General features: G+C 37.6%; 4 protein-coding genes across 6 annotated transcripts in view; 2 read left to right on the forward strand and 2 right to left on the reverse strand.

Moving 5' to 3' along the window:
- Positions 1-4,625, forward strand: part of LOC140232583 (epimerase family protein SDR39U1-like) — a 7,699-nt gene extending 3,074 nt beyond the window's left edge. The window contains exons 3-6 of the mRNA XM_072312677.1: positions 463-545; positions 1,005-1,126; positions 1,863-2,027; positions 2,685-4,625. Of these exons, the coding sequence (XP_072168778.1) occupies positions 463-545; positions 1,005-1,126; positions 1,863-2,027; positions 2,685-3,094 (780 nt within the window). The 3' untranslated portion in view covers positions 3,095-4,625. The remainder of the gene's footprint in view (positions 1-462; positions 546-1,004; positions 1,127-1,862; positions 2,028-2,684) is intronic.
- A 5,962-nt stretch (positions 4,626-10,587) lies between these two features.
- LOC140233446 (AP-1 complex subunit gamma-1-like) lies at positions 10,588-61,907 on the reverse strand. 3 transcript variants are annotated; one of them, XM_072313559.1, is made up of 20 exons: positions 61,827-61,907; positions 49,207-49,309; positions 41,369-41,578; positions 38,620-38,744; positions 37,399-37,540; positions 36,039-36,135; positions 35,419-35,495; positions 28,188-28,283; positions 27,372-27,607; positions 26,709-26,822; positions 25,931-26,071; positions 24,875-25,052; positions 21,250-21,333; positions 19,026-19,115; positions 15,882-16,009; positions 15,160-15,264; positions 13,608-13,740; positions 12,672-12,999; positions 11,934-12,097; positions 10,588-11,561 (listed from the first exon to the last, which is right to left on the reverse strand). In XM_072313559.1, exons 2-20 carry the CDS (start codon positions 49,234-49,236, stop codon positions 11,358-11,360), a joined length of 2,682 nt encoding a protein of 893 aa, XP_072169660.1. In that variant the 5' UTR covers positions 49,237-49,309; positions 61,827-61,907; the 3' UTR covers positions 10,588-11,357. The 3 variants fall into 3 exon arrangements, with proteins under 3 accessions (XP_072169660.1, XP_072169661.1, XP_072169662.1); XM_072313560.1 differs by having other exon boundaries at positions 61,831-61,896; XM_072313561.1 differs by lacking the exon at positions 21,250-21,333.
- Positions 61,908-69,940: 8,033 nt separating this feature from the next.
- LOC140233090 (ER membrane protein complex subunit 8-like) lies at positions 69,941-75,419 on the reverse strand. The gene is made up of 5 exons (XM_072313203.1): positions 75,209-75,419; positions 73,836-73,912; positions 73,073-73,142; positions 71,863-71,960; positions 69,941-70,719 (listed from the first exon to the last, which is right to left on the reverse strand). The coding sequence occupies exons 1-5, from the start codon at positions 75,410-75,412 to the stop codon at positions 70,557-70,559; spliced, it is 612 nt and encodes a 203-aa protein (XP_072169304.1). The 5' UTR covers positions 75,413-75,419; the 3' UTR covers positions 69,941-70,556.
- Positions 75,420-75,464: 45 nt separating this feature from the next.
- LOC140232696 (phosphatidylinositol glycan anchor biosynthesis class U protein-like) lies at positions 75,465-91,682 on the forward strand. The gene is made up of 11 exons (XM_072312813.1): positions 75,465-75,599; positions 78,042-78,106; positions 78,626-78,760; positions 79,515-79,618; positions 80,244-80,344; positions 81,078-81,187; positions 81,651-81,808; positions 83,610-83,753; positions 84,576-84,700; positions 86,328-86,470; positions 88,321-91,682. Exons 1-11 carry the CDS (start codon positions 75,470-75,472, stop codon positions 88,432-88,434), a joined length of 1,329 nt encoding a protein of 442 aa, XP_072168914.1. The 5' UTR covers positions 75,465-75,469; the 3' UTR covers positions 88,435-91,682.
- Positions 91,683-144,179: the final 52,497 nt, after the last annotated feature.

Consider the following 144,179-nt stretch of genomic DNA (forward strand, 5'->3'; position numbering starts at 1 on the left):
GTTTGTTTGTTTCTTTTTTTATCTTGAAAATAGCTTGCCAACCCCATGTGTAGTTTAAACAAAAAATGTCAGGTCATTATTCATTCATTCAATCAGTTCAGTTTCATTACTCTTACTCATCAAAAAGTCTGAAGACTAACGATGTGAGTTTACATAAAAATGATGCAGTTTCCATAGCAGTGTTGGTCAGTGTAGTATAACTCAAGTCCAAAACCCGCTGGTGATGTACAATGTACCATTCAGACAGCCTCTCAACCTGTAATTTTTGTTGTTGATATTGTTGTTGTTGTTGTTGATATTCTCAAATAATACTCTCCAATGATTCCTGCTCTTTGGTAAGTCTTTTGTTGATAATGATGGTGAAAATTTTATTTATGCTACTGGGATGAAAAAAAAAGAATGGTAAACAGGAAAACAGTGCCTTAACCTTCATTTCACTTTTCCTTGAATTGAATGTTTCAGGATGAAATCAGGCAAAATGGATTACCAGAATGTCATGCAGTCGTCAACTTGGCAGGAGAAAATATTCTCAACCCAGCAAAGAGGTATGATAAACATTGCGTGCCTGGGGATTAGAATGTAGTACATGAGCAAGCTGGTATATTGCAGACTATTTCTAGTAGGTCTAAATAGTTGTCTTCTCTTTGAAGGAAAAGATGTAATTATGGAACTAGCCATACTTTAAGCTTTTGTAGGATATGAATGGGAATTATATGTGGAGGCAAAGGTGAATATGTTTCCAGACTGTCACTGTTGGTATATCAATGCTATTTTCTGTCACTCTATATTTCACTTCGTACATTTCTAGAGAGATGAGAGCACTGATAATTTCCAGTTGATGAAATCAAAATGTTTCAAACTTGTGTTTGCTACTTTGCGATATCGGAGAGACAGTTGTGCGTTCGAAAGTGTAATGGAAGCGTTTGGTGTATCACTAGTTTCATGAAGTCCACAGTGATGGCACATGCGAGTCTTGACTCAGGTTGTTTACTTTGGCTTTACAGGTGGACTGATGAATTCAAAAAGTTGGTGTGGGACAGCAGAGTAGGCACAACCACCCTTCTGGCGGAAGCCATCTCAAATTCTGAGAAACCACCCAATGTCTTCGTAGGAATGTCAGGAATAGGTAAGTCATCTTCAATTGCAAATGAAGCAAGTAAACATGTAAACCAACTTGAACATTTTGATGGGAGATTAAATGGTGACATTTTTTTTTCTATTTATGAGATTTTCCTTTTCCAGAGTATGTATCATCAGTGACAGGAGCATCTACAAGTTTGATGCCATCAGCTTAAGACCCTGTAAAACCAAAAAAAACAAAAACAAAACAAAAACAAAACAAACTTGTGTGTTTTTGTATGTATGTCAGATCATGTCCTCAAAAGAAATGAGAATGTGTGAATCAAATATGTTGGACATCTATCTGGTCAGAAAACTATTAATGTGTTGTTTGAATGATGATTGTAAAATAAATGTCTTTTGTTGTCATGTTCATTCATTTTAAAGATTTGACAACTTTAGATATTTTCTGTGGATATATATGACAAAAATAATTCTATGCCACAATATGATAAGTCAGTTTAATGCCAGGGATGGAACCAGTATCTAGGGGTTCATGAAAGACGATGACATCATAAAAAGAAAGAAAGAAAACCTAGACTTTTAGGTTTGTCAGTTTACAAGACTTTTTCACAGACACAGGTGTACACAGTGGTATGATGATCATCAATACGTGTATTTTCAACAATTATGTAAATATTACAAATGCAAAAAGAAATGCCTTGTCAGTGCAAGGGAGTGGGCGCCAACTCCGTACTGATATATTCCACACTGTTGAAAAGTTATCAACTTCCCCCTCCAAGGTTACTATCCGCCATCAACCACTGCTGAGTACACTGAAGAGAGCAGTGTGACTGACCAGGACTACCTCGGGAAGTTGTGTGTCGAGTGGGAGAAGGCAATGGATGGAGCAGGGTCAAAGGTCGATGGTCAAGGTCAAGAAGTCAGGAAGGTGGTGGTAAGAACAGGTAAGTTTGATGTCAAGGATAAGCAGCAATATAAAGATATTATGTCTTCTGATGAGTTAGTAATGTGGGAGTTGGATCTGCAAGTAATCGACTTACATGTATTTGTATTTGCTTTATGGAGAATCACATGACCAGCTGTGTATCAGGATGGAAATTTTACATTAGGAAAGACAGAAAACTGAAGAATGTAGGAAAGCATTGTTCAAATTGTACCAGTGGTGTGCAACTTCATATCTACATTTATTTCTCAGAAGTTTCCTAGACATCCAGACCTCCCAACCTTTTTGACTTAAAAGTTGGGATGATTTGGTAGGAAAGAAAGAGCAGTTCCCATAGAAGTGTGTAGTAAAATTATGAAGAAAAATAGGAAACTGCAATTGAAACAAGAGCTGAGAATGGTCAAAATTCTTATTCTTTTGCCAAATTCAGAATGGTTGGGAGGTCTGTACATCCCAAACTGTGTACTGGTATGTAGAAAACAAATGAATCTTCATTATAAAGGAATAGCATGAAGCTCAAAGATAAAGTAAACACTTTCATGTTTGCATTGCTCATGAACACAGTTCCTCTTTATCACTGAACATTGTGTAGTAATGGAAGAGGAAAATAGTGCAATTTTTGTATTTGAAGGTTTTTCTTATTGATATTGCATGACAGCTGTCGTCCTTGGTAAGGGTGGGGGCGCGATACAACAGATGCAGTGGCCATTCTACTTTGGCGTCGGAGGCATCATCGGCTCCGGCAAACAGATCTTCCCGTGGATCCACATCAATGACATCGCTGGAATCTTTGTCCATGCCATCGAGAACGAAAGCGTGAATGGAGTCCTCAATGGGATCTCTCCTCACCCAATCAGCAACCATGCCTTCACCAAAGCGATGGGCGCGGCCCTGTGGCGCCCCACCCTTTTCCCTCTCCCGGGGTTCATGGTGAGGACGGTGTTTGGGGAGGACCGGGCGGTCATGCTGCTACAGGGTCAGAGAGCGTTGCCAAAGAAAACCCTGGAGAGTGGTTACACTTTCAAGTATCCAGAAATTGATTCTGCTCTCAAAGAAATTTTCTCATGAACGTACATGTGCTGTAGTAACACTATGCACATTTCCTTTTAACCTGTTGAGGACGAGTCCCGAGTATACTCAGGCAGGTGTCTATGGGAAATGCGTGTTGTAGCAAAATCAAACCATCCTCAACGGGTTAATATTCTTCCACATGTAGAGTTACTCTGTGTCTGTGATTGCGTTCATCAAAGGAAAAATCAATGCTAGGACAGTTTTCAAGTATACTGTGCTACCCTTACACATAACTCTTGTAGTCAGCCAAAGAGTCATCTATTATTTTGTTTTCCTTCCACAAGGCACAAACCATGAGCTGACTTTGACTATAGAAATTGTGTGGATTTGGAATGCAGGGTGCACCAGCTGGAAACTTGATGAGATGAAATGTCCCTCCACATCAAAAATCATGTGTAAGGAGCAAGTAATACAGAGAGTCAAGTGAAAATGAAAGTGATTAAATAGTGCCCTGTGACAAATTCCCAGAATGACATAAAAGTGTAAGAAAGTGAATCATTTTCGTCTCTAGGAACTTTAAGCTGCAACCACTACCATCAATTTTCTAGATGTCTGCTATGGGCTTATAACTCCTATTTCATATGGTGCAACCTAGAAGCAATATGTGATTTTTTTTTTTTTTTAAGTACAACAGCAATGCTAACTGAAGACCTGCATGCACTCAGCACAAATTAAAATGATACAGGGTACAAAGCTATTTTAATGGCAGTTTATAATGAATGGAGCATGTTACAGTGATATCTGCAAAGGTCAAAGTTAAAATACTTTTGCAGGGCTACACACTAACCCATTTTTTCTACTGGTCCAACCTGTCTGCCGGACCAGTGGGTACCTAGTTTTTCCTTTTCTTTACTGGTCCATTCCTGAAAAAAGTTACCGGCCCGATAACAACCCAGTGATTTTTACTGGTCCTGGACCCTAAGACCAGCGCCAGTGTGCAGTGTTGATTTATGTTCAATAGACTTACATGTAGTACTGTGAAATTACTGAAAGCAGCGTGTCAGCAAAGTGCCTATGCAGTGAAAAATTTGTAATGGACTACTCTTATGACCTACATTGATATTATTGTGGTAGAAAGTGTGAGCATATTCTTTTCCCCACTGAACAAACGTCAAAGAATGCAATGAAAATGTGTCCTAGCCAACACTCCCAGTATAAAGTGTCTTAAATATAAGATTTAACAATAACAAGGTGTTCATGTGTATGTTTTACTGTAAGACTATTTAAAAATGCAAGATGAACTTAGCATAACAACACTGAAGTAAAGAAATAAGAACATGATTCCCCATGATGTTCCATTTAAAAACATTTTCATCTGCTTTGAGCAGTGACCATTGCAATGTGTGATCTTTCAGACCTCTTAGGTATTCTCCTGTGTGTGCTTTGTACAGTGTTTATCAACAGCCTTCTTTATGCCTACCTCTCTGAGATAGTTACACAGCTTATGGTGCATGAGTCGGTATCATGAAGAATATAAATCATGGAATAATTCAACTTGAAAAGTTGTCTTACTTTTTGCCCCTGAAAATATTTTGTCAATCTCTCTTTTGTGTTTACTTGAGGTGGATAAGCTTGAAGCTTATTTATTTTATATCAGAACCACTGCACAAGGCCATAAAATCAACATAGCACTTTTGATTTATAGAAATACTTTTCTTAAAACACAGCACACTGCATGAAATGAATCAAGAATAAATCCTTTGTGTGTGTGTGTGTGTGTGTGTGTATTTTCTTACATGAATTAGGACTTAACCCATTCAGTCCCATTTTCTCAAGAAGTCAAAGACATCACATAAAGTAGTCACCAGCAGTATTACACTTAAATGATATGACTTGTATCTTCACATTGCATATTTGGGATAAAGTTGTAAATAAACAGAGATCTCTTTACAAGGGAGAGGAATTTCTGTTTTTAGAAAGAAAGAACCAGTTGGCTCCTAGTACGAGATTAAGGATCAGAAAACTTAAAGAAAATAAAAAAAAGTCTGTTACATGTACTTAACTGATGTCCGTTTCATGAAATTGCAGCCCCCAATTTGTGCATCGCAAGTTCAAAATGTGGTAGCGTGGGATTCATGGGTGGCCTGATTCATTCACTGCCCTGGCTGCTGGGGTACATTTGAAAACCACAAATAGCACCAGTTAGCATGTGCATCGCAGCATACACTCGTCAGTTAACTGTCAACTCTAGTCGAGTCCCTTCGGCCATGTGTACTTACATAGAGATCAGTGATAAAGCTCTACACCATTTGTTACGGGGATTCTTGAATATAATTCGTCGGCTGAGAATGATAAGGACGTTAAGTTCCCACTAAACCCATAGTGTTCACGACCACTCGACGCCCTTCTCATTCTCAACAGACGAATTATCATAGCCAGGGCTGTCTTGCCATTTCAAGGTATCCCCATACTACAAGGGTGGGGGAGTAGGGAAATTTGCTCATTTTGGTTTGTTAGTTTTTCACACAGAACAAAGGTCCTTGCTTCAACTGGTGCATACTCACAAACCTTCTATTTGAGAATCCATACAAGCTAGTGAAAGAGAATGGAAACTCCACTTTAAACTATACTTAGGGAAATTAAGCTATGTTTTCCATGCATATCCAAATCAGAGGAGGAAAGAGATAAAACTTGTTGTAGCATCTTTAAGGTCACAGTGTGTTGGTGCAGTACGACTGTCACTTCATGACTCTCAACTATTCAATGGGTCTCACTGTTCTTTCAGTCTCTGTCAAGAAGAGCACTCCAGACATATTACTTCATTACACACTTGTTTCTTTGATACCACTTTTGATTTTTATTTACAAATCTTTACTCTGTACTCATCTTCCTTTGATAATATTATCCTCACATTCAACAACTTGATTTCATCAATGTGAACAGTTAGTATTACATGTATTTATAAGCAAAAAGTACTTCATTCCTTGAAATCACATGTTCTTTGTTTACAAGTGCCATTTTCATTCTCTAGTCTCAGAGCTAACTTCTGCCAAGATGATCAGTCACACCATCTGCCCAAGACTATTATTAAATACACATTTTCCCTCCTATGCATCTTTCCTGTCCTTGTATGCACTTTGTATTCTAGTTGGCTTGTAACAAATGAGCATGCCTGCTTTTGGGGTCATGCAAGAAAGGAATAAATTAGAAGTATAATTTGTCAATTCAACATACAGAAAGAAAGTCATAGTTGTAGTCATGAACAAAGAATGCTGTAAATGTCACTCTAGTTTACTAATGGAGTATGATGTGAATCAAGTTGTGGACATACCAAGACAAAATCCTTTTGGCAGCTGGATTATAAAAAGTGGGAAATATCTCCCAACAAACACTGCTAAGCAATGTTGAATGAAATTTTGTTGGTCATCTCCTATTAAAGACTCGGAGGCAACATTCCAAGAGTGCTACAATGAATGCTCTAGTTATGTACTGAAGAATTCTTTGTGGTGTGGAGAAATACATCCCAACATGAGATCCATACATTACTCACTGATGAACTAATGGCGATGACAGTTCCATATACTGTCAAAGTAGGAATTTCATGGTGTGGAAATTTTTGCGCATTTCGCATAGCGTGCAACTAGTGTGAAAATTTTTACGTCCTATATGTAATACTAGTACATATTTTGATTTTCTGTGGAATTAAAATCTGCAAAATTCATCTGAACCCGCCGGGGGTAAAAAATTACTCGAGCGAAAATGTCCACTTTTACAGTACATGGAGAGGAGACATGGGAGATTGACATGAACAACCGACCCACTTCCAATACTTCTCTGGTGCATTTCTAGGACTCCTTGTCATGCTAAAAGCCACACTGTGCACCATATCATTATCTACCCGACATATGAAACAAGGACTTGGTTTAATAACACACCTGTTGTTGTAAGAGGAGGGACTGGGGAGAGGTACAGATCTAGTATTTGACTCATACTGTGTGACTGGAGACCAAACTGTTTCTATAGTTTTGATTCTGTGATTAAACATCTACTACATCAGTTTGAAAAATGGCAGTGTGTGTTACTGATATGAACAGTATGCTCAAGAAATACAGAAGTGCTGAGGAGTCAAGGTAAAATACATCTAGCGACAAAATTCAGTCCATATAAGATCATCTATATCTCTGAAGAAGATACAGCAGTAACACACTACAGCTGCATATAATGTAAAAAGATACAAACAAAAATACCTATTTCGATTTTGAGCACGGGACAAACGGAACTGCCTGCTGGTCTCCTCCCAGTTTAGACCAAGGGATGCCATTTACTGATTTCATATCAGATATCTAAAAAAAAAAAAAAAAAAAAAAAATAGAGGAAAATGACAGCTTATGACAAGTGTGCAATATATAGCTTTGAACTTTGCATATAAGGTGTTGTCCTCCTAGTCTTTAAGCAAGGATTTCTCACTTAGTGCAAGGGTGGATGACCGCTGATAAATGAGACTTGTATTCCAAGAACGTGGTGTATCGTCTATAGTACTTGGGAATGCCTACTATCGGTAGTTCATTTTTGATAGCACAATCCATAAATGAAGTACAAAAGAAAGATGCACATTCAACATTTCATCTTAGGCTTAATTGTGACCATTACAGTGCAAGAAATATAATACTGTAAAAGTGAAAATTTCTGCGGTGTGGAAATTTTTGCGCATTTCCCACAACCAAAAACTAGCGCGAAAATGAAAGCATGCAAATATTTTTGCCTGCTATGTGTACCATTATTTAATGCTTTAATTCTGCGGGGATAAAAAAATTCATATCACTCGGTAGAGCATGAAAAAATTACTTGCGCAAAAATATCCACTTTTACAGTACCTGGTAATGATTTCTTTCATATTAGTTTACCCCGATGATAATCATACATAGTCCATTTGTCTATGAAGACCACTCCCCGGAAAATAGCATAAGTGGTCTTTATAGACAGGTAAAATCAATTTACAGGACAAATCACACACACAGTGCTCTCAAGGCAATCAAATTCAGTTCTGCTTTGAAACCAGCTAGTCCCTATGTAACAGAGATTGCTAAGAAAGCTTGTTTGATTACATATGTACTTCAAAAGAGCGTTTGGCAGCAGAATGCATATGTGTATTACCTTCGGGATGAGTCAAATCACAAGATAAAACCATAGCACAGACTCGTCATGCATACGCCAACCAATGTCTTTGTCAAAGGCTGCACTGTTACCAGTATACATGAAATACAGGGCTTCATACAATGCAGAGTAAAGGGGTGAAAAGAAACGGATGCAAATGCTTGCTTAGCAATGTATCGCAGTGAAAAAAAAATTGTTTTCTGGGTCAATATGAAATCATTATGTGTCTCAAGTTACACATCACATAATGAACTATACAAGAATGATATAAGTTTCTCTCTATATATAAACACAAATAAGTTTTCTGCAACATCCGATGAATACGAAAAGGTACAAAATAATACAGTGACCTCACTAAGCACTGCCGAGAGTAATAGAGAGCAAGATTACGGTAAAGAAACTAATACAAAAGAGAACAAGACAACATCCTACAATAATTGAAGTGCAATTTTCATATAGAGTGACAAGAGCATTTCAGAGTTTTCATTCCACTCCAAGCAAAATTCTATTTCCTCTTATTTATTCTCTGTCTTTCCCTTTAAGATTTCTTCTTCATCTCACCATGGAATGTTTAATTATTAACAGGCCAGAGAAATCATGGAAACCATTAAAAGCCTAAAATACAAATACCTACTCCTGCCGCTAAATGACACTATGATTTGCCCTGAACTTGAGATACTACATAAAATGGGATCAGCTATGAGTTAAAACACTTGAGCCCTGCATTTGTCTCTTGTTAATGTTTTTCCTATGTTAGTGGCAAATAGCAGTAAGTACTTAGATGTGTGAAGGAGATGATCATCAAACTCTTCATCCCTTTTTGTTTTAAACCTGGCTTATACAAATGTGGTGCTGGCTTGGAATATTTAGTTTCACTGTCTAGGGCCATACAGAAAACAATTCCAACCTGCTACAAATAAACTAACGTGCATGATGACATTTTGCTTTATTCTCTGGATACTCAACAAAGTTTCCTCCAAAGAGCACATATTTGTGCGCTCTCAAACATTCCATCATCTAGTATAAAGAAATCTCATTGTATTCTGCAGAATAAACATTTTTGTATCTGCCAGCCTTGAACTGTACATGCCTTAAAGGGAAGGTAAACCCAAAGAGCAATGTGGATTGAGTGAAAGCAGCAACATTAGTAGAACACATCAGTGAAAGTTTGAGAAAAATCGGACAATCGATGCAAAAGTTATGAATTTTTTAAGTTTTGGTGTTGGAACCGCTGGATGAGGAGACTACTAGAGGATATGACGTATGAGTGGACAACAATACAAAGAAAATATAAAGGATATTCAACAAAAATTCATTTTTCTAGAATTATGAAAGAGCAGTGGACCAACCACTTTCAGAAAGCAGGGGGAATAATTGCTACCCTTAACATTATGTCAATATCAAGTTGATGGAATATGTAATTTTCATGAAAAATGGATTTTTGTAGTATTTTCTTTATATTTTCTTGATATTGTAGTCCACTCATACGTCATAACCTCTAGTAGTCTCCTCATCCAGCGGTTCCAACACCAAAACTTTAAAAATTCATAACTTTTGCATTGATTGTCCGATCTTCTTCAAACTTTCACTGATGTGTTCTACTAATGTTGCTGCTTTCACTCAATCCACATTGTTCTTGGGGTTTATCTTCCCTTTAAGATTGCCAGAAAGGCAGTCAACCCATGTGACCTGTCTTTGAATGCACGAGAATTTCTCTCCCTCTCTCTCTCTCTCTCTCTCTTTGGGCGGTGAAATCTGACCAGTCTTGACCCTTTTCTGACATCACCGTCTTGACCATTGGTCACGCCACTACCGGACATCAGCAATCAATTGTCCAATCTCACACTGTGGGCAGTTAGTAGCTGCAGACATTTCATTATTTTTCACTCGTCACCTATCCCTTTCAAACTCCAGAAGCATTCTTTGATTCTCCAATAATTGGGTCTGGTTTCAAGACTATCCCCAAGACCTGGGAACTGAAGATCCTCTTCATCTACATTCAACACCATTCCTGCCCCTGAATCCTATCCATCCATTTCTTCTCAGCTCTTCATGAAGGTACCAATGGGACAGAAGATGCTGTCACTTAAGTTAAACTGAATAAATATGCCTACCGGAACTTAGATTTAAGGGACACAACCTATCTGACAGAATTAATGCACTTCTTCCATTAAAGGGGCTAGATGTATGACTGCACTGAATGGGACAGTTCTTGTGAAAATCGCCAATCCTCAGTGCAAATGGAGTAGAGACTATATATCAACACAACTGAATCGAGCACAAGCACGCACGCTTTACTGAGCCTGTCCAATGTCCACATACTCGCACAGCGCGGCAGTATTCGAGTTTGGTTTGTTCTAAATAATCCTGTGATTTTCAACAGGTCATTGATTGCTACTGAAAAAGAAGAAATGATGAATTTGGGACTGCTGTCTGAACCATAGCTCTGGACATTCCTCATGACATCAGAATGCACTTCTTCACTACTGTGGCACAGTGTATACCAAAATATTCTTTATCATGATTGGATTCGATGTTAAGATTGATGCCCTAGGTATGAAAGAAACATAGGCCAAAGTCACTAATGAAAAATCAGTTTGGTAGTGCTCATGTTCAGAAACTTGTTAAGTTCAAGGGAGACTAAAAGAATCCTCTAATGGGAAGAAGTCAAATTGATCTATGGTTGAAGGCAGGAGAGAACAGCCAGCCTTAGGAATGTCTCATTTTTGGACGACATTCTCCATAGGATCACTCTAAAAGTACTCACAATACAAATTCACACAAAATAATACCCCCTGGACTCCACCTTTTACTAACCTTTGACCTTTGCACATTTCTTTCTGAAGACACGAGACACACTATCTAATATGTGATAAACCCAAATACAGATTAGAATAAAAATCTCTTATTTCTTTGCTTATCCTCTCAAACATCTCTCTCACACACAAACACATACACACACACTCTCTCTCCTGCCTTCTCTCTCTCTCTCTCATTCTCCCACTTCAAAGAATCTTTCCCTTTATCACAAATTTGTCTCTGTTGCTATTTTTCAAAACGCAGTCTTTCTCGTTCACTTCCTGCTCCTCTTGACACAGACTTAACATACACAAACAAAAATATCAGGGAATTGATGCGTATCCATGGCGACATGCTACGGCCTGTATCACGTGAAGAGGTTGCCTGGGAGGTTGTTGACCTCGCCCGTGTCGTTGATTAGGCTGCCTTCTGCCACATAGGAGAGCTTGTACTTCATCCTGAGCACGGCGCCGGGGGTCCTGTTGACGACCTTTATCGTCTGGGTCAAGGTGCCCGAGTTGTTGGGTGGGACGACGTCACCAGAGGGCGATAGCATCTGGAGCTCAAATGTCTGGAGAGTTAGGAGAATGAGAGGTCAATATTGACAAATTTCATACATTATTCTTCTTCAAACATTTATACACCAACTGATAAACACAACTCATCAAAGTAACTCTCATTTATGCTTCTTGATTGCACTTGCAAAACGTAAATCAGTCAGGTTTACAAATATTCACCATAAATCTATAACCTTTCAACTATAGTACTACTGTACATATGCTCATGACACATTGTATCCTCACGAAGTGATCTTTCAACAACACCACTTGACATTTAGTGATATCAAACTTGCTGTAGGAATGGAACTTCTTCTCACTTTGGTGTCTGAGTAAGGTTTATCACTGCATTATCTTGTACATCAAACACACATCACAAAGCCTACCTTTGGTACTGCTGCCTGGAATAAGAAGCCGGTGAAAGGAGACGAGGTGCCATTGTAGGCTTGAAGGGTGATGTTGACGGCTCCTGACTTGCTGTCTTTCTCGAAAGAGAAGTCAATCTTGAGACCTCGCCCTTCTACTCCTGTCACTGTTGGGAGCGAGCCACCTGTAGGGTGACAAAAAGCCACGGTCGTTCACCCGAGATCACCATCACGGTCCTTTCATGCTGTTATGTCTATTTCTCACTTCTCTTCACATGAAAAAATGAGTGCTGTGAATATTTGGAACTATCTAGTGTATACAATTGTAAGATTGAGGAAAATGCATGTTTGTCAGAAGTGTATCTCAACAAAAATCCTACTGCTCAACCTTTATCATTTCCTTTTAAAATTTAAAATTTCTATTCATCAGGAAAGTTTCCTGCATAAATATGACCTGGGAATTGTGGTAAGAATTCAGTGTTGCATGTTATGCTTATGTCTTCTGTGAACTCAAATGATAAAATTAATCTAATCAATCTGGTATTTCACTTTCTTTTGATAGGTCCTAAGTCATGGAAAATGGTCCAAAGTAAATACAGCTAGTGAGCTACAATCCAAATTGTCACTTGAGATAGAGCAAGAGCAGGGTAAAACAAGGCAGCCTTTTCAGAAATATTCATCAACAAACTACTTTCACCTAGAGAGAGTAGCAGCCCCATGCTCCCCTACAAATAATAGGAAACAAACACAAATACTCACCAATATTGTTCACTGGAGATCCACCAAGGAGGTCATTCTGACCCATGGCTGGGGTTGGAGCAGCCGGTTGGAGAGACCCAAGTCCATCCATGAGGTTGATGACAGGGTTAGGGGCAGGCTGCATCGTTGGGGCTGGGGCAAGGGGTGGAGCGGGAGCACTCAGGTCCAGGTTACCCAGGAGATCCAGGAGACCATCACCACCGGTGTTGGCCACTCCTCCACCACCACCACCAAGATCCCCCTTAATGGGCTGCTGAGGCACAGAGTTTGTGATGATGGGGGAAGAGAATCCGCCCCCTCCTCCCAGGAGGTCTACCAGACTGGATCCCTGGTGAACAGGAGGGTAACAGGGGGTATGAATGACTCAAATTTGTCAAAACCCTCTGAGGGTTCACCATCGAAACTACAATGCGATTCACAAAAAGCTAAGATATGTATCAAAGGTATGTAACTATGGGAGATTAAGGGGGACAGATTGATGATTGCACTGATGGAGAATGAATTCTATCTGAAGACCTGCAACCAACAGAGGTGCAGAATGGCTAAAATCTGTGTAACATGTAACATCAAACCACTAGAAGTTTTTCCCTCTAACCAAAACAAGCTTTACAATATAGTGATATTAATTTGTCAAATATAATTTCAAAGGATTGCTCTTACAGGGAATAAGGTACAATGCTTTGTATTTGTCAGTGACAATGAATAATGGCTACCAACATTTCACAAAGTTGTCAAGGTAATATTTGCATCAAAGTGCAGTCCAAATAATTGGAACATGATCATAAGTTCCTGTGCTAATTTTGTGCATGTTTAATGAATATAGGACAATTAGAGCTGCCAATTTAACAAAGACTAAGATTATAATATCTCCAGCAAAATTATCCAAGACACAATAGGGTTAAAAAGGAGAGATTGATGCCAGGCACTGCAATTTACCTCATCATTAGTAGGTGCTAGACTGGGCCCCGTCCTGTCTGGCTGCTCATCGTCAAAGATGTCTCCATTATTCTGTGGCTGTTCGTCCCTCTTCTCTCGGTCTATGGGTGGCATTCTTTCTAATAATGGTCCACTGAGTAGAAGAAGGTATCCAAGGAAAAATAGCACACAGCCTTTAAACCACCACTGCTGTTGTTTTAGGAAAGTTTGATTATCAAGGATAATCAAAATTACATACAAGTAGATTAATCATCCCCGTTTGTGGAAGGGTGACTATTTGCGACAGGGGCAGTTTCATTCACCGATAATATAGCTTCAGCGTGTCGAGTTAGCTTACTCTCACTAATAGAACAAAAGTGGGAGTTACTTGCACATGCTATTGGAAGTGAGAGTACTCTCGCACCAGATTGAGCCTTTTCATGGACAAGAAGTTGCCCCTGACACAAATAGGTGCCCTGGCACAAACAGGGGTAATTAGTGTATCAATTTTTTGAACATTCTGAAAATGACAAAGTGCAGTTAAGACAGAATACTTAGTGACAGATACAGATAATAATATGGTCTTATTCATCCACTGTAGCCTCTTGTTACCACTGTTCCAGAGGGCCCTGCTATTATTACTACCCAACCATAATGCACGGTACCCATACACCTGAGTTGAGAGAGACATCATGAGTAAAACATCTTGTCTAAGGATGTCAGCACTTGGCATGCAGGACTCAAAGTCAGAACCTCTCTTTGAAAGTCAAGAGTCTTTTCCACTTTTATACCACAATGCCTCTATTGCAAGCATACAAATTAATCATGCCCAGTTTTTTGTTGCTCTTTTGAAGAGAATGTTTTGCATTTTGAGATCCCCACCAAAAATTTCTTTGCTTAGAATTTTGATAGTATACCACTATCAATATGAAGAGACAGATTATGACACTAAAGAAAGCTTTTTATTGCAACTGATAAATTTGCTTTGTCAAAGAAAATAAGCACTGATCACTTAATTTTAAGAGTGATAACCAAGATAATAATCATGGGCATACATACTCTATTCACTTACAGCGCTTACTTGGCTTGATGAAGGGAATTTGTCTCAGTAAGTTGCAATCATAACAACTCCATGCAAGGATCACTTTAAGCTGAATATAAGAAATCCTTTACTGGTTGAAGTGAGTGCTTGACAATTTGCTCAGGCCATACATCTTAATGTCACAATGAGCTTGAGCTTAAAGAGATGCACATACTTCACTTCTTACGTCTTCCCAGCTATGCCTTCTCAACAATAACTAATCCTTGACTTGGGATAATGGAAATCAAATACCCCAACATCATATATTGTCTGAACAGTTGGAGTTTAGATATTCTAGATCAAGTGCCATGAGTTGCCTTCAAAGGTAGATAACGGCACTGCACAAGAAGCCATCTTCATCATCATCATCACCATCATCATCATCATCATTACCATCATCACCATCACCATCATCTTCATCATCATCATCAACATCATCACTTGACACCTGCCTCCTACTTGAGAATTACGCTAAATGACTGTGAGACTTACGCTATATGACTGTAGGACTTTGTGAGTGACATGAATTCTACTGATCTCTGCTGTAACTCCATGTCCAGGGACTGTGTGTACGGCTTTACAATCTTCTGTATCCTCCTGTATGACACAGATACAAGCACACCATGACACACTTTTCAATTATCTTCACTGCATGAGTATGATTTAAAAAAAAAAACAACCTCACAGTAAGAAAAGACAATGAAACTACAATTGTGGGGAGAGAAGTAAGTCAAGTGGTTTTCCTTTTACAGAAAAAAGATCTCATATTGTCTACTGTATACGCCATATCTTTAGTGAGTCTTGTTCTTCGCAAATCAGAACTTCAATAATTTGTATAGCATTTTATCTGGGGCATTTCTAAGCACACTGATACAGAACAGAAAAATTATTGAAGAAGCTGTATGTCACTAGTCACAGAGCATTGCTGGAAATGAATCACTCACTACCGACAGATTGTGCCAAACAGCATTCAATCAAGGCCCTTGATGTTTACACATTACTATGCAAGGCATTGCAAGCCAAGTTTAGTTTGCTTTATGGAAATAGCAACGGATAGAAGAAAGTCAGTTATATTTATGTTCTCAAATTCTTTCATCACTTGGTAGAGTACTTGATAGTAAATGGATATTTCTTTGCACTTCACTTGAAAGTACGCAATGGACTGTTGGCATTGAACATCTATATGTTAACTTCATAGCCATGTCATCACTCACTCTTTTGTTTCTGAGAACCTGACGCTGAGTTTGAGGATGGCGAGCAGAGTGTACTCCTTGGTGATCTGGGTGGAGGATGTGGCTTGGATGATGGACTCCAGAAGGTCTAGGACATCGTCTTCAGAGGCCTGGGAGGTGAGAAGAAACACAGGTTGGACACTTGGGATGCACACATTTTAAGATGGGGGTCAGACTTGATGCAATACATGCCCCCCTGGGCCTTCATAGGGTGCTTATCATGATGCAAACACCGGGATAGTGATGATGGGGCAAACAATTGTAATATAGACAAGGTAATATAAACTCGAGAGTGGCTTGGGGTAGCAATCAAATAGCACACTGCTAAACATGGTTGCGGTTATGTCAAGATCCTTTATGTACAGCCATAGTTTGTAACATGTACCATTAGTTAACTTTAAAACACTCATGCTCATTAAAGTATAAAGTTGTGGGGGGGGGGGGAGAGTCATTATGCTTCAAGGAATTCATGTATGATATGATTTTTTTTTTTCATAAAAGACGGCATCAAATGGAAAGTCTTCATGGTGCAATTTAACTTTAATGATAGCAGCTTTAAAACCCGCCACGTAAAACATGCTATCATCAGACCCTTAATAAATCCTCATCCACAGAAGGTGCATCTACTGATATTATCTTAGACAATCATCTGGGTAATTATATTTAAAATGAGGGGGGAACTTTCCCGTTCACCATGCTGGTTTATATAATTAGACATAAATGGAAACCGCAGGCCACAATTCAAACACTGCACCCAACCTCTGGGTGATTTGAAAAGATTCAAACCACACTACACATGACATTTTCCAAGTATAGTGTCTATAAATTTATCAAACAGTCATTTAATATACACCAGTGCAAGTGTTAGTTTGATGGATATTTGGGATAATCAAGGTTAGGGGAGGGAACAATTTTCAAGGACATTTGCAAATGGTGACTAAATAATTCCTAGCATAGATAACTGTACTGGATTTTCATAGGTATAGTTAATCAGACATGAACATAAAACAGACATAGATTTCAGTCACATAAATGTGACAGACATGGGACACCAAACAAACAATTATCAGGTACTTTTCTTGGGCCTTCTTCAAGCCTGTAAGTAAATTTCTGTTTAATCTACACGTGTGAAAGACACAAAAATGAACAAAACTCTATCAATACTTCCCCATACGGTGAACGATAGATAGAATGTTAGGATGTCAGAAGAGACAGAAAAACAAAAATTTAGTTCCACATAATAAAAACATATCAAAGCAAATTTTGAACAAAGCAAAACAAGTGACCAAGTAGGTCTAGCGCTTGCTATCTTTTTTTAACACTGGACGTAGCACGTAAGACAAAAGAATGCATGTAATGTAGGGCAATTGATTGCAGCATTGCACAATGGTAGAATGGCAAATTGATGGTAACTTGGAGGAAAATCAGAGTAATCTATGTTTTCTTGCTGCTGAAAAGGAAGGCATTGCAGTTTCAAAGTTAACTTTAACAACAACAAAAACATCATTTTCCTGATGACATAGAACTGTGCTTCTCAACTTTTTTAATTCTGAAGCCCACTTTGGCTGGTACAAATATTTTCAAGGCCCAGTTAGACTGAATACAATTCTTTTTCATTTCATTTTTTGGCCAATATCGTGGCCCATCGGTTGAGAAAGGTTGATATAAACAATCGTTATCCAGGTCAGTGGGTGTTAGGTCTTGAGCAAAGGGTGCTAATCTCAGTTAGGTAGGATAGGGTGTGACACAATGCCCTGCTGTAACAAAATCTCCTGCATAGGACCATGACAAGCCAAGAGCAGACTGATTCCATGAGAGAGGTATATGGCAGGGGAGTGGAAGGTTAGCTCAAAGGATAGTAGTGAGGGGGTTAGCTTCTAGGATGAGAGATAGCAAGGTGCGTTATAGGTTGTAGCCCTCTCTCACAAACCCTTAAAATCATCAAACTTTCATATAAATTAGAATGTGGCAATAGGTATCAGAATAGTTTGTGTTATGTTCTAGATCATTTCATATACAGTTAAACAATATGATTTTCATTGCTTACTTAGTTCATTAATTGAAATATAAAGGCAAAATTATTGTGATTTTATTATGTATTATTGAAGGTTGCATGATTTGAAATTCTTTATTCCTGTAAGCATTATATATATATTACCTTGTATTACTTGATATGCAAATAAAATTATCTGAACTGAATTGGGATTAGCTATCTCTTTGCTTCTTGTTATTCATGTAGCATGCATGATTATTAGTCTGGTCACGTGATCTTTCCAATTTATTTGGACAATCTGTCAAGTGAAACCAATACACTGCAGAACTACAGATATGAATGACTACAGATACGAATGACTAGATTCAAATGACTAGCATTAGACTGCATGTCAACTTGACACCATTTCTTGTGAAGCTCATGAAATCTTCTTTCTTCAGCACCCTTACTCTACCTTCTCTCCCCATTCATGTGTTTGGCTGTTGGGTGCTACTATATTGATACGCTGTAAAAAATATAGTGAAAAATTATATTATGTGGAACGTATCTTTCGATATTAAGTGAAAGAACAAAACATATAATGCATGTTTTAAAGAAGGACTTGGATAAAGAAATTGCCTTCAAAGCTGATATTTATAGCTGTGGCATAAAATCGTCAACCTAAACCTACTGTAAAGCACAAAATTCGCTGCATGAAAGTTTCGCAACTTCGAGCCGAAAGTCATTTTTCGGTATGAAATTCTTGTGAATTACCACTGGCATTCACTGTATCATAGTTTAGACAAAAACTTTTACGTGCATTTAAATTTTGCAAATCTTGGCTCTCGCAAAATTAAAATGCACGCGAAAATGTTTGGTTTTACTGTATTAATGAAATGTTTGATGAATTCTTGATAGAGTTTGCAATTGCCAATAAACCTAATTTTCCTTGCTATGTTTTGTGGATCGAGGGCTACTACCTGAAGGGCTGTGCTACTCTGAACTACAACTGCATCTCTGTTTTTTTGCAGATTTCTTTGGGTAATAAAGGTCTGTGCACCATTACACACCTCCAGTAATGTGTCTGTTTGGCCTGGGTCATAGCGTGGTTTGAGCTGGTCAACGCTGAACTCGGGGAGGTAGTAGGTACGTACCTGGATCGGCTCTTCCTCGTCGACCACCCCAGCGACCAGGAGATCGCCATACTCCCCAATGCACCAGGCGGACACCTGTGCCAGCGGTTGCTGTCGGATGCAAGATGGACGGTACAGACCAACACATGAGAAGAGAGAAATCAAACCAATGTGATTACTAATTGATCAGAATCATCACAGAGAGTAAGAAAGGCTAAAAATCAAGAACAGACACCTCATCTCACCAATGGAATCAGACACAACACAAGAGTGTAATCCTGACCATCTTCTTGGGCTCAGACTTTACTATTCCTGCTCACCATCTCCAATTAACATTTCACAATTCCATCTATATGTGTGAATATTTGAATTTGAATGTTTTCATCAGGCAACTTCAGAATTTTTCTTGGCACAGATTAATGTTTCCGGGGTAAGTATGACCTTTGTAACAAATCACATGAACTTCTCCCCTTATTTGGTCTGATGATCTACTTCCTAGTCAATGTTCAGTGCATAAGCAAGCTGAAGGTGTTATGTTTTCATAGCTGGCATGCAAAGTAATTCCAGAATTTCTGAGTTTCTTGATGATGTTGCTCCTTCACATTTCAACAACTACAACATTAGTCAATCTACTCATCTGCTGGAAAATGGATATTAAAAAATAAATAAATAAAACAGTTTTAATCAACCTGTTTCTCTTTGCAAAGAAAGTCATCTTGACATGCTTTGCATGCATCTTCCATTGGTTGGAAGTAGTCTTTAGCACTGTAAAACAACATTCTCATTGTTTACCTTTCAACTCAATATTCAAAAACCTAAATACTTTACTTGCAACAAAAATAAGGAAGCCCCATTAGTAACCATTCATCTTCAATAGCATTAAGGAATGGGTGTATTATATGAAACATGCCAAACTAAAGAAACAAACAAACAAATCCCCCAAAATCAGATAAGAAAACAACTTAAAACTCGGATTCAAAGTCTGTATTTATATCAAGAGACTAAGAAATGGAAAACTGTTGCCAGGAAATGTTTTTCCACATTAGATAACACTAAATTATTAAATCTATAAAGGAAGTGCATAATTAAGACAATATGTATATACACATATATGAATGATAGTATTTTGTAATATCAAAACAATATGGTTAGTGCAAATCAAATTGGCTTTAATAGCTTTCAGACTAATGCCTTGAACTTAACATGCATTGTAGATGACTTAGTCATTGATGCTCTCAATATTCAGGAATATATTTGTACATTCAATGAATTTGTAGAAAAAGCCTAGAAGTTTACTGCAACCCACAACCAATTTCAACATGCAAATGAATAAGGTACTGAATGTGTGTGTGTAAATGTATGTTTATGTATATACAGTATGATGTTGTATGATAGTAGTTGAACATGATAAATGAAATATCAGTACACCATCTCATTTTACGTAATTGTTAGACAACTATCATCCTACCAGGTATATAATGGTATATGGTGAAACTACACAAGTTAAGGAAGTCTACAATAAGCCACTCTACAGGCTTTTTCTTTTTTGAGACAGACTAGCAATTTTCAGTTCTCACAAGAATGAGTAATGTTGCACAAATTTTATTAATACATCTTCCACTTATCAGGCTTTGTAACACACACACAAAATTATACACATCTCTGTTTGCAATTGACAATGCAAAATCCTTGTTAGTACAAACTAACTCAAATTGATATCATGCAAATAACATTAAAACAAGATGCTTCGATAAAACCAAGCTCAAACTCAATACTATGTACTTGAGAAGAAGGCACAAGCTGAATGCTCACACTATCTTCTTTAAATGATTTCTACTTTCACACTTCGAACCGTTAACTTTGCAGTTCAATATTTCTAGCACAACACACAAGAAGACACAGCACAGCTTACATCTTTGAATGTTTTACTGCATATATTAAATAACTGATCATTTTGCCTTTCTCCAAGCAAAGGGGTTGCTCAGAAGTTTTCTCTTCTTTCTCTTGTATACTGCTGATTTGAAATGGAGTGAAGAGCTTCAGGTGCAATACTTGTCTCGTTAATCTGCTAGAACTCCATGTTATCATTCCCATGCAACTGTGACAAGACTCAAAACCACGAGGCAGCCATGCATGGCCTGGAGGTTTCTCTGGCCCATGAGGGCGCTATTCATCATAGCATGCATTGCATTTAAGCACAGGTGAGGGCAGGGTGCAGGCAGCCATGCACCTACCCTATACTCACTCGGTGAATTTCACGGTATGGCTTAAGGCTAACCCCGGGACAACTCCAGTGCTGTAGCCCATCTACTACCTTGTACTGTTCAGACTAGAAGGTATACGTACATGCATGCACGGGTGTAAGACAGCTTAAATACACGACAATATCTTACACCTAACACAACATGCAGAGTTTTAACGGTGTTGACTCGATACACTTAACACAGAACAGGTGCATGCACTTGATTACAGGGAATACTTTCAACAGTACAACATTTTGGCATTCTGAGAATTGTACATTCCATATAAGAATTTATTTCAGAGAAAAACATACAAGTAAAGAAAGGTCCTTCATTTCAGCAAGGTCACACAATACCATTGACAACAGGCAAGATATTTCTTATATTGCAGGTTTTCAATTGGTCTCTTTTAGAGTTTTTGACTACTTTGAATAGTTTTAGGGATGGTAAAAGGATAATTATTCCCCTGGGTTTATCCAAATAAAAACAGAACTAGTGATTGACACTAAGGAAGCTGACCAGATTTGATTTACCTTTTACCTGGTAACCTGGTCAATAAGTGCCATATCAAATGGTTTCAACTGTTAATGCTATCAGCACTGATGGTTCTCATGACTTACAGTAAAGCAGAAAAAAGTACATATCTACCTAAAGGAGTACATGGTGCTACAATTCTAAGCTTTGATATCATATTAGTACAGAAATCGTATCTCATAAAGGGGGACATGTTTTTTTTTTAGCATCAATGGTAAATTATATCATCCATTAACCCTTCCTATGCCAAGTACTTTGGACAGCCTGTACCATGCTATGGGATTTTCTGTTCCAATCAGCAATCAAAGCATACAAAGGGTTAACAAAGTGAATCTTATATAAAGTCAGTTCCTGGAGTACAGTGCTCATCGGTTAATCAAAAACCCCACTTAAGTGCAACAAAACGTGATGTAACAAATTTTTCACGTGTTATTTCTACCGCTTAATCAGAACCATGAACCGCTTTATCAGGAGAAATCTGGCTGAAACACTTCCATTCCACTTCAAAAAATTATATTAAGCAAATCCTTAGAAATAATTGCACGGATTTAATTTCCTTACCAGACAGATCATATTCTAACCAGTTCTCGATAGATTATGCTGACTGCAATCTAAACATTTGCCATCAGGCAGTGAGACATAGCACAGAGGCAGTCATCTTATTGAGCATTGTCAGCTTCTACTCATGCACTTACACTGTACCATCCGTTCAGTGCGATACAGGTGTCACAAATGTACACACAAGTAGTTATGTACATGTATCAAGGCTGTATGCATGGTTGTTTTAATGTGTATGTACACGGGGTGAACAGATTAATGGAGAACATTCTATATGATATAAATAGCGTACATACAGGCTGACCAGATCAGTGGAGAATTTTCTAGGTGGTATACAATGTAACTACAGTACATGCTTGTGACAGGAAATACATTATAGCTCACTCAATCTAGAATGATTTAACCCACTCCAGAATATTCTAGGAAGTGCTTACATATTTGGCTGAGGCACTGTCCCTGTAGCTCAATGTGATTGGTAGTTAATTTTGGCAATGATGTTATGCATATAGTTAGGCAGTAAGTCATCCAGGATTCCTGGAATTTGGACTTGCTAGTATGTTCAGGTGTGTGGCCCCAGGTTGGAGAAAATTACAGAATGTACTACAAAGGGGTGAATGGATATAAAAGCTGGAGAAATTCTGAGGTAGGCAGAGTACCTAACACCACTGCTCTGAGAGTTACGTCACTTCTGGCTCTGAAGCGACTTATTATAGTCAGTCCTGTGTTACCTGCTGACCTGTTTCGTTTGTGGAGATACTGCCTGGGAGACATTTTGCCTGCAGAGAATTAATTTGCCTTCATTGGAGATAGACTCCATAGTTTAGTGTCAACGGACATTATTACGGCAAAGCTGTGATGGGCTGGATTCCTTGCTGGACATTATAAAGTGAACCATCATTTAACGCATCGACTGGACGTGGTCGTCATAACGTTTGGATTCTGCACGTTTTGCTGTGAACATTATACTGTGGACATATATCGCGGATTTTACCCCGGATTTATACTGTGGATTAATGCAACCTGTGCCTCTGGAATTACGTCGGAGGAATCATTCATTGGTGCGTCAAGAATCATTCATCTGTGCATCGAACATCATATCTGGACATTTTCAAAGGATTACTTAATACGTGTAAGTGATTCCACTACCGATTTACAGTTTCTATTGATCAGTATTGTACTGATGTGAAAACCGATTACAAGTCTGTACCCACAATATCACTGTTAATAAACCGCCTGAACATTAGTTGATTGTTTCTTTTGTGCGATCATTCTCAGAGTGATTTTGGTCGTAACACGGGAGAGTCACCTTTCCCATGTGCGGCTCACACTCTCCCCGTTAGTATGCATGCAGTGTGTGTGCTTGTGTGTGACAGCATAACAAGGGAGCATGAATATGAGAAAAATGCGTTCGTACGACCACTGCAGTCAGTGTTGTCGTAATGTGCATGTTGCTAACATGTTAGAACAGCGTGTGGAAGTTAGCATAGCTGCATCGTGACTTTATGTACTTTGAATTCTAAAAAAGGGTTATTTTGTGGATCAAATGAATGACCAAAGAAGGTTTGTTCCAATGACGCATTTGCCAAAATTAAAGACTGCTGTGTCTTTTCTCATCACCATTTTGTGTCTATGTGTCGTAGCGCATGTGTACTTCTTGCTGTGGTTATCGGCGGGTTTGATAACTGTGCATGATTTAGTGTAATGCCCACATGCTGGGCTTCATGTTCTGTGATTTGCATGGGTCAATATAAGCCATCACTTAAGCGGGAGCACCGCTTAAATGGGAGAAAACAAACTTGTCTCCCGACCCCTCCTGATTAAGCGGTGAGCACTGTACTTATGTACCATTCATTAGCAAACCATACGAATCATACACTTCTCTACATTTTCTAGTTAAAGCCAGGAAGATAGAATACCAAGACAGAGACAAAGGTGGATACACGTTCAGAGAAAGCTTTCCCACTATCTGAAAGTTAGTGTAGGCAAACATATTTTGGCCACCTTGGGGGCATTTCATGAAATGTTTTGTCTGACAATTTTGTCGGACAAATTTGCTCTCAGCCAATCAGATGCAAGGATTTCAGCAGCTTACAACAGTTTGTCAGAAAAAGAAAAAGAAAAATCTGACACAACGCCTCATAAAATGTCCCCGGGTCTACAAAGTTAAGCATTTTCTATCATTTCCATGAAAAGCCATGAGGTAACAGCACAAAACAAAGATCTAGCCCAAAGGTTTACCACTGTGGTTTCCATTATATGATACATAGAGACACACACTCACAATGACATACAAGGCTTCATGGATAGTCTACTAGTGGGATATTCAATGGGGGCTGAAGCTTGCATAGTGTAAGGTACTCAAGTTGGGTATACTATCATAAATAAAATTTGTGGTACAAATAATTTCCTCTATACTTCTGAAGGTTACATCAATCTACTCATGGGTGTCTTTAAAAAAGAGGATTATTATGCAGTTAAAAACTGGCCAAAGCATGATACTCTGACTGTAAGACTTGAGAAGATAAAAGGTGATCTCACCTGGCTGATGTCCTCCTTGCAGGCCTTGTAGAGTTGCTGAACAGTGTAGGCATGCAACGACGACGTCTCTGAGATCATTTGAATGAGGCTAGCCACCGATTCATCTGGGACATTGTTACCGGCCGCAGACAAGACACGCATCATGGTGTCTATGTGCCACCTCTTGTTAGGAGCATACCTAGAGAGAAGACATAGGAAAGTATATTATCTTGAACTTATGGAGCTGTCTTCAACCACAACAACTGTTGATAACCACACCTGTGTAAGATAAACATGAGGGTTTAAATAAACACAAAACTGGAAACAATCACATATAGTAAGCTACTCTTCTTTATAAAAGAAAGACAGGTTGGGGAAGACAGAAATACAGACACAAAAAAGTGAATTTAAAAAGCAATCTTTGCTTCCAACACATCACCAGTACAGGCATGGATTGATTCAAATTAAATCCAACCCAAGTATGTATGCCCATGATTTGAATAATCCGTGCATATTTATGTTGATGAAAGACAATTTGTCAATCAGTTTCAAGGCATGGCTTTGCACTTAACACACAATAAACTGACATACATTCCTACAAAATAAATCTCAATGAGTGAAATCAACAAACAGGATGAGCAGTCGAAGGGAGATCATACTTTCACTAAAATTACATTTCTGCTTTTCATTTTTTTGTGCCATTCTACATCACTCTGAGCTGAGTCATGACTTACCCCTGGAGGTAGCACCACACTCAAAAGCCTTTAATATCTATCCAAAGTTCATCTGAAGGTAGCAATCAATGCTAAAACCGCCCAAGTCATTTGCCAAGTAGAAACAAATGAAAGTAAACCTCAATAAAACCTTGTCTTTCTTTTTCTTTCCTCCAATGTATGATGCCCCTTCTCTTTATTTCACAATGATAGAGCCTAGTTATCACATGCTTCTTGCTGACCATATAGACTATTGTGATGTGTCTATGAAATGAGTGCAATAAGAAATGTGACATAGATACTACAAGAAGCAAGGAGTGCCTTAGACAGGTGGTATAACTCAAGAGGACTTGGAAGACTTTACTTTTCACATGCAAGGAAGATGTTGGATGAGGTGTAGGACTTGAACTCTGGGTCGGCCCGGTCCAAGAAAAAGATGAGTTCTTTGACCATCGTCCTGATGTTGGAGCTATTGATGAGGGCGAAGCAAAGTTCTACTGCTCTCCTGTAATCAAACACAAATGTATTCAAGAAAGGTTCGAGTCTGTAACACTTTGGGGTAACTATATATGCAATATATTAAACAAGTCTAATTTTGTGTGCAGTAGTTGGTCACACCATCAAAATGTACTGTATATGACATATATTTCGCGAGTCTAAATTTTCGTGAATCAAGACTTCCCAAAGATTTCGCGAGTGGTTAAATTTGTGATTGTGGAGTCCTGTACTGAACCGAGAAATGTGTACACGTACATCACATTCATATTAGGATCAGAGTCAATATTTTCGCGCGTTTTTAATTTCGTGGATAGCAGCTCACTCGCAGAATTTGCGAAAATAAAAACCTCACTAAATATTTGGGGTATACAGTATGTCATTGTTTATTATAATCTTACTTTGATGTTTCTGGCCAAGACACAAATCCTGATATCATATCCAGTTTTTAGAATCAAATAAATTTGAAAATGTACCATAATTTTGTCATCAAATAGACGTGATGATATTTCTTTTTCTCTCTCTGATATGTGGTTGTATTGAGTTAGCACCTACATGCTTGACAAATTATATCCACACAAATAGCGTACCACTTCTCAAGCAAACTTGAAGAGAATACATAATGAGTGTTTAGGGTAAGATCTTACTTTTGGATGGAGATGTCTGGATCTTTTAAACAATCCACAATTGTGCTTCTATGCCTCTGGACTGCATTCATGTCTGCTAGCACTGTTTTCAGCAACGTATTCAGAGCAACATATCTGGAAAGAAATGCACACAAACACAAAACATGACAACACATAACCAAGCCAGTTAACATCATTATACCCGTATCACATATAAAATTCCCATTGTATACCAATAATAGCTGCATCTTAGGGGGTCCATACCCTTGTGCAAAGACTGATAAAGGTACCCTCCTCTTTATCTTCTGATTTATATTTTGGTAATCCACACTGATTCTCATATTTACAATGTGGTAGATTGCTATATCATACACAGAGTAACATATTTATAATCTAAATTATGTAAGAATGGATCCCATTAAACATTTATGATACAAATTTCTTCACACTTACAGCACTTAAGATCGACTTTTAATGACAATATGAAAAATTTATGAAGTGCCTATAACTTTACATGAGGAGCAAGTTCTATCAAATCTTTTGTTAAGTATCTGAAGGCAAAAGTTACTGTGGAGCATTAATTGCAAGCAGAGATTATACATTCCTTGTATTTAGCAAATTTAACTTATTGTTTACAGCGGTTTCCATTCATCCACCTCTCTCCTTGTGTATCAAATCTCTCACCTGATGTTCTTGTCTGTGTTGAGGAGGAACCTGCCCAGGATGTTGATGGCCAGGACACGAAGTCCACTTTCGGACTTGATGTCCATGATGGTCAAGACCGTCTCATAGAGGATGGCGTTGCCCACATTCTTGCTGGTCTCTGTGTTGGTGGCTACCTGGGCCAGGATATCGTTCATGGCTTCGCTGCAGTCTGCATCGCCCCGCCCTAGAATCCTCAGCAGTCGAAGGATCTTCACCTGGAGTGGTGGGAGGGAGCAGTGATGAGGATTGGGGGGGGGGGGGGGGGGGGGGGGGGGCAAGGAGGAGGGGGAAGGGGAAGAGTGGAAGAAGAGGGGGGAAAGAGTAAAGTGGGCGTGGCATGAGCAAATGGAGCAGGAAAGGGGCAAGGGTAGGAAAACAATGGAGGGGGGAAGAAGATGGATTTGCTCGAAGGGGAAAAATGGGAAAAATGTTGGAGGGTAAAAGAAGATGACAAAGACAGGTGCGTTAAGTCAATGTTTAAATGCACAACACATCCAAGTCCCTTGAGGTATATTGAAAGTCTATAGAAATCAAAGAATTCCTCCCCTCCCCCCCCCCCCCCCCCCGGCAAATCTTCAATATCAATAACATTTCGAAGAGATTGCAATTCGCAATACTGATTTCTAATTTTTCAAACAAAAGATTTGTGATTGGGACAATAGTTTGCAGATCAATAAACACTAATCTATGCAAAAGAAAAATACAATGGTGTTTGAACAGTTGCCTAAGTCTACAGATTATTCATTATTCAAGTGCTTGCCTAAACAGTCTGCTATCATTTTCAACTGTACTTACTTGTAAAAATGGGTCACTGACTCCCGACACATCATGTTCTGGTGAGTAGCCGGACATTATCAAGTTCTTCAGTATTCGTACCAGGTTGGGCACCAACTGAAATGCACAGAACACATCGATACTCTCAATCAGTTTTCATGAAACTTAACTTTCCAGGCTAAATGGACAAAACCAGATCATATCTTCCACCATGGCCTATCCTCAATCAGGCATAGTTAAGAAGTTTATGTATTGGGTGCTATGGTTGAACAACATGGAAGAAGCCTATACTTGTTTGGTTGCAACAGTACAATGGGTACAAAGAATGCTGAGGAATTATTCATGCCAACCTGAGGGCTGCTGAGAACAAACTAATGACAAATTTATAGGAAAATGTAATGCAATCAATTTTTATATACTGCTACAATATACTATGAAAACAAGAGTTATCTTGAGACCAGGGGGGCATTTCATGAAGGAACTTGTAGGATTAAATGTCCGACAAGTCAATTATATCCGACAAGTTCAGAGAAATCAGCCAATCAGACTAAAGAATTTCTCAAAACTTGTCGGATATAATTGACTTGTCAGATATTTTATCCGACAAGTTCCTTCATGAAATGCCCCCCTGAAAACTCAGCAGAGTATTCGGACAAGCAATAAATACATTTGAATAAATGCAAAATTCAAAAATATGCAACATTACTGGGAACAAATCAGCTCTTGAGAGCATAAATTTCATTATCATTCTTTCTTTCTTTCTTTTTTTAAATAGAGAGAAAGAGAGAGGAAGTGTCCACACACACACACACACACAAATGGGACACCACGGCTACAAAATACAAGGAAACACTTCTTGGGTATAAAGGTCAGGTAGCTACTAGTACACCATCCAAGCAAGATTTACCATGAGTACGGGCATGGGTACAGAATCAGGAAATGTCTTGTGGTTAAATTATGGATTTCCAGTTTAATGGACACATACTTTACTTATAAATCTCAACACAAGTCTACTGTACGACACATGCAGCTTTTAGTTGGTCTGGATTTCTTAGTGGACAAGAGTGGATTTTAGTAACAATCTATTTCTGCTTTCTAATGCACTGATTGTTTCAAGATTCTTTTTTAAAATGAGAAATCAGAGACCCAATATATTATAAAGCTGCAGTTAATACAGAGAATGGTCATGACCTGTAGGTCTGGATAGTGCAAGGGTTTAAAATCAACATCACAATATACTTGGCATTTAAATATGAATGACACAAAACATGGCCCACATACTTTAAATACAACACAAGTAGCTCAGGAATTTGCCAATAGAGGAGAGATGCCTTCACATACTGGGAAAAAAAATGCAGCTTTCATATTGAATTATATGTTAAATAATGTTCTTAAATGTATTGAAAAATTACTAATGAACAATACAAACATGTAAATGTGAGGTGCAGCACAGGAAAAAGTGCAAATTTGAGAGGGGAAAAAAAATACCAAAGTTCCTGCCTATAGACTTCATGTCTGAATCAAGCACATTTTTTTTTTTTCACAGAATCAGCAAAATTCCCAAAGAGAACATCTTTGTACAAGTGTACTGACAAATGTAAGATATCATAATATAAAGATAGAGCATGCTCTAGATGATGATTCTTTAAACTTTACAACAAAAAATAACTTTCAGGTTTACTGCATGGGGAAAAAAGGCGGGAACACAAGTCGTGCAAATGTTTGAAGTACGTCCCAAAGAGGACATGGTATAATACAATCTCTAGTCAAGAAAAATAGAATATGATGGGAGGAACAAAATCAATGCTACTGTTCACTAACATGGCTACCAAGAAACAAACAAAAAGACAGGCACAGTAATAAATAAGTACAGCAACAAACATCTGAACATAGAAGGGATGTCACAGAGAAAGCTTGGAAGAATGCTGTTGATAATACAGCAAAAAGATAATACGCAAAAAGAAAATATATGGGGCTGAGTCAAATTTTACTCTTCTCTTTACTACATAAATATAGGTAGAAGCACAAGGTGAGTGGATTTGAACAGAGCTTTAGTGCCTGTGAGACTAAACATGTATTTCTTGTGATTTTGATCTACAATTGTAGAATACATAGATGCCTTGAGGGAGGATATATGTATTCTCACTGTATGAACTGATGTGTTTTGTCTCTTTTTTGAGTTAATTAATTAAATGTACTGACTCAGCCCCAGGAACATATAGTAAGACAATGGGAGAGTAGATGGGAACTGGGTTACAATCTACAACATTTGCAATGGGTCCAATGGAATGACTGAACAACATACCTCCAACTGTGATTGGCATTGATGAAAATGAGACAAGAAGTGGAAATATAGTGGAAAACTCAATCTAATGTATCACACAGTGTAACAACACTTACTACATGAATGAAAGTGTGAAAAATGTATACTGCAAAGTTTATTGTAGACAGTGCACTCAGATTTCTTGTGTATTAAGTACACCATAACTTTGAGAGTCTGCAAAAACACAAATGCAAAAATAATACAAATTTCCACTAAAACCTGTGTGTTTGCACAAATGCCAACTGAGTGCATGCCACACTGTGCAAATTTTCCAAAATTTTTCCCTTTATATTTCTACTGGTGAGAAGGGGTTATTTTCATCACTGAAAAATGGAGGCCCAAGATGCAAGTAGGATGGTGGTTCGACTGCCACTGTGGACATGATTTTACATTTGAATCTGAATCGTATGCTACTACAGAGCTGCCAACATTTGTAAAAGCCTTTCAGTACTATGATGGCTGAAAATCAGTAATTTGCACCTTTTTTGAGTGAAAATCAGTAATCCTTAACAGTGTTATAGAATTTATCACAGACAATGATTTCTAAAATCAGTTATTTGCTTGTAACCTTCAGTATTCTTGTCCAATTTCAGTAGAAATTACTGAAAATCAGTACTAGTTGGCAGCTCTGCTACTAATCATTCCGGCCCCATTTTCATTATACCCTTTGGCAAAATTCTTCATCGCAACTCTAAACTGCCAAATTCAAGATGAAACAATAGCAGTAATAGCATAAATATCGATACAAAAAGGGTGATTCACTGAATTGTAAATGCAACATTATGAAATTTCAAATCAATATCTCTTACATTTCTTAAAAACAATCATACATGTACATGCAATACTAGCACTGCACTGACTTCCTATGAAGGGGTTTACATACTAAGGCTTGGCAAACTAACCACTGCCAAGATTTTCTTGTACCTGTTAATAAGATGCATCCCCAACTTTTGACATTTTTCATGATGAAAAAAAAGTGCACTGTATACAAAAAACTTTACGGTAATGTCACACTTTCTATAATGGAATGTGCAACAGACAATGGTTAGCCAAGTGTAGCACATTTCTACATTTGTGCCACTCGATAGCCATAGTAAACACTGGCACACTGGCATTTTAAACGTGTTTCGAAACAGCTGAACACAGTGGCTCGTTTGATCCACTTCTGTGTATAAACACATTTACAACTCCTGAGTGAGAAATGTCTATCATTGTGTTAGTTCTATCACAAGAATCTCACATCTTCCATCTTCTTTCTCCTACATGATCTATTAACCCATTCCATACTGAATTCTGAAATTCCCATAGACTTAATACATAGGCCAACAGGTTCCTGTACGGAATGGGTTAAAACAAGAGTGCATTTGACTTCTGTTCAGTTTTATTTCACTGTGTTTGAATGTAAATGCTATCTGGCATGAAGAGATGTTGAAATATCACAACAAAACTTCAAACACATTATCAACAATAGATAGAAACCAATCCATGTCTATCCTCTAACACTTGTTATTTCCATGCAAATTTAATAACATGTCATACTCTCTTGCATTTATTCATGTTTTTGGTTACAGTGATCGGCGATATCCAAGATCACAGAGCTAAGGCACTTGAATAGTAGACATCAACAAAGGCAGTTTGACATACACAGTGGGCTGTGATAGCTGCCACTACTAACCCACTAGGCCCTATGTGGTATGAAGTGAAATAAAATATTGCAATGTAACTTGGGCCACACATATTGCATAAAATACACACAGTTTTCTTACCCCAATCTCCCGCTTACAATAGGGGTTGATAGCAGTGTTAATTTTCATCTGCATTCACAAAAAGGGTGATTTATTCATCAGAGAATCGGCTAGGACAAGGTCAACATGCTTGACCAAATGACCACACAAGGTCACATGATAGTTTAGACTGGGATATGTGTGTATATTGAGCCCCTTAATGCTCAAGCATACTAGGAAAGAGTGCAGAGGATTAAACACACCAAGCATACAACAGCATCATGAGGTATTATGCACAATTGCTAAGAACAGTATAGGAAGAAGTATCACAGGTGTTCTGCTTCAAACAGAGTCTTCTATGTTCTTCTACATTTTAGCTTTCTAGATCTGGTCTAATCTCTATCTACTTAATTCTTTTCAAGTCTTGAACACACACTGACAAAAACATTTCATACAATATTCCTGTTCTCATCTTCAAAGTGATATACATGTATTAAGATCTAATTCTTTGAGTCTGTGTTTTTAGAATGGTAGTTTATATGTATCATATGTCATAAAACTTCATTACACTAAACTGTAAACAGCTCACACAGAAAGGGCAGAGTGGATTTGAATTGTGCCACAGAGCAGAAAGACACCCTCTGTTTGCAGACACACACAAAAACTATCAACCCGTAGTCTAGGGCACTGAGCCAAGACATATTTGACCTGCATGTTGAGAAATGTGACGCAGACCAGACATTCTGCCACCTCCATGTCCGATGGAAAAACAAACAAACAAACAAACAAACAGCTAAAGCTGAAAATATGACTGTTTCACTTCTCTATGAATCCACATAGGGATTACCCTATGAAAACACCTATAAGTTGCATCCGCCGGATAAATAAAGTAATACCTTATTGGGAAACTAACTCTCAACCTATTATATATTCAGGAAGGATAGACAGGTGCCACAGCTTAAGCCACAGGTTCTCAACAGTGGCATGACTTTTAGAATCTTCTCTCTTCTTATCACTGTCTAGACTACATGATGAAGAGTAGGGCAGGGGGAGGGGGGAAGAAAGGAGGAACTCTACTCTAGTTTCCATATAGTAGTGACTGTTGATGCAGACAGGAAAAACTTGGATTATAAATCTAAAATCAGACATGTGTTTTCTGTCCTTTGGCTGAACTTTTGATAGTAGTATGCCTAGCTTCTACTTCAAGGTGATTCAGAGATATCCCTGGGAAAATCCATTATGTGAAAACTGAGAAATCATAGAAAGATGACTGTATTCAAAAGATCTAGAGAGCAATAGTGCAAATGCTCAGAGAATTAGGGTCTAATTGATTGGCAGTAAATGACCTGCCCTTAAAAAATGGAAGTGTTGCCTACTTGAGTAGTCATTAAATCACTTGGAAATTAGCACTCACTACCCTTGTATGTAAACTGTAGTCAGTTTCATCTTTCTGCATGGAAAAGTGTTTTTGCCATCAATCTCCACAAGATATTGAGATAGTATAAGCATTGAGAAAATTGTAATTCAGCTTTATCATATTTTGGTGTTCCTGTAGATCACCTACCTTTAAATCAAAAATACATTCTGAAGGGTTTTAATTCCCATAATTTGACAGAAATTGATACAGACACAAAACAGCTGACATCATAGCACCCAGAGGACAACACAACATAGCCCCTTTACTCTCATATTTGAATTTACCAGTCATCTTGTACATGCTTTAACCATGATTATCCTGTTAGACTGAACATGCCCTTTCTAACCTTGTAATCTTTCCCCTAGGATAATAATTTATATTTTCAACCAAATATTTATGACAAGCAATGCAGTAATAAACAACACTGATCCATCTGCTTGCCCTTTCAGGCATTAACTTAGAACAAAGACAAGGGGCTTTCAAGTAACACAATTTTCCTTTCAGTCTCATTTGTTCAATTTCTGTGAAGTAGAAATTCCTTGGAGAACTTACAGGCGCCAACAATACTCTATATTTAGCATGACTGGAAAAAAAAAAAAAAAAATTAATCATATTTCTTCTACCAGTGGCTCATGTCTAGAGAAATTCAAACCTCTGGTGACTCATAAAGAATAATCCAGTCAAAGTTCTACCTCAAAGTCGAGACTCACTGGCCCAAATTCACAAAGATACTTAAAAAAAATGAACCAAAACAAGCATGAAATAAACATACCTTTCACATATGCATACCAGCCAGCAATAATTATTGAATGTCTGCTGAAATACAGTCCATCACGCACATTTATGCAGACAAAATTTGCGTAATCCATGGACAAACTACCAACATGAATTTGGGCAAGTGTTTCCAAAAAAGGGAAAACTCTCTGAGTTTTTTGTCACTGCCAAAGAACATTGATCATGGCCAAGGATAACTCAGAGATCCCCTTATATCAATGATATCTCTACTTGTCTTACAAGGGACATAAAGAGCATGTTTTTTCTTTTGGCAGGTTCTGTAAAATGTTGCAGTAGTTTTGAGAATCACCCTATCAGATATATGCAAGATGAAATTCTATTGGTATGTAGGTGAGCTTGAATACCATTTTTACCGCTTAACCTTCACGAAACACAACAATACCTCACACTTATAAATCAAACTGAGTAAAGAGGTGACAAATCCTAGGGTTGCTTCGTGAAAATTTGACATCTGTTAGTCAAACATTTACTTGACCCAATATATCCACCTTCAAATAACAGAGTTCAGGATATAACCCCCTCCCCTTCTATCATGGTATTATATAGTGACATTGATTACTGCTATTATAACAAAGAAAGACTGCTGTCAAAATATAAAACCATAAAAGAAGAGAATCAAACATCTGCATGTATCATTGTGGATCTACAAGGCTTTTGGTATAATGACTAGAAGAAATTTGCATAGGTAAAAGAATTATTCTGGTACTTTGCTACTCATTTGAAGCACAGATGTACTGGCATTTCAGGCATGAATTCAAGGAATGAAAAATTGATTTATGCCTGTCTTAAGAGGATATATTAATATATATTGAAGTTTACTATCTACTCTCTCCTATTTCACTTCACATGCATTCTAAAGCAAGAAGAGATACACCGCAAAACAGATGAATGTGTGGGACTACACAAACAAACTATTGGCACTGTAATCTGTGAGTGCATAGAAATCGTGAGCTCTTTAACAGGAGAGCAGGAAGTAAATCATATCCAACCAACCTTCTTGAAGTGGATGAGAGTATCTCTGCTCTTTTCACACATCTCTGTGATTAGGACTACTCCTGTCAGCTGCACACCTGTGACACAAAACACATACCATCAGTCACATGGTCAATATTTAGGGGTCAAAGGTCACAGGCATATATACGATCTAATCATTACCATCATTATTGGCACAAGTCAATACAGGATTCCATCTGATTTCACACCTCTATACAAAACAGGGACATATATGGGAAATTGAAAGCTGCACACTTGGGAACTTTTCATATGACTTAATTTCTAATGCAGATTTTCACTACAACTCTTGTCTATGATGAAGAAACCTTACAGGATATATTATACCAATTATTAGCCCATGATTCTACAAGCATTCTTGGTATCCATTTTTATTTCAATTGATCTTGTATCTTCTTAAAGTCACATGTATCAGCCCAACACAATCAAAATGCAGTGTGTAAGCATTAAAAGTAAGTGACTTATTTTTGTTCTTTCATTTACAAGAAATATATCCACATGCACACTTTCAAAACACAGTCATTATCTTCATACATAACATTAAATGGTGTATGTCGGACTAAGAACATAAGTAAGCGTACAGGTTTGTTATGTTCTCTTACCATGATTTTTGTCATTGAGGAGGGCTCGAACTGAAGGGATGAACATCTCCATGAGTTCTGGAACTTTTCTCACTATCCGCACTGCACACAGTACTGCCTGTATGGGAGCAAAGGACACAGAAAAGACAAATTACGAGGTGACATTTTGTCAAGATTGTCTGTAATCATTTCCAGTCCAGCTGGGAATGCCACAATATTGGAACTTGAGATACTGTAATCCCCCACAAATTTCATACACAGCAAACATATTTCCAGTCAGCAACAGATCAATGGTGTCACTGTCAATTCCCTTTGCCATGCACACGATTTATCATAATGAGAAACACAACAGGAGCTAAGGATGGCTGAAGTAGCCTTTTATATTGATTTGATGGTCTCATAGTGAAGACAGAAAATACTTCTTGCTCCAACTAACAGAAGTAATGTTGGTTTTTTCTTTCTCTCTCCTGGCTATGTCTCCTAATGTGATCTGCAGGGTATCAATACAGTCTGAATTTGCTTGAAGATAAATGCAAATGACCTGGTCTTTTAAATGTCAATATCTCATGCTTTTAACAAATATGCTAAGGTCAACCCACACATAAACTACCCACCAATCCCCAAGACGTGCCTGGCCTCAAGCTGCAGCGGGTGTATGGAATGTTAAGTGGGGCCGCCTTCAGAGATATCAATAATGTTACTTTTATGCAGCTAAGGGGAGAGGAAATAAGGTCAGGGCTACTCAGTGAAACATGTCCCATACACCCCCACAGCTGGCTGGGAGGACAATACACCACTGCAGACTTATGGCTCTTACATACACAAGCACCTCTTCTCTGCCTGCAACAAAAACACTGCTCAGACATGTCAGTCAACAAATCTCTTTCTTTTTTCCCCGTCTCGGTATCTCCCCCCTCTTCCCTCTTTAAATATCTCACACAAACACACACATGGACACATACACACACAAACTACACTGAAGACAGAATACAAGATCTATTATAGAGTTTGGCAAAAAAGGTTTCCGACATGCACTATGCTACCCTAAATCAAAATGTCATCTTGACAATGTTTACATCACATACATAAGTTATTCCACTGTTCAACTTTCGGGGGAAAAAAAGAGAAGAAATTGACTGTGTCACACAAAAAACCATTGTATAACTCTTTTTCAGAGTTTGTGGCATCTTTCAAGGACGCCATCTCCAAAGCATTGGGTGTACAACTGCATGATGTCATTTAATAATCACAGTGGTAAATACATTTACAGACATACAGTTGTACAATGTCCTACATGCAGATGTACAGATGTACAGGCACACAAACACACAGATACAGACACACAAACAAACAGGCTAAGACAGCATGACACATATCGTACCTTTTTCTTGATGTATGCATTTGATGTCTTCACCATCTTTTCCACCTCCCCAGCCAAATCTCGACTCATTTCAGGGGAGCAAATACTACCCAGACAGCTCAGAGACAGACCCACTATGTATTGTGTATTGTGTCCCATGTCACTGTAGAGGGAACAAAAGGTAAGAAAGACATCTTACTCAATATCCTCTGCATAGACCCTTTTACTTCACACATCAAAGATGTTTATTGGTTTGTTGTTGTTTTTTTTTTGTTATCCTTCTTACAGAAAGGACCCTTTACAATGAATCAATCAACAGAAATTGGACACAAATCTGCAGAAATGCACTTTTCTTTAATTTGTTTGCCAATGTCTTCTAGAAGTTACATCTGTAGAGTTCATTCATTAAATGCAGATAATTTCCAATGTTGTTACAGGTGTTACAACTTGAAAACATAATGCCATGAACATGGAATACAACAGTGTGGATATTTCTTTTTCCTCTTCAGTTCTTGCACGAAAATAGCTACACACAATATTTGTTGTTGTTGTTGAGTATAGAGATACACTTCATCCTGGAAATCATAGACAAGTCAAGTTCAGCAAAATTGACCTCCCCCCCCCCCCCAAAAAAAAAAAAAAAGGTTTCCAATATATAGTAAAATTATATGTAATAATGACACATGATTTCTTTCTGTATCTCTTATTAGCCTTGGACCATTTAATCAATGTATGCATACTGTAGTCACATTCATGATCCTTTCACAAAGATCATTCATGGCAGGCAGCCTTGAAGCTTGCCTGAGGTTCACCCAAGGGTTTAGATCAAACCTAGCAACATGTCACAAAGGCAAAGCAATTTCAGCATTATACACATTAGTAAAAAAAAAAAAAAAAAGAGAGAGAGATGAGATGAAAGTACATATGTACACTGCAGTCGCTCAAGAACACAGGGAAGAAAAATGCATAACATGAATGATTAGTAGTACTGTAAAATGAGGAATGTTCGCAGGCATTTTAATTTCGCAAATTTTGCGAGAGCCAAGATTCGTGAAATTAAAATGCATGCGAAAGTTCTTGTCTACACTATATGCATTGAATGTTAAAGGCAACTCGCAAATATTTCATGCCACGAAAAAGGCCGTCGGCTCCAACTCGCGAAAATTTCATGCCGTGAAAATATCGTGTTTTACAGTACATAGAGCTTGTTTGAAAGAGATTGATGATGTTGGATGAACTCACTTCTTCATGGAATTTGTCATCAGCAAGTGAACATCATGCCTTTCATCTAGCAGCAGCATGGCCCCCAGATAACCTATCCTCTTGTCAGCATACCGAGGTGATGCAATCAGCTTTAGACACTCCAGCTGTAAACCAATAGGCACACATAATATCACTATTGATGTCCAATTAGTAGAATGTCTTGTCAGGTATATAACTATTCCTGTGGTTTCTGGCCGCATGAATGCAAACTCTGATATTCGATGGAATCTAACATTGCTATGTAAAATGGAAAGTCAAACACAAGTTTATGATAATGTTGACAGAACAAAGAATTGTATGCCAAAAAACAAAAAAAACAAAAAAAAAACAACACCAAAACAACATATGACTGAAGACTACACTACAGTGGCTTACACTACACCTTTTCTATTTCATGCAAGTATAATGTTAGCATCATTATTTATAATAACAGGGATTTAAAGAGAAGTAGATGGTAATGCATATCACATGTCCAGATAGCGGAAATCACAGAATAGCTGACATATAATTACATGTAGGATTTTAACTGGCATGTAAATGCAGGATGCAAAGAAATTTCAGGGAATAATTTTCCTGGTACTGCATCACAATTTGCTATGCATTTTTACACTTCTGCTATACACACTAACTTTTGTGTAGCAGTTTTCTTCCATAGAAGTATAAAGGATACCACTTGAAATATCGTTCATCAGCTGATATTGCTTATAAATTTGGAAAATTATTCCCTGAATTTCAAGTGCCTCTTGTGGTCAGGATTTACACAATGTACGCTGCATTTACCATGTAAGGCTATGATATTTTCTTACAATAAACTCTTCACCAGTGTTGAAGATTCCCAAAAGGGGGATGGGTACATGTACTTGTATATGAAATTTGTGAATGAAAGCCGAATAAATAATAATAATAATAATAATAATAATATATTAGGAACATTCAGACAAAGTCAGTATTTGAAAAGCATGTCATGCTCAGATGTATTTAGGTACAGAACATATGTATGCCAAATGTCATAGTATGTATCTAAACTCCACCTATCATTGCTTGGGGCCATTTGAATTAGATCAATACAGCATGGGGATCACTAGTACTTTACAAACAGTCATTGCTAAACAGGCATCCCTCTTTGTAGACTTAAAGCCATTATTTAACATTGGGAGCAGTGATTAAAAAAAAAATCAAATTATCACATTTGATGCATATGTATAGTTCAGTTGTATAACAAAACACCCTACTGTACAAAAATTTTGCAATAAAGCTGCAAATATACGGAGATATCACTAACTTTCTCAATAAACTGTCACGGTAACTGTTTATTCTAGAAACGGTTTTTAGTATTTAAATAGTAAAACTATTGTTCACATTTTTTTTATAACAACACATAACATTGATTATATGGATTAACAATTTCATGGTGGTTATTTTTATCCCTAACTCACATTTTAGAACTATTTTGAAGCACTAAAGCTGGTTTTTTTTTTTTATCTCGTCTGCAAATGTCAGTAAGGGGCTTTAACATTTGGATTAATGGTGCCTTTCTAATGCTTCCATAAATACAATAATTTCCTCCAAATGCTAATGTTTCCAATGCTCTTTGGTAGAACATCCTTCCTGCTACAAATTTAATTTCGTTGATGGCTTTAATGTGTGAACACAAAGACTCTAAAATGAAAAGAAATACTGTGTAAGCCCTTCCGTCTTAGAAATTCTGCTTCTGGGTATTCTTTTTAAAGATTCAGTGCACCTCCCCCCCCCCCCCCCCCAAGAAACATTTCCATTAGAACAGAATTTGATACTCTGTCAGTGGGAGTCTCCCTAATGGCCTACAGTAATACAAAACCTCCTTCAGAGCCAAAGTGGAAAACTGATTTTGAGGAAAGCTTAATAAAATGTCTTTATTCACTGAATGCTCAGGTCTTCATACATTCTTGATGCTTTCAAAACTAAAACAACACATACAAGCATGCTGAATACTGCAGAGGAAAAAATAAGCTGCAACATACAGTTGTAGAGCCGAGTAAAGTGGGACTACCACAGCTATTTCTCAGAATGATATTATGAGCAGACATTGTACTCTTCAGGTGATATTAATGTGGCATTAATGTGACAGAGGCATAATACTATAGTCAATGTCCTAGTGTGGTGCATTGTATTACTTAGCACTTTTATCTTCAGATTTAAATTCCTTTCTGTTGCAGCATGATTGAGCTAATATTCCATAAGCCAAATATGTTTTCCCTTTGAAATGTCTAGGTTACTCATATCTTGCAAACAGAAATATCAATTACCAACACCACTAAGCTCTGTGCTATTCCACTTGTGAAAAATGATCTTGATTCAAGCTACATACATGTGATAATGTGCAAATCTGAAATGGCTCTTGTAACACTATGCACCATCCAACATATTCTCTTGAGAAAAGGTACAGTAACTAATGCAGAGTCCTTGTGGTTTGCCAACGGGGGCTAAAATTAGCATTGTATAGCTTCCAACCATGCTGCTTGCCCTATAATGGAAGATTAGTATAGGAATTCCATCAAATACATATTTCATAACTAAACCTACTGTAATTTTACTGTGTATTGTGAGTGATTCCAGTTATTTGACAGAAACTGAGGCGGTTTATGCCGAATTGCCACCCAGCGACCTTCTCTGATTATTCTTTCTTTTTTTTCCACAAAAAAAGTTTCAAATACAATTCATCATGACAAACGTTCCCTGCCACACCTACCTGGCCAAAGTGGGCGGGGTAGCCCAGCATGTGTATGTAGAGAACCTTGGCAACGTTGCGGCAGCGGTAGGTATTATCCTCATCACGAAACATGTCCCTGATCAGGGCTAGTTCCTTCTGTACCAGCGCCCTCTCGTCCGCTGCTGTCCGCACAGCTCGAATGTTGCGGATCAGGTCCTTCAACCGGATCGGAGCCGGCATTTTGGAAAGCTGTGCAGATTAAAAGCAGGTAAGATAAATTTCTTTTTTTCTCTCTCTCTTTGATGTTGTAAGCGCAATCAAGTAAAAGTATCTCATTTTAGTGTAATGTACACAATTCTTATAACCGGATACAATTCATAGACACACAAATAAAAAGGCAAGAGATTTGGACTGACATTCAGGCCTTTTTTCCTGAAAAGGTTGCAATGTATCAACACATTGTAGCCATTCAAACAGCCGATTAACATTGAATACTTGTAGAACTTTTTTTTTTCTTTTTTTTTTTTTTTTGAAGCACTAGCCTGTACATACAATGTATACTGGTAGCACTCTTGTCTCTGGTGGGAAGACTCATGTGTCATGTCTGCTGACAACAGCATGAATACATATGTACATGTACATCTCAATGTCAGTTGCTCGAGATTTGAATGTACCCAACGTACACAGGCTGGTATCACTGGAATGATAAGCTTGCTGATTGGCCACTACCCATTTTGGTAGAGAATTTGAGAAGAATACACAGGTTGATGTTTAAGAAATCAAAACCAAGTCCATAATGGTCCTATGGGGAGTGCATATCGCTGTCATCCCTTGCCTCACTGTTAGTCTCACAAGACACTATATAAACCCACAGAGCCTTTACTCATAGGCTAGTTTGAACAAGTCACCTTCTCATGGCATGTTTTAAAGCTTTATGAGTTATGGCTTTGACACCATCACAATCCTTCAATAGGCATACATGTCATTAAAGGGTTATGATTTCGAAGTCCTAAATTGTTTTGACACAAGTCAACCCCTGTGAAGTTTCTAGTCAGATATAACATTTATGATTTCAAAATGCTGTACGCCCTAGTGCACCAAAGATTTAACACTGTCAGGTACACAATTGTTAGGTTACTTTTAACCTATTGAGGACAAGTCCCTTGTACACTTGAATAGGCAGGTGTCTATGGGAAATGCGTGTTATAGCAACATCAGCCTGTCTTCAATGGGTTAAAAGAGGTGGGCTTAACCAATTCAGCTCTCCTTGTAGCTCAAACCAAGGCTATCTCTGCTTTGATATCCAAGAACTCTTATTATCTAGAATTGATTCTAAATCTTCAGGAAATTAGTCTGAGAACTGCAATGTATTAATTACAGGCTGCCTCAACCTTCAAAAATCAAAGTCTTTTATATTGCTACATGTAATACATGTACAGTAGCTAGTCACAACTTAGCATGAAGACTACATGTACAATTTTTGTACTGCCATCACATGCACAGATCACCACTAAGAAAAAAATATCTAAATTCACTATCATATACACAGATGTGATTTAAAGTTACAAATTACCCATAATAATGAGGCTATTTATGCAAATTTTATCATTCGAATATCACCATCTGCATGTTGATTTATGATTATCTATTAAACTGACAACTTGTCATGACATATTTTCTACAAATTTCAGTCACAGCACACTCAATGCTAGTCATGAACACTGAAATCATTATTTTCAGCAGCATTTGAGACCTACAGCTGCACGTGTACAATACCTGTTGGGAAGCAAGGTAACAATTTTCACACCAGATCGTTACCTTTCATAATGTACCTGTTGACCTCATCACTCAGTGCACTTCACCCACACACATGCCTTTTAATGGCACATACAGCCCACCAATGCTACAACCTGGATGAACGGCAAATTATGACAGCCACAGCACAAACCTCATCAGCTCAGCTAGACAGTACACACCACATCATTATGGCAAAGTAATTAAGATTCACAGCTCTATGGATGTTGCTGACTGCTATGTGATTAGTGTCTTGTTTAGAACAGGACTACTAAGCACTGCATCCCTCTGGGTACACTGGTACATTTGTGTCTCCCATACCCAGCATTAACTGAGCCATCACACAGTTGCATCATCGTAATACTTACAGCTGTATACCGGTATTAATCCAAAACTCATGCAAAACTCAATGCAATGCTGCTGGATGGATAAAACACTGGCAAACAGAACCTTCATAATTTTTCATTCAAAGTCACTAGATTTCAATTAAAAAACAAACAAACCACTCCAAACATTCAAACTTCTGTTTCATTGAAACTTAAGGGAGGGAATCTTGTTATTCAAGGCAAAGACATGATTTTTAACCTCACCAATATATACATGTAACAGTTGTAAATAGGTCTGCACTGGGGCTGGTTTTATATTTTACTACAGCTCCTTTTGTACATGTAGGACTACACTATCTATGTCATCCAATGATTCTTAAATCTTTTTATAAGATTCTTGTTAACTCTTTGTGAAAAAAAAAAATAATGAACTTTTTGTTACCACTAAGGCTTCATTAACATGTCAACAGGTGTTGTATTAGAAGCACAAACATATAAATACGTTTTTAACACAATATTTAAACAAAACAATATAGAAGGTAAAGTAACAAGCAAATTTTTTGTCTGAACTTGGTTGCACACACAGTATTTGACATATCTCCTTTTATAAATTATGCCGTCATAAAACAATAAAAATCCAACAGTTAATCAGAGCTTTTAGATAATACACAAATTTGTTTCAGAGCTGTTTTTTTAATTCATACCATGGCAATACATGCAATACATATATGTACATGTACACTCTGTAGCTCATTTCAATATTCATGGGATTTTATTTGGAGCAAGGACAGTTGGTATCAGGGGACTTGATGTCAGAGTCTATGTCAAATTAAGACCTGGTTTTATTTTGGGTAATGGCAAATTTCTTCTCTTCCTACTGTACATCATTGTCTTTGCATTCTTAACAGTACAATGTATTTCCTAGATGTCTAGAAGAGGCAAAACTTGGCTGTAGAGACTTCGTACAGAATGGGTTTTCTGACAACTGACCCAGAAACACACACAGAATGCAACCAAATACCTGTAATTGAATTTACCTGACACGGGATACACAACAAACACTTCAAATACTATACAGTACACATACACTGTGCAACAGAGAATGGTTGGGTGTGTACACTCACTCACGGAAATGTAGATATGTGTACATGATATACATTGAATTTCATGATTCTCAAAGCAAGTAGATCTTTGTTAATGTACTCACTGAAAAAAAAAAAGCATATTTGTATACCTCTCAAGGTTAAATTCTATAAACTGTTTAGGGATTACATATGATGAATACATGCATATTTGCATTGACTTGCATCTGGATCATTATTAAAAGCAATGATAAATACTTCTCCTGTCAATAACAAAATAATTTTATTCAAAATAGGTTAGGAATTATTCCGTAGTCGACCCATTCAAGTCATTTGGTACTGTTGCCTGGCAACCACATAGTAAAATCTCTTTAATACTCAGAAAGGATTAACCTTTTCACTTGCATACAACAGTGTAGATGCTTGTCATTTTAATGCATACGTGTATGTACAGTGTACAAGTAGATGCTTGTCATTTTAATTCATATCATAAACTATGTCTCTTCCAGATAAATATACTGTACGAGCTGAAATTTTTGCGATGGTTTTATTTTCGCGAATTTCGCGAATCGCCTTTGAACCGCGAAAATAACAACACGCGAAAATAACAACGCGCTAATAGCTAAGTTCAGTTAGACCCTCGCAACCGCGAAATTAACAACACGCGAAAATGTCCTCCAAGTAGCAATTCGCGAAAATATCTGTACGCGAAAATTTCAGCTTGTACAGTAATGTATCTCTTCTTCTATTGTTGAAATCTTGCTGCAAGAAATTATATTCTTGGTTTTGATTCCCCCCCCCCCCACTCATTCTTTCACAAATATTGCCTACTGCAACCCATAGTTTGCGTATCTAAAATATCTGTTTTCCCCCCTAAAATGAACTGTAACTTTTAATCAGATTATTCAGAAATCCTCAGTAATTCAATTCGACAGTGTTAAAAAAGGCTTGACACCATGGTAGTCAATAGTCATAAGACATCCCAGTAGCCTATTAATGATTTACTGCATACTAAATCAACTTGTTGGACCTTGCTCTGGAATAAATCATACAAACTCTGCATAAAGCACTGCTAATCTGGTCTGCAATAATTTTTTCATATACTGTCAGCATGATTTACTGCAGAGAGCAACATCAATTTAGATATTTTTATCTACATGTAGGATAAGTCTTATAAAATCTGGCAAGATCCAGTCTATAATGCTTTTGGTCCTGCTAAACTAAGCTTACCATTCAATTTACTCACCAACAACAAATAATTTCCTATTCTTCTACCTGTGAACAATCGGAACTAAGAAATTAAAACTTACAATTGATTGCTCCATGTATAAATAATGATTTACTGCTTTGTTTTCTGACACAAGATTATGCACTTAGCCACATGAATGCAATTACTGCCATCATTGGTATTACTGGCTCGCATCAAATTCATATTTCCTCATTTGGAATTGTTTCCAGTATGCATTTCCACCCCCACAACAAATGATATTGTAGACCAGATTTTCCTCTAAAAACAACAGACATGAATTATCACCACAGTTAGGGGGATTCCACAGTTCTAAATCAATGCTTACTGATTTATGCCTGAGGTTCTTCATGCTTGCAATCACTCATGTTTACATTAGTATGCACTTCCAACACACTTTGAATATAATAACGCTACACATAGACACTAATTATTGTTCAATGGAATCTTTCACACAATTCTTGTGTGTTTGTGTGTGAGTGTCTGTGTGTGTGGGTGCGTTGGGCCACTTTCAGTGAACTTCACTTGTTAACAGTTTTGCTGAAAACAATATTCTTTGCCCCAACTTTTGATATCTCTAATAATTATTGAATGTTATTTTTCTGCCACTTTGGTGTAGCACATTTTTTTTTTTTTTTTTTTTTTTTTTTTGGGGGGGGGGGGGGGGGAGGGATGGGGGAATTTCCACACATTTGAATTCCATATTAATACCTTGACAGAGGCAAAGCTTAAATGGAGTTGCTTTAAGGAATGACTCTATAAGGTGTCGCTTACTATATATACCAGCATAATTATTAGGATATTTTCCATCCTGGATGAGGAAATTCTATTAAGCTGTCTGCCAGATAGCATGATACACATTAAATGTCAGTGGAAAAATTTGAAGATCCTGGTCATCTTTACCGAATGATTCTCTATGCAGGGCTCTCAATTCTCATTTTGAACAAATGCAATTTATATAACACAAAATACCAGGGTCAAAAACAAGGCAATAAATACTCCCAAGGTTAGAGATAAAACTGAAAAATATTGACATTCAAAATATTTGACATCTTACTTAGGCTGTAATTTCTGCCAGAAATGATAAATGTTCTTTTAACGTAATTACTTTGCCATGTTCAATTGAAAAGAAGCACAAGAGGCAGGCACATTAGACTTTAAGACATAAGGCCCTGTGTCATCATCACCACAGGCACAGATCTATGACACAGACTTGGTTTACATCGTCCTGGATTCCTGAATTAAGAAGCTACTTTTCCTTTCTTTCTCTTTTTCTCTCTGTATCTCTTTGTCTTTTTCTTCTATGATCAAGCTGGCACCTATTACACTTATGGCTGATTCCAACAAATCTGGAAGATATCTTACAAGTATCTATTCCACTTCTTTTAACTCGTTGATGGATGGACAAATTTTGCTACAACACGCATTTTGCATAGACACCTGCCTGAGTATGAACTCAGGACATGTCCTCAATGGGTTGTTAATAAAAATGTGATTTTTCTCATTCCTGCTAAATATCATCCAGCTTTCAACATCTACCCTCTGCCCAAAAAAGGAATACACACATAAAGGGTTGCAGACTTGTCCACTGAGTTGGGTAATCGAGCTTGGGTCTACCTCAACTGCTGTGAAGCCTCTGTGGCCGAGTGGTTAAGACATTGGCATTCCATGAAAAAGACCCATGTTCAATTCCCGGCAGAAACCAATTTTTCAACTTGTGCACTTTTTCCAAGAAAAGAGGAGCAGTACTAAAGAGGAAAAATAATTTGAAAGCTACCCACTGTTCTCTCTTTCCTTTTATCTCATATTAATACAAATGTATGTACATTATATACAAACCAATGCAAGAACTTGGTACGTGAATTGTATCAATGTTAAAAAACATCCAATATATTTCTCAGGACTTTTTCTGTCATTTTTAGTAGAGAATCTTTGCTCAGTTTACTTGATTGTGCTCTGGTGATAAAAACTAACCTTAATACTGAGGGGCCTCCTTCATACATGGAGATTTCTGAAACCCTATGTAAGTACAATGTAAGTCCAAAGTGACATTTTAGGGCAATTTTACATACAAGAAAACCGACTCTAAGCTATTTCTACCCTTGTTTATTATGAGCATGTCATATATATAATCATTTAGATTTAATCTCCAAATGCATGTAATTTTCCCTCCCTTCTATGGTGTTCACTGTTCTTCCTTTCACTTGTGAATAATATTAAGTTTTGATTTTTCCAAGTTCAATCTTCATTTTTTCACTAGCGTAGAATATCACACTAAATCTCTATGCTGTCTGTCTACTTTTCTTGCAAGACCCAGACACACAAGAAGGTCAATTCTTTTGAGTCTCAACAAAAAAAAAAAAATAAGGCTGCACACATCGCTGCCAATACGGATGGAATACAATCTACACTATACAATCTTACTGTGATCAAACGACACAAAGTAATCCGGTGACTCAATGTTTGCATTACATACATTGTACAGTGGAATGGATTGACTGAGTACCACAAGTCTCTTGGGTATCACTGACATTTTGCACAATAAATGGCATGTTGCGGAATGTGGACGTGTAGTAACAAGTAATGTATTGAAAATATTTCAACTTTTCAGCAAATGCATCAACTACATACTAATGTTCCAGAGACATGACGCCAAGATGATGTCACATATCTACATGTGTATGTATAGTACACAAACATACATGCACACACGTGAGCCAACATGACACTGCATATTATATCTTGAACATTGGTATTCTTTGGTATTATGGTGCAGTGTATTCGGCACGCCGCACCCCGTTGTACCGTTTAAACCCGAGGTACGGCATTGTGTAGCGCCATCTTGTGTCCATTATCATACAGTTGTGCAATGTTGTCATGGCGACTATTTTCTCTTCATCAGCAGCGGCATAAATAAGCACGGCAATAACAATCCCAATGCCAATTTTCCTTCCACGTCAACTTGTGAAAGAAACTAACACTGTCTTGGATAATGAACAAAATTTAATTTCCGTCTCACTCAAAGTAAACACAATAAAAATTAGTACTTACAATAACATGTACAATGATATTAAACAGTGAAGATTACAACAGAGCGTGTAAATGAGAAAAGAAAAGTTATAATTTGCATGCATTAACTGTTGCATAATCACAAACAAGAAAACATTTTTGTGCATATTATGCATATATATATATATATATATATATATATATATATATATATATATATATATATATTGTGCATATTTTTGATAACCCATGGTACAGGGCTGAGAAAAAAAATCAATAAAATGGCAAAGTTTCATTTGGTACCCAGGATACCAAATATGGCAATATTTATCATCTCTGCATTCTGCATTGCACATCTCATTAACAGGTCACACAAGGTTGACTCCTTCTACTGCTACACCAATTAAAGCTATCACTTACCTTCTCTTCAATTGCTTGAAGAACTGACATGGTGGTTTAATTCCCTTGCACAACTTGCTTGGTTCAATATTCTTCAGTCTTCAGGCTGCTACTGTATACAGACCTGTAGCAAAGAAAACAAACAGAAAACAAGATGTATCATTTATATGGAACTGAAAACAAAAATCAAAGAACGAAGGTAATGTAAAGTCAAATCAGTTTGTACCTTGTAGCTTCCTTTTTTTTTGGGGGGGGGGCATCAACCTCCAAATGTATTACCTGTGATATTATTCCATCATGGTAATTATTCTTGTGAACGTTAACCATGATTTTCACACAATTACTAGTCTTCTCAAATTTGACATATTGCATAATGTTAAGAGTTCCTGCTATAACAGAAACATTTACTTGAGTTCATCTACCACAGATTTGAGTCAGTCTACCATCTTGTTCTGACTGGTCACTTACAAAGTTCTTGGAGGCAGTCTTGTTTCAATGTACTTACAATTATTGTATCTCATATGAAAATCAAAGGCACACAAAAATGATATGTATATCTTCTCAAAATACAAAGTGAGTAAAAGTGGTTGTCAGCAGCTTGACTGCACACAATGCCTGTATAAATCTGAATCTATTTTTATTTTTAATCTTAATTTTCTCAGAGGAAAGGAAGTCTTTCAAACTCTGTTTTACAATGGTAACTTCACTACACATTCTTGATTTTATGAATGCCCAACCATCTAGGAAAAATGACTTCACAATCAGCACACATGTCTTATCAGAGATAACCCAAGGAAATCTCTTTGAGTTTGGCATCCTTGCTACTATCAGAAAACTCTCTCCCATGTATAATCTTCCTAAAACGCAATGCTCTGCAAAAAGCTCTCGTATCCACATGTAAACTGAAATACATGAACACCTCTTCCCTCCCTAGACGGTTTATGGTAATTTAGTGCCCTGCAGCAAATATCTGTTGAATATAATAAAATCTATTGCATGACACAACCTATTTCAAATTCAGTAGAATTTACTAACCAAAAAAAAAAAAATCTGCCACAAACTGTATGAAATGCAAGCATCAATTCATTATCTTTTGAATACACTTCAATCTAGTATTAAAGGGATGGTACAACATTGGTGGAGATGAGAACTGGGCTTTTACTTTTTGCAAGATACCAAGAAAACACTAATGAAATAATACAGAGCATACCATTTTAAGAGGAATTCCAAGTTTATTTGAAGAAAACCAGGTTTGGAATGACTGAAGCATCCAAAAACAACGTAAAACAAAGCGATTGTAATAAAAGGTGGGTCCCACACTTCATTAGAATCACTCTGTTTTGGATATATCAGCCATATCAAAACCAATTTTCATCAAATAAACGTTGAATTCCTCATGGAATTACATGCTCTTTCATATTTCATAACAGGTTTCTCATTATCTTAACAAAAAATGTTCGAAACCTGAAATTAGGTCTCAACCAAAACTATACAATCCCTTTAAATTGATATGGGAAAACACAAACGTCATTATACCCCTCTTTTGCAAGCATTCTGAAAAATCTTCAATCATCATGAATGTTAGTACTGATACTTGATTTCAGAAAATAGGTGTGTTTAACTTTCATTGAAACTACCACTGCATGTGCCAAAAATACTAAATGTCCTCGTTCCGCTTTCCTTAAGTAAATGTTCCACCAGACAGGGCCACAAGTCTTCACCACAGAAAGTCTTAATGCTGTCCCAGCATAGCCCAAAAGAGTGTACTATGCCACAAATTATCTAATCAACTGAACACAAGCAGAGATGCCAGGGGCAACAACTCTGCTATGAACCAAGATCTCACTTGTGAAAACAGCTTTCCAGACACATGGGCTTTGCAAAGACGCGTGCGTCCTTACGCTTCTTAAATTGGGAACAAGGCACACACATTTGCTTGCCTGCATTCGAGAAGGTAGAAAGTGCCAGTGAGATGTTCCACACTTGATGAAAGAACTAGTTTGTTTGTCTGTTTTTGTTAATGCTTAAACACATTTCAGGTTAATCAACTTACGTGGGGTAACCTTTTCTTATGAAATCAAGCTTGAATCATTTTTCGTAAAGACATTTTCTAATCATGTCTGGGCAATAATTGTTCAGAGGTATAATTTGTCCGAGTTTCACTTTATTCTGCATGTCTGTTTGCCATCCGAGTTAGACCTCAAAAACATGATTGAGACAGTAGATCTTTACTTGACCTTGTCTTTACTTCTACCATTGTGTGTGCATACATGTACATTTACACACTCTTGCAAGTTAAGTGTATAAGAGAGTTCAATATTTTCTGAAAGGCAATGGAGTTTGTGACAAAGCTGTCTATATGGAATGTTGTTTGCAGTTAGCGGTCAGACTTACTGCTGTGCCTGAACAATTTATTAACCACTTTTCAGGAACATGATTACGTGTACAAATCAGTTCTTCAGTAAATCTGAGACCCTTCAGTGTTTCATTGCACTTATCATCGACCTTGTGTTTACCAGAGAGACTTCACTAACTCTTTTGGTGTATTTTGTTATGGTATTGAAATTAAAATATCTTAAATGGCACATTTTGCTTTTGTACCAAGTACAATAACCTAGACAGCATTTCTAAAATTGGTAATGGGAAATAACAATAAAATAACACTTTAACTGAAATACATGTCAGATTTGATTAGAATATATAATCCAAATACTGAATGACTAAACAAACTGATTTTGTGAAATATGACCCCTCTAAATGGCAACAACAAAAAGAAACCCTTTATGAGGTAAAACATCAATGATGCTGCATGTCTAGAAACATCCTTTTTATGCTTTTTAGAAGGACATTGGTGTGTAGCAACTGACATGGAAAGCACCCCTCTGCAATATTATCCACCCTCCACTACTTTTCTGTAAATAAAATGTTTTTTTTTTATTAACATCATATATAATCATTTTTTTTTAAAGCTTGGGAGGGATTCCAACATTAACAATGCAGCACTGTTTTTCACTAGCACACACATTTAAAGTATCATGAGATACAGTATCATGCATAAATCATCTGTGTGAAATACAACTATAGCAGTCAGTGTTATGCTAATCCAAGTCTGATATAAGATATCTCAGCAAGAGAGACAAAACATCCCTCTAGATCTCTAGTTAGTAGGAATACATTCTGATCAACCAAGCAGTCTGTGGCACAAAGGATAATTCAAGAAAGGCACAATGGAAATGTACACATAAGACTAATGCCATCGTCAAACGCTAGGAACAAATGATAAGGAAATAGCTTACAGACTGTAAGTTGCAAAATTTTGGTTAAAACTTGGAAATAGTACCTGAAAAGCACATTAAGTGTATGAGTGAGAACATGCTGGCTTGAATTTGATCATACATTTTCCTGAACTTGAGTTCTATTCACTGGTAATGAAAAAGGAAATTAAGAAAGCATGTGAATGTAAATGTGTACTGATTCAACTTAAAGTAAGCTCAGTTTTTGTCTTCAGGAGACAAGTAAAAAGTAAACAACTTTCTAGAATATCATCTTTGGCAGGATCATAAATCAAAATGAGTGTCTATAAAGATGTCAACTAAATTTCTGTGCATTTTGAGATAAATACAAATGAACCATGTGGTACAGTGTATACTACACCAAATCACACTAATCTTATCACACTTTCCATAACTTTTTAGTCACACTGATAGTGATACAGTTTTATGATACATGACCCTTTTCATATTGTTGCTGCCAAAAGCTCTTTCAGCCATTTCTGTTCAACATACATTCTTAATATGCCTGGAAAATGCAAGCTACTCTTGTAGAAGAGCTATGATGGGTCATGAAGTACTGGATAATCGGGTCAAAGTCTTCATAATTGGCTACTTCATCACACACAGAGAAGTGAAAGAGAGCAATACATTGTCCATATGTATGGGCTGTATTTATTCTGTGAAGTTATGGTTAGCCAATACATCATAGTGGAGCATTTTACGGTGTTTATTGCTTTAATACCATAAAGAATAAACACCAACAAGCGTTACTGTATAAAATGTTATTTTCACATACAGATATTTTCACAAATGAGGTCACAGACATTTTCACAAGATGTTTTTTTGTGAATTGACATCGAGGCAATTGTAAGTGCACTATTACCCTGGCACATGGCAACATTTTCACGCGTTGTTAAATTCGCAGTTCAACAGTAATCCACGAAATTCACGAAAATCAAACTCTCACAAAAATAACAGCTTATACAGCACATTGCATACAGTTAAAGATGAGAACTTGCACACCAGGCAATTCACGGAACTGCCTTGGAGGTATGCTTATTCAGTCGAGGGGTCGGGGCTCTGACCCTGATTATAACAATCAACATTCATCATCTTTCAGTCGCATGATGGGAATTACATCCAGAGACAAGATACAGACATGATGTGTTACAGGTATACTGCAGGGCTGCACACTGGCGCCGGTCCGACGGTCAAGACCGGCAAAAGTCACTGTCGGACCGGTAACTTTTCAGGAAATCCACAAGTTACCGGTCCGACATGACCAGTAAAAAAAAAAAGCATTGGCGGGGTCAGTAGAAAGAAAAAGATCAGCCCCGATCAGGGAGAAACAGAATGCAAGATATCGCATTGTTCAACACGTTTTACGCAAGTTTTCGAATATGTCTACCGGTGCAATTTGTAAAGTAAACATACAATTGTATATTAGTTTTGAGCACTTACTAGCAGTCGACCAGTTATTCGCGCTCGCTTGCGCATTGGCGCTGCTCACGCACTGCCATGCTATGCAATACATGCAAAGGATGTACGGTACAATGTAACTGTTGAAATGCATGGATTGTTTCGCCGATCCCGTTTTGTTTAATCGTTTGCTTGCGATCGGCGGTCATGCCAGACAAGAAGCATTGATAGAAGCGCACGCATTTCTGGGTCATTTTACTCATGATTTTTTTTTTTTTTTTTTAACGCAAGATCGATCCGATCCCGGCTTCGCAGCTGCGTGGCAGTTGACATGTTAGAACTTTTTTACTTGTGCCGATTTCTAGAAAAAGTAAAAACATATTCTATATTCAGCGATACAGTAAATGAATATTTTTATTCGTTCAGAATGGTCTCATAATGAAGATAGGCGCGAAAAGGATCACGAAATCGGCCCTTAAAAAATGTAAAGAGATAATACAAGGGAGAAAAAAAAATCATGAATTAATCATCGCAGTCCCGCTTACATATTTCAGGTAGAAATCGTCCCAAAAAGGATCATGAATTCGGCCGCGTCGTACACCTTTCAAAAGCTCATACAAGTACGAAATGCGAAGAGATTATAGAGGAGAAAACAAAATAAGGACATATTAATTTGGTGCGTGCATCATAAAAGATTACAGCCGAATAACAATTCATGAAATCAACGCAAACCCGTTGAAATTTGAGGAAATAAATAGGCGCAAAAAAGATCTTGAATCCAGTCCTGCATGCCGTGTCGGTTATCAAAAACGCATGCACAAATGCAACGAGATTATCGGGAGAAAAATAAAGGACACATTTTTACCCTTCTGGTGCGTGCATTACAAAAGATTACATCCGAAGTAATTCATGAATTCGCCACAATCCCGCTGATATTTGAGGTAGAAATAGACGCAAAAAGGATCGTGAATTCGGCCATGTCGTATACCTTTTAACAACGCATGTACTAAATGGTAGTAGATTAGCGGGATAAAAATAATGTACACATTTTCAACCCCTTTTGGCGCTTGCATCATATAGATTACAGCCAAAGAGTAATTCATGAAATTATCGCAATCCCGTTGAAATTTGAGTAAACAATAATAGGCGCAAAAGAATTTCGAATTCGGCCCTGCGTGCAGTGTATAATTTTGAAAACGCATTCACAAATGTGAAGAGATTATCGGGAGAAAAATAAAGAACTTATTTTCAACCCTTCTGTCGCGTGTATCACAAAAGATTACAGCCGAAATAATTAACGAAATATCGCAATCCCGCTGATATTTGATGTAGAAATAGGCGCTAAAAGGACCGTGAATTCGGCCGTGTCGTATAGGCCTACCTTTTAAGAACGCATGTATACGATATGTGAAGAGATTATTGGGAAAAAAATACAGGACACATTTTCAACCCGTTTTGGCGCGTGCATCATAAAGATTATAGCCGAATAATAATTCATAAAATCATCGCAATCCCGTTGAAGTTTGAGGAGACAATAGGCGCAAAAAGAATTATGATTTTTGGTCTTGGCGTATATCTTTTAAGAACGCAGTTACGAAATGCGAAGAGAAAAAAATAAAGGACACATTTTCAACCCATATTGGCGCGTTCATCATAAAAGATTACAGCCGAAGTAATTCATGAAATCATCGCAATCCCGCTGATATCTGAGGTAGAAATAGACGCAAAAAGGATCGTGAATTCGGCCGTGTCGTATACCTTTATGTACGAAACGCGAAGAGATTATGGGGAGAAAAATAAAGAACGCATTTTCAACCATTCTAGCTGGTGCGTGGATAACAAAAGATTACACCCGAAGTAATTCATGAAATCGTCACAATTCCGCTGATATTTGAGGTAGAAATAGGCGCAAAAAGTATCATGAATTCGGCGGTGTGGAACATCTTTTAAGAACGCACTTACGAAATTCGAAGAGTTTATCGGGAGAAGATAAAAGGACACATTTTCAACCCCTTTTGGCGCGTGAATCATAAAAGATTACAGCCGAAATAATTCATGAAATCGTCACAATCCCGCTGATATTTGAGGTAGAAATAGGCGCAAAAAGTATCATGAATTCGGCTGTGTGGTACACATACATCTTTTAAGAACGCACTTACGAAATTCGAAGAGTTTATCGGGAAAAAATAAAGGACACATTTTCAACCCCTTTTGGCGCGTTCATCATGAAAGAATACAGCCGAAGTTATTCATGAAATCATCGCAATCCCGCTGATATTTAAGGTAGAAATAGGCGCAAAAAGGATCGTGAATTCGGCCGTGTCGTATACCTTTATGTACGGAATGCGAAGAGATTGTGGGGAGAAAAATAAAGAACGCATTTTCAACCATTTTAGCTGGTGCGTGCATGAGATCACAAAAAGTTACACCCGAAGTAATTCATGAAATTGCCACAATCCCGCTGATAATTTGTTTGAGGTAGAAATAGGTGCAAAAAGTATCATGAATTCGGCGGTGTGGAACATCTTTTAAGAACGCACTTACGAAATTCGAAGAGTTTATCGGGAAAAAATAAAAGGACACATTTTCCAACCCCTTTTGGCGCGTGAATCATAAAAGATTACAGCCGAAGTAATTCATAAAATCGTCACAATCCCGCTGATATTTGAGGTAGAAATATAGGCGCAAAAAGTATCATGAATTCGGCGGTGTGGAACATCTTTTAAGAACGCACTTACGAAATTCGAAGAGTTTATCGGGAAAAAATAAAGGACACATTTTCAACCCCTTTTGGCGCATGAATCATAAAAGATTACAGCCGAAGTAATTCATGAAATCGTCACAATCCCGCTGATATTTGAGGTAAAAATAGGCGCAAAAAGTATCATGAATTCGGCCGTGTGGTACATCTTTTAAGAACGCACTTACGAAATTCGAAGAGTTTATATCGGCAAAAAATAAAGGACACATTTTCACCCCTTTTGGCGCGTGCATCATAAAATGTTACAGCCGAAGTAATTCATGAAATCGTCACAATCCCGCTGATATTTGAGGTAGAAATGGGCGCAAAGAGGATTGCGAATTCGGCCCTGCATGTCGTGTACCTTTCAGAACGCATGCAAAAATGCGAAGAGAGTGTCGAAAGAAAAATAAAGAACCCCTTGTAGCTCGTGCATCAGAAAATATCACAGCTAAAATAATTCATTAAATCACGGTTATGCAGCAAGTTCGTGCGCCGATGTTTAGAAAAGTCACAAACGCATGATACAATCTGATTTTTTTTTTCATTATCATTTTACACTGTAATTCACGAACAAACATTCTATTTTTTTTCTCATTTTTTTTTTATTTCTTGTGCAATAAATAATTCAAGTTTAAAAAGATATTAATCAGTAAAATGTACATGGGGGGGGGGGGGTATACGTCCATAAAAGCAAGAAAATAAGTTTGCAAGTAATTTAATGTTTTTTTTTTAGGTTGCCGTTGTTGACCGGTAAGTTTTCTGTTCGGACCGGTAAAAAATGGTAAAATGGGGCATCTACCGGTCCGACAGAGACATGTCGGACCGGCAGAAAAAATGGGTTAGTGTGCAGCCCTGTATACTGTGTATCGTCAACATGCTATTGACATTAATTTGAAGTATGACACTGCTACAAACGTAGATGTGAGAGACCTCACCTGCTCATATGCTGATTGGCCTGCCATGACACTGTCTCCTTTCAGACTGGAAACATTTGTCTATAATCATGTTCAACATGACTCTTAGGCTGCTTTCACATAGAAGTATACTATTCGGGTATTCGGGCTCGTTTTTCGAGGGCACGCGAATAGCTTGAATCGAACGATAGGATTTCCTCACACCGGTTCACATAAGAGGGCACTATTCGAAAGTACCGAATACCTGCGAAAAGTATAGCAAAGTGGGAATCGAGCTTGTTCGATTTTCTTGCAGCGTATACCATCTCTCGTTTATGAAATAATGACACTTTTGGTCTGGATTTGCCCGTTAGCAAATATAAGCATGTAGACCGACATTCTGATGCAGTTTAGAAATTGTTAATAAGATTTGCTGCGATGTAGGAGGAAGAAATCCTCACTACATGGGATGGTGAGTTGACGGTGCGGGTGATGGTGTATTCGGTGCTCGAATAGCGAATAGCGAATAGCGAATAGCGAATAGCGAATAGCGAATACCGAATACTTCTATGTGAAAGCAGCCTTACGCTGTAAATAATGTTTGGAATTACAAAACAGACACAGCCTCCTACTAACCACCACCGTCGTACAACATTCCACATTTTTATGACAGCTTTGGCATTAAGTCACAGCCTGTCACTCAGCTGCAGAGCTCCCAGTGCACACGAATGCACAGAAGAGTAATGAATGCACCATACACATACAATATGTACCAGGTACGTGTCTACGTGTATATACCGTAAACACATACTTGTTGGTGAAAGCGATGAAGGTTAAATGAACCAAGTCCTGCCTCCTCAAACATATTTTGACATCAAACCATTTAGATTACATGATTATTATGAATTAAGTTTACGTCGATAGGACAATGCCAAACAAAATCAAGAAACTTGTTTAGAAGCCCGATACATGTTTGCTACAGTAACATTTCTAAAAGACAAGTGAATTAGCACATTTCAACACATACCAAACATTACAATTAAATTCTTTTCCCAATTTAAATATGAATTATATATCATTGTAATTTTTGAGCAAACTCCTGAATCAGATTTACACTTGATTATATTCATTCTTTTGGCAGCAACATCTATTTGAAACTAGGCACTTAGTACAGCTAGATCAAAATCAAACACAATATTATTTTGATGTGATTTGAGGCCTTACAAGTTACAGTGTACACATTGAACTATGTTTCGGATTATAAGTGTATGTGGTAAACAGCACATCACTCAACTCTTTGAAATCTAACTTGGAGAAAGTATGGAAGACAAAAAAGGACAAATATAACCCTGAGGAGTAATTTTCATGCCCTTGTTCTAACTAAATCGCACAGCGCAAAAAACATAAGTGTGTAAGTCACCGCATCCAGACGATGGAGTAGCAAGGGGGCAAATAAGTTCTGTATAACTTTAATGCCCACAACAAGGTATGTTGTAAGTGCTGCATCATGCAATGGGTGATAATTTTCTGCATTTTTTTCCTTTCATTTTCTCTTTCTCATTGCAACTTGTCACAAATACTTTTCTTTGTGAAAATTTAGAACACATATTTTTAGATTGATGTCTGTCATTCTTTCAATATGATATGCTGGAAACCAAGAGCAGGCTAACAGAAAATCTTCTGATAAAACATTACATAGAAGAATGGATAACCATCCATGCTTGAGGAGTACCACAAGTAGCTTGACAGCATACAGTATATAGATAGGAAATAAAAGCCCACAGCAAAAAGGAGAGTTACCAAGTAGTTGTTGGCAAAGGAATACAGCCACTAACACGCATGAGGAGAGAAGCAATACTGTACTGTAGACATAACCACTACATAACTCAAAACACAGGACAGCAGCAGGACAGCAGTAGACTGGAACCTACTCAACGAGGAAACAGTCACGTCTACATCCAGTACAGTCTTCAAACAGAGGCTTCAAATGTGAAACATTCTTCCTGCCCTGCACATACGCCCATATTAGTTACAAAAACGTTGGTGGAGTACAGTTAACTCTCCCCGCGTTCACATTGGTCCCCGCGATGCGGGGAAAGTCCCGAGCTGTGGGACTTTCTCCTCAAAAACCATAATGTGAACGCTCGCTGGGACTTGTCCCCTCGTCCCCGCGAAGCAAGTCAGGTATGGGGACAAGATTTGGAGGGGAGAGTGACGTTGGGGCGCAATTGATAGCGTCCAGCTGTGGTTATCAAATGTGCGCATGCGCTATGCCTGGATTCAAGTGGCAGAGCTCGCTCCAAGCCCCAAAATGCCCCCAAAGCTCGGGAACAGATGAGATACCAATGTGAACGGTCAGTCCTAAAAAAGATAAGATCTCTTGTGGCTGTCCCCGCGTTGCGGGGACCAATGTGAACGCGGGGACAGAGTATACCGACGGAACCAGAACAGAAACAGAAACAGAAACTCTTCATTTTCACACATTCAATAGTTTGGGTAGACATCTATCACACATGCAGTTGTGAAAAATTTTGTGGACACAGACAGCCCTGTCTGTAGTCTGTACAAATTGAATGAACACCCATGCCCTTTTTTGTGGCTTTGACTAGAGTAAAAGTGGCGGTTTGCGGCTGCATAAGGGTTTTTCCACTCTGAAACGCAAACTTGCTAATTGCTTTAACCCAGGTTATATCATAGTGGTTGACCACTTACCAGTTTACAATATTGTGAAAATTGCAAGACCAATGTCCATCGCGATAGTAAAAAAAGACCATGGCCGCGATCCGGCAGAGCGTCCGCTGGTTTGCGACCGTGGTAGTCTGGTTTGCGGCCCAATGTACAATTCCTATGCGATGCGCGCGTGCTCCGCGATCTTCTGCTGAACGCCTCAGTTTGGCTCGCGAACGTTGCGTACAGTAAGCGCCAAGTCCCATTGCGAAAGCACGTGAAAAGGGCTCGCGCGCTTGCACTGACCGCGAACAGGCATGGCGGTGTTATTGTTGTCTTTCTCATGTTTTTCCTATTTTTTCGGTAGTAACATCCACTTCCAGAAAAAAATGGCAGCCCACATCGGCTCGCGAAAGTTCTGTTTCTACGTGAGGACATGTATTCAAAATCTGCAAACATCGGGAAAACGACAAAATATCCAGTTTCTTAGACCCTTAACCCTTAACTGTGATGTTAAGAAGTACCGAAAATGAAGTTTTTGATGCGAGATGTCATCATTTAAGTGAGAAAATTTCACTTTTGTTGGAGATTTTTTCCATGTTATCGGTTGGTTTTTGTAGAATGATAGTGTGTTAGTGAATGTGTGCATATATGTATAAAGTGTGTGGCTGTGTTCAGCATTATAATAATATAACCAAATATGCTGTAGTGGCCGCAAATCGCCGGACAGCCGCTTACTGCAACACTTACTCTATTTTAAACTGATCGACCCATTCTCCCATTGAATGCTGTCGTCATATTAGAAAATTAATTTAATACATGTGATGTAGGCCCTTGGCCTACACAAACAAATCTCATACTTTTCCTTTTTTTTTTTTCATCACGACTTGGCAAGTTTGTCGCAACAAAGCAGCATTGCAAGTAAGATTAAGATTATTTATCATTTAATAAAAATGAGTAGGCCTATATGAAGAGGCATGAAGTGCTACCGGTAACCGTTAGATTCTAGGCTCTTGCATACTGCTGCTACTACGGACTACCTAGCTAGCTACAGCTAGCTACTGTATTGACTACTAGGCCCTAGTATGTTACTGTCTTGTCTGTGGGTGGCACTGCCACTGGTTTACAATTACACGAACAAGCCTCATACAATCATGCAATACACTTATCATACAGATTTCTAAATGGTTGTCGGTCGCCCCTCCGCCTAATGTTAGCTCTTCAAAGTGAAAACGGGTAGATTCTATGGCTTCCACAGCACTAACACAACAGCTAAGAATTGTCCTGACCCGGTCGAGGGACTTGTTTCTATTCCGCTAAGCAGGTATCTAACGGTTTTATTTAAGTATCATGCCAAAGACAACAGGAAGGAAGTTACACGATGTCAGAGTGATTGTGAATAACACACTGCCTTTCCCACCTCAGCCCCCACACATGCACACACGGCACACACAGACAGCACAGGCACCCTTCCCACACCTGCCATTGGCCCAGCGCAACACTACCGGGCGTTACTGATCACGGCCGCATACAAAAAGGAACCTAAAATTCTACTTCAGCATCCATACAGAGCAAAATAAAGAACTAAATCGCAGGATTACCAACGCACCTTTACATTAGACTTGTAATCATCCCAACAGATCTTACCTGCCTTTAGAAAATGATTTTGCCGTCAATTTCTGCCAGGGTTTCGTTAATTTCCTAGCATTGTAACCCCTTGATAGTCGCGTGTACAGTTCACCCATACAGTTTGGCAATATGGTGGACATGCGACCGCATCGCAAAAAGTGCTCCCTGTGTTCATCCGCTGACACTCATTAAAAGACAGATATTTTCATTTTTTCGTATCTTTCGAATTATGTACATATCTGGTGATATATTCACTCATGCAAACCTTTCAATTGAATGCATACTCCGAAATATCGATAATGTGGAACTATTCTATTACGCGTATGAACACGCAATGTCCTCTAGTGGATACATTCGTGGCATGAGTGACGTCACTTCTTCAGATGTCCGCCCTCTCGTACCCTCCCCCTTTTCACACGCGAAAAGATTTTTGTCGAGATGGTAATGTTTTTCGTATTCATCATTGCAGTTATAAATAAGTTCATTTTATTATTCTAGATATGCTAATTCCTACACGAGCTGATAGATACTACAGACCTCAAAGTTCGGGTAGACGCAATTGCTTTTGACAGGCATGTATCGGGAAAAGACACATTCATTTGCAGGATTTTAAGGAGCTGGAGGAAAAAGCCGGGGAGGTTGATGGGGGAGTTTCCCTCGTTTCGTATTCCCCAACATAGGCTCCCTATATGCTCCAAATATGCAAAAACTGCGACCGTTCTTTTCAATCCCTTCAAAATTAATTGAATACCTAGCAGCACATAGTTACTCAAAGGGAAATATCTTTAAACAGCTACTGTTCCGGAAGTATTTCCAAATACGATTTATTTGTTTGTCTGTTGTTTGTTGCTGTTGTTTGCCTGCTTGTATGCTTGCTTGTTTGTTTGTTTGTTTCTTCCAGTATAATCACAGTTAACTCCCCGGTTAAGTTCTGGAAATGGATATGGTTCGAACAATAAACGCAAGAGGAAATGTTACTACAAGTTAACACTAGCTACCTACTTCCTACAGTGTATCAAGAACACTTACCGACTTAATTATACAGCATAAATTATTTATGGAATAAAGCTTATATACTGAGTACTGTCTTGGCATGATCATAAAAGTGTGTATTCATGTATCTTCTCATACAGAGATTGTTGAATAAGTGTAAGTTATCAAAGTTATATCTCTCATGAAAGATCTCCCTCGTCACAGCTAAATGCTGGTTTTCGGAAGGGCCTATACAGCCCTGTCGCTGTGGCACATTCAGGCCTACACAAGTGTCGGGAGTTCGCACGGCGTCTGATCGGGCTATGTAAGTTAGGAAGGGCCTAAAAAGGGGATATAAGCCTGTTTACTTCATACTTTTCGTCCCTTATTGAGTATTGGTCAACCATATTCACAGAAAGTAACAACATAATAACTCTATTCGTTACGAAGAAATAAAGAAAGGAACACTGGTTTACTTTTTTTAACGATGACGCGCTATATATATGAAGATATCATTATGTCAGGACCCGACACTAACTTTTTTTTTCTCTCTCTGGTGCATGCATGGCCCGTTCAGCCATAAGCTCGTTAAAGGTGAGTTTTGGTTGCCCGAAAAAAAAAAAAATGTAGTGGCCAGAAATAAATGTAAGCATAATTTTGAATCTTAGTTGCCCGACTTGGGCCACCAAAAGACAACCTTTCTGGATGAATTTGGTGGCCCGACATACATTCTCAGTGGTCCCGGGCCACCGCTAATCATCGAGCCCTGATTATGTGTTCCAATACATTGTACACTATTCTCCTAGAATTCCTTTGCGTTTGGCGTGAAATCCTACATTAGTCAGTTTTGATTTCTCTTCCTTTCAATTTCGCTTTCTCCCCCCCCCCCCCCCCTCTCTCTCTCTCTCTCTCTCAGGGCTCTCTCTCTCTTCTTCTTCTTCTTCTTCTTCTTTTTGTCGGGGGTCGTATCTTTTTCATGGAAGTGTGACATATACATTATCAGTTTTTCAGCCATACTTATGTTATCTTGCATCTTGATATGTTATCTACACAATAAGATCGATGTCACAAGTCACAAGCGAGCGCGATAAGTTTTGAGAGAATTGTTCTGACAAGAACTGAGATGGTTGCTGCATCGTTGTTTAGATTAGTCACTGTTGGTCGCAGATATTTCTCGATTGTCTTTCGAAAATTCAAATAATTTTTATTCATACATGATACAATAATCATCTTGACAATTGTCATTGTAGAAAGTTGCGTCAATTCCAAGTCATGATGGTACATTGCATTTATGCTACAATGTTTATTGCCTAACCATCACAACTATTATGCTATAAATGCACAATTCAGTTCCAGATTTAAATTTATTTTTTTTTTTTAGTAACGTATCCTTCGTCTTTGGCTTGGAAAAGCCCGCGCATTCTGAAATGTTCACGACATTCAATCAACGTATCAAGTGCATGTGGCCCATATAAAGGCTGGTATCATAAATATTATCAAGCTTCCTTCACATAAACATTTAGCTGCAAGTGGACATAATACATGATTGTGTGTGTGAGACGTTATTACCTGTATACTCCTCCTTCGTCAGACAATCCGTTTGGCGGAGGCTTCTCTCTGAGCTCCGCGCATATTTCTCACGTGCTGCTAGACTCGTGATGGAATGCGAATCCGTTGAATGCCATAGCAGACATTCTCTCTCGAGAAAACATGACTTGTGTAAACGGAATACCGAGCGTCTATTTAGTAAACTTCTTTAGAAACTGACTTAATCGTTGCTTATTAAAATCTGTCTTTCCCTCTTTCTCTCTCTTTCTCTCTCTTCGGCTAACTCTTATTCTCACCGATCAATCAACTTAAACATTTACATGGATTTTTTTTTTTTTTTTAACTCACTATCATTGTTACGGGTTTATGAACCGATTGCTATGGACAGGAAAAAATGGATACAGTAATGTACATATAAATCTAAAACCAACTTTTCAACATGGATTTGGGAAAATAAAACAAACATAACAGCTTCACCCATAAATCTAATACATTGTATTCTCTTGGGGGCTGATCCAGGAATTCCATAAAAGGGAGGTGCCTTAACATTTTTTTTTGTTTCTTTTGTTTTAACAAAAAAAAAAAAAGTGCGCCCCCTCTGGATCCGCCACTGTTCTCTGTATTGTAATTGTTGATTCTAAAGATTATTGCAGACATTTATTTGAAAAGTAATCTCTTCATGTCATGTATTAAAATAAAATTGATTTTTTGATCAACTGACATTTCACAAAAATTGAATGATTAAAGAATAATTTTGATACAGTGGACTCCTGTGATAACGAAGTCCTCGGGAGCGGCAGTTTTCTTTTGATATATCAAAATTTTGTTCTAACCGAACAATTTAATAAAAAAAAAAAACAGAGTGGATAATGTTGTGGTCTGAATTTTTACTTCATTGTAACCAGAAATTCGTTATAACCGTGTTTGTTATAATTGCCCTCAAGTATTCCTGCCTAATATACATAAAGCAATGGGTGAGGGAAAAAAAGGTACAATACATATATATATATATATATATATATATATATATATATATACATATACACTGTATATATTGCGAATTCACATATTGGCTCCAATATAATGAAGAATCAAGAAATGAACTTGTAATGCATTATTTCGCCAATAAAGAATGAGTTTATTGTACTCAAATTTTCGGTGGCCTCCACCTTCTTCTTCCACGTCGAGACTCCTGAAGAAGGTGGAGGCCACCGAAAATTTGAGTACAATAAACTCATTCTTTATTGGCGAAATAATGCATTACTATGCGAGTTTAACTGTAGTATATTTCTCGATTCTTCGTTATATGAATATATATATGTATTATATGATATATATATATATATATATATATATATATAATTGAGGCAAAGAAGACAGTAGATGTCGCACGATGCCGGCTGTTGGTGGAAGCTTTCGACCTCAGGTCTTCGTCAGCTTTATTGTCTGCTTATTCAAAATGGAATAGAGGTTTTGACTCGAGGACGAAAGCTTTACCAACAGCCAGCATCTTGTGACATCTACTGTCTTCTTTGTCTTAATTATATCACTCTTCCCAAGATGACAGATTGGAAGCATTCGGTAAAAATATCAGCATCATCCCACTATATATATATATATATATATATATATATATATATATATATATATATATATATACATATATATATATATATTTGTTTCAGTCCTAGACTCTCTCAGGTACATTCTAAACATGACACACAAGATGACAGACAATTTGGTGCCACAAAAAGTATATTTCTGAGACAAGAAATATATATAATATACAAAACTTCTCTCATGAATGCTAATCATTTGTCTCTTCCAGAGACGATTGAATGTAGAATCTAATCAATTGAGACTATACATTTCTAAATTAAAAAAAATGGAAAAAAAAATACTCAAACAATTACAAGAACAAGTTGTATAATCAATGCCCAAAAGAAATACCAAAATTTATAAATTCCTACAATTGGCACGGTAATTCATAGGAATGGCTGTCTCTGGACATGTCATTTATACAAAGCAACTCTCCAATTTATTTCCTCAAGTTTGTGCTCTGATAAATAACATACATATACATACATGTACATCACTATTGAGACTAGTTTGGACACCCAGGGATGCAAATGCTTGATTTGGGTATGTTGCCATTTCTCTATAATGCAAATGTGCAACATTACAAAGCACACTTTCATTACTGTTTGATGCAGAAAAAAAAACAATGTTTGACTTGTCATTAATGTTATTCTATATTACATCATTGTGTCATGCCCCTTGAAAGATTAAGACATGATTTTAATTTGTATGCATATGTTCCTTATCACAGCATGAATTAAATCAGCAGCTGACTATCAGAATGACATTAATACTGCATTAAACGTACAACATTAACACCCTTTTACTTCTCACCTGACTGCATTCAACTATTGAAAATTTGTAAACCAAAATACATGTAACTGCCGTAATTCTTGAGGAAAAATAGTGTATACTGTACACATGGTATAATAATACTATGGAATGAAACAGAAACTCAACCAATATATTCATTGCAAAGGATTACATACTCCATTCACCATAAAAATGCCATAAAAATGAAATGGTAAACTATTTTGCTCAATACAGGGACCGATACATTTGGCACTACTGCATGGCAGGAAAGAAAAGTGGCAACAAGAAAATATCTTCAGGGCTTGTTTGCTCACTCCTTCATTTTCGTATGTTTGGTTGGAGATCTCTTTTAATGACGTCTCAGTGACAAAAAGTTAGTCTCGCACATGTTAAAATCAGTCTCACACATGTTCAAATTATTGAAATGCATGAGGGTAGCTGCCTCTCCTGCATAACCTCTGAATTTCCATGCAATTTTCAGAGTACAGTATTTAGCATTCGTACAGCAATTGATGAATATCGGGGCAAGACTGAGCATCTAGTGTTACAGTATATGATTGCTTGCCTAGCAACAACACAAAACACATGATTATCTCTCAGTCTGCTATAACTGCATCTTATCACTTTCAAAAGAGAAATAGTTATCCAGGTACATGTAGATTACTTTATCTTCTGTAAGTCTGCTACAGATGCTTAAATTAGCCCTAAAATCTAGTGAATGAGATGGACACATCACTTAACCCTCAGTTTGCTTTATGTGCTGATTGACAGAGAAATCCCATACAATTGTACACAATGTCCAAACTGAGTGGCACAGAAAGGGTTAAGATCCTTACTCACACAAAGTGCCTCAAGACACTTTTACCGATACAATTCAAGTATTCACGACTGTCTATACCCTCCTCTTCTGACTGTTTTTAGGAAAAGTTTGATTCAATGGTTTAAGGATATCTGAAGAATGTAAATACATTTGTACAAGTGTAACACTCTTTTTGGGAATGCCATAAATTCTGACAGTAACACAAAGTGATAATCCCTTTGAAGGTTGATAGCCTTGCCCTTGTTCTAGACAAGATTTGACCAACGATTAATTCACAACACAAACAGAACAGTCTAATCCTCTTATCTCCATTCCTGTCAGGTAGATAGAGGGTCTTTCTTTGACCACACAATCTTGTGGACTTGACATGTGAGTACCTCCTTGGTTGAAAGAATGAAAGAATTTGAAATCATTACAGTTTAATTATGTATACTGTTACTACCCTGGATAAAGCAGCACACATATACAATACAAATCAAATATAAAAAGAGGGGAACTATTTACTCGCAAGTGATTGACAAATTGCCCTACATCGACATAAATAAGCACTGAATTGATCAGTGTTTTAGTAGTAGCCATGATAAAGGAAATCAGGGGCGTACATACTTGAGCAGGATTCTAACCTACGACCTCCTGATCTCTGGACAGGCGTCATCTGCACTAGACCACCAAGCTTCCACCTGACAACAAGTGTTGGTTCTAATCCTTATAGCATGCAGTGGGTACTGCGTAATTATTCAAAATGAAGAACTATTTACTAGTTCCTATAGAGTTAAAGATTCCCTGCAGTAGCCATCTTGTGTCTTTAACCTCACCCTCCCCTCTCGACTTCACCCCCGCCCCACAAATTAGGCATTATCAACTGAAGAAACTAATCTTTAAAAACACTGGGAAGTAATTCTTCATCCTGTATGATAATACACAAGCATATTCAAGTACTTATCATCATATGCATACAGAGCTCCATGCTCGCAATGATCATGTATTTGACAAACAACACTATAGCAGATGACCTCATTCTGCACTGTTTTGAGACAAACCTGAATATATAAACATTTGTGGCATAGGTATTGCATAAAAAGATATGACCTGTGGTGTTGTGACAACCAAATGATGTTGATTGATTGACAAATAACTCGCAATTAGGAGAGTTAAGGATTGGGTAATCATAGTAATTATAATTTTCAATTAGAATACTCTTGGTTTGCCTAGACATTAGCTTAGGTCAGACTCCTCCGAGACTGTAAATAAATTGCAGCAAATTTTACGACATACAATGTAAATTTAAGAAAAATCTGTGAAACAAATAAATGGGGAATATTCTGCATCATTAAGATATATTTTACTTGCATACAGTAATGCAATACAGTGCACTCCCGTTATAACGAACACTGTTATAACAAAATTTTGGGTACGACCAAGTAAAATTCAGGGCTCAAACTATCATCTAGACATTTTTATACACTTCATTTGTTCAGATATATAACGAAAATTTGATATAACAAAAGAAAACTGCATGTCCCAAGAATTTTGTTATAATGGGAGTCGTCTGTACAAAATTTCAGTCCTACTTTAGCAAAACGACATAAAGATTTTACTTGATGGAGAACTTTTGAGTCATATCTTTTCCACCAGGAATTATAACTTAATCTTAGTTCAACAAACACAAATTTGAGTTTGAGGGTGTCCATTTAATATCTTTGTGCACTTTTACCTGTATTTACACAAATCACTTTGACCCTTATTAGGGTATATTACAGCAGGTCATGCCAGAGAGCAACATTGTTTTCTCTCAACTACACAAAAATCATTCTTTTTGGGATTGCTCTCTTACAGTGATGCCACCAAGACTAAATGTCTCCCCACAGTCACAGTGCTTGCTACAATTTCAGGCAAGAAGATTTCATTAAATGTAGTCTATGGTACCACAACCAAGGCAATTAAGAACATAAATACTAGATATATTTCATGTGCTCTCTCAATTATATGATAATCTGACACTGTGCATTCTTTCAAGTAATGACAGAAGTTTCAACAAAAACAGATTGACCGTGTCTAGAAATGACCAATTGTGAGTCTTGACAATGTGCTCTCACATTTCTCTCAACCTATTGCTAACAAGCTGGCACAAATCACAATAACCTAAATGAAACAACATAATTAATTGCTACCATGAAGTTCAATAATAGCATCAATGTAATATGCCAGAGTCAAAATCATTATGATACTAACTGCTACATTAATCTATGTCACATCTCAAGAATTAGTCATACCCCACCAAGTCCAAAAACTAAATTTCTGTGGTTTTGTGTAGTATCTTTTTAATACTTTCATGAGTGACTGTTCATTTTTCATTTGACAGAATTAAAAAAAAAAAAATCATATGAGCCCTTTGTTGTTGATATGTATTTGTTTCCATTGCATAATTTTCAAAAGCCTCATAATTCATAACTTTACAACCAATTCTGAAATTGATACATTATAGAAGACTAGAGTTCCTGTTTCTCTTTCAATTTTTTTTTTCCAAAAATTCCATTCTAATTTTGTACAGATTTAATGAAATTAACAAGTTCCATCTGACCTCACTCTAATATGGGACATGTAGTAAATTGAAGTTTGGCATATGTACTCGTAGCCAGTAATCATGCACTTATCAAACCTTGATCTGTGAGAGCAATATACACTCAGTAACCAACTGTGAGAATTCTGATAATAGAATTCACTCATTTCTCCTGAGACATGCATAAATTCAACATCCTTGCAATAATTTTGACCATTCTTGCCCTCCATTATTTATTTGATGGTGTAACAAAACTCTAGCTGCTTCACTTTGTAACAGGCAGTGTGTATTCACCGACATCATACAAAAACCTTGCCTGCCACAATCAGACAGACTTCACTTTGCATCAGGCTTCTTGTCTATACAAATTTCATTTCATGTTTCTTCCCTACATTCTTGAGAATATTTAAATACATATCCCTAGAATCCCTACAGTGTGCTGCATATGATCCCTGCATCATGTAAAGGACTCCATCTGTGCGTTGAGGTCTAGGTTCTGCCACTCTCTCGTAATGTCCTCCAAGTGGTTGTCAAAATCCACCAGGTCCTGGTAGGCCTTCGACCGCAGGAGGTCTGACGTAAACTTGAGGGTGGACTCGCTGTTTTCTAACTTGAGATTACTGCCCAAAGGGAAGAAAAAGACATTATAGTGATGCAAGCATGCACTAATGCAGCATTACTCAGGATGTTATGCCAATCTCCCTGCCTTGTTTGAGACTTTAACCAGAAACATCTTGAATTCTATCGGTAGCAAAAAAATAATTACTTTTTTGAAAGGTAAAAACAACTAAATACAATTGTATGAATGAATCATAAAATGCATCGTTGAAGAAGTCACATTCAAGAAACGTATGATTTTACAAAATAATTGAAGTAGCCTTGAGTCAAATGAAAAACAAATTTATCAGAAAGGTAGCCTTAATATGGCAGTTGATATTGATATGGTAAATGGTAATGCATATTTCACAGCACTTCTTAAGGTATAATTGTTTGGACTGTGTAATTTGAAGTCATAGAACCTATAGCTTCTAAGAATTTGCAGCAAAACAAGTGAAAATCAAAATCTGCATCCCTCAGCGGCAAAGTTAAACACAAAGAATTTATACTGCTTTTGAAAAAAAAAAATGAAGAAATTACACCATGCAAACATGCACAGTACAGGATTAAGAGTATCACTGAAAGTTATTGAAGGAGCTATGATATTGGAAAAAATTTTTCTTCCACCTCTTATAAGTGCAATTTTTCAGAAAAAGATTCATGATTGCATTTTTTTTAAATGAATTTTTGTTGTTGTTGTTGTTGTGTTTTTTGTTGTTTTTTTAAAATCAAGCTCTGAATAACAGTCTGGGACACATTACCTGCCCATCATACAGATAATTTGCCCAACCACTTTTTTTTTTTAACTTGGTCTATAATGTACTTCTATTCTACCTCATCCTACAATAACTCCTTTTTGTCCCAAGCTATTAAAGTATAATTTTTGGTTCATTTCTACTGCATTTATCAAAGCTACCATGATCAAAGAGTGGAATGCACTATTAGCAACTGCTTTTGCAGAGTCCTGAAAGTACTGAGGAATTAAACCAGCTGCATACATATCACTGTCTGCAGGAGGTATAAATATTGAGATTTAGATCTGCGATGTAAACGCTAAGACAATGCAGCCTCCCAGGCTGGACAATAGAAACATGTACAGAGCACCACTTTGGCAAGGAGAAATATCAGGTGAAGAAGTTAAGGCTTGCGTGGAAAGAGACACAAACCTTGTCTGGGCTCCTCGGTGAATCCATTTGCCGTCTTGCAGGGCGTACAGCTTGAGGGCGCACTTCTCACAGCCCGTGGTCACCTTTGAGTTGTCAATCTGAAATAAGTGGACATCAGGAATAATGATGCATCAATCACAAGGCCAAAGCCTTCCCATGCATTCTAAAATAATCTACAATATTTTAAATTTAGACACAATTCATAGACCCCATGTACTCTGACTGTTGATTGGGACAGAAAACCCTATAGCATTGTATACACTGTCTATAGTCCCTGGTACAGAGAGGGTTACACTCAGGAATAAGTGTAAGGAATTTTCTGCAGTGTGATAGTCACAAATAGACTGACAATCAATGTGGAGTACTACAGGGCAGGGATGATGACTGGACAAAGTCAGTATTAAAATGAATTATGAGAGCACTGCTGAACTAACAAAGAGAGCTATGTCAAGATTAATGAGGGAGAGAGGCCACTTTGTGAGATAAAAAGGAAAAACTTTCAATCAAGCAGTCAGCAAATTAATGTTTCATTTTAGCTTTTCAGTCACCACTAGTTTTTGAACTTTTGAGTCAGTTGACATAGACAATTCATTTTGAAGTATACTTACCTGCAAACACAATTTCATTAGTACAGGTCCATTTAAACACAAGCTGCAACATTAAGCTCAGGAAAAAAGTTTTAATCAAAATCAAACCAGCAGCAGACAGGTCTAGGCCAAATACCAGGTTATGTGTCTTATGAAGTGCAAATCTATTAATTACTGAACACTTTAAATGTGAAGGAGAAAGTTTCTATGTTACATGAGAAGTGGACCAAAGAGTACAATCTCATTTGGAAATGATTCTTTGGATTTTGAAGGAGCTGAAGGTGGAACTCGTCATCAACTTTACAGACACCACATTGTACACAAAGTTGTACACATTGTAAGTGAACTATCTGGCTTTATTACATTAGTATCAAGTCTGTAGTTCATTCTTCAGTGCTAAAGAAGTTACATTTTTTACTAGTTTCTTTATAGTATGTATGTCTGACTTACAAAGTATATAAGAAACTGTGGATTTGGAGACAAGGGAAGTAAATAAAGGCAAACAAGGGCATCCAAACACATCACTTGATGGGATAAATGATTCATACATGTCCTTTCACTACTGCTATACTTTTTGTACAGCCAACATTACTTTAACTCAGAGTATGCTCCTGTGGACTTACCATGAAAAGACATGAATCCTGAAAATTGTCAGTTAGTCTGTCAGCTATCCTCACAGCTACTGAGTTAGGTCTGTTGCAGGAGAATTGTAGAAAAAAATCTGATTTAGTAAAGGCACTGAGCAAATAGAACTATACAAGAAAGAAAAAAATTGTTTTACTCGCACCATGTATATACTCTGAACCATGCACCTCAACCACTGTGTTTCACACACACACACATCCAAAGTTTGCAAGAATCTTCCAAGTTTGAAGGAGGTAGACTGAACCAGAAGAAGAAGATAAAGAATGTATATGAATAGGTACATTCATGTCATTTTCACATCATTCATAGAAATAGCTACGCAATTTAAATGCACAGGAAAATTGTAATTCATTAAAAGTGACCGTACTATAAAATGATCATAGCATACAATTTGCATGTATCTTCTTGTTTAAGTTGGTAAAAGTTAAGTCTTGCCATTTATGCTCCAGTAGGAGGTGAATTGTTCATAAAGGGCAGGGATGTTCTAAAACACAATGCCCCCCTAAAAAAAAAGACGACAGCCAGTCACTTTATCAAGGAATGCACATGCAGTAATTGCATGGACTGTTCACTGATGATGAGACAACTGCAAAACTAAGTTAATATAGATTTATTAAGTCATGTGTAAGCTGGGCTGTTCAGGAATGCATTTCTCTGTACTGTGCTGCATCATGATATCAGCACTTGGAAATTATCACTGCCTCTCAATGATGCAATGGAAACATGGATGAACTGACTCACTCTGTGTCTTTGAGGAGTTCATTGGCTTGATAGTAAGCTGCTATCTTCAGACCATTTGCCTGGCAGTACGCATCCACCTGTTTGGAAAGAATATTCACAACATTCTTCAAGATGATTTATTTTTTAGTTGACTTTCACATGTTTTATTCTCTTTGCTATTTTTTTATCAATGAATGTAGAAAGCTTGCAGTTTACCAATATTTCTAATTTTAAAAAAATAAATAAATTTGAGCTGCATGTGCATGGAAATGGTCCAACTCTGAATGTGTCCAACTCTGAATGGCCCAACTCTGAATGTGTAACTATGAGGGAAAAATAAGGTTCAACACAACTGATGTATTCTTTTATATAAAAAGCAATATGACAACATTTAGTGAAAGATCATATTTACCAGTCAGTAGTGTTGGAATAAATCATTTAGTAAACAGTAATACAGTATTAGCTTGGTGATGTCTGTTCAATGATCACAATGTTAAACAGTGCAGAGACTCCAACCCCAAGCACCTTCTGATCTGCAGATTCTCCCGCCTGAAACCCCTACCAAACGGGAGACTCCAAGTTAATGTGTGCGAAGCGTGAAGTTCCTAGGGTTCTAGATGCTCTCTGGTGCGATCTAAGGCTTATTTTTTTAACATACGATAGCAATAAGTAAGAAATCCTTTCCAACGGGAGACACAGAGCCAGGGCGGGAGAAATTAAACCTCAAACGGGAGAACGGGAGATTTTGCAAAAATGGGTTTTCGGCGGGAGATCTCCCATCCAAAACGGGAGAGTTGGAGTCTCTGACAGTGTCTTTTATAATCCTTGAATTGTGCCCAGAATGTTCAGAATCACATATTTCTAAAATATCCCACATTAATTTACAGCTGTAACGTTAGAGATCCAATCAATCGGGACATTATCGTGAAAAAGGTCCCCACACCATTCACCGCCATTCATTTCGGCATAGCCGGGGACTGCTTTCAACCTCCATAGACTTTGCACATAGTGGAGACGCACACGCAGAACAAGAGGGGACCGATAGCACGATTTGGCCTCAATCAGATTGTCCAAGATGGCAAGAGCAAGAGCTAATTAATTTGTAATAGACAATGCATCTATGCAATTTATTGCAAATAAAGGGTTGGATGGCCGGTTACGACACACTTGACAGTGCCCTCAACGTATAGATATCTCAACATGCAATGTTGTCTGCCAGATGCGACATGCTACCAACATAGAGAAAAGCTATAGATTCTAGAGTATCTCGAAGAGAGGCACGCATTGTGGAGTTACAATGTACCGACTCGTGATAGTGGACCATGTGTTGATCTACAAACAAAAACTTCAATAAAAGTACAACGAAAGATACAATAGGTGGGACTGTGGTTTACCTGCACTAACGCAACCTCGAGCATCGGAGCAAGGGCAAGTGATTGGTGAAAGAATGGAATACAATCGACGAAAACAAGACACCTGCCATCCTTTAACTTTTCCTTATCAGCAAGAAGAACCCCATTCACGGCACAATGTGGATATTTTGCCGCATGGAGAATCATTTTCGCATATGCTCGGAATTTCACTTTTATCTCTGCCATGTTGACTTGTGACTATTCAACATTACATGCTGCTGCCGTAGAGGGCCAAGATACAAGATGGCTGCGCCCACGGTTGTCACCACTGCAATCGGAGCACTTGTGAGGTCGATTCTGTTTTATTCTTTCGTGGCAGAATGGCTGATAGATCGTGTAGAAATTGCAACTCCCTTGACCTCATGGAAATCGAGTAAGGCTACCCTTTCTTCATCTTTTGTTTCCTTTTAGTCGTGCTTTGCCACATATGCGAAAACACTGTCAGTGTCACTAACGATAGCGATAACGCCAACGCCCGGCAACATCACCTAACTGAAGAGAAGTCTAACGTTAGAATCTAACATAGAAAGTCTTATAAATTTACAAATTACAATTAATGCAATGCAATGTGTATTGCATTGATTGTAGCGTCATCACCATGGGGACCATGATCACTGTCACTGAACATGTTGCATAAGTGCATGTAGACCTCTCTACTCTAGTAAAGCCTAAATCAGATTTTGTTATGTGGTTGTTTTACATTAATCGTGTTGTTAGTTAATCATTGCAGCTATGCAGTGTATAAACTAGTATTAAGGCCAGGGCACTAGATCTCGCGCAGGGACTTAATAATGGTCGCGCATAGCGAAACTGCGTATAGCAAGCAATATTACGCGTGGAACTAAGCGCGAAATTTACCGATACGCCTGCTATGGAATAAACATAGGTCTACCTGACAACCGCTAAACATGAGAAGGAAGCAGGTAAGAAATTTTGATTTCGAACAAATTTTTCACTAAATTTCCAATTTTTCGAAAAAAAATTTCTCTAAATTTCCAATTTTTTACCTTGTAATTTACCTACCTTAGCTTAAAATCTGTTTTAAGGATGTTGTGGCCTAGACGTGTCGTCTCGCTTGTCTCGTTCGTAGCAGATAGAATTCATAATTTGTTCGATCAATCGTTTATAATATTCTACGAAAGCCGAAGCACGTTACAGCCGCAGAGGGGCAGACACTTTCACGCATGAAACTACATAGGGCAGCTGCGCGACCTTTACATACCCCGAGAAATTGAACGCATAAAATTAAGTCCGACATACAAACGCCGACAGCGCACTACTCCGTCATCGTATCATCAGGAGATTCTGGGAGGTGATTTTTCTGCATTTTCGTGGTACATGTAACAAGTATTTATTAAGAAATTCAGATACGATTGTGGAATAATTTCTATTATAAGAGCATCACAAATTTTCGTGCATGATATCTAAGACCCCTCAACCATACAATCAATGCAGTAAATACTGATTAGATTTGTGGAACAAACTGTTGTAGTTCAAATTCAAGAATTTTTTTTTTTTTTTTTCGTCGAGATGTTTTCATTGCAACTGATTGACAAATTGCCCTACATCGACGTAAATAAGCACTGAATTGATCAGTGTTTTAGTAGTAGCCATGATAAAAAATCATGGGCGTACATACTCGAGCAGGATTCGAACCTACGACCTCCTGATCACCGGACAGGCGTCATCTCCACTAGACCACCGAGCTTTTGCCCGACAGCAAGTGTTGGTTCTAGTCCTTATAGCATGCAGCGGGTACTGCTTTGTTATTCAAATTCAAGAATTTTTTTTTTTTTTTTTTTCGTCGAGATGTTTTCATTGCAACTGATTGACAAATTGCCCTACATCGACGTAAATCGACATCGACGAGTGCTTATTTACGTCGATATAGGGCAATTTGTCAATCAGTTGCAATGAAAACATCTCGACGAAAAAAAAAAAAAAATTCTTGAATTTGAATAACAAAGCAGTACACGCTGCATGTTAAAGGACTAGAACCAACACTTGCTGTCGGGCGAAAGCTCGGTGGTCTAGTGGAGATGACGCCTGTCCAGTGATCAGGAGGTCGTAGGTTCGAATCCTGCTCGAAATTGTACGCCCATGATTTTTTATCATGGCTACTACTAAAACACTGATCAATTCAGTGCTTATTTACGTCCATGTAGGGCAATTTGTCAATCAGTTGCAATGAAAACATCTCGACGAAAAAAAAAAAAAAAATTCTTGAATTTGAATAACAAAGCAGTACCCGCTGCATGCTATAAGGACTAGAACCAACACTTGCTGTCGGGCGAAAGCTCGGTGGTCTAGTGGAGATGACGCCTGTCCGGTGATCAGGAGGTCGTAGGTTCGAATCCTGCTCGAGTATGTACGCCCATGATTTTTTATCATGGCTACTACTAAAACACTGATCAATTCAGTGCTTATTTACATCGATGTAGGGCAATTTGTCAATCAGTTGCAAAACTGTTGTAGACTGTCCAGATTCTAAGCCCTGACAGTTACAACTAATCTGTTCAATAATAATATTATTAACAGCATTTGTTGTGTTTCATGGGATCAGACCGAGCTTTTTCACAATGTAACTAAGGGAATGGTTGCATCTTTTTTTTTGCTCAATCTTTTTAACGACTGGTAGCGTTAACCTGAAAGGTTGACCTGCGTTATGTTCTAGGTTAAATTAGGTTGAATAAACGATATCATTGCCAGGTCTGACTATATGGTAAGAGAGATAGAAGGTCCAAGGATGAAAAACTGTGGACATTTCCACCTCAATGTACCAATGAATGCCTAATGACTTTGTTCTATACCACAGTGGTGGAAGGTCTCACTCTTCTGGATGCAGGGATCTCTCCCTATGCAGGAGATACATTTCATGAGGTGAGGCTTCTATAAGTTCTGCTGTCTGCACTCATCCAAGCATTGATTCTGTCCTTTCCTGTAGAAATACTGACAGTGTATGGACAAATGCACATATTATGCAACTGTTGACAAACAATTAGGGTGATGTTATGGAGGACATGCAATAGACAACTTGAACCTTGAAACTTGACAAAATAATCTCTGAAGCAGCTCTTTCCAAGCTACACTGAGATGGGATATGCTATGACAGTAGGTGATGGTGCAGTCAACACTATAGAGTTTCTAATTACAATTAATTTTGTTTGAAACATCAGTTTCTCAGTATACAAATAATGAGATCACATGTTGTTACATCTCATGTGGAAACAAAAACAAAACAAAAAACAAAAAATAATTGTCAATGCAAAAACCAATTAATGTAGGACCATCAATCCATTGGCTCTTTGTCTATCTGGATATTTCCTACAGCTAGTAGACGAAATTGGTTTTAAATCCAAACCCAGTCGAACTTACTGTTTTCCGTGACTGCCTTCTCAGACTCCTCTGCTGCTCTACAGCTTCCATTACCTCCGCTCCATCTCGCCCAGTTTGGTGCCCCTGGTTTTTGTCATTGCTGACCTCTTGACCGCCTGGACTCTATGGTCAGCTGCTCAGATTGCCATCAAGTTCTTGGTAAGAACACATACTAGAGGTAGCCTGGTGTTGTCATGAACTTTGGTTGCAACAAGACTAGCTCATCATGGTGGAAACTTTAGAAGGCACTGTAGAAATGCAGTCCATCCATATAAATTATGCTGTTGTATGCCAAAGACAAGTGTAACCCACTGTCATCAAATCTTCAAATTCAGTACACACTTGTAAGAAATTTTAAAAACTGATCTTTAGCCTCACTTCTATGGTATGATATACATTTAGATTTTATAGTTGTGGGGTTTTTTGGTTTTTTTTTTTTTTTTTTTTTTTTTAAGCGCTGTGATATAGTTGTGCTGTTGTACTATATGTATAGCATATCTAAATACCTGGTGATGATGATGAGGCTGATAACAATGATAATAATGATAATCCATAAGGATTAAACCATGGAATTTTGATCACTATTGTTTAAAAATAACTGATCCAGCCATCATCAAACACTCTTTCTATGTGGCTGATTATTAATGGGAGTGCAAATGCAATTTATTGTTATTGCTTTTACTGAGAACCAGAAGAGTGTAGTCTCTAATTCATGTTGCAGAAACAGCACAATTAAAGAAATAATAGGATTAGTGAATTGGACAGCAATTGATGAACATAGATACAGTGCAGGTCTATGTTGTTGGTAATCAAGGCAAGCACTGATTTATTGAAGTCTGTCTTTAACACTGAGTGCCTGGCAAGATTGAATGTGGAAGTGAGAGAGAGTCAATTTTTCCATCTTTTCCCTCAGTTCAATCAGCAGCAAGATAAGAAGAAGAACTATGCATCAGATGTTGGTCCACTACTCATTGCTGACAGGGATCTGACTGCCATTCCAGACCTGGTGTTAGCAATGTAAGTTATCATTGGTTTGTAAGTTGTAAGTTTATCATTGGGTGGAGTGTAGGAATTTATTAATGATAGCCTCAATTGCAGCAATGGCTCATTATTATACTCATTAATTAATATATGATTACTTTTTATATGATTTTTATCAAAAGCAATCATTAAATCATTATAGTGATTATCATTATCACAATGTATGGTGATTACAATGATAACCAATGTTCTTATAACATAGCCAGGCATAGATTCATGTTCAGTTTGGTTGGTTTTACTTTTAAAGATAAGAATGAAATGGAGTATTTCTCCCCTCTACATGATCAAAGGTCAATAAATTTTGTCTGCCTGTTCCTGACAGAATACTATCTACCTATGAAAACCTTCTTCCCAATTCAAATCAGCTTTGTCAAAATTTGAGTTGCAAAGTAAGATCATCACGGAACTGAGTTTCTGGTATATAAACATAATTTTTCCCCCAAGCTTACAGGTGGCAAGCTGTATTGGTCTGTTCATCACAATTTATTCATCTTGATCACAAGTGAAGAAGCAGTAGAATCATTTTAATGGCATGATATTTTACTCTGAAGTTCTCTTCAATTTTCTTGATAAAGTTCTCTTATTTCCACCAAACATGCAGCTACCTACTATGTCCATTCAGCATTGTGACATGCGTCGCTCAGTGCAGCGTGGTCTTTGTCAATCTTGCTCTCGCTATCACATTCCTGACCACATTACAAGGTGAGAAACACTGTATGCAGACCTTGCTGCTGAGATTTAGCATGTAGAATCAAGAGAATATGTTTGTACAATAGTTACTCATCTAGATAACATTTTGCCACATGAGAAGCATCACTGTGAGTGTGATCTTGTATTTCACACAGTGATTTTCATTGTTTTCAGCTTTGTTATGGCATGGAACAGCAATTGATGAGTCTGTACTGCTTTGAAATGCCAAATGAGCTTCTTCAGCATAAGTATTATGATTTGTATTCTCCCGTTACTGGGAACTTGCACTGAATATTAATCTAGAAAATTTAAGAATTTCTACCTCGGATGATGACTTACCATGGTGTCACTAGAGAATATTTGTATCAACAAAGTTGCTAGATTTTTAGAGCAATATGCTTTGCAGACATCTTGAATGAGTTAGACAAGTGAGAAATCTACCACATCCTTCACCTGGATCTCAATTTGGTAATAAAAGTTTTAATGTAGATAAAGAAAAAATTCACTGATTTTGAATTTATACTACTTCTTAACTTTTTCAAGTGATTTTGTCTGTAGTATGTTTGTAATTGTACCTTTGGATTTTTTCAAAATTCTAAGCTAAGTCATCTTTCATCCAGGTGACCTTCTCATTTAGGGTACTCTGTATGTCAGTTAATCTCCTTCAATCCAAAATGTTCAGTGCAAACATCCATGTGTTTGTTGATGAGAAGCCTCTGTGAATGCTGTGATTCTATTCTTGCAGGAAACTTGGGCGGGGCAACACTGTCCCTGGCCTGTGCCTCCTACCAGTCCCTCTACCCTGCCATGATGATCGTTCCCATGGCGATGCACATGGCCCTCGTCAAGCTTGAGGTAAGCATTGGGTGTTGACTTCATACAATCTTTGCCTTGGTGTAAGTTTGGAGTCAGATGGATTTGTAGAAAGATAGACCTAGAGACAAAAATGATAGATTGATAGTTAAAAGGGATGGCATTTACAAATATACACATATAGTTACCTACACAAATACACATACACCACATGATACACCTACAAAGTATATGTAAATGACTTTAAACAAGAATATGGCTAAGCTTGAAATTCTTCAATCAGTGTGTATTGTCATGTGATGCATTTAAAATTTCCTTTGAACTATCATTGAGAAATACTAGTAGATGTGTACATTTGGTGAGTGGATTTGTTGCGTTGTTTGCTCAATATTTTCAGTCTGCTTGATGAAATGATGATTGTCAAAATTAATAAATGATCTAAGAAAGAGTGAAAGGGATAATGTACTAGAATAAATTTGATGTATTTTTCTGTGATTTGCTTCAGACATTGAAAGATAAGACACTGAGCTACCGCAGAGTGGAGGCTGTGAAGATCATGGCAAGAGTTGTTGTCTCTTTCTGTGTCTGGATGGCATGTCTCCTGGGTCTCTCCTTCCTCATGTTGAACTCTTGGGAGTTCCTGGGGTCTACCTATGGCTTTGTGTAAGTACAAGCTGTGCCTTGAACTTTACAATTAAAGGGGAATGAAGCCCAAACTTGTATATGTAGATTGAGTAAATGCAGCAATATTTGTAGAAAACATCAGCAAAGTTTGAGGAATATTGGACAATCTGTTGAAAAGTTATGAATTTTTGAAGTTTCGCAAGTGTAGCAAAAAAGCTGCTGAAAACTGCTTATCCAATAGTGGCGAGCCGATGAAGTAAAATGGAGTCAAAAGGGGCCTGAGCTTTCAATCCTAGCAGAATCTTTGTCAGAGGCAAAGTGACAGACAGGAGGGAAAGCAATCACATGTAAGGACTTCACACAACAAGAACAATCAGGGACAGGCTAGGGACACAGAACACAGAAAACAAAAGGAGAGGGTAGGAGGTCATGGGCAAGGAGCCCAACAGGTAAAGGGAGGGGGTTAGAGCAGGAGGGTAGACAGATGAAAGGCAGAGGAGGGTCAGTGATGATCCTGAGGACCAAGGGGGCAACCATTGAAGGAAAAGGATGAATAGGGAGGCAACATCAAACAAGATAAGGAACAACAGAGAGATAAAGAAAGGAAAAGAGTGAAGTAACAACAGCTGGGGGGGGGGGGGGGGGCTGAGCATACATTTTCATTTTGTTGCCTCTTCTTGGTACAGTACCTTTTTAGGGCTTGCTGTTTGCTCAGCCCCCCCCCCCCCCCCCCCCCCAGCTGTTGTTATTTCACTCTTTTCCTTTCTTTATCCCTCTGTTGTTCCTTATCTTGTTTGATATTGCCTCCCTATTCATGCTTATCCTTCAAAGGTTGCCCCCCATGGTCCTCAGGATCATCACTGACCCTCCTCTGCCTTTTGTCTGTCCACCCTCCTGCTTTAATCCCCCTCCCTTTACCTGTTGGGCTCCTTGCCCATGACCTCCTACCCTCTCCTTTTGTTTTCTTTGTTCTGTGTCCCTAGCCTGTCCCTGATTGTTCTTGTTGTGTGAAGTCCTTACATGTGATTGCTTTCCCTGCCTGTTTGTCATTCTGCCTCTGACAAAGATTCTGCTAGGATTGAAAGCTCAGGCCCCTTTTGACTCCCATTTTTAAAGTTTCGGTACAGCCATCGCTGGATGAAGAGACTACAACAGTTTGTGATGTTACTGCAGGACAACAATGTAAAGAAATGTAAAAAGAATTCAACATATTTTCACTTTCTAGCATAATGAAAGAGCACTTGACTTGCCTCCTTCAGAAAGAAGGAATGATGTTACCCTATACCTATGTCAGTAACGAGTTGAGGGAATGTGTATTTTTCATATAAAAGGAAATGAGGATGAAAAATCCTACATTAAACTAGCATAAAACACGTGTGAATGGGAGGTATACCACCTTAAAAGTTTTCCAACTTTTTCTTCTTCCATCCTCCAGATTTCAATGATGTCACTTAAACACCCCAAACTGGCAGTGCTTTCTTAAAACACTACAAACATCACAGAATCAGGGGTCGCACTTAACTTTTTTTTTTGAACTAGCCAGGCGGACTACTTAGAATCAATTTTAACACTGAAGCAATATTTTGGCTAGCCAGACGGACTAGTAACTTCAGAATTTTATGATTTTTAGCTAGTCCGACGTGATTTTGGGTGGCCAATGGCCAGCGGACCATCGTCAATTTCGAACCCTGAGAATATGTTTAGATATCTGGAAAGACACCTAACTCTGTTTATGCTACATATTCAGTCTTTATTCAGTTTTAACTTTCCTTGTGCATACACAAGTATTTGCCGTACATTTCGTTAGCAATATTTTTTATTTGTTTGATCGTTTGTTCAGGCTGGCAGTGCCAAATCTTCAGCCCAATCTAGGACTCTTCTGGTATTTCTTCACAGAGATGTTTGACCACTTCAGAACTTTCTTTCTCTGTGTATTCCAAATCAATGCATTCATCTATACAGCACCACTGGTGCTGAAATTAAGGTGAGATCTGCAATCCCTGCCTTATGTTTGTTATCTCTGTGAGCTTTTCCCTGTTTGTGTTTTTGATTTCAATAAGTCTTTTGAATTGACTTTTTGTCCCTCTTGTATTACAATGGATTTGCATTTATAGAGTAAACCCAAACATTTTTTGTCCAGTTCATTTCTCTTTTCTGATCAGTCAGTTGTGCTGTGCCTAGCCCAAGTTTTCTACTGTATACACCATATATTATGTGAATCGGGACTTCCTGACATTTTTGCCAGAGGTCAGATTCATGATCTTGGAGTACAGTAATGAACCGAGACATGTACTTGTGCACTCACATTCATGTTGAGATCAAAGTTAATAATTTTAATGAGTTGTTAAATTTGCTAATAGCACCTGACTTGCAAAATTCGGAATTCTGGAAGGGCCTTGCCAGTGCTTTTGTTAGATTGGTGAGCGCTTTTCCCATGGTAATGACAGTAAGCAGTTAGTAATGTCAGGGAAAGATTATTTGTTATTTGTGACAAGATTACGCTCTAAAGACTTATGTAATTGAGATCATACATTCATATCACCCCTTCATATCTTAAGTTCCAAACCTCTGTGCCAAATGTTTCCTTTATTTCACTGAATTTGTTCTGCCCTTTACAGCAGGTTCCACTGTATCAATAGAAAAGAAGACATTTCTTTTTCTACTTTTAAGTAGAGGTACATTTTATAGTGATTTAATTCATGTGCATGAGGCATTTCTTGGTCCTGATGCCTTGCTGCAGTTTGAAACGTGTTGTTTCTCACATGATACCAGTGTTTTGTGTATTTTGTCTCCCTCTTGTGGCCAGAAAGCATCCACTGTTCGTGATGATGGTTCAGTGTATGCTGATCTCAATTTTCAAGTCGTACCCTGGTGTGGGTGATACCACCATCTACCTTGCCCTCCTCCCAGTCTGGTCTCATTCTTCCCACTGTAAGTAAACCCATATAACCAGGCAGTCTTAAGTACATAATGTGCGTCACAATAACAACAAAAGTCGCACCCCTTGATTTCAGATGAGGACTCAAAAAAGGTGAAACATGTCAACTAAGTCAGTCTTGAGTTTTCCATATTTTCTGAAAGAGCTATTCTTCTGCATGATTCTTAAGTTCAGGATCATAAAATGAATGGGAAAGCATGTTTTCAACAGTTTTTCTACAACACTTTTATTTTTGGTAGAGTAGTGAAATCAGATATATCTTATAGGCCCCTTTTCATTTCTTGAAAATCCTTTGCACACTCTTTACTTTCAACTCCAATAACCTTTGAAAGGATGATGCTACTGCTCTGCAAGTTTGCATTCATCATGGACAGAATGTGTTGATAGCACATGCTGAATGTCAGCTTAATCTGATAATCCCTTCGTTGTTGTTGCTATGGTGGTTTACATCCTGTCTTTTGTCCCATTCATTGCACAGCTAGCACAGCATGGTAAAGATTAAGCTCTTGAATAGACCCAGTACTTCAGAGCCTCTTTTCTCAGTTCACACTTTTCCAGAGTGTGTGCTTTCTTTCCAATATTTAGATAGGTTAGGGGAGTCCATTTGAATTGAGTTATACATCATTTTAAAGCTTAGAGTCTGTTCTTTCAGAATCTGCCCTCAACTAAAAATCCATGTCTGGCGACTTTTTATTGGTTATGTGATGCAAGGTCACATATATTACCGTAAAACCAGACATTTTCACATGCATTGACACTTTTATGAATTTCACAAGGAGCAAAGATTCGCGAAAGTAAAATGCATGCAAAAAATTTTGTCTACACAATGCATTGAATGCCTGTGGCAATTCATGAAAGTTTCAGTCTGCAAAAAGGGTCATTAGCTCCAATTTGTGAAACTTTCATGGCACAAATGTTTCTGGTTTTACAGTATGTGAAGTTTCATGCACATTCATACACTTGTTAATTGCAGATGGTATTTTTATATTCATTATCAATATTCCAACATATTGCTTACTACAAAGTAAGTTTAGCATGCTTTGGAATGAAAATAATGAGATGGCATCAAAGTCTTCATATGACAAAATATGATAAAACTTGTCAAAAATTGTATACATTGTTAATGTCAATTTGCATTGAAGATTTTTCAATGCTTTTTTTTCTATGTGTGTGTGTGTGTGTCCCCAAATAAAACCATGGTTTCCTCCTATCTGTGAATCTCTGCTTGCTACATGTGCAGTGAAACCTGTTCAGATGAAATGTATCCTGTAATCCATTCTTGAATGCTACATTGTAGCAAACTCTTAAAATCATTACTTGGAGCCTACATTCTACAAGCTTCTGTTAAGTAGGTTCCTCATATTTCACATTATTCATATTTGCTGATATATGTGGGTTTTTTCCATCTCACATAGACTATTTTGTGTTGTACTTCTCCTTTAAAATCAAATGGGATGTAAAATTGTATGACATGTTGAATATGGAACAATTAGAAAAAGGATATGATGAATTAAGAGTACAGTCCAGTAGTTTAAAAAAAAATGCAAACACACAGTGATGTGAGATGAGAGAGATTAAATTTCTTGTTGGTAAGATGAAATGTTTCTTCATTTTCTGCAGATTTTCGTAATGGTTTGGTAGTTGGAGTTATGATGGTCCTCTCCACAGTGCTAGCTCCTGTCATCTGGCATCTCTGGATCTACGCTGGCAGCGCCAATGCAAACTTCTTCTTTGCCTTCACCCTGATTTATAACACAGCCCAGGTAAGTTTGCAGTCATGACTAGACTGTGTGTGTCTTCAGTCTCATTTATTGGTAGTCGAAGAGACATTGACACTCGCTAATGACTTTTGCAACCCAAAAGTCCAGCAGAAATTGCATCAGCTTTCAGCATTGTGCCTTGGATATAGGGAGATAGTGCACATGAGGAAAGGATTGTATTGTGGTCATTACCCTTCATTTATCAGTGAGTTAGTAGTAGGCATATAGAGAAATAAAACTTTTGGCAGTGTTACAGTAGTGTCAGGTATAACATTTTGTAGGAACATGCAAATGAAGTAGAAGTCCATTATGGAGCTGGTCTGCTTTGATATGTTGCCCTTGGAGTTCACCAAGGGTAACAAAGTTGGCATGTTAGCACTGGGCAGCCATTACTATATGGCTTATTATGTGCAAAGTGCATGACCCCTCACTGAACTTGGCTACTTTGGGTCATTTCTGGTGGGGTCAGGTGATATAGTGGTCAAGTGAAATCCTGAATTTTGCTGCACAAGCAAATTAATGTAGAATACCTCAGAATGATTACCAGTGACTGTAAGTATTGTAATGCTGTTGCAATTGGCAAAGGTGATCGTGGGTTTCAATACATCTTGATTGTTTCTGACCAAAGCATATCACTAGTAGCCATCAAAAACCTTTCCAGACATTCAAGTTTTCTTCATAGTGACTGTCCTATCCCAAAAGCAGCTTACTGTTAAATGAGAAGCAGCAAATTTTTTGCAAGATACAGCATACGACTTATACTGAGTATCATGTGAAAGTTTTTGATGTCGTGCTGTAATTTTCACTCAGTACAGGAATGCTGCCAACATACCTGCAAAAGTGTTAAAAGAAAGAAGCCCGAGTCAGAAAATTGAATTTCTTCCTTCATATTTTACGAGCAGTATCTGGCTGATTTAGAGAGCTTTCCAACAGTAGCCTCCAAGCACTAGTTCTTTTGAAGTTGTATCCTAATAAGTAGGAAATCTAGTAACATCTGACACGTACATGGCATTTACACCCAATAAATTTCATGCTACATACTGTGTTAGAGCAAAATTAAAGGTCAAAGTGACATATGTAGTCAGACTTTAAAGTCAGAATTAACAGTCATGGGATTGATGTTAATGAAAAACCTGTAAATCATCTAAATCTGTAATACATGTCAACTAGATTGACAGACTTAAGGGCAGAAGTTATGGCTGAGGGAAGTAGTTTTTATGTCCAAATTAATGGCTGCGTGCAAAGACTTGGCACCTCCCTGCATTTGCTGCTCTGTTTATTTTACTTCATGAGATAGAAGGTGCTGTAGTATTCTCCGGAAATAAAAGTTGGCATCAAGCTCAAATTGAGACTAGTCTGTCTATGAAGCATCAGTGGTTCAGCCATTTTAGTACTTTCCTGTCTGCTTGTATTCCCTGTGAAGATCATGTTCTCATTTATATTTGATTACATTGTTGAAGGTTGTCAGGTTTGTAATTAGAACGTTTTTACCCAGAAAGGAGTGTACAGGTAGGTTATGATAAGGAGGTGCGTAGTCACAATCTTCTGATCATAACAGTTCAGATATTTGTTGAAGTGCCTTCTAAGGCAATCATACCTTGCTCAGACAGTCCACATGAGACAAAAACAAATGCAGTATCCTAAATTTTATTTCAACCCTGTTTGCAGAAATTTCTATATTCTCTTTCTTTAATCTCTTATGGAGAAATTTCCTGGTTGTTTTTGTGTTCATCATACACCTAACCTTGTCAGATGATTTTACGTGAGAAATATTTAGTCACTCTAAGCTAATGTGTTATCTTTATTTGTGAACCATTACACCATTGTTGTTTGCATGCATTTCTTTGTTTCAGATCTTCTTGATCACAGATTTGGTGTTTGGTTTCTTGAGAAGGGAGTTCGCCCTCAAACACGGCATGGAAATCCTGGATGAATGTGGCAAGAAGAGAGAAGTCAGACTTCAGTAGGACTGACGGACAGAACGCATGAAAAGAAATGATATCTCTCTCTTACTCCCACATTGCCTGTGGAGGAGTGAATTGGGGATTAAAGAATGCCTTGTTTTCACCAAGACTGAGGTGGACCCTCCTCCAGAGTGCCTTCCCCACCATATTTGATGCAAGGTCTATGCAGTGTATGGGTTCACCTGCAGCTCAGGGGCCCATTTCATAAAAAGTTGATGTGATAGCAACTCTTGCTGGAATGACAATTGTCATGATAATGACAAGAATCCAGCTTCCTGATTGGCTGTTGCTATGGAAAGTTGCCATTCCAGCAAGAGTTGACAACCTAACATCTTTTATGAAACGGGCCCCAGGAGTTATAAGTCCATTGAGATTGTGCAGCGTGTGGTTAGAGTTTAACATGTCTGGCATTGTCTGGGTGGTAGTAAACACTGTGTGGTGAAAGGTTTCCAGGTTACTCTGTATCAGTGATACGGTCTTACATGTCAGTAAGACAAACATGACTGAAGATTTTCTGACTGAGTAGTTATCTATACACGGCGAATGTAAATCAGTGCGGGCTGAAGAGGGAAGTTGGAAAATGAATGTTGTTGTTGTTGTTTTTTCTTGTGTGTGTCAACATTTGTCATTGAAACATAAGTTGAAAATCTTGAGGCAAGGGACTACATCTTGAAGAATTCAATCGCAAGTCATTTCATAACTCAGCTAGTCTTCTTTTCAGGTGTTTCAAGGAAAACTTGCATGGTCACAGTTCAGAGTTTTGTGTTAAGAAAAAAACACCACACAGTCCTTATGACAAACGTCAAGTCTGTAAATAACAAGATTTGACACCCCTCTTCGACAGCATTCCTTTCGCTCCTGAGAAGCAATCCCTTAACTCTTTATACTTGGCAGTGATGAAATACTTGTGGTTTCCACTTGAAATTGTGTTTTCTTTCGGTCAGATGCAAACGATTTGTTCTTCAATTGGTGATCAATACAGCAAGTTATGAGCAGAAGTCAAGATAAATGACAGCTGTGCCATGTGAATTCAAAACTCATAATCAAATAGAGACATACACACAGATGTATGTACAATATGTATGTGCAGGGGCGGATCCAGGAATTCTGTAAAGGGGGGGCGTGACTAATATTTCTGGTGCCACTTCCGGGTTTCATTGCAGTTTTTTCTTTTTATTTTCTTTGTTTTTAACGAAAATTAAAGGGGGGCGTGCGCCGGTTGCGCCCCCCTCTGGATCCGCCACTGATGTGTGTGTGTTGAAATTCACACGCACATGTCCAGTTACCTGGAAGTATGCTATTCATTAGAAATAGCACGTATCATTACTGTTGGTATGACTCACTTCTAGTACATGTATTACAGTAATGCGCTTGATTATTATGTTACATGTAGCAGTGAGCTATTGTAAGCAATATGTTTTGACACAGTCTTTTTTTTTCTTCAAATCTTATAGTTTTGCAATCATATGATAAGTTGTTACATAATTCACAGCAAAATCCTTAACAATAATGTACTAGTTTCAAATCAGACCTTACAGCTCTTGTGTATTCCAACAAATCTGTGTTTTGTTCAATGTTATCTGCTTCTGTGCTTGTCTAGTTGTGGATCTTGCCCTTGCAATTATATAGAATTGCAATAAAGGTTTATGAAATCAGGGAACTGCCAGATGTCATCTATCAAAAGTGTGCAAACAAGATTTTTTGTTGTATGACTGCAGAGTTTAAGTTATGTTATGCATGTGGTGTGTACGAGTGATTCCCACAGTATGGACAGAATTCCCCAAAGTGGGTCTTTATGTTGGAGACTAGCTGTAAGCAGCAAGTAGTCATAAAGTCAGTCACTGGCTGTGTCATGGTATACCACCTACTGTTTTGTAGTACATTCCCTATTGAGGAAATCCGAGCACATCCATTACCGTCATCCATCACAGTGTGTAGTTACAGGTAGTCATTACGCCCTCTAGAGTCCAAGTCAAGTTAGGAAACTGATACATCACGTTATGAATGCTGATATAACAAAATATCAGATGTTGAAATAATGAGGGAATTTTCCCTGTACAATAATTTTGAAATATCTCACCACCTTTGCAAGTCAATGTACCGCACTACTTTTTATTGGCTTTAAACAAATTAAACACCAATACGAACTAGAGCAAAAAAAAATGTTATTGGCTAAAAAAGAAAAAAATACATGTACTGTATAACTAACATTTAAAAGGTTACTTGCTCTATGACACTTACTACTTTCACTGACAACATGTTATTCTTACATACATATTAGCATATGTTTGTGCCATGTGATTTGTGCTTTAATACTGATATAAAAAGGAATCAGTGACAAACAAGAAAAATGACTTGGGTCCCAAGCCCCTCTTCTTATGTTGAGTTCTCTCCCCCCAATAGTTTCAACCTTGCTGCTCAAGTTATGCAGTTTGATGTTTTTCTCCAGGAGTACATTTGATACCCATGGTTGACCATGTGAAACACTGCTCTGAATGGAGCAAAAATCATCCTTACAGACAAGGTTTGAAATCAACCAAAATATGTTTTGATCATCAGTGACAATACATAGTCAAAACATCTCCTTTCAGTTCATTCCTGTTGGATTAGTAATTAGACAAAAAATCTTGGGACTAACTGACTTTTGGGGGAAAAAACAACCAAACTTGCATAAGTTTTCCTCTGTCCTTGATAACAAAGTTTTTACTTAACATGTCTGATCTTATTGAATAAAGCAATGAAAACAGGGAATAAATTGTGAATGATTCTTCAATGTGAGTTTAAAGCACAATTCTTCCTGCCAATATTGGACAAAGTGGAAACTTAGTTGACAGAGGTCCTTTGAACCAGGAAATTTTGTTCACTTCCTCAGATTTTTTATTGGATCAGATCTCTGTAAGTCAAGTTTCAACTGCATAATGAGAATGATATGATACATCATGTTATCTATTTGAATACATAACAAGAACTGTATTAATCTTGTCCAAAGTGATCTCTTGAAATCAAAGCAGTATGTTTTGTTTTGTTTTGTTTTGCTTTGTTTTGTTCTGTTTTGTTTTGTTTTGCAAAAGAACAGTGGAGTTCACTTTCCCTAAATTTAGAGATATCGAGGAGATGTACAATGTCAGTAGTGTACATGTTTTGAGGATTGTGTACTTGGAGAGTTATGGTCTAATATGGTGTCGTTTCAACATTAAAAAAGGAGAGGTTGCTATCATGCTATTGAAAAAAAGAAAAGAATTGAAATTGAATATGTGTACATTGAGCATTCTTTTGTTTGATTTCTTGAATAAAATGTGTCAACCTGAAATAGAAATATGGAGGAGAACTTTGTGGCTCGAATTCACGAAGGTGGTACAATTGAAACCATGGTTTAAACCATGGACAAAAACCATGGAGCGCCAAGTGTTGCATGGAATATTTCGTTACGAAATCAGTCATTTCATTGATGAAATGATTATTTTGTAACGAAATGACAACATTTTGTAACCAAATGAACATTTCGTCCACGAAATGATAATTTCGTTAACGAAACGGTCATTTTGTTACGAAATGTTCCGTGCGACACTTGGCGCCCCATGGTCTTTTTCCATGGTTTAAACCATGGTTTCATTTGTACCACCTTCGTGAATTCGGGCCTATATGTTTACTTTGTCATGTTTTTGATATCATTGCTGGCCTTATCTCTTTCAATTCAAATGAAAAATAAAGCTCTAATAAGTATGTAAAACTTAGCCATAAGAGAGTTATTTTTTATGTTACTTGTACAGATGTAAGTTGTACTAGGAATACTGTATCTTCCATAAAGAAATAAAAATTAATAAGTAATATAATGTACATGTAAATAATTCTGGACAGTATTTTACAAGGTTTATGTTTCTTGTAATACTTATTTAGACAATGATATGACATTGACATCAAGTAAGTACTGTACTTCTAAGAAACTTGTGTGTTGAAATTTGAAGGCCTTATGATGAATTTGAAGGATTTTCTTTATTGACCGGTATAACCTTAGATCCCTGAAGTACAGTTGCAATAAAATTTAATGTACTTATTGCTCTGTGACTTCATGGTTTAGATGATTATGTACTCCACTTCTTTGTTGACCCACACTAATACATTAAGAACAGAATATAGTAAAATCAAGTGAACAAATATTTCGATGTCTTTGAAATGGAACATGAAAAAAGAATAGTGTGGAATTCCAAAGTTTCACTTAGTACAGTGTAAAATCTGTTTTGATAACTTTTGCAGATTACACATTAGTTGAGGGGATGATGCAATTACTTCACATCTCTTCTATCTGTGTGTGCGTGAAAATTAAAAACCTTCATAAATACAGCAGCCAGTACAACCAATTGCCTTTAAAACGTCAGAATCTATTGTGACAACTCTGCAATCTTTTGATGCTGGGATATGATTACCACATTTATCATGAATATAGTATAGTAGTATACTCCTGTAGGCCCTACATGTGAAGATTGGTTGAGTCAAAACAAACATGTATAACAGTAACGACATCCATCACCCCTTAAAAATCCTCATTGGTAGGTTTAGATATTACAATCTTTCTTTGCGAGAATATTATTTTTTCTCTGAAAAATTCGTCAGATCTTATTGCTTCATTTAACTCTGACGTCTTGAGATACGGAATGGTTTTTCACTTGAAGGCATTGTATAGCTAATGTCTGGTCAGTTTGGAAACAAGAAGCCCCGAGCATGAAGGAAAACTAATATAGGGTCTATAACAGATAAACTGTTACACTGTAATTGGGTTTTGAAGGACCGAAAGGTGAAATGCCTGTACATGTATACACTATACAGAATAGTCGATTTTCGCACACCAAGCTATGAGTGCAACGTGTAAGAATTTTACTTGTTTGAAGTGAGAAAGGAATGGACGTTTGACAATAACAGTTCTAACCCATTTCGACTTCTTCACTGATCCATGTATTCTTAAACTACTAAAACTCTTTAAGATTCAGTAAAGTTTATCTTTCATTATAGAACGATTGACACAAATTACGCGTGCATCACAATAAGCTCCACTTATGATATTACATTTTGAAGTAGATTCAGCTTTGCTTTCACAATTCTGGGTTTTTGTTTTAGTTTTGTTTTTCTTTCTTTCTTTTCACAACTGACGGAAATACATTTCTCTCTAATTAATGTAAATGATCTACATGTATCTAGCTTCAATTGGATCATTATACACAAATTTTCCTAGTGACATTACAATGAACACATGAAATGAGGTACTATATTATGTAGACAACAGAGATCGTGACGTACCATGCCCTACGTCACAAATATGAGTGTGTAAGCGTTTCAACCCATGGCTTGTATAGGAGCTAATGTACACGAAAGACATACGTGCTAATACTGGAGTTAACACCGAAATGCTTGAGGCACATATGGTACGTCAAATCGATAGTGAACCAGTTCTCTTAACTGGCAAGACCTCGTAACCTAGATTCTTCCTGTGCTGACTCACAAACCTACTAATTTGCATACTAATGACATTTGATCATCCAGGCATGTATGAATATATTGTTCCAAATAAAGGGGACCCCCATGACACTGTAGCAAAACATTCATGACAGTTCACGCTATCATTAAATCTATTTTGATGATTACAGCAGACTATTCAGAAAGTCAAATCACGACTAGAGCATAACGGCGACATTTAGTAACTAGAAAAAAAAAAACCACAAAAGTGACATGCGACAGACAAGCACCCATAGTTTACAACATTTAATATGAAGGTGATTTGGAGCGCAACGAATTAGCTCATTGATTTTTGTTGTTTTGGCAAGAAGTCATAAATTAGTATTCAACCCTAGAAAATAATGATAAAAGAAATGAGTAGATGTGGTAAATGGACATAAACACAAAATCCCATTTAATATATCAATTGAGAGATAATACGCTGTCGGTAAGTAGTTATATACAATATAATATATCCAGCTAGATATGAATTAATATGAAATAACCCTTCTTGAGACATATTATGTAACATGCTATGATAAACAAGTGGCAAGTTTCATAGTTTGTTCGATACACGTGTAGGGCCTAGCCATCTTTTTATGTGATTGATATGACTTGCAATCAATTACAATTCGTCATAATATTCGACTACCGTGCGCGGGGTCAGTAACATTGCTTCGCACGTCCTTTCTCCTGCGACTGATGACGTCATGTCATATACCACTGTGACGTAGTGAATGGTGCCCTGGGATCTTCACTGGGGGACCCTGGTTTTGAATTCCACCCGGTGTGGACCCCTCTGAAAACCAATCTTTGGCTGACGAGGGTGTTCCACCCCATGAGTGGAAAATAAAGACTGAATTGATTTCGATTGTTCATCAGTTGGTAGGCTGTTTTGCTCACACTGCTTGAATATGATTAGTACAGTCATTATGAATGTAAATTCATCATGTCGTATCATTGAGACAGCTTTTTGATATAATGATTTTCATTTTTAACTATGGTACAGTTTAATTTTGTGCCTTTTGCTATATACTTTTTAGAATGTTTGTAATTATATTTTGTATCTTAATTCAACTTTTCTCTTCTGTTTTAATGCCCACAGAAACACCCGCATTAAGCGCTATATAAATGTTATCTATCAGTATTATCATTATTCGAGCTATGAAAAGAGGTATACCCATCTCCAGGGCAACTACCTTGCTGCCCCTGCTGCCTACATCCCCGGAGGCAGTGCTGGACTATTAGCCCCACTGGAGAACAGTGGGAAGCTACGGTTGGTAAACAGACCGTGTTACAGGAGCAGACTAATTTGGGCAAGGATGGCAAAATTCAGTTGAATGATGTACAGAAACATCAGCGTACTGTATTGTCTAAGATTGTGTGTGTTCATGCACGTACTATAGATCTATCCGTTTACTGCCTTCTGCAATGCGTTTCTCTCAATCTCAAGTTACCTCTAATGATTTTTTTCTCTCTCTCTCCCGAGAAACCTTTTCTATACAAGCTTATTACCTTTTCAGTTGGTTTCTCCAATTAAAACTAGTAAGACATCGTTTAATTGCAAGGCACTTAAATTCTGTTTTTGTTCCCCGAATTATTATTTATTATATTCAGTTTTATTATCTTCTTGATGCTGTTGACAGAGTCAATATAAAGATCCAGATGTAATAATGTATGTCATAATGTAACAACAGGAATAATAAAGGCGTGACCCTGGTGACAATGAAAACCTTGTAAGCTTATTATAATAAACTTCCACTAATATTTCCTCCCATATATCAAAGAGATAAAAGGGAGACACAAATCGGTTGACGTGTTTTTGTTTATATATATATATATATATATATATATATATATATATATATATATATATATATATATATTATAAAACGATTATATTATATTATATATATTATAAAACGATATTATAAAACGACGGTCAGAATTTCTCGCGACTGGTCCTTTTGCCTTTATGACAATATACAGAGAGAGAACTATGTGTGGTCTAATACACTTTATCATTACTCGCATGAGCTCCAGAAATTTGTGTGCATGTTTTGACTTGTTTTTGTGTGTTTTCTTGGTTTTGTTTTGTTTTGTTTTTTTAGCTTCAATCATCTACGCCAAGTATACTATTCGCCGTCAATATCATTGGTGATGAAGAGAAAATGGCTGACACAATGAGCGGGAATGATCATTTGCAGACGTCATGGTAAGATGGAATAGTTTGATGATTATCATCTGTGGCAAGCAATCTAAACTCTACAATAACTCGTGTGCAGTGGTGTAGTTGTGAGCGTTTATCGGTCAATGTATTGTAGCTATCGATCAAGCTCTAAAGCGAGGAATGTATAACAGCTCCCATAGGAAATACATTTTGAAACAGGGCTTGGCGTGTTCTCATTTGCGCCTCGTAAAGTACACTGTCCGAGATATTAGTCTATACGCTTCCTAGCTCACGTGGCAGGGCGATTACTCATTCATCATAGAGCTCGCACCACTAGTAGTGATTAGGACTTCTATTTCAGTCCTCGAAGTTATTTCAATAATATTCACACGTGATGAAATGATTGACGCGTACGATCAGATTAGTTTAATGCTTCAAATGTCAACTTTTTTTTTTCTCCACCACGCTATCTAACATGTACAAAGAGCATAAGGACCGTATTTTATTCATCCATCGGAAATTTAACGTGGCGTTGTAATGTCTGAGAGTGGTAGTGAGTGAAAGGCAACACGTGATTGTTGGGTAAAATCTGAAGTATTGATGCGAGTATTCTCTTTCACAAAGACACGCACTTTATCTCATGTTTTTGTTATATTTAAATTCTGCATTTTGCTGTGAATTAGAGGAAAATAAGTCAAGAAAGAGATAGAGAGAAAGAGGAAGGGAGAAAGAGAGCAGAAAGAGCTAGGAAGAAGGAGGAAAAGAGAAGAAAGAATGGATGGAGGGGATAGGTCGAGAAATCGGGGCCAAGTAATCCGGTGTATTATGGTCAGGCGGAAAAGACGTGTTAATCCTCCGTGTCGATGACACGGTCAATTTAAAGTTAAACAAACTTTCGTCTAGCCCGGACGGACGCCCGTCCGAACGGGCCGTCCCCCGTGTTCATCGCCAGAACTCCGGTGTCAACGTTCCGTGGGGCACTCGCAGGCCCACCGTATAGCAAGGAAAAGAATGGTTTGAAAAAAAAAAAATCCTCGAGGAAAGAGAGAAAAATAGATAGAGGGAAAGAGAGAAAAATAGATAGAGGGAAAGAGAGAAGGAGAAAGAGTAAAACTTATATATAGTCTGTACAAAATCACAACTCAAGGATGGGAATGCAGTGCTACTGAAATTAATCTCTAGCGGTTCACAAGCAAAAATAGATTATCAGATAATCAAAATTCAAGACTGAGGGAGGTCAAGACAGATTCAAGACAGATACAATGAAGAAGAAGAAGGAGGAGGAGGAAGAGGAGGATGAGACGAAGAAATTTTGTTTAAAAAAGCGTTCGTTTCCAACCTAAATTGGTTACAAAACTTTTTGCTTGTTTTGATATATACATATAACCGTGAAATAAACATAGGCCTATGTTGTGTATGTATATATATATATATATATATATATATATATATATATATATATATATATATATATATATATATATATATATATATATATCATTATGGAGAAAGAAATAGATAAATAGATACACATTTATATATCGCGATATGTGCACAATTTGTAAGATATTCCATGATAAAGAAACTATTGTAGAATAATTGAAGACGAAGAAACAACAATGATGTCAGAAAATGTTTTTATGAATAATATATTCCATCACGAAAATACATTGATTCATCGATTTGTATTTTTAGCACAATCACAAACTCGAATGAAACCAATAGGAAAGGAAATTCTTATTGTCTGACACTCCTAACTTTTTTAAATGAGATAACTCGAAAACTGAATCGATTTTCTGACAATGTTCCAAGACAATCGCTAACTTCTATAGGTTTAGTAATTGCAGTTGTAATTAAATCGCATTCGAGGCCACGCATGTGGAATTGCATTCAATATTCTCGGATTATCCAAAGAGCCCAAACGAAATTTATCCTTCATTATGTTAATGCTGTTTCATTCATTAAACCATCGAGATGGAATGGGGATTACATAGGGTTAGGGATGTATAGGGAGTTAGTCTATCCTCCTCTCTCAATCTCTTTTTCTCTGTTTTTTCCTATCACTTCCTCCCTCTGTTTTTTTTTTTTTGTCTGTACTTTCTTTCAAACTTTGTCTCTCTAAATCTTCACCATGCTATCTATCTCTCTTGCCATCCGAGGCTGATACCCATAGCATGGAGCTTGTAGCTCCTTGCCCAAAATATGTTATTAGAAAAGTGAATAGGGGCCTACCTAGAGTAATGCCTTGGATACTGTGCGCTGTGAAAAGAGTAAGGTGAGACAGAACAAAATGGGTTCACAAATCATAGGTAGTTGACGTGCCGGTAATAGCCCGTCATAACAAAGTCACGCTGAGAACATAATCCTGATACATTAATGTCATATTGATGCACCACGTAAGAAGGTCGCAGTTCTCAGGTAGCAAGAGACGAATCTTATTAACAATATTCGCCTAAACATGTCAAGGGAGGGGCAGACAATTTAGCGGAACACACCTTTAGATGTAACATGCGACACCAAAAGCAGATACACAAAGATCAACCCTCATGTGGCCAAGAAGTATTCAAAAGTATATAAGCTGTAAAAGAAAAGAACAAAATAGAGGTATGACTAGCAGAAGACCAAAATAAGACGCTAAGAAAAGTCGGCCCTGCAATCAGCGATAGACACGCACTGCTTAGTGTATTGGTAACTTGCGTCTGGACCAATCATAGAAAGTGAACTTCTTTCGATAAAAACATAATTATGACTGTCAAATGTTGCTACGTAAATTAAATGTCAGTCTTGTTATTTTTGTTGTTGTTGTGTCTTTGTATTTGAATATCAGGACTTGCCGAAGGAAATGTCGAACACAATACAGGAATACATTTTATTCAAATCGCATTCACATAGGCTTTGCCAGATATTATTTCATGAAATTGTCATCGGTTTTAGCATCCGTGTAAAGATGTCGTACAGGTACCTGATAGAAACACTGGGGTATTTTACGTATGATATTTTTTTTTATGTAAAAGTCTGAAGTCACGCGTCTCTAGATAGTACAAAATATATCGCCCACCATCAAGTCATAAGTGAGACATCGAAGCATAATCAAGGTTTTTATGATACCGACTGTTTGTGTATATTGAAGAACAGGAATTGTGCTGGGATATTCCTTTTCGACTGAATTTGTTTAAGTTCCTGCAGACACCCTCTACGACCTCGTGAAATGGAGGTCACTCGCCTTGAAAAGGTAGAATGACACTTAGTCAGAAAAAAAAAATACATATCATACTGACCATCTGAAGTCAGTATACTATAGTGAGAGTTCCCAAAGTACAAAAATCTGACTTTCTGATAATTCATTTCCGCTTGGTTCTTTGCGACTAGACAAGCGGGGACACGAGGCTCCAAGTCATCCAGCCACAACCCGCTATTACCTGACCTAGCCAACTGGGATGGGAATAGGCCTGTAAAAGGGTATAGAGGGGTGGAGATAATTGGGACCCGAATATGATGTCGTGGGACTATGTAATGTCTCGTCGGGAGCGTTTGCAACTCAAAGAAACTCCTGATCCATGTGTACACCATGCATACCACCCTTCCCTACCATTAGTCTCAAGTGTATCCGGAATATATATGGTAATACTACTAGAGAAACATAAATATATGAATTATCCTTTTCTAGTGTAAAAATACTTGTCCCCCTTCCCCTCGTGAGAAAATGTGGCAGGGAGTATATAGAAAAAAAACCAACAAACATCCAAAACAAAACAAGACAAAACACCAAGATGTTTGCTCGTCTGTACCCATTGGATAGTCCTGGGACTGAATGGAACCCCCTTTGGCTATCGGAAACAACACCTGGGAGATTTCTTGCCGAGTAATGGTGCAAGTCAACTGGGTATTGAACCCCTTGCAGCTGAAACCAGCTAAAAACCTGTTCCCTTCATAGAGATGGCATGGCCAGACGGCATAAATAAAACCAGACAAAAACTGGTTAGGTCTCGTGTATTATCCGCCTCTCAAAGGGTGAAGAAAAATGACCGGGAAAAAGGGTGAGATAAATTCATGATAAATTGGTGAGATTATATAGTATGGTTTAGACACGTCATATACTAAATATGATTCCGATTTTTTTTTTTTGATAGATACTTTATTTTCTGCAAATCAATATAGATAAGTTACATAATCATGAACATGTAGGGAATATACAAAATAAATTCAACACAGAGTCGTTTGACTTGCATAAACAGCGATATAGTACATATTACATAATCATGAACATGTAGGAAATATACAAAGTAAATTTACTACAGAGTCGTTTGACTTGCATAAACAACGATATAAAAGGAAATTAATGATATAATATACAGTGTGCATGTCTATGCAGCAGGGATTACAAAAACAATTGTAGTTAAGAAGCAATTATGCAGAGGGCCGCCATTATAAGCTTTGCTTGAAAAGATGGCCGGCCCGAGGAAAAGATATAGGGACGTACTAAAGATTCGAACAATACAAATTCTGCTGCGAAGATAGCAGGGGAAAATAAACTCTGATGTGTGATGGTGGTGAATGTGCGTACAGGTGCTTGAAAGCGTACAAGGGCAGATAGGCTGGAATTTAGAATAATAGAATTGGTTTGCTGGAAGAGGGGACGATATGCGATGTTGCTATCGGGAGACCAACATTAGTCATATAAATTATTTGTTTTTTAATTGTATTTGAAGTATACTGTAATAAAATGTGCTTCTTCAAGTTTGCTTTGAATGAAAACAAGGAGGCACACTGTTTCAACTCCTCAGGAAGAGTGTTCCATGTATCCGGACCGTGATGTCATCGACTTTTGAGCAAGTAAAAGCTTTGGATTACTTAAATTAAAATCATGGGAACGACGGGAAGGGTATGAGTGAATATGATCATTGGTTACTAGGGAAAACATGGTAATAAATTTCGAATGTGTTTATACATAAATATGGCAGTTAGGTATAAATGTATACCATGGGCCTTCAAAGTTTTTACGCGATATTGATGGTATCAGTGTGAGCCAAGAAATTTGAATGTGTGCATATACGAAGAGCCTTTTTGTGGAGAAGAAAAATTATAACTGAACAGGCTCGGGCACTAGTAAATCTCTATTATTATCTTCTTGTTAAGGAACTTGAGCATTGAATCTTTGGAACGGTCGAGAATTACACATCACAACTCATTCCAAGCTTCTGGTTTGTTCCCTGTGGGAAGGGGGAACTACAAAGAAGCTATAAAGCATGGTGCAAAAATTTGTTAAAATAGCAGAATGGAATGACGACAAATGAACGAAATGCTTAGTAATCTCTGCCATATCCATTTCTTGGTATGCCGTCTTGTCTAACGGCTAATCCCAGCTCGTCATTGCGGCTGGTAGTTAAATCTAGTCCCCGGTAATTCCGGCCAAATACAATTCATGGACAATTACCTGAAATGGTAAAAACTGGTCATCATTATTATGCATGCTAATGTCTGGTAACTTTGTTTATGGAATCATTTCTTATCGTATTAGAAAAATCTTCTTTCTGACAATGTCTGTGCTGCTAATGACTGCAGTTAAAAGTACATAATTATATTTTGGAGATGGACAAATTACTTTCAAGCAAAACTATTGTCATTATATTATTCTCTGTATCACACTTTATCTCATAACACGTTTTTTCGCTACACAAAGTTAGGTAGACAAGTTCGTGTTTTTGTGCTGAGGTAATTTCGAAAAAATGTCTCTTTAACGATCTCATTCACAAGAGAAACAGACGGTGGATTATTATCATACAGGCCAAACTGTAAAATACCCCTCCCCCCCCCCCCCAAAAAAAAGGGGGGGGGGGTAGGGCCAACTGTGGTCACCGTTTCATATTGATCTAAATTTATTTGTAGTACATCTGGAAAGTTCAATGACATCTGAACGTCTGAAAATCCATCTGGTCTGGAGTTTAGCTGTCCAGAACTACTTACCCGTGTCCGCTCTGACGAGTTTGCGCAGTGTGGTGTGTCGGAAGAAACGCCGAGAAGTCTGATGGTAGGGCACGGGGAACTCCTGGCGTGAAGTGTGCCCAGTGTGTGGTAATTCCTACAGCCGTGTACTCAATCATTATCAGTGACGGTCCATGGAGTGTGAATGTTTCTAGTACATAGTAGACGAAATAATGTTCAGCTGATATTCATACCTGTTCACGCCAGGTTTTGCAGTCAGAAATAAGTACTTTCTGTATTGTTTTGTTCCCGTTGCCCCTCACGCACTGACCGTGTCTCATCGTCATTGCTTGAGGGAATAAATTTGTTTATTCTTGGAAAAGTCCTTATGAATATGATTCTTCTCGTGTTCCATGATATCACCATAATGTATACTTACCCATGATTACACACACATATAAGTCACATTACATAATATTATGAAAGTGAAACTCCACTCCATATAAGTTCTAATTGACGTTTATAAAAAGAGTAAATTAGAAAAGAACCCGAAGTTTATGAATTGTTAAGTTTAATAGATTTATGTTCTCACGAAATAATGGATATTGCTTTAAAACTTGAAAGAAAAAAAGACTTTGTGCTCAAACCATTCTGGAGAAATGTGGGTGGGGTATGGCATCATTGCCACGGATAATTTTCAGTTGTAACTTAGACCAATAGCACTATAAATCTGGCTGTCCGTCTGTTCAAGCACGGCTTATAACGGCGGCCCTCTGCATCATATGTATATATTATATATTGTACTGTGAATTAAGTCATTATTGGCCATATAAACATTTTGTATGTTATTTAACGTTTCATTTGTCTTTACATACAAAATATGACTTACTATGTAATATGTCAATAATTTTCAGAATTGTATTTGTGTAATTGAACCTGCCTTTATTATTTTTGTTATTCTGAAAGAAAATATGAAATGCAGAAAATAAAATCTTTTCAAATAATCCGAAAATATATGAAATGTTCTTTATTTGTCAAATTTCAACAAAATTTTCATTGGCACATGCAGTGACAAAATAATGCGCTTCGGTTTGGTTGAACATGTTATCTTGAGCCAAAGAAGCAGTCATCGGAGGTACATTTTACAAATTTCATTTGAAGTTGTTGTTATTGCTGTTGTTGTTGTTGTTTGCCAAAATTTTGTGTCTTCTTATGTCATATGTGGAGATATGGTGTTAGTGTACTGTTAGACAATAGATGGCGCTGCATAAAAAACTCATAAAGCAATTCCACAATACAGTAGAGGTCAAATTTTTAATTGATTTTTTTTTTATCATAAATGTGTTTTTGATGATATTAACCCCTACATCATATATTATGAGAGATTGCACATTGAAGGGCTGTAAAGCTTCTGAAAGAGGCACTTTTGAAAATGATGCACACTGGGGTTTTTCAAAAATAAATCTTGCAGTGTTGATAGTTCTACATAAGATGAATATACAGCAGTTATCCTTGCATAAAGAGGTATCACCTTACTGTCTACAAAGTACTGTAAAAGACTTTAATTTATCAAAAGGATTAACTTTATGTATTTTAAACTGTTTCAGTGGTAGCCAAAACAAAGAAATACATTAAAATGCCACAATCACACAAAGTTGTTTGATAATGACTACTTTATTATTCAGGAATTTAACTACTTTGTACTAAGATCCAGTACCACAAGAACATAATAGGAAAACAATGTGTTGTAAAGCAGAGTTAGGGGGGTAGGAGGGGAGAGAGGGGGAGGGAGGGATTTGACAGAATAGATCAACATAAATCAGCAGAGCTTGTATGGGATGAATACTTCCCATTGACTTATGTGCATTACATGAATACTCTATAGGGCTCACACAACCACACGGGTAAATATTTCCCTATATAGACGTGTGTTAAAATTCAAAATAAAAAAAAATCTGTAAAATAGCTGGCAGAAATAAGGTGTTTCATCTTCACTGACCTGAAAAGTGAGATATACCCTTTCATCCATCAACTTTCCAAGGGGGGTTCTTCAGCTCAAACTCTGTCCAAGAATTCGCAAAGCCAGACTACGAGTTCTTTTTACTAAAAAAAAAAATCACGTATTTTCTGTACATGCACCCGATCAAATATAGTCCCTTCAAGCTCTACACCTGAGCTCTACACCTCTATAGTGTTGTATGGCATGCTCAGTAAATAATCACCGATGATTTATCATGCACATAATTATGTTCTTAAAATAAAGTTAGTAACATAACTGTACACTAACAGGGTGAGCGAAGCGTTAATCGTCATATATTATCCGTTTCATACAAAAACAGTGCAGATGTTGCTATTTGGTAGACAATTATTGTAAATGGACCGTGTTTGTAGCTCGTTATAGGTCATATCGTGAAAACATCAACGATTCATTCATAATGTCAGAAACACAATGAAAAGGATAAATCAAACAACAACTATAGCACGTATGAAGTAGTCTTCGGACATAGCAATACTGTCGACTTTGATGATTCTATCACAAATCATCTCATAAACAAAACAATGGGGTCAACTGAATCGATCAACTGAATCGTACTAAAACGTAGGAATAACCAAACGAGGATGATATAGAGCACAGGGCCACTTTTTTCGCCTCTATGTCTGAGAATTTGAGGGTTCATAGAAAGCCTCACCATCGTGTAGCACAATAACCTAAAATTTCAAGCAAAATTGCAAGATGAGGCGGTTATCGCCGCCCTTTGTGGTAGTGTCGTTTTGATTTGTGTTTCCAATATCAGCCAGTCAACGAGCCAGAAACGTGACTGAGTACTTGGCCTGCACTTCGCTTTCAGACGATAACTCTCTTTAATGACCCAAAAGAGGAGAGAAAATGAAGCAATATTTTATTTCCCGCGCTCTGCCAAGGTAGCCATGTGCTGCAAGAAGGGTGTCGTAGAGTCAGTCGGCATCCAATTCCTAAGGCTCATCGTCATTCCATGGACGTGAGTGTTAAAGCCAAGGTTGCAAAATGTAATTTGACCAGTGTTTGGTACCCTCTCCGTTTGGAATAACATCGTAAAATGCCAGACGCTCAAAGGGAAAAAGAAAGCAATCAAAATTAGTTTGTCTCTCGCAGGGCATGAATCAGCTTCAATGATTAGACATTTGACAACAGACATAAATGATACTCTCGAACTCTACATTTAACCATGGAGGTCTCTTTGGTATATATAGCTGCCGCAGCAAACTGCAGTGAATGGTGCGTTAAGCCATGTCTCTATACCAAACGTTCCATTTTATTCCATACATATCATCGAGACTCTATTCGCGCTCATCTTTTTTTTTCCTGCGCCTATCAACAAAATCGACTGGCCTCTCTTATGTTTCAGCCTCTTATTTTCATTTTCGTTTTATTCTCCTCTTATTCGATTACATTTCGGTATCTTGCGTGCAGTTGCGTACATTGTCTTTTTTTTTTCAAAGATTCAGATAAGGTAAAAAGTATAAATCATAAGCATTTACGTATGTATGTATGTATGTATGTATGTATGTATGTATATGTATATGTGTGTGTGGACTGTGTGTGTCATATGATATAGCATGAGGGGTGGGGAGAGGGAGGGAGACAGACAGACATACAGACAGATACGTTGTCACCCACCCTCATCAAGGTAAGTGGGACGAATGCTCCCCCATTCTTCACGCCCATGTTAATGTCTGTATGTGCACTTCATCCTTCCATGTCTTAAATCAACAATTTCGCTTACTGGAACGCCGGCAAAAAGGCGGTAAAGAGCACGTAAATGGCAATCTGATATCTCATCACTTAGTCCCTGCCATCCCACAGGCGTATGTACCATGATCGTGAGCGGATGATGGAAAGGAGAAGAGACAAGAAGAAGATGGCATGGCACGAATGAAATTTGATCATCAAGTGTTATACTCAAGCGCGTCTAAAGTTTGATTTATTAGCTATCAGACGGCTTTCTCTGCGCGATCACGGCGTTAGGTTTCAAGGTGAGGGAACAGACGGGGGAATCTGCCTTGTCTTGTAGTGGCTGCAGCTTGTAATCATGTCTGTCGATGATATACGGGTATCTCTCATCGAACCCTCCCTTTCTCTCTCTTCTAGTATCAGTCTCTTTTGTGTTCATTCATATGATTATTGGCAACAAACAGTTTACTATCTATCTAACTGGACGGTTTTCAGACACGTAACTGAAAATATAACCACGAGAATTATACGCCGAGTTTTATAAATCTAGTGACGCCAGAAACTATTGTTGCTTTGACGAATGGTATCAACCAGGCACATTGTGTCATACGAAGAAGAAGAAGGAGGAGGAGGGGGGGGGGGGGGGAGGAAGAGGTAGACATCGATAAAAATGATTATGGTGTCACAATGGTCTCAAAATCACTATACTCTCTGTTTCGTTTTATCTTGCAGAGGGCTATGTTCAGGCAAGATACATTTTTTTTTTCACTTTTCTTCAGTTTTATGCCAGATACAAAACAATGCCCAAACATTACAAAACCTTAAAATGTTTACTGAAATTAACAACTATACAGATTATTTTTACCATAAAAGAAACAACTGATCACAAGTGTACGTCAAAGTAAATAAATAGATTTAGATAATAATCTTTCTGGCCCGAATTCACGAAGGTGGTACAAATGAAACCATGGTTTAAAACCATGGACAAAAACCATGGAGCGCCAAGTGTCGCACGGAATATTTCTTTACGAAATTGGTCATTTTCGTCGACAAAATGACCGTTTTGTCAACGACATTATCATTTCGTTGGCGAAATGTTCATTTAGTTACAAAATGTTGTCATTTCGTCTCAAAATAATCATTTCATCGACGAAATGACCGATTTCGTGAAGAAATATTACCGTGCGACACTTGGCGCTCCATAGTTTTTGTCCATGATTTAAACCATGGTTTCATTTGTACCACCTTCGTGAATTCGGGCCTCTGAGTATAACACATGCAGATTTTGCTTTTGTTCAATGCATTTTGATTCATTCTAAAATGTATTTTAAAAAAATAACAAAAACGTTAAATAGCGAGCCAAATGTTTTCTACTCAAGGCCGAACTTTGAAAAGAAAAATTGATTATCGTTTGATATCATTGCAGCGTGACTCATAATTTCATGGTTGTTTATGGGGTCAATAATTGTTTGATAACATCCCCATAGGACCGTCAAGTTTACTAAATGAGATCTACGTCTCGTCATCTGTACATATCATTTTCAACATAAACCACTACCAGCATTTCTGTACAGGAAATGTGTGATATGAAAATGTTGATTTTACTGTGCAAAATAAATTGGCAATTTTGCACATGACCTCTAAAAACAGCAGGTAATTGCACTTTTTTAATGTCTCTGTGAGATTTTATTGTCTCACAATCGTTTCCACCAAAGCAAATGATTGCCAAACGTCTACCCTTAAAGGGGAAGGCTAGTAACTGATCAGTGGGAATCAGTGGAAATGCTGGGAGATGATTGTTCCAATCCTTATGGGATTCATTCAAGAGTTCATTGTATATCTATTGTTGTGTGAAAATGATTTGCTTCAGAATGGTCTCATATTCAAGTAATGTGCAGTTTTAATGCTTCCAGGTTAGCGTCCCTGGTCAGTGACGGAGCATTAATCTGCACATTACTTGAATATGAGACCGTTCTGAAGCAAATCATTTTCACACAGCAATAGATATACAATGAACTCTTGAATGAATCCCATAAGGATTGGAACAATCATCTCCCAGCATTTCCACTGATCAGTTACTAGCCTTCCCCTTTAAGTTTGTTCCAAAATCAAATGGGTAAACACAACAAGAGAACTAATTCGTTGAATGCTTGTTCTTTGATCTATAACGCAAAAAACAAACAAACAAACAAACAAACCACGCTCTCACCACTGTTCGACTACGCAGGAGTAAACGAAACATGGGTATTTCACATTCATAATTGATAAAATGGACCAGCTCCGTGTCTGTCTATCTATCTATCTATCTGTCTGTCTGTCTACTCTATCTGTCTATCTATCTATCTATCAATACTTATATCTATATCTATCTATTCATCTATCTATCTATCTATCCACCCATCCATCTATCTATCTATCCATCCATCCATCTATCTATCCATTTATCTATCTATCTATCTATCTATCCATCATATTTACGTGTCTATCTATCTATCTCGCGATCTATCTATCTATCCATCTATCTATATCTATCTATCTATCTATCTATCTATCTATCTATCTATCTATCTATCTATCTATCTATCTATCATATACGATACTGAATTAGTAGCAAACGGTAAACTTGTCAACATAAATAACTATATTCAAGTGCATAGACAAACGTACATACGCATAAAGTATGTATACACATCCACAACTCCCAAGCCATGTTGTGGGAGGAAAATAAATGAATATTAATGACAAACTAGGAGAATCTATACATCACGGCTGGGAACTAGAAGGCGTTATTACAATTTTAGGAGGTATTGAATCATTGGTACAGTATCACGTTGCGGTTAGAGCGCGATCTCCTCTACATTATGGTTTCAGTTTTGAATCATTTTCATTGTCAGTAAAATGTTAAAAATCAAAACCACAAGGGCACTGTTTCACCAGATATTTGCAACAATGCTTATAATAAATATACCCACATTAATGATTAAATAAATCTTTTATTTCATGAAAATCGATTGTTTTGTTGTTGCTGTTTTTATCTAAGCTCAAATATCAGAACATGATAGCGCCCTCCTAGTTCTCAGCTGACGATAGGAAATGTATGGAGAGAAGTAGTTCGGGTGAAGAAGAATAGCGTGCTAATTATTGCTTGAAAGCGTTTCCGTACCCGTGCTGGAGCCTTGCCCACCTTAACAGATAATTTTATTCGATCATGTATTGTTAATGACTTCGTGTACTTGCGCCTGAGTTCGTTCCGAGATCTGAATACTCCATATTTGATTTATTGGTATCCAGGGGTTTGTGTTGCAAGGTTAACGACTATTCGACAAAAAACAAGAGCGCTGACATTATTCAAATAATCATAGTGTTGCACGGGATCACTTCGTTACCCGTTCGACGCTTTGAAACAACTCACAAAGATGAACACTTTATGTACAGGTGCCTCCTAATAGAAAATAAGTGTTGCAGACTCAAGGAAAAATGATGCTGAACGGACAAATTCATGATTAGAATTCTTTCACACAACCCTCATTCAATGTTTTAGCGAAAATACAACAAACAATTTTCCTGAACTCATGAGAAATAAACTTTTCACAAAGTATGCTTTGCATGAACCCCTCCCCTCAAAAATATTGACATTGGATGATTCTATAGCGTATAGTTAGAAGCATGCATGGTCTTCGTTTAAAAGATGCAAAAGACTTATCATGTAACATTACAACTTCGATGATTCTTTGAAACATGGAATAGTGATATTATTGCACTCGAATCATATTACGTAAAATTGAGGAATATTGTTCATTTCATAATGTCACATAATGATGAGTATTCTTCCCTGTCATCAGATTACTATACTACGTCATTCAAGATTTTTATCTCTGATCAAATTGATTCTGGACAACTTTGAAATTCATTGGCTCATGCTAGATCCGGGATTCAAATCAGAAACAGTTGTCGTAAACTGCATGGCTGGATACGATTTGGTTGAATGCATTGTCACTCACTGAGGTTCGACTGTTATGAATAGTACAATCACGTCTTCTTGATGATATAACTGAGCAGAATGGTGTGATATTTTCAAGATTATTCCACCTTGATTTTATTTTTCATCGTTCTGTGAAAAAGCCTTGCCCGAGCAATATTTTCCCTTAACACAGCATTCCTTTATACTAAAAAGAACAAGCCAACAATAACACTCAGATGATAGTTTTGAACGTCGGGATAACACAAGCAAAACATATTTACTCAATTGAGGACAGAAATAAAATCATTTGTGGATAAAATTACTGGATATGACTGCTAAACATGCTGCGTCTTTCATGACAGACTGATTCATTCGGCTCTAAATAGGCACACAAATTCCGGAATGATGAGCGTTCGATGATATCGATAATAAGCTCAAATTCCATCAAGTGTTCGGCGTGTAATTGGTGAGGTATTTGGGCGAGTTTTCGGCGAGATGTCGATTCAACCGGCGATTCGTTTGTTTCCATTGCCTCGAGGGAGGTATGGGGAAGGAATGATGTTACCCTGAATTCAGTGAGTGCTTATTTCTTGTTTGTGAAAACCGAGAAGACTGCACATGTTGAAGAAGAAAAATAAAACAAAAATGATCACGTACATTATGTTTTCTCAGTCCTTTGAAACTTAGCTATATGACAATTTGGACTGTGATAAACTGAGAACAAACCAAACATATACTCTAAAAACGATAATCGTTATTTATTCTTATGCATCAGGGATATCAGGAGCAATCACCGAGTTCTTCTATAGAGAGATGATGTTCTGGCCCCAAACTGTTCATTTGGCTTGCGCTTGGAAATTCACTTCCTGGTAGATTCTTGTATTTTCGTCCATGATTTAGCAGCTGCATCTCCGGTTTGATGAGTCACTGTCATTTAAGTTATTTAAGCTCTGGAATAGGTTGATGCAAAAGATAAAATTTTCGTTCAAAGGGATTTTTTTTTCAAAAAAAAGAGGAAAGGTTATGAGCAGGTCACATAGAGACTTGTGAGGCTAGCACATCATCATATAGCGTAATTGGGATCAACATCTCCCACAAAAAACTGTTTAGTCTTCCACGGTTTTTTTCAGGTACAACCCCAAAGCCACAGACACTGCCATACGGGTGACAGTCATTGTTTCCATGCCGACATGACTGATGAATGTGCACGTCTTCACTTTTATCATCACGGACAGCATCCTCATCTTTGGAGTGGCTGCGATAAGAATTCAACACTGTCACCTCTCGTCTTCTGGACAATTACATAGAATATCAGCATACTTTAATTCCTCTTTAAGACCACCATAGCCGCTATCATCATAACCATTGTCAAATTTCCACCACCTCCTCTTCTTTTTTCCTTCTTCTTGTCTTGTTGCTTCCCGTTTTACGCCATCACATCATGGCAGCAGCAGCATCCGCATCATTGTTTTTGTTAATGACTTCGTCATCACAAACTCTCACTGTCCTCCACCGCCATCGTCACCAATATCTACATCTACATCATCATCACCGTCGTCCTCGTCATTGTCATTTTCGTCATCCGTTCATCTTGTCAGTGTTGCTTATTTTAAAAGAAAAAATCGGCGTAAACTTCATTCATCTCCATAGTCTGTCAATGTTGCCACTCTCAAATCCTGTAAAGCTTGCCTATAAACATTACTCTGATCCTAATTTCTATTAAAGTCGTAAAATCACATTTGAAGTTTCCTGTTTCTTTGTGTATCTATCCTCAGATGTCTTTTCATTCACTGTTGGCAGAGATAGCTTTATATGGTTACAGTTCGCCATTTCGAAGGTTCGTTATTCCGAAGGTTCGTTAATCCTAAAACGAAATATGGTTCGTAATTCCGAAGGTTCGTTAATACCCATCTTCTTTTCATTTTCGGATGAAGGAATCTTTTTCATTTTCGGATTAACGAACCTTCGGAATAGCGAACCTTCAGAATAACGCCACAATGTTCGTGTTAACAAACCTTATTTTATTTTCTGATTAACGAACGTCGAGGTGTAGGGAATTCGTTGTGTGTTTCGGAAGAACTAACCTTCGGATTAACGAACCTTATTTCATTTTCGGATTAACAAACCTTCAGAATAACCAAAATATCCCGCTATGATAGTAAAGTTCAATTAGATGACTTACGGAATATTTAAGCCAGGGTCTAATAAAGTCATGTTTAGCGAAATTACCGCTAGGCAAATCATCACAAGCTTATCAGCTAGAATCATTTAACGTCTTCACTCTCTAATCATCTTTATGAAAAAAAGGAAGAAATAAATAAACCCTAAAAAAACCCTCAAATCTCCCGAACTATGAGTCTTTCAGGAATCGGAAAGAATGAAGGTCATGTCCCAATCATGTGTCCCTCTACTATCTATCTGAAGAAATAAGAAAATAGCACGTACATCAGATTATAAGTTGTTGTACAGTCTTTATCTTATTTTGAGTGATGTCTGATTGGAGATGTCATTTCTTTTCTTAGGAATTAAATTGATGGGTTTTTTTTTCTTCTTCTAGCTTTGGTACTAAAGTTTATTTGGCCTTCTCTGAATTGTTTCTTTTAATATACCACGACATGAAATGAAAACCCTCCGTGTCCCTGTCGAGGCCTCCTCTGCTGTGTACACCGGAGGTGTCGGGTTTGTTTTATTGGATGGTGGGTTGTTTAAATGCTTTCATCCAGTGTGAAGCATTTATGCTTGACTCTTCCATTATATGCACAATTAGATATAAAAGATATGTATTTCGTCAGCAATTTACTCATGTAAGAATAGTGGTTGGCATATTTCAGTTTGCCTGTATCTTTTTTTTTACTTTGTACGTTGAATTGTAAATCGAAAGAAACACGATATTTATTCACTGCCGAGGGGCTGATAATTCAACTCGATGAAGGGGCTGTCTGTTGAAGGCTAGAAGCTAGGCCACTCATTGTCATCGCGTGTCATTCAGATTTTTGGCCAGACTTTCAGACAATAACAATAAACGTACGCGGCTTCGTGCTTCGCGGCTAATTCGTCTCGGTGAGTAATGTCTAGACCTGGACTTCCTGTACATCTAGCGGGGGAAAGGGACCGAAAAGGACCGCTAAAGCAGGACGGGGCATTGCGCAGACGACAGGCAAAAATACTCAGATGAAGCGCAAGAGGCGATTCCCGGAAAATTCGGCAAGGATTCTGGCTTAAGATTTACCGGTGAATCGCTTTTCAAGCTGGGTTCCGTCAAGTATTTTAAAGCGAACTTTCACTAAAGGTATAGTGATTGGTAGAGAGGTCATTGCTTGCACGGCCATAAATAAGATAGTAAAGAAATACTTCGAATTATGAACGTCATTTACCTTGGGCTGTCATAAAATAAATTCTCAACATGACTATGTCGTTTTATAACATTAATCTAAGAACTACATAAAAATTTGCATGCCCGAGGCTAACGCTAATTATTGTTCGGGCTTTTTTTTTTTTTTTTTTTTTTTGCAAATTCATTTCAACGGGGGCAGAGAGGGGGATGAAGGTGAACACGGAGAAATTGCTCCGTCTCCTTCATACAGGGACTGACTTGATGCAGCCCAGACCAGATTCTGACATATGTATCAAATGATTTAAGATTGCCACACCCTGTCTGTGAGACGTAGTGATGAAGGGGGGGGGGGGGGGCTCAGAGGGGTGGTGGGTCTTTTGTTCGGGCCATTGCCCTCTCGGTAGGAAAGTGGTACGATATTAATGCTCTCAAGTAATCGTGTTCAGTGCTACACAATGTGACTGAGACAAGAGCCGCTGTGTATCCTTGTTAACTTTCGATACTTGTGTTGGACACACCCGTAGACCAGCTGAAAGTCTCTCATCATCTGATATTTCATCCTCCATGTAATCGTTGCCCGAAATACTCTAGTACGCCGTTATGGAGGAGCACGGGCGTTGGGCCATTTTCACGGCCACGGCTGGCCACTGCTCTGCAGGGGAGCACACGGGGCGGACAGCGTGAGGACCACGCCAACCCCGTGTGGCTCACCTCGGGTTAACCGGTAAATCAGAGAGTAGTAGCATAGGTCTATGCCCATACACATTGCACAGTGCAAGTATCAAAACACACGCTCACACCGACAATGGCAAAACACTGCAAGGACTTATAATGCTTCATATGGAATTTGATGAATGTAATTATGTATCAGTATATAGAAAGAACATCGGGGCATGATGACTGAACCGAAATCAAGGATTAGAAGAAGATGGGAAAAGATGTTTAGTTGACAATGTATGCTAATGGCATGGATATGATAAACGTATATACGTTAACATTGAGGCAAGTTTATCACGAGGAAGCAATGTTTTAGGAGCACTCAATGATAAAAGGAAAGATCAAGTAATAATTATGCTGGTTGACTATTATGATGAGTTAAGCAGCTAAGAATGGTATCCTAACTAAGCCCTTTAAAGTAGCATAGGAAAGGACCAAATAAATCCATAGTTCCCTTAATCTCAATACATCGCCAAGCATATTCAACACACATTAAAATGGAAGATATATATCAGGGTTTGAATTTAAGAAATGATATTTCATATTTGATAGATCATTCCCCCTATGAGATTTATATCATAGATATCCGCGTCGGCATCTGTATGGATATAATACACTCCCCTCTTCATAACCTTCAACGCTGCTCTATATGGGTGCTGTTCGTTATTCCGAAAGTTCGCTATTCCGAAGGTTCGTTATTCCGAAGGGTCGTTAATCCGAAACACGCAAATTCCCTATGAGGTTCGTTAATCCGAAAATGAAAAAGGGTTCGTTAATCCAAAAATTTGTGGCGTTATTCCGAAGATTCGTTACTCCGAAGATTGGTTAATCCGAAACTGAAATTCGGAACAATGAACCTTCGGAATAATGAATCTTAGGAATAAAGAGCCTTCGGAATAACGAACATTCGGAATAACGAGCTGTAACCGCTTTATATATAAGGGGAAAATATAGAAAAATCTTTCTCGTGTGGGGTATTCTATCGGGTATCTTCGTTATTCCGAAGGTTCGTTTATCCGAAAATGAAATAAGGTTCGTTATGAAGAAGGTTAGCTCTTTCGGAAACACACAAATTCCGTATAACCAGATGTTTTAATCCGAAAATGAAATAAGGTTTGTTAATTTGGGAATAAAAAGAACGTGTGTTCTAACGTGCTATAACGAACCGTATTTCGTGTTTGCATTTAATAACGAACCTTCGGAATCACGAACCTAACGTTCAGATTAACGAACCTCCGGAATAGCGATCTGGAACCATTTTATCGACTACATTGTTTAATGATTTTGAATTGATCATGAACAGTGCATCTCGACAGACATCTTGTTATGGATTTCCCGCTACCTGTATCTAATTGCGATCCCTGGGCACGAACACGTACTTCAAAATTCGTCATCCGTATCTTGCAGACAACATTGCATGCTCATTGTACCGGAATAATTCAATTAACCTCTTTACCTCAAAATATCCTTAGCAGTAGGACTGATGATAATTTATATAAAACAAACAAACAAACAAACAAATAAACGAACAAGCCAGGTATTATCTAGAAAAGAGTTGGAAAACTAAGAAAGCAAATTGCCAAAACTAGTTGTGTCATTACCATCTAGTCAACCTATTTGTTTTTATGGCTACCGTATAAAATGACCAATTACGTAGTCAAATGACGATTTCAGTGTAAAAGTGTAAACATTCAACCGTGATCTGTTAATTTTTCAGGGTCAACTCTTGACTTATTCATTTTGTGTTTCTAAGCCAGTGTCCCCGATCATTTTGTTATGAGTCCTATTCACAGTAGTATACATCAACTCTGAAAGAAGAATTTAGAGGAGAAGAAGAAGGAGGAGGAGAAGGAAGCGAGGGCTGCCGTGTATGACAAGAGACTTTGGACACCTGTTAGCAAGTCCGTCTCACACCTGCAAACCGGGGAAATCCCCAATCGAACCAATCGAACGTTAGCCATCCAAAACGACAACGTGACAAAAACAAAGAAAAATAACAGATTATCAGGATCAAGCTCGTCCTTGACAAGCATCGCTTTTCTCTTAAACTGGGTAGTAAATCATAGAACCCATGCACCTCCCCCTTTTTCAAGAAAGAGTCAAATACTTGAGATACATTGGTCTACCTCTTGTAGTTCTAACTTGGCAGGAAAACCAAATACGTGCAGATACATGTACACACATGCGGGCCGGCATCGATGGCAAATTGTCACGAATTGACCACACTAGGACTACAGAGGGCGTAAGAGGTTAGGACCCTCGATTTTCACTCGGTGTCCTAACTCTCACAGACAGGACCACTAAATGAATGCTTTGTGACGAGGGATGTGAGAATGCTGTTAGAATTGACTCTTCTATTTTTTTTCTATTTTTTTTCCGAGGGGAAGGGCGCCTGAACCGTGATCCTATAAGAAATTGAACAAGACGATCGATGTATCAGCGTTTTAATTCACTTCTGCAGAGCGCTCAATATCAATTATTCATTATTTCTGAATGAAAATAATGCTGCATTCTATAAAACGGCGATGATGTAACATTTTATTTTGCAATTATCTCCTTCATCATCGTAAAGGACTTTCACTTTGTGTAAAAAATTACAAACCATCATTGCCCTTTCAACCTAGCTTTCGCAGAGGTCAGACAATATACTCCTTGACATTCATAATACAAAGGATCTAATTTTGATTTCTACCTACATTTCAGAACAATAATTTTCAAATACTGTATAATAGTCAGCGCTGAACGACTGATGTGGGTGAAAACAGAGAAGAGGAGGGACGGAGAAGGAATGACAACCTGCGAGTCAGCGCCACGCCACCTGCCTGCAGAGCTCCGGAGCGGAACGGAGTCTCGTCCGCCACTCTTTCTTGAATGAGGAGAATAGTAATCTCCGAAGAAAAGTATGTCGACAAAAAGATGCACACAATGAGTGTAGACTATTTCCGTCTTTCTATTACAGTGCTCTTGGTTGGCTATGTTTGTGTCCTGATAGTATTATTCACACAGTGCTTTCCGCTTGCTGATTTTGTCTTGATTACGTCGAGTGTGTGTGTGTGGGGGGGGGGGGGGTTAGAACACGCAAGTTTAGATCCGATGATCAGTACATTTTGCGATAAAAATGTCAATTTGATTGTTTGTAAAGATGTGTTCATTCTCTCGACGTTCCCCTCTCTCTTCTCCTCTGTCTAATGCTTGGTTTTTTCCCCCTTTTCTGTCCCGAGTCTTTTATTGTGAAGGCAGGCTGCACTTTTTATCTCGTCTGTTCACCCCTGTCGAGTAATGACATCTATCTGTCTGAAGATGCGCTGCCCCAAAATAGATAGATGACAAGGAATAAACATGAAAATGTCATGCAATTTTGTCGGGCGTTCACTTTTGCGAATGTAGGGCAACAGATAAATCATCTGTGTGTGTGTTTTTTTTTTTTCATGTCTTTGTCCAATATGTATGTAGGCTACTCTTTTGGTCCTGCTGTGTGGACAATAATTATGCAGTGGTTTTGCTTCTTATGCACGCATGCATCGTGTTTCGCTCGTGGTGTGTTAAAACCATTTTTTTTTTTAAGATCGTGAATACTCCAAACACACACTCACATATTCACACACACACACACACACACACACACACACACATACACACGCACACATTCGCACACACACACATACATAGACATTTACACGCTCACACACATTTAGAGACATACGCACATGACGCACTCACAACTATAATGATATTTCGTCTAGAGGGGCCCGGTGTTGTGACAGTAAATGTTTCTTTGTTCATTGTGTGCGATATCATTTAATTGATCTCGAAATTCTTCCTACTCATATCTCGGCTCTCGCTTCCTACGGCAGTCAGCCTCGTGACACAGTCGCGGTTTGAAGCCGAAGCATGAAATGTACTGCCTACTGAAAAAAAAAAAAAAAAAAACTGTTTTAAGCCTTTGAATATGAATTATTAAACTCGGTATTATGAATGTGTAGATTAGGGAAGTGATATGTATGATAACATGTACCCGCAGATTATTGAGATGGTTCTCTTTCTTTTTCTTGTCTGAATGTATCTATAATTTATACTGTGTGTTGTTGCTGTTTTTTAAAATTGTGTTTTTGTCTCGTGGTGATGCGTTTTTCTTTTTACATCCATTTCCCCTGCTGCTTTTCATTAATGGGTCATAATTCTGCTGGCACTGAGTCTAGTTCAATGAAGGAGGTAGAGACATGTGCCCCTCGTACTTTTTCCTATCTCATAGCAGCAACGCTTCTAATATAATTTTCATGGACATTTTCATGCCGTGTTCGTTTTGATTTCAATATGAACGAGGAAATTTGATTAAATATCAGTACTGAAAAAGTCCTGAAATCCGACAAAGAATGAGAACGTCATTTGTTTGTTTGTATGTTTGTTTTCATTTTACATCTGACAAGATGGCTGGATACTCCAAATTTAGCTGCACTAGCTGGTCTATTCATGGGTCTAGTTCGATGTGAAGCGGACCACCTCACCAGGTTAGGAACCCTGCTCTTATGCGATGAATGAATGAAGCGGGATTTTCTGCATGCGTGGGTTGTGGTCCTCTCACACATGGGACCCCCATTTCATGTCAAATCCGATTTACGTCTACGTTTTTACAAATTTTGTGAATAAAAGAGATAGCACACAGCCTGTGTACTACAGTGTCTTACAATGCACATAATTATCGCCTCACAACTCGATTAATGATTTGTTGTTCTTTGCAACGAGTCCTACCTCCTTCAGAATGAATGTTAAATGACATTTATTCAACAAGTTTGTGATGAGAGGAACGAAATTTTCCATGACTGTTTGGATGAACATAATTTACATGTGAGTTTGTATATTATGATTACAAAAGCAGACCACGTTTTTTTTTTTTTTTTAATAAACTTCACACTCAAAGTAAAGACACATGCATACACACACGCACTCACGATCGCTTTTCATTGTTCGAGTGATGGGAATATTTCATCAAGTATAGAAAAAAAATGATAAACCCACGCTGCGATAATGTGTGGTTACTGGATATGAGATATGCTTTTTGTTCTGACGCAGGCCGAATCTTTGCGCAAAATGAGTAGAAAGAGCTGTTACCTTTGGAGCAGTCTATTGACAGTAATGGGAGTGGTATCAGAAGAACATGGATTACACAAATCCACCATGCACATCGGTTTTGCATTAATTTCCGGCTACCTTTTCTCTCGTGCTCTCCCCCCCCCCCCCCCCGCATGTTATTGCCTCTTGATATCCATTTTCCCCTCATGTAAAGCCATGCTCCAGTTAGCAGAATTTGGTGCATGCTACTTGCTAATGAATCTCATCGCTATATGACGGTCATTAGCCTGAGCGCGCGTGCCAGACAGAATCCTTTTGTTCTCCTATACCACATCTTTCTCAGGCGAACTATGGCCACCTAGAGTAACCCCTACGAGTCAACTAACTCGTTATGATTTTTTTTTTTCTTTGAGCGATGTTTAAAATCTCTCTGTCCATGATAATGTGGATGAATATAAAGATTTTCCGTTAATTAGCTGGGAATATTAAGATAGTTCGTTCACATGATATCAGTTTGTGTAAAATGGTTGAAGCAACGATAAACAAAATACTTGGTAGGAGATTTAATGAACAGAATCGCCCGAGCACGTTCACTCATACTTACAACACGCCACGATACGGAAAGGAAGGATTGAAGGTCATGTGCACCCGCACTAATTACAGGCGTAACCTCGTTGTTTACAAGGACAAGGACAAAATTAACACGAAATAAATAAGCAGAAAATCGAATGACACGACGTTAGACTACAAGAAAAAAAGACAGACGCATGTGGCACAATAAATCGACGCCAGACATCAAGATATCGAGGGATGATATAGCCCAGACAGTTGCCAGACGAACTATTTGGATTCAGTGTCACCGCCTTTTTATTGACGCGTTGAAGCAGAGCTCTAGATGTCCAGGGAAAAGATAGCCCAACTTGGCTGTTTCGATTCCAAGTTGACGCCCAAACCGAGCCGCGTGGGTTGTGCTTTTTAAAGTTAAGCTTTGTGTTATAAAGGTAACCTTTGTATATATTATACGAAGTTATACAACTCACCGTCAAACTCGCACATCAAGCCAACATGGAGCCATGTTCCCATACCGACAAACGCTGGGTAGTTGGTTTGTTTTGGTTTATTGCCTTATTTCTGCATTTGCAAACACATACACAATTATAAATAACATTATAATACTGAAATAATACGACAAGTACCGGATTGATGTAAGTGAACACAAGGGATCAGGCCTACATAAACACGATATTATAATTTATCAAAATGATAAAACGATATAATTTATGTCTTACAAAATAATATCGATAACTTCTATATGTTATCAAGTCATTTAATCTCTTGGAAATGAATGTCGAAAAATATAGGAGACCGCAATCATAAGAAGATACTTGATTTCAACGACGGCTTCGGGAAAACATATCATATAGGGCCTATTTATAGTTAATGCTACGTTGGCCTGGAGTGCATGAATATACACCATGCAGACTGTATTCCGAAGATTCGTTTACCCGAAAATGGAAAAAAACAAAAACAAAAACAAAAACAAAACATCGGATTTAGGAACCTAATTTCGTTTTCGGTTTAACGAATCTTTGGCATAAAGAACCTTTTTTATTTTCGACTTAACGAACCTTGGGAATAACAAACTCTAACCAATCTACACACATCAATAACCTCGACTCCCTCATTCTTTATTGATATATTTTTTTTTTTTGGGGGGGGGGGTAAACCTATTTGCAAGTACTTAGTAATAATGCTTTCCACTGGTACCACATATTGATGGATCTGCAGGGTAATATTACGATGGGAGCTTTATGCATTTAGGGTGGTTACTACGTTTGTAGTGATTAGTCCTATCTGCAGTTCTGTTGATTGGATCACGTAAATAGACAAATTAAATATTAAGGATGAATGACTATCTTGTGATCCTTGCAATAAATGAGAAGTTAATTACACAAAGAATGTGTGACCCTTTTTTGAAACAGATCCGTGACTTGAAAATGTGTCAAAACTGACAAGCTGGTATTCGGGAAGTCGCCCGGAGAAGGGGGGGGGGGGGGGTTCCTCCCCTCCCCATCTTTCCCGATGAGTGATAGAAGTTTGACACGACATATCATTCTCTCACTATTTTGCTTCGTGGAAATCCTGTGGAGACACAGGCATCTTAATTACCTGTGTGTGATTGCACGTGTTGTATGATTGAAGGTCACGTTGGAACAATCGTCTACCTCTTACAATAATTTGGTCTGCGACCAGATTGCGACTGCCTGCAACATTTGTTGTCTTTTTTTTTTTTTTGGGGGGGGGGGTTCCACGACCGATCGCTTGGGGTCATGCAAGCACTCGCAGTTGTAGCAGTCGGTCGCATGAATCTGAGGTGTGACTGGTCGCAACTGAGCTTCGGATATACTCAAAACCCAGGTGCTGCGTTACGAGATGCGATCTATTCACTGATATTAGTTCGGACGGGTACGACCAGTGATGTGATTGTCATACAAGTATTGCTCAACGTTGCATGACTTGATGAGACAGTTCTCACGACCTCATGATGGCACTGGGAGGTCGTACAACACTCGCACCACGTGCGGTAGGGACCTAGAGAGACCAGTCTTTGGAGCGGGTGCGATTGTGCTAAGACCATGAGACTGTTGCACGACCGATCACATCACATCTTACAATGTTGTAGTACTGTTGCACGACTGTGTGAGACTGTATGCGACTATTCCTCGAGGGAGCATAGGGACTATGGAGATGAGCTTGAGAACAAGGATGAATGCTACTGCTGCTCTTCAAATCCCCTCACAGCACTTTCCTCCCCCTCTGACCTAACCCTGGCTGCTCTGTCGGCTGCTCAGCTTACCCCTCTTCGATGGTCATTTAATCCTCCTCTGAAAACTCCCTTTATTTCTTCCTTGGTAACTTGACTATTACGCGAAAGTGGTTACCTGTCAATCGTTAAGGGGCTTTGGTTAGCTTGTTTGTTTGTTTGTTTGTTTGTTTGTTTGTTTGTTTGTTTTTTAATAACCCACGCCACTCGCGCGACCACTCGCACTCGGTCTCGTTCTATTGCGCTAGCGATGGCATGGTCTCACCAGGGAGGTGGTCTCACGTACACTCGCATACGATCCATTCTGTTGTACGACTATTGTGATTGGCGTGAAGTCACTCGCAATCGCTCGTGCAACGCTCGGAAGAGCATATTCGAGCAAATGCGACTTTCTCGTGCGATGGTCTCTTCTAGTCGCTTTTGTTGTGCAATAGCTGTTGCATTTGTGAATGCCTTTCGGCGACCTGGTGAGATCAATGGCGATTGAAGCCTGTTGCAGCCTGTCGTGCGATCAAACGGCCGCAGACCAATTGTGTGAAAGGGGCTTTATGAAATGCAAAAAAAAACACAAACAAACAAACAAAAAACAACAACAACAACAACAAACAAACCATAAGTTAAAAAATAGGCCTACAACAGTTAACATCTCACTTTCCCCTGTTATTTTCACTGTAATGTGTTTTGTTGATCTTGAGACCTTCATTGCATCCTCTATAGACATACAGATAAGTCTGTTGTCCTTCGCTCACACACACACACACACACACACACTGCTCTCTCTCTCTCTCTATCCCCCCTCTCCCCTCTTCTGTCGCCATTTCTCCTTTTCTCTCATATCACAATCATACCTGATATATTCATTGCACGAAAATCTACAACAAAGTCACAATTTTTGCTAGAAATCCCTCCACGCTTGTTGACTTCTACGAAGCAGGGTTGTCTGATGAGTAATGACCATTGTTTTGCTCAGTCTTTGTTTTGCTCAGTCTGAGGAAATTCCCTTCGAAGAGAAGGTTGTCTGGAATGAAATCGGATAAATCAAAACGACTGAAAAAGTAAATCAGAAGCATAAACAGAAATCGGATTAATTTGGGAACTAATGAAACGCCATCTTGAATATTAGTATATTAACTTCTCCGATGGCGCCCTGTGACAGACCTCATACCAGCTCTCATAGTTAATTTAATCATTCATATCATTTTATTTCACTTCCGACGAAAATATACAACTAAGTATATGACATTTGCATAATATAAAGAAAGTAAAGCACAATGTGACTTTTGCATATTCAAATGAGATTTAAATGCACGCCATTTGTTAACAATGAGACAAAACATACTTTAGATTTAAAAAAAAAATGCATGGGCAAACTTTTAACTGTAATTATCTACATTACATCAGGTAAATCGTTAGAAACTACTGTATTATTATACAGGGCACTCATGATGATTATAAAAGTGATGAAGATGAAGCATGGATTCAGATACATACCTGTAGAATCGTGGCAAAATATAAGTTTTAGGGCTCTAAAAAAGGAGTTGACGGATGCAGATTTTCTCACGGTATTGTTTTGTTTTCTGTTAATTTGTGTAAGTTTTTTTCTTTTGTCGGTGATCAGAACATGCCTTGAAAATGATACCAATTATTCACATCTTGATTATATTTTGGCAAAGAAAATAGTATATATTGTCTGGAAAGTATAGATTTACAGACATTTTATGAAAAAGAAAGAAAAGGATCACACCAGGGATGTCAAGTCACGTAAGACAACTGCAGGTCATCGTATCATCATAAAACCCTCATAATTATGTTTCATTTTCAATTCAAATCAGACCATTTATATGTTATTTCTGTTTCACTTCATCGCCCCTGTATGTGTAAGAGCCTAATCGGATGGGTAAGATGATTTTTTATCTTTTTTTTTTTTTACGGGAGTATTAGCCTATCCTTCTTAAAAGTGTGAAAATTTTGGATATGATATAACCACGCTATGAGCATGTTATCAAGCTATTATAGTAAATAGATACACGTTCAACATTGTGGCCAACGACGAACATGTAGTCAGGTTATATGACAGTGCTTTATTTTTCTTATCTTTTTTATATGCTTTCTTGATGCAATATTCGCGTAGAATATTATGTAATGACAATCTCATCATGTTTATGCATCGCAATCATATCAAGACGAATGTCGCCCTGACATTCACACACTGGCATGCGGTATCGCTACACTCCTAGGGTATCGGCAATGGAGGAGGGTTAGAATCAAACAAAGTTTTAAATCTACGTTTGATATTTTCTTCAGCATGAAATGTTCGCGTCACATTGTCCCAAAATTGAGCAAATATGGACTCACGATAATGGAAACGTTCAAATTTCGCTCTAATAGTATAAACGTCGGACCATTTCGTGTGGGTATCTTGAGCCATTGCGTGGCCGCCCGCGGAGTTTCTCAGGCTCTAGCAGCAACTTCGTGAGCAGTGGCACAATCTTCGTGTAGCCGTCGTGTTTTCTCCGTAAGTGTAAACTTCTTGATAGAGATTCATATTTTTCGTGTAGCCTTCATGCTGATTCGGGAGCCATCGTACTTGCTTCGGCTATTGCTTGGCTTTTGACCAAGTTCGGGCAAACTTCGCACGAAATGAAAACTCCTTATTGGTATAATGGCCATTTTGTGTCAAATTCGGGACTGTGTGACGCCACCTTATTACTAAAAGCAATAGAGAATTGATTACTAGGTCACGTAAACCTGTCGATATTCCAGTACTACCTCTCAATGGAAGAGCAGTTGTAGTTTTGTTTTAGCGCGCGTGTCATTCTCTGCTGAGCAACAAGCGTGCGTTCATGCCGGCGAGCACGCATTCGTTACGGTTCCAGAGTAGGCAGTGATGCAGGCGTCGCAATGCGATTTGGGCACGCATTGGGGTGTCGATTTCTGAGTGACGCCTTTTTGAAAAATCTTCACACGCTCGCTGGTGCGTTTGTTTTTAACTCTAAATTATATTTAGATCAGGGGAGGCCATTAACCTCTCCCCTTTCCTCTCTCTCTCTCTCTCCCACTCTCTCTCTTAAATCGTTTTTTCTTCTCTCTCTCTTATTTCTTCTATTATGTTGTTTCTCGCTCTTTCGTATACTAGTACCTGTCTTTTTATCTTTATTCATTCCATCACAATCGACGCACAACCAAGCTTGTACACTCTGCAACTCATTTTTTTTTTCTTTTAGTGCATGAATACTAGAAATAACTTGATAGAAAAGTGTGCCCACTTTACACAACACGAACATGACGAAACAAAATGACATGGTCAATGACCTATAGTACTATAGAGTACAAAAGAAATAGCTTTCAAAGCGAGGGATCCCTTAGGACTCGCTGTTACTCTTTGCATCCTGTTGAAGCAGTCAAATGAAAACATAAGGGGTATAATGGTCTGAACAACATTTCTTTCTGCGCTCTCTTTCAAACGATTGAGATTAATCCAATGATTTCTTTCTTTCACATGCTCTGCTCTCTCTCTCTCTATCTCTTAATCTTATTTTATATCTCCGTCTTTATCTAGATTGATTTATATGCATATTTATGTACATTCAATCTGTTCACCTATTTTCTGTCTTCCCGCATATCAATATTATATATATATATATATATATATATATATATATATATATGTGTGTGTGTGTATGTATATACATATGTAGCTTTAATTTATCATTCATATAATCATAATATATGGTAACATACACAGGGTTCAACATTAGCTAGCGGTGGCCCGGGCCATTAAAAAATGATGTAAATAGATCGGACAACCGAATTTCCAAAAAGGTTATCTTTTGTACCGGTCCGATCGGGCACCTTAAGATTAAAAATGGATTGTTTTGTTTCCGTTCATTTTGGGCCATCATAATCTTAGATTTATAGGTTTTAATGGCCCGAACAGGCCACCTCAGAAAAAAATTAGTATCCAGACTTTATATATATATATATACATATATATATATATATATATATATATATATATATTATCTATATATGCATTATATGTATATATATATATATGTGCGTGTGTGTGAGTGTGTGTGCGTGTATTGGTATATAGGGGTTCTTATATGTTTCCTTTACCTCTGTGGCACAGTATAGGCCTATACTGTGCTATAGAAATGTACCACAAAAGTAATCATTATTACCATCAATATAACACACACACACACACACACACACACTCACACACACACACACACACACACACACATATATATATATATATATATATATATATATAGATATATACATATATCATATATGTAATATATATTTATGTACTGTTTATATACTGTTATATTTGCCACTTGACTGCATGTCCACGGCAAATATTCTGAAATCAACTAATCACATATCTGCATCAAGCTCATGTGTTTCTTATATTCTTTCTTTGTGGTAGCAGCACCAGCGAGTAATGACTAACAGCTTTGCTCCAGACAAGGTGATTAATGAAAGTCTAAGAAAGCTATCAGAGAAAGAGAGAAATATAAATATTGTCACGGAATGATGAGTATGACTTGGCAAGTGAGGCCTGGAATATTTAATGACACGGGTCACTTGCAAACCTGAGATAAGTGGAAGGAAAATGTGATTGTAGGGCCGGCAGCCGTCTTTGGGCTCACTAGACACTTAAAGGCGACATCTATATGCAGCTACATTTTATTGAAAAATTCATTGGAATCAATGGGGATGACGTCATCTCATGCTACACAGCTGTAAGAAACTAGAGTTAAGCCAAAATTAACTCAGTACTCAAAGGCGTAAAATTTATCGATTTTTATGAAATTGATAGGATTTAAATTGAGATACAGAGAAATGATCAATCAAAGCGCCACCTATCAGCCTATTAGGGTAAACTAACACAGTATTGAACAACCACAGTGACACTAATTTCAATAATTTCAAAGTTGACTTTGGATAACGTATATTTTTTTAATAACAAATATTACAGGTAACCAAAAGAAATGTTTACAAGATTGGATCTCTGGAGAAAACGTGGCAGCCACAAGAGCAATTTATGCCACCTTTCTCATCACTGGCCATTGGAAAACGGATATGAGAAGGCATGAAAAATCAAGGTGCGATTTGATATCTCTTTGCAAAATCCGGAAACACTCCACTCTGACACCATTTGACACATGCTATATCACATGACATGACAAGACAACATTATACCACCTGAATGATGATTTGCCCTCCCTCGAAGTAGTTTGGCGTCCTTTAATTGACGACCACATCGTCTGCACGCGACGAGGGATTATTTCTTCGCGCGGGAATCTTGATCGATGCGCGCTCGGCTTGGCCCTTGCTCTCGTCTCATTGAGATACGGTGAGTGCGCACGTCGGGTGAAATGGCTCAGAAAATCGGATGTCTAGACACGAAGTGCGATTCATTCGCATACGACTCACTCCACCAGTTCGCTGAGTGATCTACACCCCTCCCCACCCCCTTCCTTTGTTTGGAAGACCAATCCCCAGACTTTAGACTGAAACACCCCTTTAAAGTTTAAAGGAGAAAGTTTAAAAAGAGAAATCACCTTCAACTGACGGATCATTTTTTCTCTCTCTACCTGTAGTGAGACAGTCTAACTGATCTTTTAGATCAAGATGTAAATCAAAATCTTAATTCTTTAAGCAATTGACGATGTTGTGAAAGAATTTCTCTGCCTGAATGTGACTCATTAGAACGTATTTCTACTCGTACACGCATATGTCATTAACTATACTATTCAGACTATCGGAATTGCCTGGATGGCAACATTTCATCAAAAATCGTTTGTTTTCATGTTAAAACAAGACTTTGGATAGCCCTTAGCGTTGAGACGTCCTTTCACTTCATCTTCATTAAAGTTGATAATTCCCAAAAAGACACATTTTTTCTTGCGTGACGTCCTTATCGAGACAAACAGTACGTCAAGTATGACCTTGGCCAGGACAAAATTATTCCTCCAGGGATTATGTCTTCGTGGCGTCTCTTCTCCGCGCACACCGCTTTCGACGGAATTCCACACGGTTGCCATAGTTACTTGCCTGCGACAGTATACATAATGTGGAGACTAATAATGTAAGCTACCACGCATATTTGCCGTTGCTTGCCAGGTGGTTTGGTGAAATAATAATATATGGCCAGAAAAAGACGTATATAGGGAGAGAAAGTTTAATAAACTTTACATGCAAACCAAATCATCAAATAAAATTGTTGAGTATCCATTGTTCCACGGCATGCAGTCATTTATGGTTTATCATGACAGTGATATGAATTTAGATAAATATAGATTTTTCTAAAATCATCGATATCATCAATTCATTTCCATTACTCATCATTCTAGATTTCATTGTTATTGTAAAGCTTAAAGGAGATGCAATATTGTAGGACAACCTTATGCCGGGGAATCACATTTCCCCCAAATATGACTTTTGTCACTTCAATTTCTGAGGCCTTTCTTTGTTCGCTTTGTGGTTAAATTCAATTGATTTGCCATAGCAAAAGAGAGTTTCATTCACCTAAATTTTCCTCGCAAGGTCTTGCTCGTGGTAACAGGACTGTCCTTAGAAACAGCCCTGTCCCTTGCTCTGGCTCATTGGTTGTCGATACATTTTCTTTGGTCAGACAAATTAGTTTCCATGTTTTCAGAATGTACTTGACTGAGAGTATATTCTTGTAGGATTTGACATTTAAAAGAAATCACAATAATAGTGAAGCCAAAGTAGCTTGAAATATAGATCATGATTAACTTATAGCAGGACTGTGGTGAGCCCAAAGTAAGAAGTAGAGCAATACTTACTTTACCAGTGAATATGACTTCTTGAAGTTGCCGGAACGAAGAAACAAAAAACGAATGAAGGAATAATCTCAGTGACACAAACAAGCAGTTCCAGGTAAAACTTCAAGGCATCAGCCCGGCAGTTTAGCTGAACTCTTCTAGTCCCAGAAACGGTATTATGTTTCGCTGCTGTATCTGTGTACTCAATATTACAAATTGTTCCATAAATCAAAGCAAAAAAAAAAAAAAAAAAAAGACACTAAAATCAATAAAACAAACTAAAACAGAACAAAAACAAAGATGACTTAAGATAACATATATATATATATATATATATTTGCAATGATCTAGTTTAAGGCATACAACACACAATGCTAAATCAGTACTACTCTGTATATAAACAATGGTTTCTTTCTCTATCATGAATGATAACCTATATCTTTTAAAGTCAACTTGATTGTGGAGTGGAATTTCTCTGAAGAGTGGAATAAACTGTTGTGACATAAAGAAAAGTCTCAGAACTTGAATAGAGTCACGTACTGCAGATCCATGTTTGTCACTCGATTAAGATAAAAGGGGGGGGGGGGGATAGACAATGGTATACCGGAGGTGATGACAGTTCTTATCCATTTTTCCTCACTGAGAACCTGAAGCCTGAAGAGTATCATGTTCAACTCATTTCATTTGCAGAAATAAAACGAAGAGTGGGAAGTAGCAATTCATCTGTTTGCTAAAGACAATCATCAGAGAAGAGTTATCGAAACTATTTAGCTCGAATATTACTTTTCGTGTCGTCATTACGTCATTGCGCGAGTAACGGTGTCAGATTCAGAGGCTTTCTGTGGGACTGTAGATGAGAGATACCGCGCTGTATGCTCGCTACTATTTGGGCAACACTTTTTAAACCAGGTCCATGCAGTCCAAGAATACTGGACAACAATAATAAATTTAATGTTAACGGCGAACTATTATCCCTCATGAATATGGTTATGAACATTTGATAGTGAGGCTGTCACTCTCACAAAATAAACACACACGCACACATACATTCACACACTAAATGCACATTCACAATTATGTAACGCAAGTGAAAACTTACAGTAACCATGTACGAGCAATTTAGTGTGAAAAAAAAGGGGTACGTCAGAACAAATTATCAGTTATTGTAAATATAGAAATGAGAACATGGGAGAAGGCGAGGACTGCATGCCACATTGACCAACCTTTTATTCACAGTCTGCAATTGGAGTACAACACTGGAAGACTTGCAACAACAATCTTGTCTGTTCAAGTCTATCAAAAACCTGACAGTTCTCTTTTTAACATTGCTCTCTGAAAAACGACCACTTCTAGCTGGGCCGAAGACGAACCATCTTTGATCCACTGCTGTGCGGCTTCGGCACTCTGAAAAAATTAACATGTAACATGCCTCATGTGAAATATTTGAAAACAATAATAATGACGTGAAGATGAATTGAAATAAGAATGCGCCTCTCAGAGTGCAATAAGAAGATCGATTCAAACTAGACCTTTTCTAAGAGATTGATTTATTGTTTCTTTTTTTTTTTCGTAACCTTTGAAATGAACCCTGCTGTGTCACTGAACAGTCGGGTGAAGCCTAAAACTGCACGCCCACAAGTCTGTTATCACTTTTCACTTTCTCCGCGCTCAGAGGACTAGGCTGTCTTTTTTAATCGTTTTTTTTTACTCTAATTAATATAAACGTTTTAGAACATAAAGAGCAAATTCATAATTACAAGGGAAATACATTTTTTTTTTTTTGGGGGGGGGGGGGGGCAGCGTTGAGCTGAATGGGTATGCCATTACTGTGGGCTATTTCCAGAATGAAGTTACATGAGACGGAAAACATGTCTAGTAATTTCACGATCTCATTAGTTTGTCGGCCACTCTGCTTATTTCCCAATGAAACCTCTTTTATAAATTAACTTCATAATTATCGCTATCACTTAGAAAGCCACACTCTACAATTAATCTTACTAGTTTTAATAATGGTAATGACCCTTTTTTTCTGTCAGCGCACACGCCATCCACTCCACACCTACTATAATTATTACTGAACAATCACGTGGGGATGGTCTGACCAAGAGGAGGAGAACGCCGTTGGGGATCCGACACGAGTCCACCGCAGACCGAATAGTGGCGGTCTGTCGTGGGGGGATTCCCCCTCGAACAGAAAGTCACGTGATTCCTACCATGCTGTGTTTCAGGGCGGCTCTTGGTAAAATACTGGGTACAACACACCACAATTGCTTTGAGTTCGTTATTTGTTAGGGGAAAATGCACCGTGTTTCTAACCTGACTAAGACAAGATTATCGCAGAGAAATCGTACGCAAGGAAATCGTAATGTTTTGATTCACTAAACATGCATGTCTTTGCATACACACGATGCTGCAATGTATTATTACAGGTCTTGGTTCAGCTTGAATTTAGGTCAAGGTCAGTGACCTGGAATGAAGCTCCCAAATCTCTCATTTTCATCTCTCCCTCCCCTCACCTCTCCCCTTCTCTCTCTTCTCATATTATCACATCCACCTACTCTGTGTATACATTCAACTTTGCATTTTTTAAAGTCATATATAAGGGGGTTTACGCAGTAGACTGAAATCCGCTTTTACAATGTTTGATTTAAACTCAAAATCATTTTACTACGAAGGATGATTATCAAACTTCCAGCTCTATGAATTCACAGAAGAGAATTGCACAGGTACTGTCATTGTCACATTAAGTATAGACTCAAGCATGGCACATTGTACAGTGTTCAAGCTTGGCTTTATGTTTGTCTGCAAACACATAATATAAATAGTTGCAATAATTGTTGTTACTGTGACACTCCGGTTGTTTGTTACCCAGCTGTCGCCATTAGTAACATCTATTATTGGAGCTCACGAAACCCTTAATGACAAGCGCCCCGTGTTTTGCATGTCAGTGGATGGGAAAGAGATAAAGACAGCTTGGATTAATCAAGAGAGTACTAGTTTCTGCTGTTACAAATACTTGTGTTGCCATGACAACGTTTGATCAACGCGAATACGTAGAATTTGTTGAATCTGATATGTGCATGTATTCGAGGTTGTTAATAGTCAACCACCAGTGCCATCTAACAAGTTATCATCTTTTCCCCTTCCATTTTGCTATTAGTAATCTCGCTCTGACAAAGAACCACGCAACACAATGCATCACTGTAGTGCAACACACGCACACACACACACACACACACACAACGCGAACATATATATACATACGTTGTTTATCATTATGTACATCATATAATAATTATCTATATATTTACGGTGTATAAATACTTATCACTATGAGAGAAACGGTAAACAACTCATCAAAACATTTTGCATAATCATACTGCTTGCATTTCTGTGGGAAAGTGAATTCTGCCATGCAGGATTCATATTTCGATCCATCGTGGTATGGGGGCAGCATAAACTGATAGAGTATCATTTTTATCAGTTTATTCATTGTACATAAATCCCACAATGCCGAACATTGGTGAATATGTACTACAAGTAATGCCATCACTCAGTGTACAGATGATTAGCCCTTTTTCTGTTTAAAACCTTTGTTCTTATCTTTCTTATATCTGCTTATGTACCTTTCCGTGTAACGTTTTCTTACTAACGAGGAGACTGCTGTCTAAAATCAATTGAATTAAGGCTGGAATTAAAAACAAGGACTCATTCCCACCCAACCTGCGACTACTTTCTAACACACGTCTATAACTGAAGACACGCCATCACAGCTATAAGGTTATCCCAAGAATGGTGCTAATTGGTGCCAACGGGGAAAATCTACGAGCTACAACATTTTTAAACCTCCAACTCCACGTTTACTTTTCTCCAGCCGAACCCTTATCCAATTTATGTTGGTGCAGCTTGCCACGTACGCACAGGACGATCCACTGAATTAGACCAAGATCCTTGAGGGAAAACGTCGATTTTTTTTTCTCTCTCTACATGCTTACATTGTCAAGTGCAGCTATTATTGCATGTCTTGCGTTGAAGACGGGTACATGGGTCTAACAATAGCCACACCTCCAATCCTCTGCTACCATGGCACGGTCTCGATCCGCTTTCTTGTAAGTGAAAGTGTTCGGATAACCGTATATACGGAAGAATTCTGAATCAGTTAAAACTTGTCTGAAAAGAAAGAAATTTCACCAGCGTAATAGTGAAACTTTGATCAAAATCAGACAAGAATTAGGGAAGTTATGAAATTGTGAAGTTTCGTTTGGTTTCACGAAATAGTGAATTCCTGAACAATCAATATGGATATAGAAATGAGTGAGCTGATGATGTCATTGCCTTGCAACTTGATAGGCCTATAGTTTGCACATAAAATCTAGAAATTTGCAGTTGCTTGTTTTTATCAAACGGAACAATGTCCGAGTCTAAAGTCCAAACAGCTGATCATTATTTTAAAGTTATATAGTCAGGATAACATTATATTTTGCATCTTTATTGCAGATGAATTGCATTTTTGTCAGCTTTTTGTTAACGATCACTATGAAATCGTGAGAGATGACGAAAACATTAACTCGCTTTTCATTCTGCTTTCCATTTTCATATCAACTGTTTGAAAACTCTTTCTCAAAATATGGCGAATCTTTAAAAATTGCATACCGGTACGTTTAATCCGACTTTTATCAAAGTTTCATTGTTGTGTTGGTAAAACTATATACATATTGTTTCTTTTCAGAATAAGTTATCATATGGTGCAGAATTTCCCTTTAAGTTAAGGTAAACCTCGGTGGGCTCGCACAGCTTTAAATGGAATTCGACGTGGTACTTTAGTACTAAGACTACATTTTATGAAAGGACAAGTTCACCTTGATATATGTGTGGATTGGGTGAATGCAGCAACCTTGATTGAACTAATTGTATCAGTGAAAGTTTGAGGAAAGTCGGACAATCCGTTCAAAAGTTATGAATTTTCAGGTTTTAGTGCGTGCTGCCATCACTGGATGAGAAGACTACAGTTTGTGATGTCACAAGATTTAAAGAATGATATAAAGAGAATATAAAGGAAATTCAACATTTTTTCACTTTTCTCGCATAATGAAAGAGCGCTAGACTTGCCTCTTTCAGAAGGCAGGGAAATGATATTACCTTTAACATACTTGTCGAGGGAATGTGTATTTTTCAAAAAAAAAAAGAATAGAATTTTGTGGAATTCTCTTTGTATTTTCTTCATATCGTTAACGCATGCACTATTACATCATAAACTGCAGAAGTCTTCTCTTTCAGTTATGACGGCAAGGAAACTTTTAAAAAATCATAACTTTCAAATGGACTTTTTCCTCAAACTTTCACTTATGTGTTCTATTAATATTGTTGCATTCACTAAATCCACACATATCAAGGTCCAAAGGTTACATTAACTCGACGTAGCGACTGGATGATTATGGGAAGCATTTAGATAAAATTAAGAAGGAATTCTAAATATACTTTCGTTATTCAGTAGGAAGCTCGAACTGAGTTTGAACTGAAATTTGACGCACATCATTCTTATGGTGGAAGCCAACTTCTGATTAGATTTGAAGAAATCAAGATGGCTTCCAAGAGAGAGAGAGAGAGAGAGAGAGAGTTAAAATTGTTAAGACTAGTCTAGAAAGAAAAAGAAATAAGCTGCTTCTAGAAATGGTCATCGTCAGTTTATATCCAAACAAACACACTCTTCCAAGAACAACATATCTCTTTGCAATCTTGTCATAATACACCTCAAACAACATGGAAGACTTTTAAAGAAAACGACATTTCAAATTACTTCACCATATGATTTATGATCTAGATGGGAGCAACACAATTTTAAAATGCATGCAGTGATGGAGAGTGAGTATTCTCCACTTATTCCGTGCTCTGCCTACTTCTGCCCGCTATTATATCGTTATATCCAATGTATCAAAATTTCGTTATGTATAGCCGAACGGTTAAAGGGAAGATAAACCCCAAGGGCAATGTGGATTGAGTGAAAGCAGCAACATTAGTAGAACACATCAGTGAAAGTTTGAAGAAAATCGGGCAATCGATGCAAAAGTTATGAATTTTTAAAGTTTTGATGTTGGAACCGCTGGATGAGGAGACTACTAGAGGTTATGACGTATGAGTGGACAACAATACCAAGAAAATATAAAGAAAATACTACAAAAATCAATTTTTCATGAAAATTACAAATTCCATCAACTTCATATTGACATATGTTAAGGGTAGCAATTATTCTGCTTTCTGAAAGTGGTTGGTCCATTGCTCTTTCATAATTCTAGAAAAGTGAATTTTTGTTGAATTTCCTTTATATTTTCTTTGTATTGTTGTCCACTCATACGTCATATCCTCTAGTAGTCTCCTCGTCCAGCAGTTCCAACACCAAAACTTTAAAAATTCATAACTTTTGCATCGATTGTCCGATTTTCCTCAAACTTTCACTGATGTGTTCTGCTAATGTTGCTGCTTTCACTCAATCCACATTGCTCTTTGGGTTTACCTTCCCTTTAAGTATAATTTTGGGATCTTAGTTTTTTTACCTCGTTGTGTCTATAATTCTCCTTATAACCGTGTTCTTTTTAACGGGAGTGCACAGTATATCTACATGCATATAGAGAAGAAGAAAAAGAAGATGAAGAAGAAGAAGAGAGAGAAAGGGGGGGGGGGGTCCTCTCCTTTTATATTCAAAGGAAAGCATGGATGCATGCCGTCGACCTCAATACCAGACGCTGGCCTTATTCATGGCTCATGATTTGAAACATTAAACAGTGTTTGTAAGGCTGATAGTCTCCACACAATGGAACCATGCATTGCAAATCTACCATCAGCCACGCTCATTGCTTGACGTTATAGTTTCCATCCAGTCCTCTACTTAGTTAAACAAAATATAGTTCAGTTTCACTTTGTAGTATATAATAATGAATGAGGTATTAGATACATAAAAGTAGATACAAGATGACGGTCGTAAAATAGATACAATAAATACCATAAAAGATATGCATGCATGCATGTATGTATGTACAATGTATATCTATCTATCTAGCTGGCTAGTTATAGCTAGCAATCTATGAATGTATGCTTGAAAAAATGTACTTATTGGACTCATTATTAGAAATATTTTAACAAAGGCCAAAATTGTCTATACAAGCATCTGAGAAAACAGCTTCTCTTTTTGCACCTGGGGCTTACATAAATTATATCATACGAAAATTTAGGTACTTTATATACGTACGTGCATTCATATTTACACACAAACAGACAGACAGATAAACATATACATTCTTTATATTTATTATTGTATGTACACTTTACACGTATTTATATGCTTATCTTGTAATATCGAGACTTAGAGACAATGACAGACAGGATTAGGATGTTATAGACATTATGCGGTGAACGTTATAAATGCATTTCTACATTGATTCAGCGGCATAACTTGTTATTGATCATTTATTTTGGTCCCATCTCAAAGAGTAAACCTACATCGAGGAAAAGAAATATAAAGAAGAGGAGGACAGTAAGGACGCGAATGATAATTAGTTATGCCATAACGGAAGGCGGAGATTCTACACAGTCAACCTGTGCCCTATATACGCTGTTCCTTGTATACGGTAAAGCAGGAGGCACGGGAGCTCGCCAAAATGAGTCCGCCAGACTAGCGGGCCAGTAAAACGACCAACCTCGCATCCACCATCACTGGCGAGCGACAGGAGACGGTATTTTGGCTAAATAAACAGCCATATTTCACCCCCGTCTGTCGGGAAATATTAAAGCTAATTTCAAGCGCGAGAACTCTCCACCTACTCAAAGCTCTTTACCGCCGGCTTTCTTCTTCTTCTTCTTCTTCTTCTTCTTCTTCTTCTTTTTTTCTTCTTCTCCTCCTCTTCCTCCTCCTCCTCCTTCTTCTTGTTTGAAAGGAAGGAGGATCTGGTTTGTCGTGTATCCATCATTCATCCTATCGTCAACTCTCGCCTTATCTTTTTATCAATTCAATTCAAGTGAATCTTGCCATCTTAGACTGTGTTTCTTCTGTTAGATCTCAAATCAAGTGAATGAGACATGACATTTATAATCTTGTTGGAAGGTAATTTCCCTCACGATTACATGACAAAATAATACATTATTGTATCACCACGATCACATGAATTATAATTTTTGTTTTTCTTTTCTCATTATGGCTCATCTAAATATTCCTCGCCATGCATTTCGACACTGATATCATTAATGTGCACATATCTTAAGAGTAACATCATTTGTGCATATCCACGAGGCAAGAACATACTTAAAAAAAAAGATAAGACACTTAGTTGAACAGCAGCGCAGTGGAGATATGAAAATGAAAGAGGGAAATTTTACGAAATGCATGATTAAAAGGAAAATGATTATGCTTATGCTGTTCATGACTATACATGTACAAGTGTATACTAAGTTTTGTTCTATACTGAATGTAATATTTATGAGTGTGTGTAGTATTTAATTTAATTTAATTTCATTTATTAATGAAATGAAATGATATGAAATGAAAAAAGGTGTGGCTTAAACGTGTTGGAGAGTTCGTGGTATACAGACCTATATTAGTAGATAACGACACATATAGCATACTGCACTCTCCACAACGCATACACAAAAATCGACAACACACAAATACAGAAGTATATATAGTATATATCATAGTACATATATATATATATATATATATATATATATATATATATATATATATATATATATATATATATATATACATATATATATATATATATATATATATGCATATACGGTGTAATACAAGAATACATAACATACGTATACCCGTTCAGTGAAAGAAAGAACATAGTTGTCGTGCATATTATTTGTTCATGAGAAGTAGCAAAGTTTTTTTGTTTTTTTTTTTCTATCAGAACCTTAGTTATGTCTGTGTGGCTTACAACAGCAATAGGCACATGGGTGTATGGATCTAAGAAAAGACACAGCAGTGAGATATGACAGACTGAAGACCTAGATTCTTGGAAAAAAGAAGAGCTCCACCAGACAGTGCTATCTCCCGTCTCCATGACAACAAGAATGGATACAATTCATTTCTATAGTGAGAATGAGACGTTCATGAAAGCAGACAGTGGACAGATAAAGAAATCGGGGAACGAAAAGCGGGTCAAAGAATTATATAGCTAAAAAAATAGGACAATGAGAAACAGACATATTGATATACAAGTTGAGAGTACAGACATAATCGCGCTTTGATGTGATGGAAGTCCGTTCCTCACATCTCGTATAAGGCTCTTTGTGGTCCAGACGATAACATAAAAGAAAACAAGAGAATAAGAGGGACAGAGAGAGAGAGAGAGAGAGAATAAGAAGAAAAGCAGCCTTGATTGAGTCTGAGGAGCGATCAATTCATGACACCATTGAAGCCCCTAAATACCCAGCCTATCCTCTTATTTCTCATCCCTTCACTGGATCGATCTGGTAGACGGTATTAAAAAGAAGGAAAATAGGCGTACCATCCAGCAGGGTGTCATTGAGAGAAAATAGAAAAATGTCACGTAATGGAAGTAGAGCGTCTTTTCTTTAAAGGAAAGATTCACATTACTCCCCTTACACTGCCTGAGGTAGGAAACTAGACAATAATTACAGCATAGTGAACACCTTTATAGATAGCACCCTACTTTTTTCATATACATTCTAAAAAGTGATATAGCTACTTAACAGAATACGAACAAATGCAAATCCTTTCCTATACACACACATACACACATATATTTTTGTACTTTAAGCTGTGATGTATCAAATAATTGACAGAATACATGCAAATGAAAATCCTACTTACGTAATATCGAATATGGCGGTTATAGTAATATCAGAAAAGATCGGTCGGTCGAAGCAACAGCTTTACTATTCGTGCATGTTTGTTGTGTGGTTGATTGTTGGTGAACAGGTTCTGTGTTTGCGTGTTCTTGTGTGCGTGTGTGTGTATGTGTGTGTGTGTGTGTTCAAGTTCAAGTTCAAGTTCAAATTTATTTCGTTTTTCCACAATAAATATATATAAACGAAAATCTCACTTTCGTCAGTGACAGAAGTAATGGGTTGTACGAAAAAAAAAACCAATAATTGCAAACTTGCAGCATTGCAATAGATACTGAGGTAACGAAGTGAAATATTGTAAAGATGCACTGTGTGTGAAAAAGAAAGTGTATGTGCTTATGCGCTTGTATCTGTGCTGAAGTGAGGTATGTGCAGGGAAGTGTTGATGAGAGGATTCGGGTGAGCGATGGAGGGGTATGTACAGACTTTGATCATGTACATTTCGTATAGCTTTTGTGTGTATGTTAGTATAGTTAGTAGGCTGTTCGTCGATGACCCCTTATCAATAATTGATTCCATTATCTAATAATTACAGCTGTGACGAGTATATGAACGCAGTTAATGGTTATATTTTGTATTGTATATTGTACATATAATGGTCTTGTTAACCCATTATCAAGAATTTATTCTATTATTCAATCATTATTGCGGTGATGAGTATAGCTATGAACGCAGTGAATGTGTATATTTGTGTAGTATTTAATGATTAGAAATTTGACACAATGACAGAGCTAGGAATTACTTTGTAATATTTTGTAATATGTTTGAAATGTCGCGCAGCTAGTAACAATAATGAATGTTCAATTAAGGATGGATGATGGAATCGAAATGAGACATTGTTTAGAGACAAAAAACAAAAAAACAAAAAACAAAACAAAACACAGTAACAAACCACCACCACCACCAACAACAACAACAAAACTATAGTTATAGCTTCTGCATGAGGAAATTAACCAGGAGACAAAGGCATTTATTTAGGAATGGTATGTTATTACATGAGATATGCAGTTGATTTTGTGTCATCAAATTGAATTTTGAATAATGAATGTATATACTATGCATTTATAATGTAATGCTGTTGTTTTTGCTCGCATGTGATCAAACAACATGAATGGAATAGGCCCTACTTAATTTGACATAATTGTTTCATTTTCAAAATTTGAATAAAGACTTCAAATACATGCATATATATATATATATATATATATATATATATATATATATATATATATATATAGAGAGAGAGAGAGAGAGAGAGAGAGAGAGAGAGAGAGAGACAACCATGGTGTCTTTCCAACTACCGAAACAAGTGAAAAAGACTTTATTAAATGAATTTTTAGAGACAAGTCAAAGAAAATACACGCATGCTATGCAAAGTATACTGATGTGGCTATATATCGGTGAGCCACTGATGAAAACACACTATCCCTTTAACCCCCGTCTATTGACCGAGCGGAGCGCGAGGTCGGCGGTCGAAACTCGCTTTCCTAAGGTCGACTCGACCAGACGCCGCTGCAGCTGGCACGATCCGGTCTAGGGGAAAAAAAAGATAACCATGAAGACAACCAAGTACACATTTACACGTTTTCTTTTTTATTCACACACAATCTCAATATTCCCTTTAAATCTAATCAAATTCGTTTCATAATTTTCGTTTTTATTCATTCTAAATAATGAGTTTCAGGTAGTGATATCATATGTTTCACCCATTATATGTGCTATACAGTATTTTGTAGTATACTGAACATATTTTTACAGATCAACATCACAGCACAACGCACACCTCACAGCACTATATGCAACGTCTGCACTCATACTATTCACTGTAATATCGTGAATGGCGATATTATAGTTTGATTTTTTTTTTTCACTCAACTCTGCTTTTGTTGTAATATGATTTATATGCTGATGTATTGCCACTATTGATATACTGGTGATTTGTTGTTGTTGCTGTTGTCGTCGTAATGATTGTATTTTGTTCGTGTTTTGTATAATTATGTAATTTATTTTGTCTCACTGTATTTTATCGATGTAAATCAGACGCAATTCAGCCATTCGGCTGCGAAGTTTGATGATCAATAAACCATTCATTCATTCATTCATTCATTCATTCATATAGAATTGTATTTTAAGATAGTTTCATTCATTGTGTTGTCAGTTTACCTGGGGCCGTCTACCTAAGATAGTCAAACTCCCCTTATGAAGGTATGATATTACGGGTGCTGTTCGTTATTCCGAAGGTTCGATATTCCGAAGGTTCGTTAATCCGAAGGTTCGTTAATCCGAAACACGCAAATTCCCTATACCTAGAGGTTCGTTAATCCGAAAATGAAAAAGGGTTCGTTAATCCGAACATTAGTGGCGTTATTCCGAAGGTTCGTTATTCCCAAGATTTGTTCATCCGAAAATGAAATTCGGAAAAACGAACCTTCGGAATAAAGAATCTTCGGACTGAAGAGCCTTCGGAATAACGAACCTTCGGAATAACGAGCTGTAACCGATATTACATTCTTTACACCCAATTTGAATTGTTCCTTATCGTACAATTTACATTCAATTTGACACTGTTGACAACAATGTCAAATTGAATGTAAATTGTTGTATATTTTTATCTATACGTTTTCTTTATACAATCGTACCCCACAATATGTAGTAATGCGTTGGAACAAATTCATAATTATGATTTATGACATATCGTCAAATTTTGTTATACATTGTAATGAAAACAAAATGCAGAAATAAACTGAACTGAACTGAACAATGAACCCACACTCATACACGCTGCATACACACACATACAGTCAAACACACACACACACACACACACACACACACACACACACAGATATTATGTATTCAAGTTATTCAGGCTCGTATAATTATACTGCACTATGGTATACGGACGACGAAAAAGCACGTGTCCATACACGATTCACTTCTAACCACGAATGTTAACGTTTAAAAAAGAAGACAAAAACAAAATTGTACCTGGAGTCTCATATTAGACACAACATACTGATGGATGACCTCTTTTACATCCCTCCACGAGTCACGTGACATCTAGTATTTACAACACACAGAACAACCTTCTACATTCATACCTGCATGCCTGAGACTTGTGGTCAGCTGGTAGGGAAATGACTTTGTGTGGGTATGGAAAATGATGTATTAACTCGAAAATTTACGCTCTGTCTCAAAAATGTTGAAAATCATCACGAGTGAGCATTTAAATCTTGGTATTTGTATCTTTACATGTTTTGTTCAAATTTACGATGACTTCCGAGCATGACTCATCTTCATTTCATTTCATTTCATTTAGTTTCCAACAAGTACAATTATAACATTTACATATATTATACCACAACAGTATAATGATACGATGTTGTAAATTTTATGACAAATCCCGAAAGGAAGTTGTTGGAAATCATCGTGATTTACTCACCAGAGTGAACACTGCATGTGCTGGGGTGGAAGAGGCTATGGAGTCTGAACTCGTAATGAGGAGATCGTGGGTTCGAATCTCGCCCGGTGCTTTCATCCTTGATGGGCAAGAAGCTTTTATCAACCTAAGTCTTCTGAACTATGATGTGTGTCAATGGGTATACCTGGCAAGGCTGGTGTAATGCTAAAGACACAGCCTTATAGGACTGAGCTGCACTCAAGCAACTACCCTGTGTAGATTGTATCACCATATCTTTATCTTTATTTTGAATGAAAAAAAAAAACCGCACATTCTCGTAATCATCCTTCTGGCACGATTATTCATTGTTCTTGGAGTCATGGTGTACCTGCGGTCATCTGAGGATGGTGTTCTTGAACTCTCACAAAAATTGTGATGAAAACCACGTGACCATTCCCGAAGGGAGCTGAGGAACATGAGTAAATGTGTTGGGAACAACCCGTTAGATTGTTAGATTCAATTCAGTTCAATTCAATTTATTTCAATTTATTTTAATTTATATTTTCTTCCACAGAACAAAACATAATATACGAAAATTATAAACCAATGATCTCGAGTATGCAATAGTTGACTGTACGATGAAAATTAAAAGGTAATTAATGAATTAAAAGAATGTACAACATAGTTTCACATTATTCTTAAATTACCCCCCCCCCCATCTTGCTTTACATCTTGTTCATCCATCGACAGTTTCATTCTGCCTATAACATATTTGAAATCCATTACTGCTGCATGCATTCAGCGAATCTTTTTAGTTGTTGTTCTATGTTTTATCGAAAATTAACAATGTACAATAAGAACAATGGACTTACACATGCCACGTGGATGCGCATTTTAGCATCAAGAAAAGATTTGTAATATCAAGAGAGAAAGAAAGAAAAGACGACAAGCAGGGGAAATCTCCCTGTGTCCCGAACTAATGACTTTAAACTCTGTTTCCTTCTCGGTGCATTGTAGTCTCGTCATTCTGTGAACGAACTGGGATTCAAAGCTCTTCTCGACAACCCAGCAGTGGACCTGAGTGTAGAGTGTACTACATCATTTAATTTGCTTCTATTTTATACTCCTGTTTGGTAATTATTTTTTTTTTCAATGTTGTATGTCGAGCTGGTTCTGTTGCAAGATACAATATAAGGTCTCAAATTTGTTTCATATTACAATGTACCTTTCATGTATAAAGTCTTTAGAAATGTTGGAATAAGCATGTTAAGAATGGTTATACGTCACTGTTATACAAAGCTATAGGTAATCCTTTGATGAGCCAATGGGGAGTTGATGAAGAGAATGTTCCTCGATGTAACGTATAACATTGTGAATCATCATGACCCACAAGAGGTATTCCCATGAGGTCTTAACATCCCCTTTGTCGGTCGACCAGACGGTGATCCAGGAATTGACGGAATGAGAGTGGGAGAGAAGGACAGAGGGAGGGGGGGGGGGGGTAGAGAAGAGAGAAAGGGTGAGAGAAGAATACAGAAGAAAGAAGAGAAGAAGGAACAGAACAAGAGGAAGAAGGACATGCCATGATGACGCTGACAATTAAACAGGTGAGTATAATGATGTTGACGTGAGGCTGGGATATTGATGACCATATCAAAGAGAAGATGAAGACGAGGAAGAGGAAGAAAAGAAGGCAGAGGTGTTTAAAAAAGAAGATGACGGTGAAGAAGAAGATGATGAAGAAGATATGAAGAAGAAGAAGAAGAAGAAGAAGAAGACAAGAAGAATTCATGAAAAGTAGAACTAAAACGAACAAGGAAAGGAAAAAGAAACAATAAGAGAAAATGCAAAAGAAGAAGATGGTGATGATGCCGAAGGAGAGAAAAAAAAAAAAGAGGAAGCCATTTTTCCAGTATGTGTAAGTTTGATGGTTTCTGTCTGAACTTGGTCATGTGACCTGTCAAACCATCATAAAATATCCAATAGACGAGTAAAAATGAATCATTCTTTTCTACTGTAACCAGTTCAGACGGATGCTTGAGTCTCATTTTAGTACAGAAGTCCCAGAATGAGACTTGAGATTTCCCTGTCTAGACACAAAAGATAGGGTAATGTTTACATGAGTTAAATCCAGCAATAGCAATATACACTTGGGGTAAGCATCCGTCTTATTTCCTGGTCAAACATCTTAATTCCATCCGTGCATTATAATATTCCAGGAAAAAACGGTTTGCAAGTTCTTGAAATCACCAAGCTAGGATCATCCAAAATTTGTGTACATGTAAATGGACAGAATGCCACTATAATTTCAGGACAGTTGAAAAGAACGTGACTACGACAGGGAAAAGGTATCAAGGACCAGTTTAAATTTGAACGATGTTGACAATGAATCCTTGATCGAGATATCGACATCATATGCAGTTCTAATAATAATGACGATAAGACCGTTTTTGGATACAGCGCATTATAAAAATA

The sequence above is a fragment of the Diadema setosum genome, chromosome 9 (genome assembly GCF_964275005.1).
Source record: "Diadema setosum chromosome 9, eeDiaSeto1, whole genome shotgun sequence".
Lineage (NCBI taxonomy): Eukaryota > Metazoa > Echinodermata > Echinoidea > Diadematoida > Diadematidae > Diadema > Diadema setosum.

Coding starts and splice junctions, on each gene's coding strand:
- LOC140233446 (XM_072313559.1), bottom strand. CDS start 49,236: ATGTCAGTTCTTCAAGCAATTGAAGAGAAG. Junction 28,284..35,418: donor CTCTCATCCACTTCAAGAAG/GTTGGTTGGATA, acceptor TGTGCATTTCAG/TTGGTGCCCAACCTGGTACG. Junction 16,010..19,025: donor ACGAGGAAGAGCCGATCCAG/GTACGTACCTAC, acceptor CTCACCTCCCAG/GCCTCTGAAGACGATGTCCT.
- LOC140233090 (XM_072313203.1), bottom strand. CDS start 75,412: ATGGCAGAGATAAAAGTGAAATTCCGAGCATATGCGAAAATGATTCTC. Junction 73,143..73,835: donor GAACTCCTCAAAGACACAGA/GTGAGTCAGTTC, acceptor CTCCTGCAACAG/ACCTAACTCAGTAGCTGTGA. Junction 71,961..73,072: donor AGGATTCATGTCTTTTCATG/GTAAGTCCACAG, acceptor CACTTATTTCAG/ATTGACAACTCAAAGGTGAC.
- LOC140232696 (XM_072312813.1), top strand. CDS start 75,470: ATGGCTGCGCCCACGGTTGTCACCACTGCAATCGGAGCACTTGTGAGG. Junction 79,619..80,243: donor CCAGACCTGGTGTTAGCAAT/GTAAGTTATCAT, acceptor CCAAACATGCAG/CTACCTACTATGTCCATTCA. Junction 81,188..81,650: donor TGGCCCTCGTCAAGCTTGAG/GTAAGCATTGGG, acceptor GATTTGCTTCAG/ACATTGAAAGATAAGACACT.